The sequence below is a fragment of the Schistocerca piceifrons genome, chromosome 3 (genome assembly GCF_021461385.2).
Source record: "Schistocerca piceifrons isolate TAMUIC-IGC-003096 chromosome 3, iqSchPice1.1, whole genome shotgun sequence".
NCBI classification, from domain to species: Eukaryota; Metazoa; Arthropoda; class Insecta; order Orthoptera; family Acrididae; genus Schistocerca; species Schistocerca piceifrons.
In genome coordinates this window covers 895,389,949-895,534,127 of record NC_060140.1, presented here as the reverse complement: position 1 = coordinate 895,534,127, position 144,179 = coordinate 895,389,949, and the positions used below count along the sequence as shown (strand labels likewise).

At 42.2% G+C, this 144,179-nt stretch overlaps 1 protein-coding gene across 1 annotated transcript; it reads left to right on the top strand.

Annotated features, from left to right (window-relative positions):
• Positions 1–34,327: 34,327 nt before the first annotated feature.
• On the top strand, positions 34,328–126,631 carry LOC124789171 (trypsin-like). Its single transcript, XM_047256465.1, has 4 exons — positions 34,328–34,457; positions 81,231–81,436; positions 112,652–113,140; positions 126,263–126,631. The coding sequence occupies exons 1-4, from the start codon at positions 34,328–34,330 to the stop codon at positions 126,629–126,631; spliced, it is 1,194 nt and encodes a 397-aa protein (XP_047112421.1).
• The last annotated feature ends 17,548 nt before the right edge of the window (positions 126,632–144,179 follow it).

Genomic DNA, 144,179 nt, shown 5'->3' with positions numbered 1-144,179 from the left:
CTTGGACGGCGCTGTCTGCACGGACGCTGCCGTCATTGCTGACCACCTTGCTGCACACTTTGCTAAGAGCTCTGCGACTGCAACTTATCCCCCCGCCTTTCGCTCTCTAAAGGAGCGAGCCGAGCAGACGCCGTTATCATTCCACACGCGTCGTTCTGAAAAATACAATGCTCCTTTCAGCGAGAGGGAATTCCTCACTGCACTCGCCGATTGCCCTGATACAGCACCAGGACCAGACTGCATCCACGCGCAGATGCTGAAGCATCTCTCCAGGGACTGCCAGAGACACATCCTCACCATGTTTAACCGCATTTGGAGCGAGGGCGTGTTCCCGTCCCAATGGCGAGAGGGTCTTATTGTCCCCATCTTGAAGCCCGGTGTGGACCCACTGGCGGTGGACAGCTATCGTCCCATTACCCTCACCAACGTTTTGTGCAAATTGCTCGAACGTATGGTGGGGCGGCGTTTGTGTTGGGTCGTTGAGTCACATGGTCTCCTCGCTCCATCCCAGGGTGGCTTCCGTCGGGGCCGGTCTGCTGCGGACAATTTGGTGCGGCTGGAAGTTGCTATCCGTACGGCCTTTTCCCGACGTCAGCATCTTGTTGCTGTATTTTTTGATCTGCAGAAGGCATATGACACCACATGGAGGCATCACATCCTTGCTACGTTGCATGAGTGGGGTCTTCGTGGTCAGCTCCCGGCTTTTCTTCAAACCTTTCTATTGCGCCGCTCTTTCCGGGTGCAAGTCGGTGTCGCCTCTAGTTCATCTTATACACAGGAAAATGGGGTCCCGCAGGGCTCGGTGTTGAGCGTCTCCTTATTTCTAGTGGCCATTAATGGTCTGGCTGCAGCCGAGGGGTCGTCGGTGTCTCCTTCATTGTATGCTGATGACTTCTGCATCTCCTTTAGCTCCATGACTACGGGAATCGCTGAACGCAGGCTGCAAGTAGCCGTTCGCAAGGCAGCATCATGGGCCCTGACTCATGGTTTTCAGTTCTCTGCAGCCAGGACTCGAGTTATGCACTTCTGCAGGCGTTGGACGGTTCACCCTCATCCTGAAGTTTACCTCGATGGCCACCTGCTTGAAGTGGTGGACACTTGCCACTTCTTAGGACTCGTGTTTCATGCCCGGCTCACATGGGTTCCTCATATTACTCAGCTGAAGCGAAAGTGCTGGCGGCACCTCAACGCCCTCCGCTGCCTGAGTCACACGTCTTGGGGTGCAGATCGCTGCACGCTGTTGCGATTGTACAGAGCCCTTGTGCAGTCCAGGCTTGATTATGGGAGCCTGGCCTATGGGTCTGCATCACCCTCAGTGTTGACGTTGTTAGACACTATACACCACTGTGGGGTTCGGCTTGCAACTGGCGCTTTTCGTATGAGCCCCGTGGATAGTCTACTGGTGGAGGCCGGGGTTCCCCCGCTGCGGATTCGCCGCCATCGACTGCTCGCCGACTATGCTGTCCACGTGCATTGCTCGCTGGGCCATCCCAATCATCGCGTGCTTTTCCCTGCCATGGTCCTCCATCTGCCCGAAAGGCGACCTAGGTCTTTCGTTTTATTCGGGCAGGGGATTTTTATCATTTAATCTGAGTGTTTCTGTTTTATTTTATTGTTTTGTGTTGATTCTGGCCTTTGGCCTCCTGTTTTAAACTCAGTTTTTAATGTGTTTTCGGTGGTTGGCTTTTCCTTTTTTTTCGTTCCTATGGTCGGCCAATCACCGTCGCACTCCGTGTGATTTTATTTCGTTTTGTCTGATCCTTGTCTACGTTTCTTCTGTTCTGTGTCGTCTGTCTCCTATTCTGTTGAACATTTCTTATTCTCTGTGTGTATTTTTAGTATTTTGGAAAAAGGGGCCGATGACCTCTGCAGTTTGGTCCCTTTAATCCTTAAACCAACCAACCAACCATCCTCAAGGTTTTCTTTTCTCTCCTCTTCGAATCTGCCTGCCCTATATCTGCAGGAAGACACTGAACTGTTAGCTTTCTTGACCCTGCTCTCGTCGACAGAGTAAAATGCTTTTGTTGTAAACAGACCAGGATCTACACCAACTCTCTTCAGTACTTCAATTCGGCCATTATTTCCGTTATTGTAACATAAGTGGCATCACAGACACCTATTTTGAGTACTTCAAGTCAACTGAATGTTCCTTTTGAGCATCTAATCCAAAGTAAATTATTGAGGCTTTCATTTGCATTTTGTGTCTTTCCGTGAAGACACTTCCTCAATAAATCACGGTTTGCAAGAAACCTGAATGTGGGCTTAATTACATTCATAACAGGTTTTGGTAATGAGTGCTTATGTGAATACGTCTCATTTCTGTTGTTGAACTTATACCAATTGTCTTTAGGACACAGACACTGGTGTTTGGTCAGTGGATAGTTTGTGCAAAAAAATTGACCACATAGCACACCTCATTGCCTCAAAATTATGTGTGTTTTTCCTGATAGCTCTCCCATAAAATAATTGAAGAGAGTCCATTTCTCCTAATGATTTTCCATCCTCAAGTACTTCACTTTTTTTTTCTCTTTCAGCAAGTGACGAAGCCTACCACCAAGCCTGTTTTGGATGTGGCCAACACATTCCAACTTCTCTATTGTTGTATTGTACGGATTTTTATCTGTTACAGGTCTGAAGGAAGAGGAGTCCCAACCACCAAGGTATTTAGTACATCTAAACCACACTGGTCCACAGACCTGGAGAACATCCTCACAACTGCAGCAGCCTCCATGCCCCCACTTGGGCCACTATAATTTTTAGAGAATGTTACTGCATGCTTTTCTAGCCGCAGTTTCTCAGTGTCTTCATTGTTGGACATTTTCCTTGTTGCACACTGGTAGCAGTATTTAAACATAATTTCTACATCTAAAACTTTACCTGAGTCAATTCCAATAATAGATGCAACTCCATACAGAGATGTGTGAACCCTTTTCATCCAGGTCCCATCTACAGACACACACAGGTCCGTAACGTTTGTAGGAGATTCACTATCATGAATATCTACTCCAGGATCTATTTATTTTCGGTTTATTTCCACCAAATCCTCCACTGCTTTCTTCATAGAAACTTTTGCGGTATCGCATACAGCATCAGACATTTCTTTATTTATCTTTTCAAACCTTGCACAAAGTGTAGGCATGTTCAGAAAATCATACAATAAGTTATCTCCTTCCCAGTCCTGTCCAAGGCATCTCAGAGCATATGCTAACCTGAAATTGCTTTCATAGATAGCAGTGTCAGCTTTTTTGGAGGAGGTAAACGAAAATTCATAGCCACAAGAATTACAAAGTGATTTAAAATCAAAAGGTATTCTTCTTTCTTCAACAACAATCATGCATTCCGTATTTTTACAGATATGAAAATAAAAACTTTATAGCCTGGCAGAGAAGCTCTAAATCAGTAAGTCTTAATCCAGTGGAATTCATATCAACATCATTCACGCGGCTCTACAATCCTCCTGTCCCAAGTTTCGATGCTGAAGCTGAGAGCTTATGTTCTCCATTTCGAGCTGCTTCCTCTTTTTCGTTGGTAAACCGATTTCCATGAAACCTCTGTTTCCAAAATACAGTTTTTTAACCACCCATTATGCATAAATCTTGACTTCCACGCAAAGGTTAGCCAATTGAACCTTCAACCTACTAATACGTGTTACCTAATATTTGTTAGTATTGTCAAAACGAAAATAAATCACATGGAAGAAAGTTTTCAGGCAAAGATAGAGATGTCAGCCAGAGATGTACAGTGTGTATCACTAGCTATTGCCACCTAGAGTAACTCTGAAAGTACGATAGCTGAAAAATTTGTGGGACAAATATTGCATGGGACAACGGGGGCCATAATATGACGTTGGTTTTTTGTCCTAGATGGGGTCACGTCAGAGATATGAAGGTCAACTATGTTTTATTAAATGGCATGCTATAATTTGGTACTTATTTTCTGATAGCGGCTATCGATACGAATCCAGTGATGTGCAACAGTAAGGTCTTTGAAGGTCAACGAAGATCAAAAAGACGGCATGAACGTCCATTTACAGAAGGTGTTCGAAGTGATGAGCATTGGTATCAATGCAGTGCTGCTATCTTCTTATCATGGACTGAGTGGTATTCCTTATCACTTCAGCACTTATCAAAGCACATGCTCTGACAATTCTCTCTCATATATCGTGCAAATAGTAAACATTAGCTGAATACGGCGTATCCTTCTAAGGTGCCATTGACATGTAAACACCATTTGATGGTTTCGCAATATAACACTAATAGGAACGGTAAGACTAGTATCGTCGAATCAAGCGAATGTGAATTGTGTATTCCTTCGAAAAACAAGTCGACATGCTTCTCATTTATGGAGAATGCCAACGAAATTGAGTCAGAGCTAGAGACTTATACGCTGAAAGATATCTTCAACGTATAAACCCTACATGTCGCCCATTTAAATATGTGTATGATAAATTGAGACTGGATCTTTAACGCATCGGAAATATATCCAGCAAAGGAAAGTTACTGACGAGGAAAGGAAAATTGTTACTCTTGACTCTGTGGTTCGAGATCCTTGTGTTAGTTCGGGTCATATCGAAAGGGAATCTGGCATGAGCCAGAGTAGTGTTGTTCGTGTTCTGCATCACCATAGACATCATCCTTACCACATCAGTCTCCACTAAGAATTAACTGGTACGGATTGTATGCATTGCATTGAATTCTGCAGTGGGCTCAACTTCAGATTCAGAGGGATGACACATTTATTAATTTGATTTGATTGATTTACGAGACTACATTCACGAATCATGGAAATCTTAAATTGCGTGTCATGCATTATTGGGCAACTGAAAATCCACGTTGGCTGCGGCAAGTTGCACACAAAAAACCGTGATTAGGGAATGTTTGTTGTCGGATTCTGGAGGACAGAATTATAGGCCCCTAGTTCATCGAAGAAAATCTTAATGGTAGGAAGTACACCACATTCCTGCAAGAAAAATTAGGTCTGTTATTGGAAGAAATATCTTTAGGAACAAGGAACAGAATGTGGTATCAACACAGTGGGTGTCTGGCACATTTTTCGCTGATGGCTAGAAATGAGTTACGGAGACAATACCCAAATCGTTGTATTGGACGCGGAGGAGATGTGTCGTGGCCGGCTCGTTCGCCAGACTTGAGGCGTCTGGATTTTTTTCTTGTGGGAATTCGTAAAAGACATTGTTTATAAAGACGTTCCAACTACACCGGAAGATATGTGAGAGAGAATTGTCAGAACACGTGCTTAGATTAGTGTCGATGTGATAAGGAATACCACTCAATCCATGATAAGAGGGTTGCAGCACTGCATTGATATTATTATGTCCGTACCTGGTAGCTGAGTGGTCAGTGCAACGGAATGTCAATCCTAACAGCCCGGGTTCAGTTCCCGGCTGGGTTAGAGATTTTCTACGCTCAGGCACTGGGTGTTGTGTTGTCCTTATCCTTTTATCCCCATCGACATGCAAGTCGCCGAAGTGGCTCCAGCTCGAAAGACATGCACCAGGCGAACGGTCTACCCGACGGGAGGCCCTAGCCACACGCATTTCCATTCATTGATACCAATACTCATCACTTCGAACACCTTCTGTAAATGGGCGTTCATGTCTCCTTTTTGACCTTCGTTGACCTTCAAAGACCTTACTGTTATACATCATTGGATTCGTCTCGATAGCCGCTATCAGAAAATAAGTACCAAATTATAGCATCCCATTAAAAAAAAAGTTGACCTCCATGTCTCTGAAGCGACCCGCCCCCATTGTCCCATGCAACTTTTGTCCCACAACCTTTTCAGCTCCTATCATACTTTCAGAACTATTCTTGGTGGCAATAATTAGTGACTCACCCCATAGATATGAAACCTTCACGGGTTATCAGCCGAGTGGCGTCGCCTTCTAGTCGCAACATTTCAATGGACTGCGATCCATCATCTTGAGGCGAAGTATCGGGATGCTAACTTCTCGCGCGCCTTTGTGGCCGCTATCAGATGCCGCCAGCCGACCAATCACGTGCCAGCGGAATCGCACCGGGTGCTTGGCGCCAACGGTGGTATAGGTGGGGGGGGGGGGGGGGGGGGGGGAGACGCGCGTGCGGGCGTCGATCTCCGGTGTCTGTTCATATTAGCGCCGGCCGCGCACCCCTTCGGACCGGCGCATTCTTCCCGAATTTTCCAACTGCAGGATCCCAAACTGTACTGAGATGGTAACCACTGTCTCGATTAATTCAATTTTCGTGCAGACGAATGTCTACCACTTCTTTTATCACCGAATCCCAAAATCCGCTGGCGCTGCATAACTTCTTTGCTTCTTCAAATTCAAAGGTATGCTTTTCGTTGTGCTGTGTTCCGCCACCGCGGACTTGTCAACCTGTCCAAGACACATGTTTCTTACGTGTTCCTTACGGCGCTGTGTAAAGCAACATTGCGTCTGCTCTATGTATAGCATTCCACATTCGCATCCAATTCTATAAACAGCCGGTGTCCTTAGTCCTAGTGGGTCTGTGGTCGATCCGAGAATATCCTTGATTTTCTTTGCTGCGTGAAAGACGGTCTTCACTTGGTGCCTCTTAAGGATTCTTGCGATCTTCGCCGTTGGTGGTCCCGCATACGGCAGGAACTCACAACCTCTTGTGTCATCCTCTCTTCTTATTGTTCCTCAGAGCTCTTCCTATTAGTTTCTAGCTGTAGCCGTTTCTTCTGAAGTTCACTCGGTAAGCTCTTCTTGTTGCAAATGGACCTCGCCCTGTGTACGAAGTTGTTAAGTACAGAGCTGCGTTGAGCTGGATAGTGACAGCTGCTAGTGTTGAGATATAGGTCCGTACGTGTTTCCTTCCTGTATACCGAATGTCCCAGCGTTCCTCCTGCGTTTCTAGTAACCAGGATGTCCAGGAAGGGTAGGCTTCCATTTTTCTATATCTCCATGGTAAACTTGATGTTTTCATGTATACCGTTGAGGTGCTGCAGGAACTCAAGTAGTTTATCTTTACCATGTGCCCATACCAAAAAGGGTGTCATTCATATATCTGTAAAATGCTTTCGGTTTCAGTGGAGCTGTGTCCAGCGCTACCTCCTCGAAGTATTCGATGTATAAATTAGCCATGCTTGGTACTAAGGGAAACCCTTAGCAACTCCATCTGTTTGCTCGTAGAATTTCCCATAACATTTGAAGTAGGTGGTGGTTAGTACATACCGAAAGAGTTTGGCTATGTCCTCATCGAAGTGACACTTTTGCAGTACTAGAGAATTTTCCAGTGGCACCAGTGTGAATAATGACGTCACGTCGAAGCTGATTAACAGATCTTCATCCGAGCGCATTTCTTGCAGTACCTTGACGAATTCCGCCGAGTTTTTCACTTGGTGGGGACAGTTCCCTACAAGTGGTTTTGACAGCTGTGCCAAATGTTTGGCAATGTCGTATGTCGGCGCGTTTATGGTGTTGAAAATCGCACGTAATGGAACCTCCTTCTTGTGAATTTTTGGTAGGCCGTTCAGGCGTGGTGGTGCTGGTGCCCTCGGGTACAGTCTTCTGATAGTGTTCCTTTCTAGTCCTGAAGATGATGGATACGCAATCCATTGAAACGTTGCGACTGGAAGACGACGCCACTCGGCTGATAACCCGTGAAGATTTCATAGCTGAAATACGCCGAGAAAGCCTGCAATCGCGTATCACCCTGTAGATGTCAGCAAAAGATATCGAAAGCAAATAGCCTTCACACTGACAAAAATGCCGCCAGTGCAGAATTAATCAGTTTAACAATTTAAAGACATTTCTAGAGCTGTTATCGCGATAAAATTTACACGCAACATAGATTAAACTGTGTAGACCCAGAAAAAAATGGCCGGCCGCGGTGGTCTCGCGGTTCTAGGCGCGCAGTCCGGAACCGTGCGACTGCTACGGTCGCAGGTTCGAATCCTGCCTTGGGCATGGATGTGTGTGATGTCCTTAGGTTAGTTAGGTTTAAGTAGTTCTCAGTTCTAGGGGACTGATTACCACAGCTGTTAAGTCCCATAGTGCTCAGAGCCATTTGAACCCAGAAAAAAGTATTTTTGAAAAATCTATTTTTGGACCAAAATGCATTCCATTCCCCCTTAGCAAAGCACGGAATGCTAGAAAGCGCTTATTCCGGTCTGTATCCGGTAACTCATTTACGAGCGTCGTCGAATACGTCTGACCTGGAGGTAGTTTTTCATGTTGTGCTCGGTATACCGAGTTCCGAAGCATGTTTACCTGCCAACTTCTTAGGAGATTGTTCAATCGAAGCAGAGGCTCCAGCATGCGATTCGTCTCGTGTATTCTTCCTTCCACCTCGCGACCTGCCAAAAGCAAAATCACGTCTTTCCGAATCCAAAAGTGTTGCCTTTCGCGGTGGACCCTTATTAAGTCTTTCCTGCAATGCTCCCACAATCTGTCGCACTGGCTGTCCTGTGTGTTGTCGTTCGTTCACCTACACACTTGTCACTAAGTGCTCCTCAACAGCGTAACTACGACAGCTCCTATGTGCCATACTACAAATTAAAACTCGACTGCAACAGCGACAGCGACAGCGAAAACACGTAAACATGAATTCCAACAACTGATTCCCACAACTGCTAAGAACTAACTTAGATACCAACCTGCATAAGAACATTTGATACTAAACAGGCGTTACAGAGCTACGTGGACTTCTCCTCACACTGTATACGGCCCTACAACACTACCTTGAGGTACTGCCTAAGTTACTTCTAGACCAGTGGTTTTCGTCCCATAAACGAGAACTCGTGGTGGGAGAAGTTCCGCAACGCTGTCCGCTGTCGAGTGCTGCCACGTCACAACAAAAGCAGGCAGACAGGCAAACTCTGGGAGAGGGCGGCACTCCACCTCGGCCGGGCCTCCATAACGGCCCACTGAGCACCCAGGTAAGCGGCGCTGCGATGCCAGCGGCGATTGGCGCTGCGGCGCGATCACACGGACCGTTACTTACCTTACGTTACGATACGCCCGCGGTCGGCTGCGCCTTGTCTGTGCGGTCGGGCTGCGGTTTACCTCATCAGCATTCGCGCCGTGGCTGCGCAGAGCACGCGATGCACCGCAACTGCACACCGCACCGCGGTCTTCCGCGGCCACCGACTTCCGCCTCTGCGGAGCTCCGGTATATGACGTCGCATAGACCGTCCGCCGACTTGCTAATATTAGGTTAGCCTTGAGCTAGTCCCATATGGCTTCATTACATTAGGCCTACTGGTATCGTGGTGCGTATCAAACTCTATAAATTTGCTAGTAAATTGTACTCGTACGATGATTTATTACCAGTTTTTTTGTTTACGGAATCCAAACATTTGAAACGTGAGATAATGCGCCGCACAAGTCGTACACTGATCAGAAGCAGCCGGGCACTCCTATGTAACGCGCAGTTGATCACTAAATACCAAAAGAGGCGGACACACCACCATAAAATTCTCCTACTGAGGCTTCAGTAGAGAAGTACTAGCAGCACATTGGGTCAGACAGGACGGTTCAGTGACTTCGAATGTGGACTAGTCGCTGGAGGTCAACCTGAGTAATATATCAATTAGCGACCTGTCAACCCTTGTAAATCTGCCCAAGTCGACTGTTGATGTCATTGTGAAGTGGAAACGCGAAGGAACAACCAGAGTTAAACCAAGTCCACGCAGACCTCATGTACTGACCAACAGGGACAGTCGATCATTGCGGTTAGTGGTTGTCAAAAGTTGCATTAAGTTAGCGGAGGGACTCGCTTGTGAGGTCCACAGTGCTACCAGCACTCCAGCAGGTAGAGTCCGTACAGAATATCGTGGCCGGTGGACACGCAAGTGGCGGGGGTTGCGGGCAGAGGATGCACGTCAAATGGCGAACGCTGCATGGGAAGTGTCGTTCTAAGCTGAAGCCTACGCTCACATGTTTTGCAGTTATTAAGTGGAGCCCCTCCACACCCACACTTGCGTGGTGAATGTTCAAAAATATCTATATTTATTGTTAAGGCAAACACGCGGAAAAGGAGTTTCAACCCCAAGATGAATATCCATCACCTCTGTTTTGGTTAGTATCTACTAATAATTCCACTCAAAATGCAACAAAAGCAGCGATTTATTTTCGCCTTGCTTGTTAACCATTTGTAATTTTCATGGAAGCGCCATGAGTGGCGAATTTTGAGTGAAACGAACACATTTCTCTTGTACGATGTTGAAATTTGCACCTTTTGCCGAAACGCAGCAGAGTTTACACAGTGTTACCTCACTAACATGTCGTTCAGACGCAAGTGCGAGAGAATCCTGAAACAGTGCTTTATTAAGTTTAATAAGTAAGGCACTGAGGGAAAGTAAGCTCAGTAGCTTATGACAAAAGCACATCCTCGGTTCAAAAATAAACGTCTAATGTCTTCACTTGCGTTGTTCCAAAACCCATAACATTTCTCGTTTCAACAGTCATCGATGGCCCTTGAAAATTACATTATTTCATCGAAAAAGTCTCTAGTTAATGGAATAACACGGTAGATAACGAAGTTATGCATATTTATTATTTAGCGTATGGCATTACATATGAACAGCGACGAGAAATTGTCTGTTACATAGTTTTACAAAATTTTACAAAAATATATTAATTTCATAATTTGTAATTTAAAAAATAAATCTATAAATTAATATCTAATTTGTCGATCGATTCACGGGCTGCCTCTGTCAGTTCAAAGAAAACTTCCAAGTTTCCATGGTAGGCCCTTCTGCTACAGCTTGTCACAGTGTGAAGGATCGTCTAGTGTTCATTTCCACGGCCACACTGAGAGGATGAAGCCCTTCTCCGTCGGTAGAGGTTTTCAGCACAGATGCCGTGGCCTGTACGGATCCGATTAATTGTTTTCCAGGCACGCCGCGTCAGTTCCATACCGGCTGGTCTTGTGTCAAGGTCTTTGGAGGGTCTGATGTTCCTCATGAGCAATAGTGATTTCTGTCCACTTTTTGTTGATACTGAAAGTAGCTGCCTGTAGCGATTCTGCCAGTAGGACAGATGTTTGCCTGGATTTTAATCGATTCATTCGGAGTGCAGGAACGTCAGAGTGCATTGGAAGCTCCGGAATTTTAAGTAATTTTGGGTATTCCTTCAGGAGGGCGTTCTGTCTTCGGAGGTCTGGTGGCGCAATGTCGCTTAGAAGTGGTAACCAGTATAGAGTATAATTGATTGACATCAGAACCAAATGCATCTGGTCTGACAAAAAGAGGAAACATTTTTAAACACAAATTCAAGAATTTAAACACTTTCACCAAAGTGTGGCCGGCCGCGGTGGCCGAGCGGTTCTAGGCGCTTCAGTTCGGAACCACGCGGCTGCTACGGTCGCAGGTTCGAATCTTGGCTCGGGCATGGATGTGAGTGATGTCCTTAGGTTAGTTAGGTTTAAGTAGTTCTAATTTTAGGGGACTGATGACCTCAGCTGTTAAGTCCCATAGTGCTTAAAGCCATTTGAACCATTTGAACAAAACTGTGTATCAGGTATTCATCACGTTGGGCCTTAAACTGCAAAGAACAATAATCGCTTATTATGACCACTGTTTTATTCAGTTACTTTTAATACAAAATTAAGCTTTTGGCAAAAATGAAATCTAAGCAAAGTAATTAATTCTTTTCTATACATTCCCACTTTTACAAAACTTGAACTATACACCTATGCAAGTTTACGTGGAATATTTCGTAAACAGAACTGCACTTAAGAGATTTGATGCTGCACAAAAGTTAATGAGCACCATTAAAGCAGTAAATGCTCTGCAGTTCAGTAAAACTGGACACTCGGGTGTACTGCGTTGTTAGGATAAGGATCCTGGGCCGGCCGGAGTGGCCAAGCGGTTATAGGCGCTACAGTCTGGAACCGCGCGGCCGCTACGGTCGCAGGTTCGAATCCTGCCTCGGGCATGGATGTGTGTGATGTCCTTAGGTTAGTTAGGTTTAAGTAGTTCTAAGTTCTAGGGCACTGATGACCTCAGAAGCTACGTCCTACAGCGCTCAGAGCGATATGAACCATTTGAAGGATCCTGTCGAGCTGAATGACTGCAGAGTGATTCAAGATTCTCGACACCAAGTCGAATTAAACCATCTCCAAATAAAGCAAATAACTGGACCATACGAGTGAGTACGGCACTAATTTTTTCCTTGAGATGCTGGTGATGGAAGTGGCGATCTTCTGTTGCTAAAGTAAAGGCGACAATTTTACTCGTTGCTCTTGCTGTGTAAAGGCTCTAAAAATTATCTTCTTGGCTTTTGGCGTCGTTTTTTTTGTGATTCAGAGCTAACCAATAAGTTGCATGAATAATTATCCAATTATCTTCCACAACCGAGACATTTTTAATAGGTTTTACTGTTTTCCTAACCACATCCCCCATCACACAAGACGTCAACAAGTTGCATGTTAGCCACCGACAGTCTGTATTACAAAGACTCCTTGGAGTTTTACTGCCAAATTAATTTTTCCTATTCCAGCTACGTTGGTTTCGTAGCGGCTGGATTTACCTCCAGGATTTACATAAGTAAAAACCTACGTGCCCTATGCATGAACCACTACTACAATTACTGTTTGAATATAACATCATTTAAATACGGCATGGGTTTGAAAATTACATTCACAGATTAATTACAGTGAGATATGAATAAACATTTACATAGACGCTTAAAAAAGGAACATGGTGAAGCAGATGTCACATTACGCGTAACAAAGCAAAGAAGTTACATGACATAGCTATGGTCGATATGGGCCAAAAGTGTTAAACCATCTTCTATTAACTCAACGTCTCAGTCTTTTCCTGTCTCGTGGAATACTGAAAAGAGCTTCTATGGTCCATTTATCATACATTCGCGCGACTGCACAACTCGCCCACCAACGTTTCATTTTCTTGGCAATGATTACATCTTCCACTGCAGCCTGTTCACTGATTTATTTTCTTGTTTTCTTGTACCTCTACTACATTGCCGACGTGAATCTCTCCACCGTTCACCGAAAAGCTCTCCGGTTTTGATCGGAATCTCTCCTTCTCGGACACGTCGAAAGCTTATTTATTTTTATCGAAAGTTATCTACATAGTTTTATTCGTCCGTTAATTTCTCGCAGATTATGAATGAATTTGAAATTCTAGCTGTAAACAACAGTGATTCTACACTTTGGGCTGTATGGATGTGAAATTTCGAGTATTCAGAAAAAAGACTTAATTATTTTTTTCGTTTCTGAGTGGAAAGTTTTAAGAAAGATCTGTGATCCAGTACAAGATGAGATCATTAGGGAAGGAAGGATCCGGTGTAATTCTGAGCTGGACGAAAATTGCAACAGCCCGCACATCGTAGCCCCGATGAAAATCAAAAGGTTCGTGTGGAGAAGCCATGTCGCTCGGAGGTACTAAAGTTCATAGACTTTGAAATCTACAGATTTTACTCCCTGTCGGAGAAGACCACTAGCTAGGCCAAAGAAAAGGTAGCGAGACGGAATCCATGACAACTTGCTGCAGACCTGCACAGAAGGTGACTGGCGGCAGAAAGCAGGAAACAGAAGCCTGTGGGGCACGGAGTGGGCTAGTGCTCCGCGCTGCCCTCTGGGCCGCGTCGTGTAAGTAATCAAGTGAACTTCTTTCCCGAAGCATGCAGTGACTGACTTCAACTGCCCTACATGTAAGAACTTATACATATTTTAGTGTGATTGTAGTAGATTTCGAAGCTACCGCCACACTTGCTCTACAACGTTCTTCTGTTCTTCGTTGAACTTTACCTGCTCTTCAGGCAAAACTGCAGGCTACTACACCATCAGAGGAACGTAAGTGCCTCACAAATACCCATTAAGATATATTCATTCTTCTTTCAGTGATACTCGCAATTTAGAACGGAAAACTATTACGATTTTTCTTTGAATTTTTTATTCTCCGTCGTATAATAAGAAGGCAAAAGTCCCGGGCTCGAGTCCCAGCCCGACACAGAGTGTCAGTCTGCCAGGAAGTTTTACAAAAATTCTCTTAGACGTGATAATGAACACTCGTTTCTAAACTAGTACCATTTCGTCTGTTTATAGCACTATAATTGCTAGTTGTTGTCGACATTTTTATCTCGTCACTCGCAAGTCTGACGAAACGTATTCACTCCTTACAATGTACAACCCTCCTGTGCTGCTAACTGATCGGAATATGAGCTATAGGTAAGGCTAAATCCGGTAAACCGAAAAATATAAGTGTATTGAGTATGAAAGCAATTTTGCTAAGGTCGAAAAATAAACTTCGTTTTTTGTTGTTTTTCAACCTTAAATAAGAAATTTTCTACCAAGAAGTGGCGGAAAAGAAGTACATATGAAAAATTATTCTACCAAATATGGCAATTAGGACATTTCGGTGACATAATAAATCTCCAGTGCCTCACCTCCTGCCCATCAGGAGGTTTTTTTTTTTTTTTTACGCTAGGCGACCATCACAGACCGTAGCTATAAAGGGGGACAGGGGGACTGAACACTGAGCGCGCCTTACGCTTTGGCCATGCAGACGCCCATACTCGAGAAAGTTTTCAGATGTCGATTGTTTGCTCGATTTCTTACGGTACTCGATTCCTTGAAGCTTTCGGTTATACGCATCACTAGCCCTAGTGCAGTGTACGTGAAACTGTTAATTGTCGCCGGCCGGTGTGACCGGACGGGTCTAGGCGCTACAGTCTGGAACCGCGCGACCGCTACGGTCGCAGATTCGAATCCTGCCTCGGGCATGGATGTGTGTGATGTTCTTAGGTTAGTTAGGTTTAAGTAGTTCTAAGTTCTAGGGAACTGATGACCTCAGATGTTAAGTCCCATAGTGCTCAGAGCCATTTGAACCATTTTTTTTGTTAATTGTCCTCACCAAGGCTCAGTTCTATGTGATTACATAAGCGGCAAGCATTGTATGAATTCTGCACAACCGAAATCCAAATACACACTGTACGCATTTAACATCCATGAGCCTACATCAGCGCATAGACAGTGTCTAGTTTCACGAAAGTCTATCGCCACTGTGTCCCACTCTGGTATCCGTCGCGGTACTAGGCAGATGTGTTTCACTACCGAGGATTTAATTTATGGCACTAAGAAAATTGCATCAGGGTTACCTTTATCTCAATGGAACACGGAGTGATTGTTTCCATTTCCTAAAATTTTCTTTGCAAATTTTGTTCTAAAGAAACAGTGTTTAATGTATTGCTGAACAGTACCTGCCGCCGGCCGAAGTGGCCGTGCGGTTAACGGCGCTGCAGTCTGGAACCGCAAGACCACTACGGTCGCAGGTTCGAATCCTGCCTCGGGCATGGATGTTTGTGATGTCCTTAGGTTAGTTAGGTTTAACTAGTTCTAAGTTCTAGGGGACTAATGACCTCAGCAGTTGAGTCCCATAGTGCTCAGAGCCATTTTTTTGAACAGTACCTGCCCATACTCGAAAATTTCAACCACTTTCTATTGGCAAGCCAGCCGTCCCTATTGACAGATAGTTTTGGGATGCTGGGATGACTGGACCATCGTACCTGGAGCTTAAGAGTAGACCTATGACTTCTAGATGCGATCATGTTACAAAGAAAGTGCGACGATTTTGTAGAAATATATCAAAAAAGATGTCAATTTCAAATGAAAAAAATTATTGTGAAATGCTTACATAGGTCATAAAATCATAAACCTCCCAAAAAAATTCACTGAATCATAAGATAGTCAAGTGATATCATTAAACACACTGACCTACTTCACTCACCCAGTCAGAAAACTATGGAAACAAAACAAAAAAAGTTCAATATTTCAATGTGTGTTTGAGCATGACTGTGTCTGCTATCACTCAGCGAAAATTTATGAATCGAGAAGCAATTCTCTACATCATTTACATAATTTGTATGTAAGCAGCCAACAATATTCTGGTTATTCTCTGCATCCTCTGTGTAAGGCCTTTTGTCTGGATTTGTTTACGCTTTTGTTTCCCATTACATTCGAGTGCAGCCTTCACATCTGTCAAAATGGCCCACTGTGCTTCTAACTCAAAAGAACAAGAAAACTGAGTTAAAATAAAGAGGTGAATGAATGTATAGTATGGACCCCAGAACACCCACATTATGAGCACAATCTAAAATCTGTAGAAAAAGACATGCCTATCTGTCCTGTAGACCATAGTATTGACCCACTCTTCTACTGTGTATGCAAAATACTCAATTATTTACTCAAGTCCTACACATATGAAAAAAATACATAATAAAAAATACACTGAACCAATCAACCAAATCAAAACTTGATCTATTCCTGATAACAGTACATTGGTTTCTTTTGACATCACTTACGTTTACACCAATATTCCCATTAAAAAAACTCTAAGTATAAGAGAAAATGATTGTATTACATGCAAGATAGTAATTCCAGCTGAAATCCAAAAGTTCAGTCAACTCTTACAATAACTCTTTCACTTAACTTCTTTTCTTTCAAGGTGATATATACTGCCAATTAGATGATTTAGCTAGAGGTAACTGCATGGCAAAAACCTTAGCCAACATATTCATTACGTATACTGAAGTAATTTTTGTGTTTTGAGAAATTTAAACAGACAGCAGACAAAATCGTTTATTGGAAACGTTACATTAATGATACATTCATCCTACTAAATGGTGCTGAAGAAGACATAGCCACAATGTATTCACAAATAAATAGTACACATTATAAAATCAAATTCACCCATGAAATTGAAATAAATAACTGTTCTAGCTTAAAGAAATTTTTCGAGACCCAACCACAACAGGTACATTAATCAGTAATGAACCATGCCACTCAGAAACCCATAAGAAGGCATATTTTCACCCAGTGATATAGAGATCAACAAAGAATTAGCAATAATGCAAAAATTTAGCCAAAGTAAATAACTTTAATCTACAAATAAATGAAAAAATGTAACACAGAAATTAAAAGTTAAGCCAAAACGGACGCAAATGAAATTGATCTAGAAAGAGAGGAAGCCAAACAAAAGACTATATTCATAGTCCTGCCCTATTATGAAATCATTTTCACGTAATAAAGCAGGCGAAACTTTTAAAAATACAAAAGTCAGAATTGGGATTCGTACTCAAAACAATATCAGTAATATTATAAGACACACCACCAGGACAACAGACTCATGTAATAAGTTAGGGATCTACAAAATTTCATGTGACGATTGTTACATTGTATACATCAGGCAAATTGGGTAGAAACTTTCAGATATGTTTTAAATACCGCACAAAATCTAACGATAACAGTGTGAGTGCCTTTGCGCTACATCTCGTACACAACAAACATACATCCAAAAACATTGATGAAAAGCTCTAAATTTTGTATTATACTAAGAAAGAAAAGAAAATAAATATCTTAAAAGAAATCTAAATTTTCAGTCATTTAAAAAGGCCAGCCTGATATTCTAAATGCGCAAACAGATCTTCAGAACAAAAAAGTCCTCAATAGCTCCAATCACATTCTGCTAATATCCAGTCAGAAATCATCTACACTTAAAATAAAATTTAACCTCACCTCATCTGTATTTCAGTACTTATTTTATTTTATTTTCGACTCTTTTTTATTTCATACTGTTTTTTAACTTTCTGCAACTACACACATAAATATGCAGTCATTCAATTTGAAATTGTTATTCCATTTATTCCATGCTTAGCTTTATTCTTTGATCAATATAATTCCTTTATAAATGTCAAGCTGTCGAACCAACGAGATGGCATTCGTGAACCAAAATGAATGGACAACACATATTTGAAGATGCGGACACTTCAGCTTATAAGGCATAGTTTTCTACTGGAGGTAAATGTGTTTAAAACAATTTGACACTCACACCACACATTTCTATTCGTCGAGGTAATATAATACATGCATTTTGTACAGTACCATAAAATTACTTGACAATGATCTAGAATGCTGAACCTGTTGTGAACAGATAAAACTAATACAGCAAAAGTGGAAAATGCAACATTCTTTTATAAACTCATTGCTGTGGCATCCACCAAGAAGAAAAAAACTCTTCCCCCAGTTTTATCATGGCTTCTGTCAAGAAGGAGAACCCATGTACAACATAATGTTCATTTTGCAGCTCTTGTCTACTTGAGAGTTGTTTAGTTTTTGTTAGAGTTGAAGAATCGTCTGGCAAAGCGTCTACAAATCTGCATAGAGCCTGAGAATTATTACAAATATACTCTGTTGCTGTCATGTTAGTACCTGATCTATTGATCGTGGTGGTCTGGTATGATTTTTTTTCTAGTAATTTAATTGAAAGCTTTGTTGCTTTGGTAAAAATAAAATTGGTTCTTTTTGTCGTGACAGAATAAATTACTATAAATCACACCAGATTTGTCGGAGAACAGCAGCAACATTTGTAATTGATCCAGCTTTAAGAAATTCTATTACGTTTTAGCAGAAAATTCGTGTGGTCCTCTCCGACGTTAGAAAAAGCGTGGTGTTCCGTTCGGAGCAGGAGGCGGCTGTCTTTTCTCATTCGCGATATCGAAAATTACTAAAAAATGAACATAAATTGTTTTTCGGACGAAGATCGCGCGGAGAAAACAGACAGAAGTTACATGAAAGAAACCTAAGGGACCAACTAATTTGATTTGTACGAACATATAAACGGAACTGAAAGAACTTGGAATAAATACTATAACGATGTCGTCACGACAGCCTCCTGTTCGGACAGAACACACGCTGGATCATAAGCTGCATAAATCTTTTAAACAGAAAAGATTATCACAAGTATAATTAATGAAAATAAGGTTGAGAGATTTTCTTTGAAATTAAGTAAACTTCAAGGCTTCAAGTATTATATTATGAAACGGAAACTTACATTAACATGGCCACCCATTGTGGCGGTGGAGCAAATTTTCATGTTACACATTCTCGCTTGTTTGTGGCTACATATATTTTTTAATCACTTAAACTCTTAAATTTACAATAAAATGATTATATCAGTATGGAGCACAATACTTTTGCGTCCGACTCGCAACACATTCACAGAACAGCTAGAGAACGGCGTGGCTCCCTGCAGAAGTAAAAATTGGCAATTGTTATTTTGAAACATAGGTGCATCGTTTTTTTACTGATCGATAGCAGCGTATAACAGTTTATAGCTATCGTGATATTCTGCGCTTTTCGGGAGCGCGTCAAAGATATCTGGTTACAACATTCATTGGTATATGTTAAAAGTTCGCACACACTGACGCGAATACAGAAAAAAACTTTTACATATTAAAAATCGCAGTGATAAAGGCTGTAATGTCACAGTGGTAAGTGGTAAAGGATGCAATGTAATCTGCATGTGTTTTTATATTCTAGCATGAGCTTTCTTAAAAATATTGTTAGTGCAAAATTCGAATTAGTTTAACTCTGAATTTTCCTGTTTCAATACTTTACAAACTTGGTTAATAGTTTGCACAGTGCTTGCAACTGTTTTAGATTGCAGAACGTAGACTTGAGATGTGAAAAAGCTACTAACATGTGTGACGTTGATACATACGCAGTCGATACATTTTACGCCATCAATCCACATAACAAAACATGTATTTGGAAACTTTGCATCATAGTGGCATTATCGGGTTTTCCCAAGACAACAAGTAAATAAAAGCTTGTGTTTCACTTGTTCTCCAGTGAGTGATTCCATTAAAATCTTCAGCACCTCGGTATCCGAGTGGTCAGCGTGGCTGACTGCCATGCAGGAGATCCACGTTGAAATGTTAGTAGTGTCAGGGATTTTTCCTTAGTGGGAGGACTGTAACCCAGTCCTCTTATCGTTGTGGTGCCAGTTGAGGAGTTATTTGAGGATTTACTTGAACTAGAAGCAGGGGGAGCGGTGTGCTGACCACATGTGTTTGCACACTGCATCTGCATGTCGCAGAGGATGATTTGTCGGCCGATTGGCATCACACATGCCTCTGCTCTTAATCGTGGAACTACATTTTTACACGATGATATGTTTTGCCTGTCAATGATTTCATCTAGAATAACACTGGATTGCCATTCACCACTCGCCTAACCTGCAATACTTTCATTGAAGCTGAAGATATAACTTTCTTAAAGTACTCTAGAGGGGAACAGGCTTTCCGGTGTACTCCAGATACGATTCCATAATGGAACTGTTGAACGTGGCATATGATCTACTATATTCTAGAAGTACAGTAGCTGTGTCTTCTACTTTTTGAATCTGAAGATGCCAGTGGTTCACCAAGAACCTGCTATCTCACAACCCCGTTGATACGTTATAGTTGCTTCTTGGCGTGCTTTGCGCTTTCTATATGTTGCATAGTACGATTTAATTGTTGGTTCTCATCAACTGATTGAGACTTTATAAATGCTGCATTTTTCAGCTGTTCTTTCACACTGAATAGTGGCTGTTTAACAATGTGATACTTTCTCTCAGTGCTCATTTAGGATTTCACGTCTTCGGTGCAGACAAAAATAAACAATGAATCAAGTAGAATAGCACCACATGTTCCATAAGCTACACTCATCAATGTGTGTGACGTACTGAGACGCAAATTGCTGCAACTCGTGGAGTGGCTTCGTGACAGGCTCCCTGCAATTTATCAGCGCAGCAACTGTTGTTATAACCGCCATACTTAAGTTGCGTACTTCCCAAGAATTTTCGTAATTTAGTAGCGTAAATAAGTGATGGTAATATTTTGTTTTTATAGTTCATTTTTTGTTGCCTTACTGATATTTTATTTTCATATCTTCATTTTTCTCCCGCTTATTTGAAAATGTTACTTCGTTTGCGCTACGGAGCGTCCGTGACGTCGAACGAAATCACACTTAACCACCTCTGCCACTACCCATCCACTCCTGGAGATGCGCTGCGTGAGAGGCAGATCACGTGATCTACTGCTCCGCGGATTTAATTGGAGGCGTTTATTGCCAGGCCCGGGTATTTACCTGCACTGCCACACTATCCAGTTTGTCTAACCGAAGATCACCATCATCACTTTGACCAACGAGATATGGTAAAACTTCTCACAACTCTAATATCAATGACTCAAACCCTGTAGTCATCTAATTACGTTCAGAAAGATTTTGAGATGCGATCACTGAACTTGAATATGTACATCGTTAACTGTTCATACACTGGCTCCTAATAACTTCCTCCGATAATCTCAACCCGACAAAACAGCAATAAAGTCCAAAGTCGGCACATCATAAAACGCGGAAAAAAGCGTCACTAATATTTACACAGAAACGAATGAAATTTATTTCCTTCGGTTAAGCATCACCAAGTTAGCTTCGTTCAGTGAGCACTACTTCCACTTAGCTAAGGACTCCACGCTTCAATTTACAGATCTGATCAGAAGTATCCGGACACTCCTATGTAGTGCAAAACTGGCCACTTGACGTTATGAGGGGCGGACCCCATGGCAGGAGTGTTGCACTTTTAATAGAGAACCAATGACATAAAAACAGCTCCGTCAGGAGAGTCCAGTGACTTCGAGCGTAGACTAGTCATCAAATGTCACCTGCGAATAGCGCACCGATCACATCACAACCGTATCAGTGTTGCGATTCGAGCCAGCCTGATTAGGTGTGGAAACAGCTGACACAACAGTGGAAGAAGGCGGAAGCCTTTCCACACCATCAGCTGCTGAAGTGTTTTTAGCATACGTACCGCAAGGCTCAAAGCCCAACCACGCGCAGCCTGAAAGCGTATAAATACCCAGCCATTTTGTACTAAAGTCACTGGCGTTGGTATCGCAGCTCTACTACCATGGACCTGTGACGCTTGGGCGCCGTCCAGAATGCTGTTTGTGGACTGACGGTTTGCCAGTGATGTGACTGCGAAAGGGAAACGTGATGTAAAACCCAGAAACAAACAAGTCGAGACAGGCCTCATTTACTGACGAACAAGGAACATCGAGCCTTGTGGTAGGTGGTTGAAAAAAATCGCATGGAATCAGCGGAAGGAATCACTCATGAGTTCGAAAGTGCTATCACCAGTCCCACTAGCACAATGGCTGTGGGTGGGGTGTTAAAAAGAATGAAGTACCATAGTCGAGCAGCTCTTCATAAGCCACGTATTTCTTTAGTAAATTGTAAGCAACACTTAAGATTTTTGGGTTTACCGAAAACCTGGAGAATGTTACCTGCCATTATGTGCAGTGCCAACAGTGAAGTATGGAGGTGGTGTTGCAATATGGCACGGCGTCTTTCATGGTTAAGGAATGGACAGTTGTTGCGCTTATGAAAACGCAAAATGCGGAAGGGTTTGAACACAGTTTACAGCATTGTGTACTATGTACAGTACAGTAAGAGTTCGGAGATGACTGTCATACAGTAGCATCTGTGTGGCAGTAGTTAGTAGACATTCCTGAAATGGACTGATCTGCTCACAGTCCCGACGTGAACCCAATCGAAGGGCTTTAGAATCAGTTAGAATGTTGACTTTGTCCAGACACTAGCGTGTAATGTCACTGCCTCCTTTGATTTCGGCTGTTGAGGAAGAATGGGCTGACATTCCTCCACAGACGTTCAGACATATCATTGAAACTGTCCCCAGTAGAGTTCAAGCATACATAAAAGCGAAGTGTGTACTCATCCCATATTAATGTCCACTATTAGGTGTGCCTCTTCCATTGAGCACTTGCACGCTCACCGAAACGCAACACTCACCTAGAAAACTGAAGGAGGACTAAACAGAATTCCACGCCAGCACATCGGAACGTACTTCCAGTTCTTGTAATCTTTCCGTATAACTTCGTTGATCACGCTAACTCGTGACTTCATAAAACGCTTCAAAATTCTAGCTTCGACCCATAGGGCCCACGACTAACTATTACGACCCCCTAAGAACTACCAGGCGACTCTTCGGTTTCGCTAGCTCCAAGCGCCACCACAGAATCGCTTTTACATCCCTGCCTTTCATCCAGTCAGAGTTAGTGGACTCCTGCATATAGTTTCATTGGCCCCATCTCGGTTGCGGTAAAAAATGCTCCTTCCTGACAGGTTTTTGCACAAGTTTATTTCCGGAACGAGCCAGGGACATCTGTCATCCTTGGGAAAATCACTAGCCCTCGAGACAGCCCTTGAACATCTCTTCCACAGCCCATTTAGGAGGATTAGGGAAAGACCAGCACACCACCTTGAAGCTGGGCAAAATCTTGTCCCCCTTGTACCGGAAACAGTCTGCGGCATGCTCAGCAACCACAGGATCAACACAAACGCGCAGCCGGGAAATGATGTGTTACGATGTTATTTCGGTTTTGCGTATTTGTTTCGTTAATCATCATTATGTGACAGAACTGGCCTATATTAGCTGTTAACGTCTGCACTACTTTAAGCCCTGAAACAATTCTTTAGAAAGGGTTGTGATGCCTCTTTTTTTTTACTTCAGTTGGATCAACTACAAAGAAAATAAATTGCTAGAAATGCATGGCACTTATAAATTACATGTAAAAGGTATCATTTAGTTGTGAAAAAAGTAAATAACTTAAAGAAATGTTTGATACAGCACTGAATGCAGCGTATCTTCTCGTTTTATTTACAAATGTTCAGTGTGACTACTTTTTGTAACACGACAAACATCCCAACTGTAATCAGTTTCCTGCCAAATCCCGAAGCAAATCTTGATGTATGGTGGCAACTGCTTGTGTTATCCGTTGTCACAGCTCGTCGACGTTTCGAGGAAGCGGAGAAATAAACACCTTGTCTTTAATGTAACCCCGTACGCAGAAGTTGTATGGGGTTAAATCAGGTGATCGTAGTGGTCAGGATAATATCCAACATGTCGACTCCAAGTCGGTAAATTCCTACGGAGATATGCAACAACTTCACGATCATAACGTGAAGGCGCGCCATCTTGCTGGAAAATAAATTCTGTGCCCCTATTCAGTTATAATTGAGGCATTAGATAATGTTCAAGCACATCCCGGTACGTTATGCCAGTTACAGTTGACTTGGCAAAAAAGAAAGGACCGTAAATCGTGTTACAGCTTACTGTGCAAAAAAACATTTACCTTAGGCGAGTCCCTTGCATATTCAATTACGTGACGTGATTTCCGTTCATCTCACATCCGAACATTATGCCAATTCGCTTTACCGCAGCTATGGAACGTGTCTTCCTCATTGCACACAGTTGTATTAAGAAAATCATCTTCAGTTTCTATCTTGTTAAACATTTCTACCCTAAACTCACTCGTTTTTCTTTGTCAGTTTCTCTTAAAGCCTGCAACAATTCTAATTTGCAGAGTTTGACAGGTGTTTCCGTAATACCTTCTATACTGTAAGACTAGGTATATTCAATTCTAAACTGCAAAAACTCGTTGATTTACGCGGACTACGAATGTGAGACTGCCGAACTTGTTCGATAGCTGCGTCAGAGACTGATGGCCGACTCTGACCTGGTGTCCTACGTGCTACACAGCTAGTTTCGGTGGAACGATTGTACCAATTCATAAAAGTTTGTCTTTGAGGTAGTAGCTTGCGATATTTACTCTTGAATTGTATCTGAACTGTAGTAGCAGATCTGGATTCGTGAAACCATAAACACTGCGCTCGCCGTTCACAGTTATACTACTTCATGATGACTGTTGAAATAACTCAATCGCGCGTGCCACCTAGCAGAAACGATGGGAACTAACATTGTTAGGTGCGAGTAAAACTTGAAGATATACTGCATTCAGTGCTGTATCAAACATTTCTGTAAGTTATTTAACCTTTACACAACTAAAGATTACTTTTATAAGACAAATTTACAAACGCTCTGTATAAGAACGTGAGGTAGAAGAGGAGGAGGGTGACAAGAAACAGCAGATTGGCTTTTAGGCTTGCAAGTGCCAAATAGTGAGGTAGAAGATTCCCATTGGGGTGGAATGAGCATTTCAGACGGAGAGACTAAAATGCAGGCCTAACCTCGCTATGAGTAGTTGTTAAAAGTTCCTGGAGGAATAGTGACAACACAATTTGTGAATATAATCAAGAAAGAAGGCGCCGAAATGGAAAGAAATTCGTGGTATAAGTGGGCCCTTTATAGTATTCTACAAACAAACAAAAATGGCATACGATCCAGACAAGTCTGTTAACGAAATATCGCTAATATTTGCAGCTCGTCATTGATGACTGAAACCATTAACATTCCATGAGGTAACGCAAATTTTCAGAATACGTGCTCCACATAACAGCCCACCTGATATCCAATTGAACATGTATGTCCTCCTTACTATTTCTCAAAAATGAAAATGGTGGGCAAGATTTTGAAAACTTATCTTCTATCATAAATTGTTTCAGGCCAAAAGCCAAACATTCATCAGTGTGTGTCAAAAATAGGGTACGCGGTATCTGCCATGAAAGAGTTACTGGCGCGGAAGAAGTATAAATGCTACAAAAGGTACTGACATTGAAAGAATGTGCAAAGGAGTTGACGCTGAAAAAGGTATAAAAACTTTCAACAGATTTATAGTTAACAGTACCTGTTTCCTGCTTTCTTTGCTTAGTAAGTCATTTACAACAAATTATATGCCAAAAAAGTACTACCATTGAGTGGGGGCTGTTATGTTTACTCCACGTTTCTAATGAAGTGTAGGCCTCATACATTCGAGCAATATTTCGATAGTTGACGATAGTAATACAAGTGAGTCGCAGAATACAAATCATAACTACACATTACATGCACATGTTGCTCTTATATAACATGTGATGTGTAGGGTCATGATCCGGATCCTGCCCACAAGTGTTCATGGATTTCGGCGTGTTATGTGTAAGATGAACTATTCGCACGAATTAAAAAAGAATATTAAGAAACAGCCTTCATTGTGCCACGTTTTCATTTGTAAAAAAATAATGTATGAACACCCCGATTTAAAATTTTTTTGTTAAAATCTGAAATAATTTAACAGCCTAATATTTGGTCTTTGTGACTGCGGCCTAATGGTTAAAGGAGACTGGATTTGTCACGAAAGGTGCTGCAGCGAATTTTGTCTTTTCAATAACACTATACTCCGGAAGTATAGGCTTTGGGGTAGTCGAGGTCTTAATAACTTTGCACTGTGTAAAGTAATATATCCTTGTTGAAGGCAATGAGAGACAGTCACCAAATTTGGCTTTCACAGGTCCGATACGTAGAAATATCGTCAAATGGTATTATAATAACGTCCACGTCTGGTCCATAATGCAATTCATTAGAAGGCACGGTCGTCACGAACTCAGTATTTTTCATATGTTCACTTTTTGATCAAAGCAGATACGGGTTTTTTTATACCAATCAGTGACAATTTACTGAGGGTCAACCGACTTCAACGGGGTGACACTCATCCGATACAACTTCCGAGTTCCCATCCATCACCTTCCGCTACACCATCACATCAACAGCTTGTTAAACTCAGCGACAACAATGTCACCCACACGGAGCTGTCGGCTCTCGACAATCGGTCCTTTACGTACTCGTTGCCTGTGTGAGTGAATTACGATTATCTCTGTGGAACAGACCTTGGATCCCTTACAATGTGTAGCATAAAGTAAGTGACAGTCCCAGATCAGAAAACTATGTCTCATTTTTCTGTGGTTTCTAAAGTTTCTTAGATACCTAGGATACACGAGGCAACATCGAAGACGAAATATAGAAATAGTTTATTCGAGCTAACAGCCTCCAAGTAAAAAGATACACGAATATAAAAGACAATGTAAATGTCGCATTTGTAGGATGGAGACTGGTAAGTTATCATTAATGCTACATAAATAGAAACCAAGAAGACGAAGAAACATAGGAAGACCCACAACATGATGGAAGGATTTAGATTAATTTGTATAATTAGGAGTAACAGCAAAACCTGATGTGTACAAAAGTAAAAGAATAACTTAGTTGATACTCCTGATGGCAGTCTCCACCGTAGTGCAGGTAACTCAGCTGTTTATGAGGAAACGTAATCTGATAGAAACTGCAGTCGTTAGCCAATCAGATATGGGTAAATATGAACATAATCTAACGACTGCCGACGAGCTCTTGATGTAGAGAAATACATATTTGTGCTTTTCACAAAACGCAAAAATGTAGCAATTCGTATCTAAAATGCTATTGAATAGTAGCTAGGGTCAGTCAAATCATGCAATCACCTGTGATCAACAATATGAAATGGAAACATCATAGCAGTACAAATTTAAGTAAATGCGAATGGCAGGCTTCGACTTATCAGTAGGGTGTTAGGGAACTATTATTTGTCTGGGGTACGTAAAACGCTTGAACGCATTAACCTGGAATACTAACTGTGTGTCTGGAACCCATATCGGACGATCAGGGGATACAGGGCGTATTCAAAGAAGGGCAGCCCGAGCGCTCCCAGGCTTGTTTGCCTGCTGGTGAAAAGCTATAGAAATAGAGGATTCCAGGTGGTACACACTAGAGAGAAGTCCCCACTTACAAGAACTACTTATCCGTGCAGAACATACAAATGTTCTTCAGTTCTCTTCACCCCCCCCCCCCTTCCCCACACACACACACACACACACACACACACACACACACAAATCCACTGGAAGCAACCTAAAATTCTCCTATTGACAATTATGAAGTTTGAACATAGACATATAAGCGGTTCATCCATGAATGTAGAGCAAAGAAACACTAATGGGTGTACAATATCAGTAATTATTTATCAGTCTTCCCTATTTTGCTTCACTCCAAGAAAATAGCAAAAGCATGACGTCTTCAAACAAATGCCAGATATTTATCTGCAGACCTCTTTTAAAAACAATAAAGCGCTGAAGAAAAGCGTATGCCATGCCTGTACACAAGAAGAGCAAAAGAATGGAACCGCAAAACTACAGACCCATATCGTTAACATCGATATGCAGAATTCTTGATCATATTGTAAGTTCGATTATAACACATTTCCTAGAGACAGAAAAGTTTCTGTCCACAGATCAGCAAGGATGTAAACGCGTAGCTCGTGCTGAACTCAGCTCGCTCTTTTCTCAGACAATATCTTGCGAACCATTGACGAAGGGCAACAGCCAGAGTCCGTATTCCTAGATTTCCGAAAAATGTTTGATACGGTGTCCCACTGCAGACTGTCAACAAAGGTCCGAGCATGCAGACTGGGATCCCAGATATCTGAGTGCCTCGAAGAGGTCTTAAGTAAGTTGCTCTCGTCGGCCAGTGTTCATCGGGGATAAACGGTATCGTCAGCAGTGCCTCAGGGACGTGTGATAGAACCGCTCTGGTTCTGTATAAACATAAATTATCTGACGGATATGGTGAGCAGCAGTCTGACACTGTTTGCTGCGGAGAAGTATCGTCGTTGAGTGACTGCAGAAGGATTCAAGATGATTTAGACTGAATTTACCTTTGGTGTGACGAACAGCAGTTTGCTCTAAATGTAGAGAAATGTATGTTAATCCAAAAGGGGTAGGAGAAACCACCCTATAACACTCGAATGCAGTATCAGTGGTCGACTTTCGTTTATTAGAAGAGTTTAGGAAAGCGTAGCTCATCTACAAAGGAATCCGCTTTAGAAAACTTGTGCTACGTATTTTTTTTAATACTGCCGGAGTGTTTGACATCGCCACAAGGTCAGATTCGAAGAAAACATAGGAGCAATTCAGAAGCGCGCTGTTAGATTTGTTACGTATAGTCTGATCAACACTCAAGTGCTACGGAGATGCTGCGTAAACTCAGATGGGAGTCACTGGAGGGAAGACTGCATTCTTTTCCCGAAGTTTAGAGAACGGGACATTTTGAACTGACTGCACAACGACTCTACTGCTGTCAGCGTGCATCTCATGTAAGGACCGCGAAGACAGAATAATAGAAATCAGGACTCGCGCGGAAGTATATAATCATTATTCCCTCGCTCCATTTCCCAGTGGAATGGGAAAGGAAACAATCAGTAGTGGTACAAGATACCCTCAGCCATACATCGTACTGTGGCTAGCGGAATGTGTGCGTAAATGTAGAGGTAGAAAGTATGCGGATTTTAATTAATACAAATAAAGAAAGCTGAAGGCTGTATTTAGAATGAGAGATAGTCTATGTACTCAGAGGTACAGATACAATCGAGAATAAGGCGTACTAGCGCTCCGACATATACAGGGTGTTACAAAAAGGCACGGCCAAACTTTCAGGAAACATTCCTCACACACAAAGAAAGAAAATATGTTATGTGGACATGTGTCCGGGAACGCTTACTTTCCATGTTAGAGTTCATTTTATTACTTCTCTTCAAATCACATTAATCATGGAATGGAAACACATAGCAACAGAACGTACCAGCGTGACTTCAAACACTTTGTTACAGGAAATGTTCAAAATGTCCTCCGTTAGCGAGGATACATGCATCCACCCTCCGTCGCATGGAATCCCTGATGCGTTGATGCAGCCCTGGAGAATGGCGAATTGTATCACAGCCGTCCACAATACGAGCACGAAGATGGTTCAAATGGCTCTGAGCACTATGGGACTCAACTGCTGAGGTCATTAGTCCCCTAGAACTTAGAACTAGTTAAACGTAACTAACCTAAGGACATCACAAACATCCATGCCCGAGGCAGGATTCGAACCTGCGACCGTTGTGGTCTTGCGGTTCCAGACTGCAGCGCCTTTAACCGCACGGCCACTTCGGCCGGCGAGCACGAAGAGTCTCTACATTTGGTACCGGGGTTGCGTAGACAAGAGCTTTCAAATGCTCCCATAAATGAAAGTCAAGAGGATTGAGGTCAGGAGAGCGTGGAGGCCATGGAATTGGTCCGCCTCTTCCAATCCATCGGTCACCGAATCTGTTGTTGAGAAGCGTACGAACACTCCGACTGAAATGTGCGGGAGTTCCATCGTGCATGAACCACATGTTGTGTCGTACTTGTAAAGGCATATGTTCTAGCAGCACAGGTAGAGTATCCTGTATGAAATCGTGATAACGTGCTCCATTGAGCGTAGGTGGAAGAGCGTGGGGCCCAATCAAGACATCACCAACAATGCCTGCCCAAACGTTCACAGAAAATCTGTGTTGATGACGTGATTGCACAATTGCGTGCGGATTCTCGTCAGCCCACACATGTTGATTGTGAAAATTTACAATTTGATCACGTTGGAATGAAGCCTCATCCATAAAGAGAACATTTGCACTGAAATGAGGATTGACACATTGTTGGATGAACCATTCGCAGAAGTGTACCCCTGGAGGCCAATCAGCTGCTGATAGTGCCCGCACACTCTGTACATGGTACGGAAACAACTGGTGCTCCCGTAGCACTCTTCATACAGTGACGTGTTCAACGTTACCTTGTACAGCAGCAACTTCTCTGACGCTGACATTAGAGTTATCGTCAACTGCACGAAGAATTGCCTCGTCCATTGCAGGTGTCCTCGTCGTTCTAGGTCTTCCCCAGTCGCGAGTCATAGGCTGGAATGTTCCGTGCTCCCTAAGACGCCGATCATTTGCTTCGAACGTCTTCCTGTCGGGACACCTTCGTTCTGGAAATCCGTCTCGATACAAACGTACCGCGCCACGGCTATTGCCCCGTGCTAATCCATACATCAAATGGGCATCTGCCAACTCCGCATTTGTAAACATTGCATTGACTGCAAAACCACGTTCGTGATGAACACTAACCTGTTGATGCTACGTACTGATGTGCTTGATGCTAGTACTGTAGAGCAATGAGTCGCATGTCAACACAAGCACCGAAGTCAACATTACCTTCCTTCAATTTGGCCAACTGGCGGTGAATCGAGGAAGTACAGTACATACTGACGAAACTAAAATGAGCTCTAACATGGAAATTAAGCGTTTCCGGACAAATGTCCACAAAACATCTTTTCTTTATTTGTGTGTGAGGAATGTTTCCTGAAAGTTTGGCCGTACCTTTTTGTAACACCCTGTATACAGGGTGATAGTTACTAATGTTTAAAAACGTCCAAAGTTACGTACATGACACTGAGACAAGTAATGTTCGGGGGTAACGACAAGCTCCCACGCGAAGACCAAGAACGATGCAGCAGAGAACGCTGTGAGGCGATGTCAGCCAATAACATGCTGACTAGGACGTCACCATGACAGGAGCGGCATGTACACGAAGAGAATAAAAGCGACGCACCGCCTAGCCTCGGGCGCACTAGAAGAGATGGCTAGAAGTGTAGCACTGGAAGAGCCGCAGTGACTTACGAACTTGTGTGATTAGCTTGCATGGAAATTGTGTCTATGAAAGGACATTGATTATTTGCATGTCGCCAACTGCTTGCGACCCATCATGTAGAAACGAAAGTTAAGTATTGTCAAATCAATTACTATAACAAAGTCCGTTAAAATGCTTTGCTTTTACGTTGTCTAGCTGCCGGCCGGTGTGACCGAGCGGTTCTAGGCGCTTCAGTCTGGAACCGCGCGACCGCTGCGGTCGCAGGTTCGAATCCTGTCTCGGCATGGATGTCTGTGATGTCCTTAGGTTAGCTAGGTTTAAGTAGTTCTAAGTTCTAGGGGACTGATGACCTTGATGTTAAGTCCCATAGAGCTCAGAGCCATTTGAACCATTTTGTTGTCTACTACCCAATAAAACAGCTTCTTAGGCACCCTATAAGAGAAGAGTGGGCAGTATCCCGCAAGTACTTTAATATATGAGTCGGGGTCCCAAATGTCGGGAAATACCCCGAAAGTAGATGACACATGTTGAGCATGTGACGTCACCAAATGACGTACCTCGCCCCACGCGCAATGGTTGAGCCTATCGTTCTATCGCAAGTCAATTATTAGCATCGGTGTGGCTCCCGCTCCAGGTACACGACTTTAGTGCGTGGAGATCTGAGTTCGAGTCTAAAAGGCTGTATTTTTCCTTTACTGCTTTTGACAGCCATTTTTTTACATTACTCTATTTACCGGTCTCGCGCTCTCCGCTGGTTTATTGCAAAGTACAGTACAACAAAAATCTGCCGTATTGCGTCACGTCACAAGTAAATGAGTATAAGCTTCCGAATCGCATCGTTACCAGTAAATATCCTACTTTTTCTGTGCTAAATACTGCCTGTAATCAAAAAAAGAAGGGACAAAAGGAAAGAAACACAAAATAAGAACGGCATTCACTTGGTCACAGCGAGGACAATAATTTTGTAACTTAAACGTATACGACGGATCACAATTACAAAAGGTGTTCGAAATTTGTACCTTTTGTTCGAATGCAAGTATTGTATCGCTCAATCATCCATTCGCGTCAAAACCGAACCGCTGCACGTGCGATGAAGTACGTCATCTGGTGACTTCACATGTTCAAGATTTATCATCCATTTTTGGGATATTTTCCGATATTTGCGACCCTGTGTGTCTTATATTAAATTGCTTGTCTCAGCCTCATCTACATTGCTTTGGGGATTTCTAAACGTAAATAAGAATCAACTTGTATCATGTATCCTCCTTGTCGGGGGACCAAAAACAGAAAGACGAATACCTCATGTCCATCAGACAAAAGAAGAAAACAGCAGCAGCGATACAACTGCTCTAAGGTAGCATTCTACCCTCAAAATACCTTCATGAAACATCACCTACCGCGAAAGTTATTGAAAGACTACCGTCGCTGATGGGGAAGGCTCCACACGATACGGGACACAGCCTACATAGAAGATCGCCGAGTTGCCTATGGCTCAGGCGCAACATAGCTAATGTTAGGCTCCAGAGAGGACGCACACGAACGGGAATACGTTACGTATCCGCCCGACGGCACACAAATAGCTCTACAGGGAACAACCATTCGCAAACGCGAATATAAGCAGACACTTGACTCCTCTCCAGGGCAGTCTCTAACACACTCGTCGGAACATAGTGACGACAGTGTCTCAGGACTTACCTACAGCCTCCGTTAAGAAGAGCTAAAACGGACATTACACAAATGATGATGGTCATCGTTTAGTGTTCAAAGACAGATCAGTACAAATGAACAGTGAACTCCGTACATTGAAATGCATAATCTTCATACTGCAGTTAATTATTGTAAAACTTTTAGCAATAAATTGTTGTAAATTGTTGCTAACCTGTGTTTGTCATAGGTGTTGCCTAACACACTTTGAACCGTTGTCGAATCTGACAGCTGATACATGCAAACTTCCCAACCCGTAACAACAACCATTTATATGTTTGGCACCAAGTGCCTTTGATGAACACATAGTGCGTATATTCCAGCTGGAACAGAGACTATTGTCTATCGTGCACTTCACAGTGTCCGCATCTCGTGGTCGTGCGGTAGCGTTCTCGCTTCCCACGCCCGGTTTCCCGGGTTCGATTCCCGCCGGGGTCAGGGATTTTCTCTGCCTCGTGATGACTGGGTGTTGTGTGCTGTCCTTAGGTTAGTTAGGTTTAAGTAGTTCTAAGTTCTAGGGGACTGATGACCATAGATGTTAAGTCCCATAGTGCTCAAAGCCACTTGAACCATTTTGCACTTCACAGTGGTTCGCTGTGTATAAAGTCTGTTCCCGTGACTACTACTACTACTACTACGACGACGACGAAAACGACGGAAATGTTGCTGGTGACGAAACGACTGAGCCAGAAGTTATCTCCGAAAACGAGGAAATTTGAAATTTACTTTTGGTCTTGTAGTGTTGTTATCAGCCCACTCGGACACTCGTGCGTGTTAAAGCGCCGCTTCCAGGACTAGAAGGTGCGCCGGCCTCGGATCGAATCCGCCCGGATTTCGGACGAGGGGCAGTGTACCGGCCAGCCCGGATGTGGTTTCTCAGGCGTTTTCCGAAATACCACTAGGCGAATACCGGGCTAGTACCGAAGTCCAGCCTCAGTTACGCGGTTGGCAAACAGAAAACTTCCGCTCACTTCCACACAGACAGTCCCGCGGAGGGGAGAGGTAACGGGAAGGTAGGTAAGTGGGTGGCGACAGGAAGCCTTTAATAATCGTGCCGACGCTGCGCCGACATGTGACAAAGACACAAGAAAAAAATTATGATGGTGCATTGTCTTGTAATGTTCCTAAGCCCCACACTGTTCGCCTTCATTTTATAAAATGTATGAATTTTCTAACGGTAAGGCACCACGCTGGCACCATTGTGTTGTAAAGCATTTTTGATTCAATCAAAAGTACATTTCTTAAATATAATTGCTACTGACAATGACAAAATCTAATTAGACACATTTTTGCTATAGAGACTACGTTTGCAGCATTAGGGAAACACAGTGGTCATATTGTAATTTGCTATAATGTTTTTATTTTATTTTGTTGCATATTTCAGCCTGAGATCACACAAATGCTATCAGTATCAACTCATAATGATGGCGAAACCTGTAATGATACCATTTGTGTTGTCTGAGTCTCAAATATTCACTGGAAATACTGGTTATTTATAATAATGCGTTCACAATGCGAGTAACTTGGAGTTTCCCAGCTTCTATGCAAACATGATAACGTCACAGCCGGTCTTGTTTGAAAAACGTCACAGGATATTCTTGGCAGGATATGTGTCTTGTACAACTCGTGTGACATCACATGGAGGAAAAGAGTCGGGGTCAGATCATGTGAACGAGCTGGGTAAGAAACAATGGGTTTTCTATTTAACAATCTTTCAAGGAGAGACTACAGAAGTGTTCACAAACAAGATGTGCACAGTGAGCCGAGTCTCGAACCTTGTTGTCACTTCATACTTACAGGAAGATAAAGTGTGGTATCTTCCTACAGTGCGGTAACCATGTCTGTCAGAAACACAGTGCGTACTGGGGCAGTTAAGCGGAGAAGATACTGTCCTGTTAACCAGAACTCAAGATGCCTGCCCACGAATTCACGGGAAACCTCTCTTGATGGCTCTCTACAAAAATAGAGTTGCAGCATCGCGTTTTAGTATCTGAGCAGTGTAAATTCGCGTAGTCGTTTGTCTTCTGTTTTTGTTTTGAACGGCCAGTGTCGGTTGGTCACAGTCAGTGTGCTCCCTGCCGCCGTTGGATAAGCAGCTGCAGCAGCAAGTCGTATGCTCCTAGCTCACTCATTTGTTACATAGTTTAATTCTTAATTTCTTTGCGTGTTTTTGGTACTTGAATTGTTTAATTCATAAATTTCGGGCGCATTATAATATTTGAGAGTTGTAGCATCGCGTTTTAGTACCTGAATAGTGTAAAATCGCGTAGTCTCCTTCCGCCGCCGAGCAGTGTGTTAGCAGTGCGCAAGTAGCAACATTACTGCATTTACTAGGCAATCTTGTATTTTAATAACCGTTTAAATTTTGTGTCGATTTGTTTGCGCTCTCTGTAGATTAGTTCAGACGTTCTTTGCACAACAGTCTTTAGCATGGATAGGGACTGCAACTGCTGTGTTCGGAATCAGGCTGAGTTGGCATCCCTTCGCTCCCAGCTTCAGGCAGTGTTGGCTTCGGCCACACAGCTTGAGGCTGTTGCCAATGGGCATCACTGTGGGGTTCCGGATGGGGGTTTGTCGGGGACGGCCAGCTCGTCCCACGCATCCCCCGATAGGACTACGACTGTGGTTGCCCGGGATACTGCCCGCATTGAGGCTGATCCCTCACCTGTGGTAGAGTGGGAGGTCGTCTCAAGGTGTGGCAGGGGCGAAAGACATTCCGGCGGGCTGAACGAAAGGCCTATCCAGTTTGTCTGACGAACCGGTTTCAGGCTCTGTCTCAGGCTGATACTGATCTTCGGCCTGACATGGCTGCTTGTCCTGTTCCAGAGGTTGCCCCTCAGTCTGCAAGATCCGGGCGGTCGCAGAGAGTGAGCTTACTGGTAGTTGGGAGCTCCAACGTCAGGCGCGTAATGGGGCCCCTTAGGGATATGGCAGCAAGAGAGGGGAAGAAAACCGATGTGCACTCTGTGTGCATACCGGGGAGAGTCATTCCAGATGTGGAAAGGGTCCTTCCAGATGCCATGAAGGGTACAGGGTGCACCCATCTGCAGGTGGTCGCTCATGTCGGCACCAATGATGTGTGTCGCTATGGATCCGAGGAAATCCTCTCTGGCTTCCGGCGGCTATCTGATTTGGTGAAGACTGCCAGTCTAGCCAGCGGGATGAAAGCAGAGCTCACCATCTGCAGCATCGTCGACAGGACTGACTGCGGACCTTTGGTACAGAGCCGAGTGAAGGGTCTGAATCAGAGGCTGAGACGGTTCTGCGACCGTGTGGGCTGCAGATTCCTCGACTTGCGCCATAGGGTTGTGGGGTTCCGCTGGATAGGTCAGGAGTCCACTACACGCAACAAGTGGCTACACGGGTAGCAGGGGTTGTGTGGCGTGGGCTGGGCGGTTTTTTAGGTTAGATGGCCTTGGCCAAGTACAGAAAGGGCAACAGCCTCAAAGGGTGCGGGGCAAAGTCAGGACATGCGGGGACCAAGCAGCAATCGGTATTGTAATTGTAGACTGTCGAAGCTGCGTTGGTAAAGTACCGGAACTTCAAGCGCTGATAGAAAGCACCGAAGCTGAAATCGTTATAGTTACAGAAAGCTGGTTGAAGCCAGAGATAAATTCTGCCGAAATTTTTACAAAGGCACAGATGGTGTTTAGAAGGATAGATTGCATGCAACCGGTGCTGGAGTGTTCGTCGCTGTTAGTAGTAGTTTATCCTGTAGTGAAATAGAAGTGGATAGTTCCTGTGAAATATTATGGGTGGAGGTTACACTCAACAACCGAGCTAGGTTAATAATTGGCTCCTTTTACCGACCTCCCGACTCAGCAGCATTAGTGGCAGAACAACTGAGAGAAAATTTGGAATACATTTCACATAAATTTTCGCACCATGTTATAGTCTTAGGTGGAGATTTCAATTTACCAGATATAGACTGGGACACTCAGATGTTTAGGACGGGTGGTAGGGACAGAGCATCGAGTGACGTTATACTGAGTGCACTATCCGAAAATTACCTCGAGCAATTAAACAGAGAACCGACTCGTGGAGATAACATCTTGGACCTACTGATAACAAACAGACCCGAACTTTTCGACTCTGTATGTACAGAACGGGGAATCAGTGATCATAAGGCCGTTGCAGCATCTCTGAATATGGAAGTTAGTAGGAATATAAAAAAAGGGAGGAAGGTTTATCTGTTTAGCAAGAGTAGTAGAAGGCAGATTTCAGACTACCTAACAGATCAAAACGAAAATTTCTCTTCCGACACTGACAATGTTGAGTGTTTATGGAAAAAGTTCAAGGCAATCGTAAAATGCGTTTTAGACAGGTACGTGCCGAGTAAAACTGTGAGGGACGGGAAAAACCCACCGTGCTACAACAACAAAGTTAGGAAACTACTGCGAAAGCAAAGAGAGCTTCACTCTAAGTTTAAACGCAGCCAAAACCTCTCAGACAAACAGAAGCTAAACGATGTCAAAGTTAGCGTGAGGAGGGCTATGCGTGAAGCGTTCAGTGAATTCGAAAGTAAAATTCTATGTACCGACTTAACAGAAAACCCTAGGAAGTTCTGGTCTTACGTTAAATCAGTAAGTGGCTCGAAACAGCATATCCAGACACTCCGGTATGATGATGGCATTGAAACAGAGGATGACACGCGTAAAGCTGAAATACTAAACACCTTTTTCCAAAGCTGTTTCACAGAGGAAGACCGCACTGCAGTTCCTTCTCTAATTCCTCGCACAAACGAAAAAATGGCTGACATCGAAATAAGTGTCCAAGGAATAGAAAAGCAACTGGAATCACTCAACAGAGGAAAGGCCACTGGACCTGACGGGATACCAATTCGATTCTACACAGAGTACGCGAAAGAACTTGCCCCCCTTCTAACAGCCGTGTACTGCAAGTCTCTAGAGGAACTGAAGGTTCCAAATGATTGGAAAAGAGCGCCGGTAGTCCCAGTCTTCAAGAAGGGTCGTCGAGCAGATGCGCAAAACTATAGACCTATGCCTCTGACGTCGATCTGTTGTAGAATTTTAGAACATATTTTTTTGCTCGCGTATCATGTCGTTTTTGGAAACCCAGAATCTACTACGTAGAAATCAACATGGATTCCGGAAACAGCGATCGTGTGAGACCCAACTCGCTTTATTTGTTCATGAGACCCAGAAAATATTAGATACAGGCTCCCAGGTAGATCCTATTTTTCTTGACTTCCGGAAGGCGTTCGATACAGTTCCGCACTGTCGCCTGATAAACAAAGTAAGAGCCTACGGAATATCAGACCAGCTGTGTGGCTGGATTGAAGAGTTTTTAGCAAACAGAACACAGCCTGTTGTTATCAATGGAGAGACGTCTACAGACGTTAAAGTAACCTCTGGCGTGCCACAGGGGAGTGTTATGGGACTATTGCTTTTCACAATATATATAAATGACCTAGTAGATAGTGTCGGAAGTCCCATGCGGCTTTTCGCGGATGATGCTGTAGTGTACAGAGAAGTTGCAGCATTAGAAAATTGTAGCGAAATGCAGGAAGATCTGCAGCGGATAGGCACTTGGTGCAGGGAGTGGCAACTGACCCTTAACATAGACAAATGTAATGTATTGCGAATACATAGAAAGAAGGATCCTTTATTGTATAATTATATGATAGCGGAACAAACACTGGTAGCAGTTACTTCTGTAAAATATCTGGGAGTATGCTTGCGGAACGATTTGAAGTGGAATGATCATATAAAATTAATTGTTGGTAAGGCGAGTACCAGGTTGAGATTCATTGGGAGAGTCCTTAGAAAATGTAGTCCATCAACAAAGGAGGTGGCTTACAAAACGTGCGGAACGATTTGAAGTGGAATGATCATATAAAATTAATTGTTGGTAAGGCGAGTACCAGGTTGAGATTCATTGGGAGAGTCCTTAGAAAATGTAGTCCATCAACAAAGGAGGTGGCTTACAAAACACTCGTTCGACCTATACTTGAGTATTGCTCATCAGTGTGGGATCCGTACCAGATCGGGTTGACGGAGGAGATAGAGAAGATCCAAAGAAGAGCGGCGCGTTTCGTCACAGGGTTATTTGGTAACCGTGATAGCGTTACGGAGATGTTTAACAAACTCAAGTGGCAGACTCTGCAAGAGAGGCGCTCTGCATCGCGGTGTAGCTTGCTCGCCAGGTTTCGAGAGGATGCGTTTCTGGATGAGGTATCGAATATATTGCTTCACCCTACTTACACCCCCCGAGGAGATCACGAATGTAAAATTAGAGAGATTAGAGCGCGCACAGAAGCTTTCAGACAGTCGTTCTTCCCGCGAACCATACGCGACTGGAACAGGAAAGGGAGGTAATGACAGTGGCACGTAAAGTGCCCTCCGCCACACACCGTTGGGTGACTTGAAATGTAGATGTAGATGTAGAACGTAGATATCTTAAACGGATCACACGTGAATACTGTGATTACAGAGCACTCCATCTCTAATCAAGTTGGCTTCATCCGAGTAAAGAACGTACACAGGAAAAGGAAGATCCACCATATGGCACTAAAGCAGCGATTAGCTCAACACGCCAGGAGGTCATAAATTGGAAAGAGTCAAAACTTACACTTTCTGTGAATCGTAGGAGTCTACCTGATAAATAGTTTCACTAATAGTTTCTTCACAACCTTATAGTGCTGTGAGAAGACCCTATTTCACGCTTCTGAAACCTCTAAAGCCCCTCAGACAAGAACGCGTATCCTCCAAGTCGGACACTTACATTTATGCAGACTGAACCGACGAATGAAACTTTGCACGAAGACTGGGATTCGAGCCTGCGCCTCCTGCTCACTAGGCAGACCGTGGCGGGTGGTGTGGTGAGTAGCGGTACGTCATAGATGTGTGAAACTTGAAAAGTCTCATACTTACATTTCCTCCTCCTCCGACGCCGTGTTGTGGCACCACCAGCTCTGTTTTCTTAACTGCCAGAACAGTTCCGGAAACGTGCTTTGGATGTCTACTATGAGGGCGCTTCGCAAAAACAGTCTTCCAAGTTCTCTTACACTTACCGTTCACTTCTCGGTGTAGAAAAATCATACCGTTTCGCTACAGCCGATCTTTTGCATACTTCATCTTGTGTTTTATATGCTACGTATCTTATAATTATCTTATATCTTATATATTTGAAACATCTACAGCAATCTTGTTGTTGTTGTCGTCATAGTCGTTTCGGAGGTGTTGGTGGCGTACCGGTGGTGGTCATGGTCGGGGTGATGGGAGGTGGTGGTGTCTGCAATCCAAAGACTGCTTTGATGCAGTTCACCATGTTAGTCTGTTTGTGCAAGTTTCTTCATCTTCACGTAACTACTGCAACATGCGTCTTTTTGCACTTGCTTACTGTATTCTGGCCCTGATCTTCGCTTATAGTTTTCACTCAGGCACGTCTGTCTATCATCAGTTCAACTATTCCTTGATGTCTATCAACATCCCTTGTTTTAGTTAAGTTGTACCATAAAGCTCTTCACTTTCCAGTCTGTATCAGTACCACTTCGATGGTCATACGATCTAGCCAACTATCTTCAGCACTGTTCTGTGGCACTACGTTTCATAGCTTGTACATGTCTTCTTGTATTGTCTGATCTTCAGGATTCATCTGTTGCACCCCACTTCGGAAGTTTCTATTCTTTTTTTGTCTGTACTGTTCTTCGTCCACCTTCCTCTTCCATCTAAGTCTATACTCCAGACAGAAACCTTAAAAAAAGACTTCGTAACTCCAAACTTATGATGAAATATTTCTGTTTGTTAGGAACATTTCCTCTGCAATTGCCAGTCTGTATTTTATACCCTCTTCACTTCAGCTACCATCAGTTATTTTGCTACTATTAGCAAAACTAATCTGCTACTTTTAGTGTTACATTATCTAATCTAATTCCCTCAGCATCGACAACATTCCGCTGTCCGTGTTTTACGTGTGCTGACGCTGGGTTTACAGCCTGTTTTGAAGACGACACCCATTCCGTTCAACTTATCGTGCAAGTCACTTGTTGTCTCTGGCAGATCTACAATATTACGGGAAAACTTCAAAGTTTGTTTCTCTTCTTTCTGAACCTGAAGTTCTTTTTCCAATTTTTCTTTCGTTTCTTTTACTTAGTGTACAGAGAGGTTAATCAGCTTAAAGATATTAAACGGTATTTCCGTTCATCTACAAATCTATAAATGGTATAAACTTAGATTTTTGCTTCTCAGTCTTAATCGCCAGTTAACCGTAACGCTGACGATCTAGTGTGTATAAGCAGACATAGACGGTTAACCTGTTCCGAAAATGAAACAATTCCTGGCGATTAGCCTATGGAGTATTGTAGTTAGAGGCGAGGTGGCTTTACGACTGCATTCGCGGAGAGACACGTGAATCATAGTGGAGAGAGCAGCAGCGGCAGCGGCAGCGCGGTAGGACAGGTGCAGGGGGCGCCAGAGGGCGTGGCCCGGGCAGGGGTGGCTCCAGCCCTCAGGCGGCGTTGCCACGGCGCACACAGCCGCGGCCCGGCACAGCGCGGATCGAGAAATCACACAAGTTTCCAGGAAGCCACAGTGGTTTCGCTTGAGACACAGACAAAGTAGAAGGATGGAGAAAAAGGTTCGTATGAGCAGTTGCCAGCGGGCTCGTGCGCATGCGCAGAGCTGAATTCGCGTATGAGCAGTGCCTTCCTCCCGCTTCTGTCTACTTGGAGCGTGGCTGTTTGGTGTACGAGCAGTAGCAGCAAGTAGCCAGAAGCTACCCGGAAAAATTTTCCTGGCGCGCCCAAGCTGCCAGATTCGCGCATGCGCAGAGCAAGCTGAGTTATAGTGGGGGGTCCTTCCTCACGTGGCTCGTGGCCGTGTCTTCGTTTACAGCTCCCACGTCAAATGAAAACAAAACAGATTTCTGTGGCCGGGAGCCATCAAGTGAATTAATATACATTCTTATAACCATGAAAGACCAATACAAGTTAGTAGTTTCAATTTTCTGATTTTATATTATTTCCAGGTTATTAGTAATCAACCATTAATGTCTTAATGAAGCTATTTCTGTCTGTCCGCTGAGGCAGTTAGTTTATTTGAAACGAAACGAAGTGTTTCATTTCGCGCTATTGGCTACTTTCAACCTCGTTCAATTTAAAGTGCAAATTTTCATTTTCTGGGACGAATGACGTTATACCATAATAAAGAACCAAATATGAGAATACAGTACTGGACCTCCAAGAAAATTCGTATCACGAGAACCACATGAAAAGCTGAATATCAGGAACTTCAGAGTCCATCTGGACATAGAAATGTGCAATTAGAGCGGAATGAAGCATTTAGTATGGTTTATGGAATTCCGATGCTGCTGGAGTAGTCTCTGATGTCCTGTTCCTTGTATGACACTGTAAGATCTCTTAATGCTATATACGTACGAACATACGTAAACATTGACTGGAAGCTAAGTAGGCAAATTTGGTCAGTGGTTTTGAACTAAATATTTTGTTTCAAATGTAACGACAGCTGTAGCAGAATTTTATAGATCTGCCTTCTGTGAAATTGTTTTTCGATCACAAGGCACTTGTCTCGTACTTCCTCTGGGCCTGAAGTTATTTCTTAATTTGTGTTTACGTCTTAAATTTATAGAATGCCATTCTATGCTAAATTTTAGACTGACAGCATACCATGTTTTATCGTTTTAACTCCTCACATGTCTTCATATTTATTCCTAGAGTAGAATATAAACTGTCAGTTGTACAGTTTCTTTGCCTCATAGACAACCATGTTAATTTTTTCACATTTTGAAATGTGAAATTTATTGTCCTTTATTCCGGTGTAAGCTACACAAGAAAATCTCTCTCTTTTTGTTGCAAGTAATTTGTATTTCACCCTAGTAGCTTTTTGCAATGATGTGTAGATGTTAACGTGTTGGAAATGCTACATAACAACATTGCAGAGCACGAATTTAAAAAAAAATCTGTCAAAAATTTTATGGTACTTCGAGCCGTGGAGTCTAATTTTGAAATGACTCAAAAGCCAAGAACTTATTGCATCCTTTATCTGTGTGGGATATGATAAAACAATTGCTCTAAGTACAACTCAGTACGTCCTCTCAACAACATGCCGCACGGGCGGCACGGCTACACATGGTCACGTGATGCCCCACCAGAAATACGACGAAAAGCGTATGAGCAGAGCAAGCACCAAGCACGGGCTGCCTACGTCATCTTAGCTGCGCATGCGCAGTACAGCCTGTTGTCTGGCGCATTCTGGTAACTGCTCAAAAGAACCTAGACAAAGTAGAAGGATGGAGAAAAGCCCGGCGACTACATCTATTTCGTTTTTCATTTGTATCCTTATTTCTTTTTCTAGTTACCCATAGATAAGAACAAAACCGGTTGTTTACAAATTTCTAAATATTCGTTAAACAAGGTAAACAAGGTGTATTGCATAAGCACGAAAAGAAACTTAGTAAACTTTTTTGTCTGTATCCTGCTGAAAAATGTCCTCAGAGTAGCTTTAAGAAAAGCAGCTATCTATTTTATAAAAGAATTTTAAATAAGACTAACATTACTTTGGCACAGGGTGAAACTGTCTTACTCGAAAAAGGCTAAAGCACAATGTCGTGCCCATCTTGGCAGACAAAAATGTAGTAGAAAATATGCTTGTCGACCTAAAAACTGACCTTAATTGTATAAAAATGGATAATTCATGTCAAACTAGAATTGCCTGTGACGTAGCTAACATTCTTGTAAAAACACGGCCGATTTTCAAAATGTTACGCGTAACGATAGGAAATTGGTTAAATCTATCAATAATAAACCTAAAGAAGATGGCGCTTTAATAACTAAGTCTGACAAAAGTTGCTCTTTGGTTATTCCCTACAATTCTGAATATATTTCTATAACATTAGACTTTTTTAACGAAAATAATATTTCGGAACTGCATGAGGATCCGACTCCGTAATTACAAAAAGAAGTCAGGTCAGCTATCAATGACACAAAAATTTTAATCAAACCTTTCCAGAAGAAAATACTTATCAACATGAACCCTCAGCCCCCAAAACCTCGTTCTCAATTGAAAATCACAAACCTAACCATCCAATACGCCCGATTTCTAATAGTATGAATAGCGCGTACCATGATTTGGGGAAATTTCTTCATGAAACTCTGAAAAAATCGTTCGTTTTCAAGAACAATTATTCAATGCCCAATAGTCACGCCGTAGTCCATAAAACAGAAGGTTTAGAATGCAGCCCAAATACCAAGTTGTTTTCACTAAACATCAATAATCGTTATATGCAAACGTTCCCGTACAAGAAACGCTTACAGTCGTGGAAAAAAATTACGTAATTTCAAAAACGAACTTTCAGACGAACAAATCATTGACTTTATGAATGTAATTACAGTCGTAGTCAAATACAACCATTTTGAATTTAATGAACAATTGTATCAGCAACCCGACGGTCTCGCTATGGTAAATCCGTTACCTGGTATCATTGCTGACATTTTCATTAACTCTCTAGAAGAAAAGTTCTTCAAATGCTTCTCAGTTACAGCGCTAGGCATTCTGTCCTATTTCAGATGTGTCGATAATATTCTAGTCATCTACAAAGATCTGTTGATGCCATTGACCGTATTTTCAATCTCTTCAATGAACTTCACGAGAAAATATCCTTCACCAGCGAACTCGAAAACGAGGCCCGTCAATTGTATTTTTTTTTGATCTGACGCTTACAGTAGAAGAAAATAAAATCTCATTTAATGTTTTTCGTAAAGAAACATAAACCGATCAGATCGTACCTGTATCTTTTATGCACCCACAGTCTCATAAGAACGCTTTCTTTCACTCTGCTATTCACAGAGCTACTACTATTCCACTCTCGAAAGAGAAATTCGAGGAAGAAATTAATATAATAAAAACGATACCAGTTAATAACCAATACTAAACTGCCATCGTGGATAACATCCTTAAAACGAAAACTGTAAAAAGAGTTACCACACTCGTCACCTCTATCATTGAGTCCAGCCTAAAGAAGAAGTTTTCTTTTTATTCCTTTCTTGGAGCCCATCTCCTATCAGCTCCAACGCCTTCTTCGTAATAAATACAACTGTAATGTCGCCTTTCCAACCAATAATAGCTTGAAAACAATTTTATTCATAGTTTAAAATCGACCCATTCCCCTTTGAAAAACTCTGGTATCTATAAGATTCTTTGCAACACCTGCTCTTCTTACTGCATAGGACAAACAGGATGTGCCTCTACAATCACATATAAAGAACATCTTTTAAGAGAAAATGGTACTAACACCCAAAATTCGTCTTTTGCTGACCACCTTCTAATTACAGGTAACGCGCCTAAAGCTGTTCACGATATCAACATTTTGCGCACTGAGAAGAAAGGGCGTGGATTAGATGTTCTCGAATAATTAGAAATTTTTAAACATCTTTCTCGTAATGATGGCCTCATTCTTAATGAGCAGCTACAATTACGTAATAAAAGCTTCTTCTCGGTATAAAACCGTTACTTGATATTTGATTTCGTGTTCCCTCGTGCAGTTACCGAAATATTTCTTTTATTTAAGTCGATTCATAACTGTTTGTTCACTAAATGGTTTATATTAACTACATGTCATGTTATACCGTTTTTATATTCGCTCAGCTATTCAGCTCCTTTTGTAATTCTGTAACGGCGTTTTCCAGCCTTTAACCTGTACTATCTCTTATGTAGACAAATTGTTATCATGTCTGCTGCTGTCAGATAAAAATATTGCCTCTAACTTCAAGTATTACACTTTTCACCTGTCTATATTTGGAATGTTAAGTAGCCAGTTTGTGTTTGCGGCTCCTAGATGGCAGTTTTGATATAACGTTCATCTGCCCGCAACTGCTAACGCGGTCGCCTCAGTCTGATGCTACCGCAGCTCGTCATGTGGTGCAGCCCTTAGTGGCCTGCTTCTATGTGTTCTATTTTAGTATTTTGTGACTAAAGCGTTATCGCTTCATAGTTATTTTACACGTGAAATGCCAGTTTTAAATGTTTTATTTCTGATGAAGTCACTCTTAGAAGTGTCCGAAACCTAGGTCAAAAAGACTTTATTTTCGCGATCTTGGGCTGCAGTTCTTTTACTTTTAACTGTTTGAATTGTTTCTGTCAGTTAAAATTCTTGCACAGAAAGTCAAGTATAAAGTTCCTGCTGCTGGATTCTCTGTTATGTTATTTTTATTTATTTTAACTTGTAGGTCTTCGTTTTTGAATGTTTATTTGCACAAAGTATATTGGTATATGCTTATAAGATGTAATCTGACTGCTACGCGATGCTTGTGAAAGCATCTGATACAAGCATCGTCGAAATTCCAAAGTCTCCATCTTGAAACAGTGTTCTGCTACATAAGCGTGTAGTCTGCTCTGTGTGATCCTTAAGAAGATGAAGAATTCAGTTTGAGAGGTGTCGATCTTTTCTTGCTGTTGATTCGTAGGTAAGTGATTGAATGAAATAATAGACCAACCATTATTCATTTTGAGTTTTTACTTATTACTTCCCGTTTCTTTCCAGCACCAACTGTTATCATATAACCTTACCGTTTATTCCACCACATTATTTCAAATAAAACTTGTTTGGTAATTTTCTTATTGAACAGTCACACCTAACCTGTAACCTCAGTACTCTACGTAAACCGTTAATTATCTCAGTATTTCAACAGCAGTCCCATGTCTTTCACCACCGTCACTCTTATGTCCACCAATATCCGTATCTATTCTGTTCTGAAGCAACTGACGCTGCTTTGCCATCCGCTAATAATGGCTTCAGACGCTATGCTTCTCACTGACTTGTACCACATAGCTTTATATGATTTTCCGATGAATATAACGTTCTTCTAAACAATTTCCTTTTCTTACAAGTTCTTTTTCTTACCGAAATTACACATAAAATTTTCTTGGGCTCTACCTATACAAGAGTTTCATTTATTTGTCAGTTAATAAAAGTATTCCCGAAGATATTGTTACGTTAAGTCTTATTGTTATTGGACAGGAATTAGTACTTATAGTCCGCCTGGAAACTGTATAGTAACTAATTACAAATGACAGAGTTCTAATTCAACAGAGGAAAAGCAACTGAGACTCTCTCTGCCCTCCTTAGAGTCTGCTGATAGTAAGTTACACGAGGGCTATTCGGAAAGTAAGGTCAGATCAGTCGCGAAATGAAAACCAAAGTGCAAATCAAAACTTTTTTATTTGTAACAGTTTACTACGCTTTCCAGCTAGTTCTCTACACAGTCGTCATTCTATCGTGGCGTTGTATGAAGGAACAGCCTGCTCTTTCCGCCACTTCTCTGCGTGTTGTCGGTGCCAAAATGTTGTCTGCCAAACCAGCAGTTCATGTGAACAGACATGAACATTAGCGGGAGCAAAGTCCAGGCCGAATGGTGGGTTATCAAACACTTCCCACTGAAAACGCTGCAGGGGCGTTCTCATTGCCCCTGCATTGTGCGGCCGGCAATTGTCATGAAGAAGGAAATGCATGACAGATATGTTATGTGGGGTTGCATGAGATCAGGTGAAACTCGCAGCGGGTATCCATCTTAGCTGGATACACTATTGTTCTAGGCATCTTTACGTGCTCATTGTGCGCTCAGAACTGAAAAGAGCGAGCTGACGCGATCGACAGACATACCAGAGGCACTGCCCAACACATCTGTGCTAATGCTTCATCGGATTTTCACTGTCGTTTCCATTTCGCAACGTATTGCAACTTACTTTCTGAATGGTCCTCGTATATATCAAATGGTTCAAATGCCTCTGAGCACTGTGGGACTTAACATCTGAGGTCATCAGTCCCCTAGAACTTAAAACTAATTAAACCTAACTAACCTATGGACATCACACACATCCATGCCCTTGGCAGGATTCGAACCTGCGACCGTAGAGGTCGCGTAGTTCCAGACTGAAGCGCCTAGAACTGCTCGGCCACAACGGCCGGTTTCGTATATATCGTCCCACGCTAAAACTACTGCACAACATGAGTCGCGCATTGTCAGAAGAGAGCAAATCTTCTTGGTTTGCTGCAGACACAGTTCTGTTGCGGCACCGACAGAAGATGCTTCACAGTGTGAGAGTAAAATGTTGCAGAAACTGGGAACATACTTCCAAGTTTATTTACGTGGCACAGCACGATTCTTGTGAGCTAAAAACGTAAATTGCTTAAAGATTCACCCTCAAACTCTGGTGGTATAGGTAACAAATGCAAGTCGCGTCCAGCCATAGTCAGATGGTGATAATTTGGTCAGGACCACACAGACACGGATGAGGGAAATCGGCAAGGAAAGCTATCCGACACTGACCACAGATTACGAGTCGTAAGAAAATGAAACACCTGCAGAAGTCATTATGTTGTCATTTATTGTGTAGTACTAGTTTAGGGCTTCAGTGCACCATCTTCAGGTCTGTATGCAGCGACAGTTATGGTAGCATTATCAACTTATCAACAATGCAATACGAAGACAGATTAAAAACAGAGTAAGAATCAAGGACAAAACTCTACAAGGGAATCTACAGTAATCGTTTGGTAGAACGAACAGATATGTCCATTGTCACATACCTAAACTATACCACAACGAATTCCCACTCATTACGTTGTACAAGTACACTATGCCGGCCGAAGTGGCCGTGCGGTTAAAGGCGCTGCAGTCTGGAACCGCAAGACCGCTACGGTCGCAGGTTCGAATCCTGCCTCGGGCATGGATGTTTGTGATGTCCTTAGGTTAGTTAGGTTTAACTAGTTCTAAGTTCTAGGGGACTAATGACCTCAGAAGTTGAGTCCCATAGTGCCCAGAGCCATTTACAAGTACACTATTCATAAATAACTATATATATATTGGCCAGTCGGATGATACGTTATCTGCACAACCCTGGATAACCTACTGAACAACAAAATACCTGTGGGAAATGATAAGTGTATGAAGGAGACTACAACCTCAGAAACAAGTAAAGCGAAGAAACATGATCTGTGGGTTGTGTCAAAGTATAAAATGTTGAAGTGTAAACCATTTAGGGGCACACTTACGTCATATTCATAAAATTAATGTCCAAGACGTGTCAGACGACCAAATATAGGACACCACCTATGACCATAACATATGTAAAACATATGAAAAACCCCCACAAAAATTGTCCATGGTGAACAACACTCATGTGCGCATGCGCCCATATATCATGTACTACATTGAAACAATATCACACATGGACGCTAACTAGCCTTCGAGGGTGCAGTGTATCATAAATGATGACTCAACAGTCAGAAAAATGTACTCAAGAAGTACTCGTATGCATTAAAGACAGGGGAAACCGAAAAAAAAAGATCAAATCTAAAGTTACCTATCATTATGAATAAATCTGTACCAATACAAACATTGGCCTTTGCACCGCAGTAAAACCAAAAGCCGTTAGATCCAGTGAACAAAAATTTCAAAAGCATCATATCGGCCATACATATCGTCTGAAAGACAAATAACATTATTAATTGGCCAGAGAGGAGGCCTCACAATATGCTGATAATGAAATCGTTAGTAAATCCAATGCTTGTATTTAATGTAAGATTGTGAACACGTTACAATAAGCTATGAGTTGACCATATATCCACTACTGCAACACAAACACTGCCAGTGCCATAAGTCATGTCCAGCGGAACATGAGTGAGGGTAAATGCAAACCCATGTACATTTAAAGATGGGTGCATAACCACTAAATGTGACACATAAGACTAACATTATTGCATGTTACAGAGAAGGAGACGTTTACAGATGTCTAGTTGTAATTATAGGGCTAACACACACAGTTCTACAACCGAATACCTAACTGGAGCAACCCCAGCATAGATCATTACTCGAAAAACCCTCTAAAATACACTGCGAACTATTGATCATGTACGAAACTAAGCGCGATCAGATAACCCACACTAATTCTAGTAACAATTGTGTCATGAAACGACCAAGTACCAATGAGAGTGGGTAAAAGGCACGTACCTAGTCAATGCTGTAACAGTTATAAATTGGCGGAAACATGACCTGTAAAAGTTACATACCTCTTATCCACTATCATTGGTAGTTGGTCGTTCCATGATACAATTGTTACTAGACTTAGTTTGGGTTATCTGACGACGCTTTGTTTCGAGTAAGGTAAGTAGTTCGTAGCATACTTTAGGGGGCTTGTCGAGTAATCATCTATGCTGGCGTTGTACGTTGTTGTCATTGGCCTCCAGTTCCGTGCTCTGTGGTAGAACTGCGTGTGTTAGCCCTAGAATTACGACTAGATATCTACAAATGTGCATCCATCTTTAAGTTTACATGGGTTTGCATTTACTCTCACTCAGATTCCATTGAACATGGGTTACAGCATTGTCAATGTTTTTGTTGTAATGGTGGATGTATTGTCAACTAATAGATTGCTGTTACAAGCTCATAGTCTTTCACTAACAGAAGAATTGGATTTACTAACAATTTAATTATTTACATGTTGTGTGGCCGCCTCAGTGGTCAATTAATAATGTGGTTCGTATGTATGGCAAGTATGGTTCTTTTGAAATGTGGTGCTTGGATGTAATGGCTTTTGGTTTTGATGTTGTTGTAAGACCAATGTGTGTGCTGGTTACAGTACATTTGCTCATGAGTATAAGTAATTTTAAATTTCATTTTCTTTCTTCGTGTGTTCACTTTTGTGTAATACATATGAGTACCTTTTGAGTGGTTGTTAGTCAGAAAGTTAGCTGAAGTGAAGGTGGCTGTCATTGGCCTCTAGTTAGGTGCTTGGTAGTAGAACTGTTTATGTTAGCCCTCGAATTATAACTAGATATCTTTTAACATATCCTTCTCTTTAACACCCAATTATTTAGAATTATAACAAGATATCCTCTAATGTCTTCTTCTCTTTAACACGCAATTATTTTAGTCATGTGTGACACATTTAGTGGTTATGTACCAGTCTTCTATTTTACATAGATTTGCACTACCCTCACCTAAGTTTCGCTGGACATTACTTGCATCATTGCCAGTGTTTTTGTTGTAATAGTGTATGTATTGTCAACCTCTACATTGCTCTCACGTGTTCGTAGTCTTACCTTTAACAGACGTATTAGATTTACCTGTGATCTGATTACTGTCGTGTTGTGTGGCCCCCTCACTGGCCAGTTAATAATGTGGTTTGTCTTTTAGACGATACGTGTGACCAGGATATGGAAAGACAAATGTGTGTTCTTGTACAGTAAATTTATTCATAAGTTTATGTAACTTTAGAATTCATTTTATTTTTTGTGTTTACTTGTCTTCAATACAGATGAGTCTTTTTTGAGTGCTTCGCTAGTCAGAAAGTTTTCTGATACTTCATGAATAGATACCGTTGAGTCATCCTTTATGGTGCACTGAATCCTCAAATGCTACTTAGAGTCCTCGTGTGTGTAGTACATGATATATGTACGCAGTCGAACATGAATGTCGTTCACAGTGGACAATTTTTGTGGGAGTTTTACATATGTTCTACATACGTTATGGTCATAGGTGGTGTCCTATATTTGGTCCTCTGACACGTCTTGGACATTAATTTTATGAATGTGATGTTAGTGTGCCTCTCAACGGTTTAAACCCTCAACATTCTATACTTTGATACAACACATAGATCATGTTTCTTCGCTTTACTTGTTTCTGAGGTTGTAGTCTCCTTCATATATTTATAATTGTCCACAGTTATTTTGTCGTTCAGTAGGTTATTTCAGTGCTGTGCCGATAATGTATCATCCGACTGACCAATAAAAATGATGGAATATTTCTTTAATATAGTTATTTATAAATAGTATACATGTACAATGTAATGAGTGAAAATTCATTGTGCTACACTTAAGGTATGTGACAATGGATATCTGTTCGTTCTACGAAATGATTACTGTAAATTCACTTGTAAAGCCTTGACCTCGATTCTCATTCTGTTTTTAATCTGCCTTTGTACTGCGTGATTGATAAATTGGTAATGCTACCATTACCGTTTCTGCATAAAGGCCTGAAGAAGGTGCAATGAAGCGCCGAAACTGGTAGCTACACAATAAATTACAACATAAGGACGGTTGTAGGTGTTTCATTTTCTTACGATAGTGAGCGGCCGTACTCCCCCCAGACCTCCAGGCACAATGATGGACATACAAAAATGGATGACGAAGACCAGGTAGTCGAGGAACTGATTAGCAGAAATCGTAGAGGTGAGAGTTTTTCAGTGATGAGGACTTTCACACAGCGGTTCTCGAATGGCTCCGTGACTAAAGAGCGAATTTCTGTCGTTGATGAACTGAATAACTGGCAGAACGTTTCGACCATTCGTTCCAGAGACTTGGACACTGTATTCAAAATTAGTATCATGTTTTGGTATCTCTTTTAAGTGTGGTTCAGCATTCAATAATAGTTACTTGGCTTACCGTAATAACGCGTAACTTAGTTTTGGAAGCCCCTCGTACGTGTAGTTATAAACTTTATTAGCAACTATCCGGCATCCGTTGCAATGCCATACAAAGAAGTTTAAATTCTCTTACCTGAGGTTTTTCGGATGCATCATATTTTTGTTTTCTTTTTCCGTCTGCTGAGTACACAAATAAATCAGATGCTTTCGCGATGCTTGCCCAAAGATGTAAACAACCACGCATGAGCAGCGCCTATTAGACGGAGGGGGTCCGACAGCAGATCAGTTCCAGTCATTCCGCCAGGAAGGAGGTACACGGCTCGTGTTGTCTGTAGTTCATACATGCCTAGACGGTCAATACAGCGGTTCGATCGCGTTCGCATTGTTGCTTTGTGCCAGGAAGGGCTCTCAACAGCGGACGCATCTCGGAGTGAACCAAAGCGATGCTGTTCGGACATGGAGGAGATACAGAGAGACAGGAACTATCAATGACTGCCTCGCACAGGCCGCCCAAGGGCTACTACTGCAGTGGATGACCGCTACCTACGGATTATTGTTCGGAGGAATGCTGACAGCAACGCCACCATGTTGAATAAGGCTTTTCGTGCAGCCACAGGACGTCGTGTTACGACTCATACTGTGCTCAATAGGGTGCATGATGCGCAACATCACTCCCGACCTCCGGGCCGAGGTCCATTTTTGCAACCACGAAACCATGCAGCGCGGTACAGATGAGTCCAACAACGACCCGAATGGACCGCTCAGGATTGGCATCACGTTCTCTTCACTGATGAGTGTCGCGTACGCTTTCAACCAGTGTTTGGAGGCATCCCGGTCAGGCTGAACGCCTTAGACACACTGTCCAGCCAATGCAGCAAGGTGGAGGTTACCTGCTGTATTAGGGCTGCAACGTGGGGCCGACGTACGCCGTTGGTGGTCATGGAAGGCGCCGTAACGGCTGTACTATACGTAAATTCCATCCTCTGACCGATAGTACAGTCATATCGGCAGCATATTGACGAGGCATTCGTCTTCATTGACGACAATTCGCGCCCGCACCTTGCATATCTTGCGAATGACTTCCTTCAGGATAACGATATCGCTCGACTAGAGTGGCCAGCATGTTCTACAGACATGAACCCTATCGAACATGAGGGGATGGATTGAAAAGGGCTGTTTATGGACGTCGTGACTCACCAACCACTCTGAGGGATCTACGTCGAGCCGGCCTGTGTGGCCGAGCGGTTCTAGGCGCTTCAGTCTGGAACTGCGCGACTGCTACGGTCGCAGGTTCGAATCCTGCCTCGGGCATGGATGTGTGTGATGTCCTTAGGTTAGTTAGGTTTAAGTAGTTCTAAGTTCTAAGGGACTGATGACCTCAGATTTTAAGTCCCATAGTGCTCAGAGCCATTTGATCTACGCCGAATCGCCGTTGAGAATTGGGATAATATGGACCAAAAGTGCCTTGATGAACTTGTGGATGGTATGCAACGACGAATACAGCATGTATTCGGTGTGTACGGCAGTCTGGGCCACCACCTCTGAAGGTCTCGCTGTATGGTGGTATAACATGCTATCTGTGGTTTTCGTGAGCAATAAAAAGGGCGGAAATGATGTTTATATTGATCCCTGTTCCAGTTTTATGTACAGGTTCCGGAACTCTCGGGACCGAGGTGATGAAAACCTTTTTTTGAAATGTGTAGCATCGATAATGCTATCATCATCCTTCTTACTGAAAGCTTTGTATCGTTGCAAAGTCTCGGTGGCTTTATGTTTCAGAGAAGACTCATAGGCATGTTAATACATGCGGTGGCTCGCCTGGTGACAAATCAAGTGAATTCAAGAGTTAAGCTGGATAATTGACAGTTTCGTCTTGATTCATTACAACATTGATCAATTGATAGGTTGTCGCTTCGCTTGATTTTCGTTGTGAATGCTAAAATTGATGCGCAGTCTGACGTCGTCGGTTTTAGCTGTAGATGGACTCAGGCACTGGCGATTTTTGTAAGTCTCTGCAAATGGAATGTAGCGTCCCAGCTGACATTCGTTGATTTCACTGATAGTTGCTGTTGCATTTCCTACTCTAAAAACTGCCCTACCGTTTTCTCTGTTGACGTGTTTGCAACCTGACTTGATCGATTTCATTGAATTACAGTTTTAAACATTTATGTGTGCTTTGTAAGTTTTCGAAAGTAGCTATGAATACGGTACAATGCAACAATTATCAACTTCAACAACATTGTTTCGTACTTTTAAAGTGATGGATTTACCACCATCTTCGCTTCATCGTCGACGAAACAGCGGATATCCGTCTCTGACAGTGATAATGTCGGCACATAGGTTTCGTGCATTTTCCGTCACACACCAGGCGTGTTGAATAAATCACATGGACCTTGAATCATGTTTGATGGCTTTAAATACAGTAAGTCTGCATCAGTGTCCAAATCTGGTATTTCTGTTGGGGTGACTTGATCATTTTGATGTGGTGTGGGTTTTTCTATCAGCCAATCAAAATGTGTGCTTGTGGCAACAGTCTCTTGTGGCATTCAATTGAATAGGTTAAGCGCTATCTATCTACAAAAACGTGGTGCTTCGCAATGTAATCCATTACAGATTTTAATTTTTGTTTGAATACACGAGCGGAAATATCGCGACGATCCGATGGTGACAGTACAGTTAACTGTTGTTTTATTTCGTGCCATCTGGGATTGCATTTGAATATAAATGTAATAATTCAGAAACCTTCAGGCAGTGCGTACGAGAACTCACCAAAGTTTCATCTCAGTCAAATGAATGGTACAGGAATGCATACTGGACGAACAAAGAGGTATCCATTGTTATATTTGCAGATTACACACTCTACAAGCTGTTCATTATGAAGACAGCGTATTAAAAGTGGGTGTTGTTACACTGTATATTAAAGAATTTTATGAGACTGATTAGCAATTATGCATAATATCAGAATGCCATTTACAGGGGAATCTTTGTGGTTTCTTGTCTTGGTAGTGGAAGACAGTACCTGTGTGCCAAAAATTTATCACTTGCTCTAGTCGCTAAATTTACCTGCAGCGGGGTACAATTCCCAACATTTAGTGACACTCACCCTACTGTGCGATGGTACCAATTTGAAACTATATTCCTATCGTCAGGGACTTTCAAAGTTATCACTGAATAAAGTGGTCTCCTCGTCTACATCGTAGGGGTCACGATCGCGCTGATACTGCCTGTCCCTCTCAATAACAATTAATTTAAATTTCACTGATACGCATAACGAAATAAATATGTCTGTTCTGGTTGGATATATGGCCTACAAATAATGACATACGACAACATTGTAGGTAATCGAATATTGCCTCTATCTATTAATCAGTTTTACACATTCAACGGTGGACTGGTGAAGACTGCTCTAATTGCCGACACAACTTCGACCTAAATATGTCTCCAACCCCCATATTGTGTGCCAGAGTTGATACGTCAGCCGATGGTGGCACCAAAAATATCCAGGTAGTAATGATTGAAAGAGTTTATTTATCAAAGATATGTTTCGATGTGGATTGAAACAAAACATAAATAAGTCGCTTCATGAAATACAACAATCATACTTCTGGCAGTTGGAGACCAGTTAGATTGTCACTTAGTCTAAGTTCATTTAACACACAGTTTATAAAAAGTCCCGTAGGGTGCTCAAAGTACAAACTGAATGAACGACGTTTAAGTCCTGTAAGGCATAAACCTGTCTAAGTCCGGCACGTAGCCATTAAAAGGTACAATTCTACAAGTCCACAAGTTTGCCACGATGACAGGAGAGGATGCCATGAACACTGTAACAAGTAAATCCACAGCTGGCAACTGCTGTTCAAAGTCAGGCGTGAACGGCAGCGACATTGTGCAGGCAGCTCTTGTGCGAGAATCCTGATTGATGGAAGTCTTAAGGAATCGATGCCTGGCCGAGTAAAACTCACTCGGAGCGAAAAGGCCTGGCCCGAGAGCTGCCCTAAATATCACTTGGTGCTAGAATTCACCCGGGGCTATTTCCGATCACGTTCAAACCTATCTGTTATTATCAGGGGAGTAACTAAGTAAGCTACATCTACATCTATATCTACATTTATTTTATACTCCGCAAGCCACCCAAAGGTGTGTGGCGGAGGGCACTTTACTTACTGTCATTACCTACCTTTTCTCTTCCACTCGCGTATGGTTCGCGGAAAGAACGACTGTCGGAAAGCCTCCGTGCGCGCTCGAATCTCTCTAATTTACATTCGTGATCTCCTCGGGAGGTATAAGTAGGGGGAAGCAATATATTCGATACCTCATCCAGAAACGCACCCTCTCGAAACCTGGCGAGCAAGCTACACCGCGATACAGAGCGCCTCTCTTGCAGAGTCTGCCACTTGAATTTGCTAAACATCTCCGTAACGCTATCACGGTTACCAAATAACCCTGTGACGAAACGCGCCACTCTTCTTTGGATCTTCTCTATCTCCTCTGTCAACCCGATCTGGTACGGATCCCACACTGATGAGCAATACTCAAGTATGGGTCGAACGAGTGTTTTGTAAGCCACCTGCTTTGTTGATAGACTACATTTTCTAAGGACTCTCCCAATGAATCTCAACCTGGTACCCGCCTTACCAACAATTAATTTTATACGATCATTCCACTTCAAATCGTTCCGTACGCATACTCCCAGATATTTTACAGAAGTAACTGCTACCAGTGTTTGTTCCGCTATCGTATAATCATACAATAAAGGATCCTTCTTTCTATGTATTCGCAATACATTGCATTTGTCTACGTTAAGGGTCAGTTGCCACTCCCTGCACCAAATGCCTATCTGCTGCAGATCTTCCTGCAATTTTCTAATGCTGAAACTTCTCTGTATACTACAGCATCATCAGCGAAAAGCCACATGGAACTTCCGACACTATCTGCTAGGTCATTTATATATATTTTGAAAAGCAATGGTCCCATAACACTCCCCTGTGGCACGCCAGAGGTTACTTCAACGTCTGTGGACGTCTCTCCATTGATAACAACATGCTGTGTTCTGTTTGCTAAAAACTCTTCAATCCAGCCACACAGCTGGTCTGATATTCCGTAGGCTCTTTGTTTATCAGGCGACAGTGCGGAACCGTATCGAACGCCTTCCGGAAGTCAAGGAAAATAGCATCTACCTGGGAGCCTGTATCTAATATTTTCTGGGTCTCATGAACAAATAAAGCTAGTTGGATCTCACACGATCGCTGTTTCCGGAATCCATGTTGACTCATACACAGTAGATTCTGGGTTTCCAAAAACGACTTGATACTCGAGCAAAAAGCATGTTCTAAAATTCTACAACAGATCGACGTCAGAGATATACGTCTATAGTTTTGCGCATCTGCTCGACGACCCTTCTTGAAGACTGGGACTACCTGTGCTCTTTTCCAATCATTTGGAACCTTCCGTTCTTCTAGAGACTTGCGGTACACGGCTGTTAGAAGGGGGGCAAGTTCTTTCGCGTACTCTGTGTAGAATCGAATTGGTATCCCGTCAGGTCCAGTGGACTTTCCTCTGTTGAGTGATTCCAGTTGCTTTTCTATTCCTTGGACACTTATTTCGATGTCAGCCATTTTTTTCGTTTGTGCGTGGATTTAGAGAAGGAACTGCAGTGCGGACTTCCTCTGTGAATCAGGTTTGGAAAAAGGTGTTTAGTATTTCAGCTTTAGGCGTGTCATCCTCTGTTTCAATGCCATCATCATCCCGGAGTGTCTGGATATGCTGTTTCGAGCCACTTACTGATTTAACGTAAGACCAGAACTTCCTAGGAGTTCCTGTCAAGTCGGTACATAGAATTTTACTTTCTAATTCACTGAACGCTTCACGCATAGCCCTCCTTACGCTGACTTTGACATCGTTTAGCTTCTGTTTGTGTGAGAGGTTTTGGCTGCGTTTAAACTTAGAGTGAAGCTCTCTTTGCTTTCGCAGTAGTTTCCTAACTTTGTTGTTGTACCACGGTGGGTTTTTCCCGTCCCTCACAGTTTTACTCGGCACGTACCTGTCTAAAACGCATTTTACGATTGCCTTGAACTTTTTCCATAAACACTCAACATTGTCAGTGTCGGAAGAGAAATTTTCGTTTTGATCTGTTAGGTAGTCTGAAATCTGCCTTCTATTACTCTTGCTAAACAGATAAACCTTCCTCCCTTTTTTTATATTCCTATTAACTTCCATATTCAGGGATGCTGCAACGGCCTTATGATCACTGATTCCCTGTTCTGCGCATACAGTGTCGAAAAGTTCGGGTCTGTTTGTTATCAGTAGGTCCAAGATGTTATCTCCACGAGTCGGTTCTCTGTTTAATTGCTCGAGGTAATTTTCGGATAGTGCACTCAGTATAACGTCACTCGATGCTCTGTCCCTACCACCCGTCCTAAACATCTGAGTGTCCCAGTCTACATCTGGTAAATTGAAATCTCCACCTAAGACTATAACATGTGGAGAAAATTTATGTGAAATGTATTCCAAATTTTCTCTCAGTTGTTCTGCCACTAATGCTGCTGAGTCGGGAGGTCGGTAAAAGGAGCCAATTATTAACCTAGCTCGGTTGTTGAGTGTAACCTCCACCCATAATAATTCATAGGAAATAACCACTTCTACTTCACTACAGGATAAACTACTACTAACAGCGACAAACACTCCACCACCGGTTGCATGCAATCTATCCTTTCTAAACACCGTCTGTGCCTTTGTAAAAATTTCGGCAGAATTTATCTCTGGCTTCAGCCAGCTTTCTGTACCTATAACGATTTCAGCTTCGGTGCTTTCTAAGAGCGCTTGAAGTTCCGGTACTTTACCAACGCAGCTTCGACAGTTTACTATTACAATACCGATTGCTGCTTGGTCCCCGCATGTCCTGACTTTGCCCCACACCCTTTGAGGCTGTTGCCCTTTCTGTACTTGCCCGAGACCATCTAACCTAAAAAAAAAAAACGCCCAGTCCTCGCCACACAACCCCTGCTACCCGTGTAGCCGCTTGCTGCGTGTAGTGGACTCCTGACCTATCCAGTGGAACCCGAAACCCCACCACTTTATGGCGCAAGTCGAGGAATCTGCAGCCCACACGGTCGCAGAACAGTCTCAGCCTCTGATTCAGACCCTCCACTCGGATCTGTACCAAAGGTCCGCAGTCAGTCCTGTCGATAATGCTGCATATGCTGAGCTCTGCTTTCATCCCGCTAGCGAGACTGGCAGTCTTCACCAAATCAGATAGCCGCCGGAAGCCAGAGAGGATTTCCTCGGATCCATAGCGACACACATCATTGGTGCCGACATGAGCGACCACCTGCAGATGGGTGCACCCTGTACCCTTCATGGCATCTGGAAGAACCCTTTCCACATCTGGAATGACTCCCCCCGGTATGCACACGGAGTGCACATTGGTTTTCTTCCCCTCTCTTGCTGCCATATCCCTAAGGGGCCCCATTACGCGCCTGACGTTGGAGCTCCCAACTACCAGTAAGCCCACCCTCTGCGACCGCCCAGATCTTGCAGACTGAGGGGCAACCTCTGGAACAGGACAAGCAGCCATGTCCGGCCGAAGATCAGTATCAGCCTGAGACAGAGCCTGAACCCAGTTCGTCAGACAAACTGGAGAGGCCTTCCATTCAGCCCTCCAGAATGTCTTTCGCCCCCTGCCACACCTCGAGACGACCTCCCACTCTACAACGGGTGAGGGGTCAGCCTCAATGTGGGCAGTATCCCGGGCAGCCACAGTCGTAGTCCTATCGGGGGATGCGTGGGACGAGCTGGCCGTCCCCGACAAACCCCCATCCGGACCCCCACAGTGATGCCCATTGGCAACAGCCTCAAGCTGTGTGACCGAAGCCAACACTGCCTGAAGCTGGGAGCGAGGGGATGCCAACTCAGCCTGCATCCGAACACAGCAGTTGCAGTCCCTATCCATGCTAAAAACTGTTGTGCAAAGAACGTCTGAACTAATCTACAGAGAGCACAAACAATGCGACACAAAAGTTAAACGGTTATTAAAATACAAGATTGCCTAGTAAATGCAGTAATGCTGCTACTTGCGCACTGCTGACACACTGCTCGGCGGCGGAAGGTGACTACGCGATTTTACACTATTCAGGTACTAAAATGCGATGCTACAACTCTCAAATACTATAATACGCCCGAAATTTATGAATTAAACAATGCAATACCAAAAACACGCAAAGAAATTAAGAGTTAAATTATGTAACGAATAAGTGAGCTAAGAGTATACGACTTGCTGCGGCAGCTGCTTATCCAACGGCGGCAGGGAGCACACTGGCTGTGACCAACCGACACTGGCCGTTCAAAACAAAAACAGAAGACAGACGTCTACGCGAATTTACACTATTCAGGTACTAAAACGCGATGCTACAACTCTCAAATACTATAATACGTCCGAAATTTATGAATTAAACAATTCAAGTACCAAAAACACGCAAAGAAATTAAGAATTAAACTATGTAACGAATAAGTGAGCTAAGAGTATACATACGACTTGCTCTGGCAGCTGCTTATCCAACGGCGGCAGGGAGCTAATGATTCAGTACAGGGTCGTCAGGTGCCAGAGCATCAGTAAGTAATATAAAATAAAGACATATATCCTATGGCCTGTACGCTGTTTGGTAGCTATCTGTTATTCAAAAGAAAATTTGCAGTTGTCTTAACAACTCTGATGTAAGTATGGCTGATGGCCTTGGTTAAAAACGATATTCAAGTGAGAGGGGGTTACTACATATTTATTTTTCGAAGATCGACACACATTGGTAAAATTCAACATGGCGAACATGTTATTTCAAAACAACTAGAAATACATGATGTATTAAACTGTCTCAGATACAAGTAATAGACTTATGGTGGGTACGCAAGGTACTGGAAAAGACAGTACAAAAGAGGCGTTACTCCACAGTTCGTGACTGAAACGACTTTAAAAATGATAGAGATAACCACAATACCTTTGGTATTAAGGAGAAGTTAGACTTGCGCCAGAATAAAAACGTGACGGAGTAAGTTAAGGAGGAAGTCATAGTAACTCAAGATACACCGTAACAAACGTTGAGTCCCGAATGGTGAATGAATTGAAATAAAAATACAGGCTCGTGACTATGGTTCTGAAACGAATCTGATTTGGTCGCAAGGTCCCTAAAGTTCAAACCTCATCGCATCGAGAATGCTCACTACTTTGGCTACCGACTAGGATCTCGAATGAACACCAATTAGTCTCTATCGATCTCAGAAACAGGAAGCTGCTGTTTTCCAGTAATCTCCAATACTTAATCTGCTCTCCTCCGCTCTCCGGAACAGAACGTTCTCTCCACTGTTAGCCAGAACATAATGTTCTCTCTCCTTTTCGTGTGTCTAACTATGGCGTCCCACCAAAAATAATTTTGCCAAAAAAGCTGCGTCTGCCAACCAGAGCTTATGCTTATTTGTTGACCTATAAAAAAAGAGAAAATTTTCCACGCGAGTCATCTTCTCTTACCTTATAAGGCTCATAAAGAAGCAGGCCACTTATTAGCGGCCAATGAGAGGTCTAGTCTTGCTGTCAGCAAATGCTCGTTTCTCCCCCTACCATTCAGACTATTATTCGGAAGCTTCTTAACTCGTCTCACAGTCTTGTGAGGTCATAGCTTCCTACCTCATCAGCGGACTGTCAATCCTCGGCTGGCGCCGGCATATTACTTGGGAGTGTAAACGATCGCCAGTTTCTGAACTGTCTCTTGGTTGCAGGAGCCATCGTGTCTGCAAGAGGTGTGTCTCCACCGTTAATCAGTGAAGTGTCCTCCAGGGTACGTACCACTGAGAACTAACCATTACGAACCTCTAGAGGGCTTGTAAAGTGATCACACAGGCCTCAGGCTCTGATGTATACATTAAGTGAGCACAATAGGCCACCTTGCCGAAAGAGGCGTGCTACTCGCTTGCAAAATTCAGCCAACCAAACATTACCTCACACGAATGAAAAACTACTATATCAATAATATCTGACTTCCTTGTTCCTTGATCTGTTAAGAGGCATGTGAAATTTCTATCTACATTCTATTAAAAAGAACTAATTACGAAAGCGACTGAAATTACTTCTGCTCAAATTGAAATTACAGATGGAAGCCAATCTGAACCGATTTTTAATCATAGCAGACGGAGGTCTCCGTCAAAGTGAGACACATGCCAGCATCTTCCCATGCTCATTACATTAATCTATATCTTTGTCGTTCGTTGTCGAACTGAATTTGCATATTAGCTGGATTAGGAAAGGAATCAGAAGTGAGGACCCAGATTATTATTTAACAAACATGCAAACCTAAAAAATACAGTGGCACATTTCTTTCACAGAGGTTGGTTATATTTGAAAACATTTAACAAATGACAATGCACAGTTCAGAAAAATAAAAGACATGAGAGGGATCTCACAGATCATTCTCAATGTGTCTCGCAGAACGTAATGGGTACACGCGTCCTGCAGCTTCTAGCAGTGCTATAGTTGCCTCCTGGTGGATGGTCGGAACATGGTCGTCTGTCTTCTCGGAAATTGTGTACCGTTGTGGCAGGCATCTTCGAAGCACTGATGTGATGTTGGTTGTTGACACTGCAGACGTTAAGCCTCAATACTACATGCCCCCACTCCCACCACCACCACCACCACCACCACAACCACCACCAACACCACCATCTGCAGAGAGGAGGAGATGGTGAAGCTCAGTTCAACGCCCCTGGAAGAAGCAGGTTCCGTGCTGGCAGCTGGGGTGGTTGGGGGAATGACATCCACATCCATTGGCGTTGGTCCCGACGTGGTTTCTAGAACTGTTGAAGTTTCCTCTGGTGAGCTGGCCCCCCACAGCAGTTGAGATGTCCCAGTGAGGACCAGATTGGAGATGGCGGGAGAGCAAAAGAAAGTGGTAGTTTTTCGGTGTTAGGAGGAGGACCACTGTGAGATTGTAATTGTTTGACATGTTTGTGGCACAGTGTGCCATCCTGAAGGGTCACCTTGACCAAGGGCCTTCCTACTTTGCCCACTAAAGTGGAAATTACTGCCAGAAATTAATAATGGCGTGTATTAATAAAAACACTGACTCTTTAAGTGGAAAACAGTGGTGGTTAGATCACATAGTAAAGGGATTGTGAAATCTGGAGTCAATCATAGAAAGTTGGGACGGATGAGACTGGTTGTGAAGTCTTCCAGCAGGAGATGAGCCATCCTGTAGGGTCATCCTGCGAGTTGTCAGAACACCCGGAGGATGGTGATGGTGAAGTTTAAAAATTTTTTTTTTAAAAGTACAGACCTTGATGCAGTAGCAAGCCCTTCAGTGTTGTGAGCTCATTCCAATGGTGCCAGTAGGCCTGAACCTACAGCTGCTGGATCTGTTTGCAGTCTGGCAGTGAACCGCGACACACCAGGTCGAGGATCTTGCTGAGGGTTGTGTCCACTGTGGTGTGGCATGCGATGAAGCTGTCCAGCGAGAGGTTGGCCATGGCTTCTTCTACAGCGATGTCCAGCTGGAAACACACTTTTAGATCCTTTTCGAACACTGGGACTGGTAGACGTCATCTGTTTCTTCATCTTCCACACCCAATGCTACATACCTTTCCTTGGTTCTGGCTTCTTTTTGACATATATAATATAACAGATTTATTGCAGCCTAACTGACCATTTAGTGCGTGAAGTACAGGAATTATTCTCTATTCACTATTATTATGCTTAGTCAGTACAGAATTTCAGCAACGATTCTGTTCTCGTGCTACAAATTAACAACTGAAATCTCTGACACTGGTCACCGCACCTCTCACATACACAGCTCGTGCTGGGCTCGTGACAACTCTGGATGTTGCTCCGCTTGTGGTGAAATACATTCACGAAGAATCTTGTCAGTACGTGGCGGAATTCGTATCCTCCGTGCGTCCATTGACGGTTTTTCACGGCGCCTGTAACAAAGAAATCCTTTTTGACTTATTGTTTGCTGCAATCTCTGCCTTCATGACGCATAGTTGGTCGACGTCCAACACACTTTTAGTGGTGTTTTAACCTTTATGAATTCCATGACGCTCAAAAACCTTTAGTTTCCCGGAAAAGCCATCATTAAAAGTAAGAGGAGCGTTAGAAACACCAAGTTCGAAGATTGACCTTCCAAATGGTTCAAATGGCTCTAAGCACTATGGGACTTAACTGCTGTGGTCATCAGTCCCCTAGAACTTAGAGCTATTTAAACCTAACTAACCTAGACACATCACACACAACCATGCCAGAGGCAGGATCCGAACCTGCGACCGTAGCGGTCGCGCGGTTCCAGACTGTAGCGCCCAGAACCGCTCTGCCACTTCGGCCGGCTTGACCTTCCAAAAAAACATTTTTTTGGTATCCTTGACCATACACCACTGTTAAAAGATTCGGTTGGCTTGTTGTGTTTTGCCTTTCAGACATTTCTTTAACAGCTCTGGATGAGCAAGATGCTGAAAAACAGTTTTCATGGCAAGCACAAATAGCATGTGTATAGTCACTTTTAGAGGGAATGTCTACTTATCTTCCTCTTTTGCTTTCACGTGTTTACAGGACTCATTGGAACACAGGCTGTGAACTGGCTCAGCATCTGTAGACAGCTTGTGGAAATAAACTGCCCAAATAGCTCTCTTCATACTCTACATTGTCCTTGTTACTTCTAATAGCCATACCATAATATTGTGTAACGTGATCAATTTGTTTCTCAGTCGGTCGACGGCTTATATTTTGACCATGTGATAACTTAGTATTTCCCAATTGCTATTTTAGTCTACGCAGTCTCGTGCCTACCCTCTTCTGCATGTGATTAATGCACACTAGTTTTGTAATTGACAAGTCACCCACGAATGGTGAAAAAAAAAATCCCAGAAATTTCACACAATGATTATTTTCAAATATCTATTTCAAATAGTAAATATTCGAATATTTCAAAAAAGAAACACCAAATTAAGCATAAATATCCTTATTTTAATGATCTGCTCAAAAGTAAAAATGTCAAATTTTGTAATTTTACGCGGTATGCTGATGATGAAGTCCCATATTCCTTGACAGAGCGTAGGGTACGATGCGGGAGACCCGCACCGCTGTACTAGGCAACGTCCTACCGGAGGTGGTTTGTTAGGCGGTACGACTCCCCGTAAGACATCGTCGGACTTTTTTATGTTTATCTCTCTTCTCTTAGGTACTGCACCATCTACTGACTCAACAGGCGATGTGTGTTTACTCAGAATATGTTTGTTTTCTGTTCTCTTCATACTTATATACTCACATCATAACATGGTTATTTACATGTAATGAATAACTACTGCCCTATTTCATAGTGAGGATGACGGTATTGTATACCAGAAGATTTCATTGTGAGAAAATAGATGCGAAATAGAGAGAAATCTGATGTTACACAAAACTTTACTATTAATACAAGCCAATGGAATACCATTTCCATATGCAGACGAAGAGATCTGATATAGTTTGAGTCAATATAACCACGCAGTCTCTGCAACCAGTCAGCTTGATTTAATACTCTCGGGCATGCATTCAGCGTAATATAGAATAACGAGACAAATATAGGAGTGAGAAATGCAGACATCAATGGGAGATTCATTGGAAGTATCCCCACAAAATTTTATTTAGAAAACTCTCGATCGAACGATTCTTAAGTACTGTTCGTCAGTGTGGATCCTTGGGAAGTTGGATTAGCAGTAGAAAGTGAGGAACGAAGGCCGTTTAGGGTTTAACTTCATTAGAAGCAGGCTAAAGTATCGGCCTGGGGAAGGAAATCAGCCGTAGCGATTTGAAAGGAGCGATCCGACAATTGCTGTAGGCTATTTAAGGAAAATTGTACTATAGCACTGGTTGCCACCAGATCACCGAAGTTGAGCGTTGTCTGGATCGGCTAGACCTTGGATAGGTGACCGTTCGGGTTAGCCGAGTGCTGTTGGCAAGCGGGTTGCACTCAACCCTTGTGAAGCCAATTGAGGAGCTGCTTGACTGAGAAGTAGCAGCGGCTCCGGTCACGAAGATTGACACCGGCCAGGATAGCTGTGTGCTAATCGCATATACCTCTCTATGTCTGCATCCAGTGACGCCTATCGGCTGAGGACTACGTTGCGGTCAGTCGACACCGATGGGCCTTCCGAAGCCTGTTCGGGTGGAGAGTTTATCGAGGAAACATGAATGTGAATAGCTACACGGGTTTTTGAACTACCATCCAACTGAAAGCGAATCTAGTGTGAATTAACAGAAAAAAATTGGGAATTTGATATCTGCTCGATTTTTCGAGATTTATGTAGTCAGAGCGATAGTGCCACAGAAGTAGTCAGGAACTGTAGTGAAAGATTATACAAGAGAGCCGCCGATGGCCACGATGGTGTCTGGTGTCACTGCAACGCGTGTCAAGAGACATCTGTAGTAAATATGACAGTAAATGCATAGAAATTAGATGACGTACGGAGTCGACCCATTGTTTTGCTTAGTTTTTCCATGAAACCCACAGAAAGCGGATAACTGACAATTCGACACTACATTCTCTCCTCCGTGAAATGTACGAATGGTTTTACACGTACAGCTACATACATACTACGTACGCCACCGTACGTACGTGGCGGGTCATACCTGTACCACTACTCGTCATTTCCTTTCCCGTTCCACACGCGAACAGAGCGAGAGATAAATGATTATCTAAATGCCTCCGATGAGCCCAAATTTTTTGTATCTTATCTTCGTGGTCCTCACGCGAAATGTGTGTTGGTGGCAGCAGAATCGGTCTGCAGTCGTCTTCAAATGCCGGTTCTTTAAATTTTCTCAATAGTGTCCCATTTGAGTTCCCGAAGCATATCCGTCATACTCGTGCGAACCCAACGGTAACAAATCTATTAGCAAGCCTCTGAATTGCTTCGATGTCTTCCTTTAATCCTACCTTGTGCGGATTCCAAACACTCCAGCAGTCCTAAGGAATAGGTCGCACTAGCGTCCATGTGTGGTCTCTTTTACAGATCAATCACACTTTCCTAAACTTCTCCCAATAATCCGAAGTCGGCTTTTCTTCTTCCATTCTAAAATCCTCACGTGCTGGTTCCATGTCATATCGTTTTACAACATTACACCCAGAGATTTAAACCACATGACTGTATCAAGCAGGACACTATTAATGCTGTGTCGGAAAACTACGGATTTGTTTCTCCTACTCTGTAACACCCCACCCGTCACTTATCTGGTTTTGGCGTGTGTTCACCCCAACTAATTGACTAACAGATCAACAGAGAGTGCAAACTGCCGCAATATCGGATAACGCGAAAAAGTAATATGGCCCTGTGACTCCTGATTGAACTGCGATGGCAGTGTTGACATTAATTGGTTCAGAATTGATCCCTTTTTAATTAAAAAGGGGTGCACATTGATGTTATATTCAGCTATTGAACACCAGATTAAAATGTGAACATAAAATTAATTAAGAAAGTGACTTGGGATTTCAACTACTTGATTGAAAACAGATGCAGTCGATTAGCACAGATTTATTTTAACTCACGACCTTCAATCATCACATTACATGACTCTCCTAACAGGCAGTGGTAATAAACTGCGTTTGTGTGGAGTAAAGCGCGATAAAAGAAAAGTAATTCCTATCAACTGACCCAGGCGTAATGCGAAGTGCGAGAAGAATTCTACAATACACGGCCCATGAAACCCTCATGGAAACTTTGCCGACGTGATCCAACAAATTAATCAGTGGCCGCAGCGGGCGCAATATCACCAAATACAGCGTGGTGGAGCGGCGTCGTCGTGTGGACATCGGCTGACCTCATGGTGCTGCAAGGCTGCGCTCGTCTATTCACTCCTAACTATCTTGCTCAGTACATAGCTGAACCAAAACTTTCTATCTCCAAGCTCAATCGTTCCATTTGCTAAGTCCTAAACTGCAGAAATGCTCACTCTTTCTCAGGCAAGCTGAGTAAAGAACGCCACGTCTGCACTCTAGGCAAGCTGGGAACAGAAGACCTCTACCGAGACTTCTGCCAGTCTGCTTTTCGCCTCAGTTTCCCCTCCAGCAAAATCACTTACGCCAATTGCAGTGCAAGTGGCGTTAATTATGCGTCGCTTCCCAGCGCCGACCAATGCCTGCTCTGGGAAGTGAACAAATTCCCATAAAATTTCCCTTCCTCTTAACTTCTCCTATTTAGCTCCCCACAGGCCACCCATCAAGGTTAGCGTCTGCACAAACACCAAGTTTTCCGGAATTCTGACTCCCAGGAGAGTACTTCAAATTCCTTGGTCCTATGTTCCCATCAGAGGCCGGCGTATTTCATTCTGTCACTCTTCACCTGATTTACTTCAGACTCTGCGGACCGTGAATTCAGTGTGAAGTTGCTATAGTCATGAACACGCATAGTTTGACCTCTGTTCACCGCTCCACCGTAGCTTTGCACAGCTTTCTCGCATGTTTCACAGGAAACGGGATGACGGACATTTATCAACAGGTGTACAAGTTCTCCATCTGTTTCCCGGTACACCAGAATGGAGTCGGGGTCAACCACCCCCTCACTGTCACTCATCTTAATGCGGCTAGAGGCCACGCACCGTTACCGCTTTCTCAAAACTTTGAGCCACCCTAAGCTGCCTATTGTTGCTTCCCTTCGCCGCTCCCCCACCGGCTACGGTGGTCGACTCGAATACTTCCCTGGGATAAACTAGCCTCCAGTAAATCGACGTGTTTCCACAAAGTTTTCATGTCGTGTGAATTACTTTAAAACCATCACCCAACATTAATTATTACAATACGTCCATACTATACCCTCTACAAGATGCATTGTGCCATGTCAGTCATTTTTGTTCAGCCCTACTGTTCGCTCAACGTGAGTTAGGTGATCATTAATGACTTCATGTAAGGGGCACAGTTCTTGCCATCTTACAACTCATGTGCGTTAACTTACATTTCTCTACATTTAGAGCGAGCTGCCATTCGTTACACCAACTGTAAATTCTTGTCTGCGTCATCTTGTACTCTACTACAGTCAGTCAACTTCGACACCTTCCTGTACACCGCAGCATTGTCAGCAGACAACTGCAGATCCCTGCCCACCCTGTCTGACAGATCATTTGTGTATAAAGAAATTAGTATCTGTCCAATCCCACGTCCATGAGGCATGCCTGGTTCGGCAGAGAGGAAGAGTGCACAGCAATGTGTGTGTGTGTGTGTGTGTGTGTGTGTGTGTGTGTGTGTGTGGATAAGGCTTCTTTATTAATTTGGCTGTGTGCAGTTTGTTAAGGATTTCACTTAACATAAAACGTAGTGCTATGCCCTCACAGCTGTAAACTGCTATAAACGTTAGCCCCCTGGACCAGATGGGATGCTTTGCTTTTATTTATTCATTGGCCCTGACTCCAATCACGTCAAGCCTTGTTGCACTTTGCAATGACACTAACTTTGTTCTTCGCGTAAAATTCCGCCATTTCTTGTCATTGTGTTTGTTTACCCTTCTCCTCTGTTCAGAGTTACGGTTGTAGGACTCGATTTAGCAAGTTTGTGACTATTTTTTTGCCGCTGACATCTCTAAGCCGTCTTCAGGTTTTTGATTTATGATGTCTGGAGATCATCGTTGGTGCTTATGAACCTGATCCATAGGGTTTTCGGTCGAAAAAGTCAAACATCCTTTAATTCGGTCTGTTTCTGCGCTTTCGTTTATCATGACCATGATCTCTTCCTCTAGTAAATTGTTCTAGCATCACAAGTAAACTGAATGTTTTGTGCATCTGCTCTGAATTAAATGGAACTTCGAGAAAATTTCTGTACTCTTCTATACACAGAAAGTTAACTAAAATTGATATTCATAAGATGACCACCTCTGTTTATGTACCACTTCTTCTTTTATCACATAGACATCATACACACACACACGCACACACACACGTGTCCCTTCACTCAAACGTATGACGGATGCCTGATGTCGGAATCGAAATTAACATGACCATGTGAAACAATGAATGCAAGAATAAAATTAAAATCTGTTCTGAAGTTAATTGTGAGTGAAGAATAATGTTATCTGTTGGGGCTGCGGAGTGCACAGGGCACATTACCACACAATAAATGGGCATTGATTCATTGTGATATATTTCGTAACTCAATCCTAATCGACAATGCCAAACTGTAAAAATGAGTGCAAATCGTCCTATTTTATTTACCTCCTCGGCTAGAAGCGTGAGTTTAGCGATAATTATATACTGTTTTGATAAGGTTTTACATGCGAGAAATGTTTCTGCTTTGACCGTATCAGATCAAAAATTTTCTGTTGACTAGAGTCACAATGATTTCCACTGCAATATCACACTTTAAGAAATTAATTTATTTCATTTAAAAAATTCCTGTTGCCAGTACTTAAATCATAACTTTTAATAATTCAATAAGAACTGCAATATTTGTGACATCCTCATCAGAATCCACATCTCATACAGAGTGGTTTGTTATTGTTATTATTTTAGGACCCATGATGACGTGTGTTCCTAAGTTTCTTACCTGCTGCTGCTACTGAATATTACGTGATCTCTTACTTACTCCTCTGCTCTACAGCCCTTGAAGGGCCTTGGCCTGTATCACAATATCCTGCCATTCTATCCAGTCCATGACTTTCCGTCTCCATCCTCTGACACACAACTTTTTCCTGTCTTCTTTAGTTCCGTCCATCGATTTGCTGCGGTCACTATCAAAATATCTGTCCGGCTTATTCCTTCGCACCAAGTGATTTTTATAGTGGAAGGTTGTTAATCTTCCGCCCTATGTGATCTCTGGTCTTCTCTTATTGTAGCCAACCATGCTCTTCAGCTATAGGTGACAGCCTTTGACATCCATTTTGAACAAAAAACGTCCAAAGTTAAGAATAACAAAAGCTTGACCCTGAACATAGTAGATACACATATTAGATGCAAATAAAAAATTCAAATGACTTAAGGGAAAATGCAGTTCAGGATTTGAGTGTTAATTCGGTGAAAACACAACATTGTGGTAGTGGACCCTATTTTTTTTCTTTATTGTGATTTCATTCCCCTGCCCCTTATGGGCAGGGGAGGGCCATCAGCAGCACAATCCGCCGCTCTTCAGCCGAGTGACATGACAGCTAATATGAGAAGAAAATTATACATATAAAGGCGATAAAAAGGGGTACATAAAAACAGAGTAAGGGGAGATAATGGAGGTAAAAATACACTGACATGGAGACGTTCATGGGGGGACAATTAAAAAAGTCGACATAAAGTTAAATAACACAATTGGCGATTTGTAGAGCATGAAAAGGGCACTGAAGTGACACACACTGGTTAAGAGTATTAAAAACACTCCAGAACAAGACACTTTAAAACCACTTGAAGAGATGAAGCACACACAATGAAGAATAAAACTGCCAGGAAGGACTGGCTGAGGGAGAGGATGGAGAAGGAGGGGAGAGCAAGGTGCAGCAGGGGAGGGGGGGGCATGAAAAGAGTAGGGGCGTCAGCAGGATCACCAAGAGCCAGGAGACAGATGGGGCAGGAGATGAAGAGGGAAGACAAGGCAGGAGGGAGTGCAGAGACACAGCGGAGCACAGGAGAGGAAGGAGGTGTAGGAGGGGAAAAGCCACCCAGGGGAAGGGTGGGGGAGGAGAGGGAGCCCTGAAGAGGAGACAGGAGGAAGATGGGGTTAGAGTTGGTAGGAAGGGTAGATCTCAGAGCAAAGCTCATCATCTGGAAGGGTTAGATAGCGGAAGTTGCATTGGGAAAGGAGGTGGAAGGTGTGGAGATGGAGAGAGGGTGGGACACAATAGTAAAGACGCGGCAATGGGCTGGGGGTGGAGAGGAAGGGAGACACCAGGAGGTGAGAGAGATCGAGGCAGCGGAAAGTATACAGGGTGTGGATGTGTTCAAAGAAAAGGAGAAGATGGAGGAAGGGGCTGAGGTCGTAGAGGATGTTCATGGGGGACGGGAGGTGGATGCGGAAGGTGAGGTGGAGTGCAAGGCATTTGAGGATTTGGAGGGCCTTACAGAACCTGGGAGCGGCGGAAATCCAAGCAACGCTGGCATAACAAATGATGGGGCAGATCAAGGATTTGTAGGTGTGAAGAATGGTGGGAGGATGCAGACCCATGTCCAGCTGGACAGGAGTTTCAGGAGGCGGAGTCTGTTGTGAGCTTTGTGTTGGATGGTAAGGAAATGGTGAGGGCAAGGTATTTGAGGGTAGGAGTGAGGTGGATAGGACGGCGATAAATGGTGAGGTAGAAATCATGGAGATGGAGGGAGTGGTGGTGCGGCTTATGATGATTGCATGGGTCTTGGAGGGGTTGATACGGAGGAACCATGGTTGCACCAAGTGGTGAACTGGTCAAGGTGGGTTTGGTGGGTACGTTGGGACCGTTGTAGTGGACCCCACACGCCAGGCTAGATTTATTAGTTTGGTTGCGTGCAGTTTATTGAAGAGTTCACTTCACACAAAACTTCGTGCTATGTCCTCACAGCTGTAAACTGCTCTAATTTGGTTTCAAAACTAAGATGTCTGGGTTGTACAGGGTGTATCAAAAAGAATCATCCGATTTTAAAAAAAAATTGTAACTATAGTCTGTCTGTAAACTCAAGAGCGAGCAGCGCTTTTGGTGGGGGAAGTGGCCTTTCCCGGAAGAACCCTGCAACCGGCCTACAGGGGCACCCAAAATCAGTTGCCCCTTGCCTGTCTAGCGGCGTAGATCGAGGTGCTGCCAGTGTCAGTCAGTTAACTTTGTATACTCATTGATATACTTCGGTATCCAGAAGTGATCGATAATCGCCCAGTATTGCAAGAAAATATGCAGAATACGAAGAAGAGGAGGTGTTTGCAGAGTAACGAGCGTTCAATCGTCTCTAATGTTATTACAACGCGTGTTAAAGAGGCGACACAAAAAGAAATGTTGGCTAATATTACCACCAGTCCAAATCAAGCGTCTGCAATTTTATGCAAGGGTCAGCCTCGCCACAATAGGACGCATAAGGAAGGAACGCGATAATAAGCTGCGTCGTTTACTGGAATCGTCACGAAAGAAAACTAATAATTTTGGAAGAAACCCATCGTTACAAACAGTTTCACAATCACGTAAAACCTTTGATGCTTGTGGAAATGTATTCTGTCGCTAAATCTCTATCTCGGTTACTACTCACCTGATTCTAAGATATATTGCTTAAAACACATGCGCATTAGCTGCTCTAACACAGCTGAAATTTCGTTCGAAACATGTACACCGATTCTGGACATCTAAGTAAGAGGTTTGACATACGAGGTGCCTTCACACATTAATTTTTATTTTTTGGTAAAAACTTTGTCAATCTACATCAATGTTGTGCTCTTCAAAATATTCCCATTTATATACTATACACTTATGCCAGTGCTTTTTCCAATTCCTTAAACACTTTAGGAACTGTTTCCTCAGTATAGTTTATAGATCTCTTAACTGTACATTTTTAATCTCATCCACACTTGTGAAATCGCTGTCCTTTAAGGCCTACTTTGAAATGTTTATACCACTTGGTTTACTCATAACAGACTCACGAAAAGTAATATTTAACATTTCTAAAATTTTCGTACACTTTATTCCATTCTTATAAAAAAATTTAATACAGATTCTCTAATCTGTTTTTTTTTACAGAACAAATAATCTTTGATGCTACCAAAACACATGTAACCTTTTTGACAGCTGACAAAAGAGTAAGTACCCAATATGCATAACATTGTACACATACTTTCAAGACACGTTTACGAAGACAATGACAAAAAGTAGTGCAAAGCGAACTAATACAACAAACAAAATTATAAATTCCTGGTACTTTTTAAACAATCTTCGCGTTGTAAGAAGTGTTAAGCTTCAATGTAGCCCTTCAAACAAAACTTCTACCTTTTAGTAGAAACACAAAGTAAGATCAATCCTTAAATTCTACAGATTGCTTGCATTATATGGGGTTCGTCTTACTAATAGCAAATAGACAAACATACATTCACATGAACAGGCATTGGGTTCTATGTTTCTAGTAGAGTCCTGACTTCCCTTCTTATGTTAATATTATTTACTCTATCATGTTGTGTTTCGGAAGAAGCTATCGTCTTTTATATTTCTTATTGCCTTCACGCACTTGTCCAAAAATAAACGCAACCGGGACGTATCTGTTCGCGGCGTCGCCACAGATTTAAAGCGCGCGCCGCGGCAGGGTCAGTACTACGTTGTGAAACAGCCTGTAGAAGCGCCTCGTGACGTAGCTGGGTAGGCAGAGTGGGGACTCGCTCGCTCTTCAGTTTACCGACAGACTATATTATGTTATTATTTTAGATATGTGCGGAACAATGTACTGTTGGAAAGAGCAAACTCTCGAGTTTTACATGGTTCCCGCTAGGTAGGAGCCGTGTGCGCCCACTTCAATTCAAGTAAAAATGTTGCCGGTACAACAGAAAGAGTCTCGTGGTCGACATTTTGCACAGTGTGAGTCAGTAATAACTGTTCAGCGTGACTTTCGCACTACGTATGGTGTGCATCTTCCTATAGCACAGAGCATTAGACGATGGCATGAACAATTCCGAGAAACAGGTTGTTTCTATAAGGGAAATCGCCGGAGCGTCCGCGAGTGTCTGACACAGACGTCGAACGCAGAGTTTCACAAGGAGTTTCCAGAAATCCATTTGCCGCGCACCTCGAAAGCTCAACATGCCCCCGATGTCCGTCTGGCGTGTGTTGCGTCGACGTTTACACATGAAACCACACAAAAGTCAGCTACTGCAAGCTCTTCGTGAAGGTGACAAACAACAACGCGTGGAATGCTGTAATATCGTTCTTGGCAAGATGGCGGATGACAGTTTTCTTCTACGCTAAGTGTTTAGTGACGAGACAACGTTTCATTTATACGGAAAGGTGGACCGTCATAATGTGAGAATATGGGGTAAGGAACAACCACATGAAGTTGTACAACATGAGAGGGACTATCCAAAATTTAATGTGTTTTGTGCAGTTCCGCGAAAAATGTGTATGACCCATTTTTCTTTGCCGTGAACACTGTTAAAGAAACACATATGTCGATATGCTTTTGAGAACTTTCTTTTCCCATAGTTGTTTACTGATTCGACCGACTTCATTTACAAACAGGATGTGGCATCGACACACTGGCATCTGAAAGTGCGGTAATTTTTAAATCAAAGGATCACTAAACCATGGATCGGTCGCACTGGACCAAATATAAAATGTCGTGCGACTAGGGCCTCCCGTCGGGTAGACTGTTCGCCGGGTGCAAGTCTTTCGATTTGACGCCACTTCGGCGACTTGTGCGTCGAACTGGACCAAATGATTCACCTTTACATTACTGGCCTCCAACGTCACCGAAGCTTATTGTATGAGATTATTTCTTTTGGTAATTTATAAAAGAATCTGTTTATGTGACTCCGTTGCCAACAACAATGAATAAACTGGGACATGGCATAATAGCAACTGTGGAAGCTGTAAATCAATTCAATACATGCTCACTGCAGTGGGGGAACAATTTGAACACCACATTGGTATATGCAGTGCATAACAAGGGGATATTGAACACCTAAGAAAAGGTATGAAAAAAAAGACTTTTTGAGTTTCCCGTTCATCAAAAAACAAAATTCATTGTATACGTTTTTTAGTTCCAGAAATATAGGCATGCCAAATCGATGATTCGTTTTGAAACACCCTATATTTTACACTCAACAAGCGCAGCACATCGACTTGCCACTGTCCCTGTATATGTCCGCACCACGCTAAAAGATTATTTACACTTGATTTTAACCGTTGTTTCATTGTTCTTCGACCCATACGCCTTGCTGAGTGTCCAGCAGCTACTGAACATCTCGAACTTGAAGCAGTTGCTACCCGCTATTAACGTTTCCAAAATGTCTTTGCGTCTTCTCTCTCGTGAATCTTCCCCGTTAAATGCTTCTCTCCACAGTTCAATCTTCTACTCCATTTCGTGCTTTTCTTCTGTATCTTCACAGTCTTTGTTTATTTGACACAAACCGTAGCTCAAACACAGCCATTGCTCAACAACACCTCGACAACTTTGAATGTTCAACTGTGCCTATCTAGTCCGACTTCAAGTTTTATTGTACATTAGTTTCTCCGCTGACTGTTGTTCAGTTAATGAGAACCTGCTCCAGATGCTTAATTAGAATTTATTAAGTCCACTCAACTGGTTTCGGCATTGATATTAGGCCGTTATCAAATGTTTCTGAAACTGCCAAATGTTAATACACTTGCAAATGAAATTCTGAAACACCTCAGAATATAGCTTTTCTAAGCTAAAGCATGTTAACAGTTCTACTGTATAGGATTGTACAGGTTTTATAATTACGACACGCCCATTTTTCTCATGATGCCATTGGAAGCGAAACATTTTCACAGCAACTTCTACTATTTTTATCATTTGACATTGCTTCTCTACAGCTTAACGTAAGTTGCATATTCTTCCTGCACTTGCAGAGATGGTATTTGATTCCTGCTTGTATAGCGGTCTTCTTTTGGTGCTTGTAAACCATAGCATTATGGTTTTGGGTCGTAAAAGTAAGATATCTTTTAATTCATCTATTTTCGTCCGTTCGTTTGACACCATCCGAAACAGAGGTCTTTTTGAACAATGTGCAATAACAGACGGCGGCTTGTGGCACGATTTCCTTTACTTCCCGTTGCTGCGAAAATTTTTCACAGACAATTTTACAAAATTCGTTTTACTACGCGAGAAAGTTGTCGCTTACGTGACTTAACAAATATATGATACGCAATATATTACAATGTTGTCGTGATAGATCACTACGTCCATAGTCAGTGGATTGTAAATTACAACGACCGACATCAGTAGAGGGAAATTTGGTCCAGAGATAATCCTACAGCAAAAGCCAAAGCATTCAAAACGGATTAAAATGGTTTAAAAATTTTTAATACCCATAGATTCGGATAAAAGACCTGCGATGTGGTTAAAATTTCTCTTATGCGCACAGACCTCCAGCCATCGTACTGTGTTCGCCTTTGTGGATCGTTTGACTTTTCTCTGCTTCATATCCGGATACTTTTATATAGTAGGCAGCATTACGTCTTTGAACAAGATCCTGAACGTGGGCTTTCCACCACAGTTTACTATCTATCTGAACACCTAGAAATTTGAACTACTCAGTTTCACTAATCATATGCCCATTCTGTGAAATTAAAACGTCGGTTTTTGTTGATTTTGTGTTAGAAACTGTAAAAACTTATTACTAGCCGGATATTTTTGCGGTGTCTCATCTCTGCAAGCAATCGTTTATCGACAAAAAGCAACAGTGCTTCCGCTGCATGTCGAACTACTACAGTGCTTGACAACAGCTACGGAGCAGAGACTTTGTCGGACAAGAATAATTACAGGCAGTGATGGACGACATGAAACGCAGTACATTCGTAATAGAGATGGAGTTATGTATTTATAACGAAAAATGGTACAGGTTTCACGACCTGAGAAAACAGATAAGAGATGTAAATAACGTTCATGTTCGGAATCCCAACATAAAGGTCGGTATCGGACTCTCAGTAAGGAATATGCACTCCTCTGGCACGAATACACACTTTGCACCTGATATTCGTGCTGGCTACCAAACTGTTGAGGAATCCTTTGGAGAGATTGTTCTTCTCCTCTCTCAAGGCGGTTCTCAGTACTTGCACTGTTCGGGGAGGGGGTCTTCGTTGAGAAATACATCTGCCAGGAAAAGGGTGTAGGTCTGGGGAGTAGAAAGACCATTCCACACGTACTGTACCCTAACTTTCCAGTGTGTCCGACACCTCAGTTGTCCTGCTAGGGCGAGCATTATCGTCCATAAGCAAAGATTCAGGACCTACCGCACCACTGAACAGACGGACATGATCCAGAATAATCTCCCCGCAATGTCGCAGTGCCGTAAACGCAGTTCCTGCAAAGATATGCAGTGGTGTTCGGCCATTATGCTTAATGCCTGCCCACACCATAACGCCTAGGTCATACTGGTGAAGTCCATGAACATTCTACGGCGTGTAGCGTGTCCAGTCACTTGCCACAGTGAAGTGACATTCTTCGAAGAACTTAATTCTGGACCACAGTTGCTGATTCCCACCCAACACGCTCCCTGCACAAATGAAGTCTTACTCGACGATGGCATGTTGGGGATGCTTTTAACAGGCTTCTGAGCATACAAACCAGCCTCATTTAATCGCCGCCAAATGGTTTTGTCAGAGACACGTAGTGGTCGCAAGGTCAGCACTGATCTGTCTAGCAGTGAGATGTCTGTTCCTTTTCCCCGTTAAGTCTACGCTAGGCATATTTTTTGGTAGTAAGATTGTGTTGATCACAAAATATTGCTCCAGAAGTTGGACCATTATAGAATACGGGGAGTAAAATGGCTCTGAGCACTATGCGACTTAACTTCTGAGGTCATCAGTCGCCTAGAACTTACAACTAATTAAACCTAACTAACCTAAGGACATCACACACATCCATGCCCGAGGCAGGATTCGAACCTGCGAGCGTAGCGGTCACGCGGTTCCAGACTGAAGCGCCTTTAACCGCACGGCCACACCGGCCGGTTACGGGGAGTAGGTCACAATTGGTTCACCTCTTACTTTAGCAACAGACAGCACAAGATCATTATTCACAATGTTGGCAATGGCTGTGATGTGGGGTCTGAGTGGGGTACAGTCACGTGGGGGGTGCCCTAGGGATCAGTGTTGGGGCTACTCCTGTTATATAAATGATATGCCCTCTGGTATTACAGGTAATTCTAAAATATTTCTGTTTGTCGATAACACTAGCTTGGTAGTAAAAGAGGTTGTGTGCAACATTGGCTTCGTTTTCAAATAGTGCAGTTCATGACCTAAGTTCACGGCTTGTAGAAAGTAAACTAAGGCTAAATTACAGTAACACTCAGTTTTTTCAGTTTCTAACACATAATTCAACAAAGCCTGACGTTTCAATTTCACACAATGCGCATATGATTTGTGAAACTGAACAGTCCAAATTTCTAGGTGCTCGTGGAAAGCCTACGTTCAGGAACTTGTTCAAAGACTTAATGCTGTCATTTTTACTATTTGAAAGATGTTCGAAGTGAGTGATCGTTCGACACGAAAATTAGTCGACTTTGCTTATTTTCATTCGCTTATGTCGTATAGTACTATATTTTGGGGTAACTCTTCCCATTCTCAAAGGATATTTTTGGCCCAGATACGGGCAGTTCGGGCAATAAGTGATATAAGTTCTCGAGCCTCTTGTCGACTACTATTCACTAGTCTGGGTACTCTGACACTGGCCTCTCAACATAAATATTTTCTTTATTGTAGTTTCCTATGAACAATATCACCTTATTACCAACAATAAGCAGCTTTCACTCAGTTAACACTCGACAGAAATCAAACTTGCATTTCGACCGGACTTCCTTAATTCTTGTGCAGAAAGGTGTGCAGTATACTGCTGCATCCATTTTCGATAAACTACCACAAGAATTCAAAATTCTTAGTAGTTATCCTCGCGCTTTCAAATCGAAACTGAAGAATTTCTTCATGGGTCACTCCTTCTGTTCTGTCGAGAAGTTCCTTGAAAAATTAAGCTGATTCCTACGTTTTATTGTTCATTGCATTTACTTAAACTTATGGCTTGCCTTCCTTTGGGTTCATAAACATTTTATTTTATCTATTATAACTTTTATGTTGCAGTTTCATGTGCTGACATGTTCCATGACCTTTGAGATTTCTCCTCAATTTGGTCCTACGGAGAAAATAAAATAAAAACCGATTACCACAGTAGTGACACTTTGACCAGCTTCGATCCGTCGAACTGTTTGTTCACGATCGTAAGCACTCAGAGAGACGTCTAGAGACATGTTTGCGTACCACACTAATCAATTCCACAGTACCTTCCTGGAATAATGTACTGCATGAAATGATGAATGCATACACAGCGTTGGTGCACAGGTTTCACTGCAGTTAACATGTCCCGCCCTCTGCGTTTCCTTTTACTATCTTTGGCCGGGAGTTCCGTAGCAATTATCAGTTGTTCCGTAGCAGTTGGTAGTTGTTCCTTAGCGAATGTCTGTTCCTCCTTACCAATTGTCAAGCAGTGTAGGTTCGTATTTTTTGTGTATGTATCCTGATGTTCATAGTTGTTCTTTCCAGACGTACTTGTTTGTCCAGATTTTCTTGGTTATCTCCCTCAGGTAATTAATTCTTCTTCTCCTCCGTTTTTCTAATGTCTTGGCATTTAGTCTGCAGTTTTGATTGGGCCCCTTTGATGTTTCCCATTCGCTGTGTTTTCTGGTAGAATACCTGTAAGTTGGTTGGTTCATCTATTTTATTTAGCTGCTAGATTTGGACTCTAGCGGTTTCTACGCCATATGACACGAAGGCATTTTTGTTGGGAAAAGGCTGACAATCTGCCGCGATCACTTTAATTTTTGTTGCATTCCCGATGGGCTGTTAGCGTTCTTTATTAGTTTTGACCATCAAGTTACGATGACGTTTTAGAAAACAGTTGTAAAACAACAGAGACTGGCCATCACGTCGTAGCGCACTGATTCAAACGAAAGTTGGAGATAGCCAGGGAACTTCGCTTTGCATCTCGTGTCTGTTAGTGGGGCAGCTGTAATTAAGGCTAAAAGTTTCCGGTCATGATTTAAATAATGAAAAACTGCACTATTACTTGTTTCCTTCATGCTTAGCACAACTCGTTTCAGAATTTATTCTCAATTTCTAGCGTATTTGTTTACGTAAAGATATGCACTTGTGAATCAGTTGTACTATGCATGAAATGAATAAGTAACTGGTGCAGTTTTTCATTATTTAAATCATAAATGACACAGTTCCAGGCTTTCTGAAAACATCGATTATGATGAGCAAAACTGAGTTTCCACTCAGCTCCGAATTCATTAATGACGTTTAACAAGATCTCACGGTCCATTGAGTCGCCCGTTTTCTGAAAGTCTACAAAGAAAGCGACGTAGTATTACACCTGAGCGTAAATATCTGATTTTCTTTTACATTTTCGTCGTATGTCTCACAGGCGGGGCTCAAGACGCAGCGGCAACGCCGCCAGTGCGCCTGCGCCGAGGCGAGCCGAGCAGCGGCGAGTGTGCGCGATCCTTGCCGAGCGCAGCGCAGGCCGCGGCCATTAATTACCTGCGCGAGATGCCCGCCGCGATAGCAGCCGGTGCAGAGGTGGCTTCCTGGCGCGAGCCCCCTCGCTCCCACGGCTGCTGCTCCTCGCACGTAGCGCCAAATATTTACCACTTCACTTCAAAGACAGCACGTTTAATACTTCTGAGCTGCAATCGTGTTTTATTGTCCGTACAGTGGATACATTTCGCAACAATTCCATTATCAACAGTCATCGTGTGGAAAGGAAAAACACACATGAAGAATGGTTTGCAGATAGCCTCAATATACAGGGTGACAGTTACTGAACTATATGAAAAAAACGTAAATTAGTTACAAACTACGGCATGCACACTCTTTATTGAACATGTAAACGTCACTACAGATATTCGGGTTTAGGTTATGACGTTCGTTATGCCTGCCATCATTGGCGATGATATGGCGCAGACGAATAGCGAGATCCTGCACGGCCCGCTGAAGTTTCGGAACATAGACGCTGTCTATGGCCTCCTGAACGACTGTTTTTAGTTCAGCAATGGTTTTGGGGTTATTGCTCTACACTTTGTCTTTCGTCCAGTCCAACAAAAAGGAGTCGTATATGTTGAGAACAGGAGAATGTGGCGGTCAATCGAGGCCCATGCCAGTGGAAGTACTCCTCCAGGACATTAAACATTCTCCTGTTTTAAAGGAGTCGAGCTCCGTCTTGCATGAACCACATCTTGCCGGAATCAGGGTCACTTTGGATAATGGGAACGAAATCATCTTCTAGAACCTTCACATACTGTTCGGTAGTCACCATGCCAGCAATGAATATCGATCGCACCGATTATTCCGTGACTGGGCATTGGGCACTACACAGTCACCCGTTGAGGGTGAAGAGGCTTCTCGATAATGATATGCGGACTGTAAGTCCCCGAAAAGCGCCAGTTTTGCTTATTTACAAACCCATCGAAATGAAAGTGGGTTTTGAAGCTAAACCAAACAATATTCACATCAAAGTCCTGTTCTTCAGTTGTGTGGATAGAAATGTTGGTGAAACACAATCACTGTTCCATGACCCTGGGACTTAATGGCTGATGGGCCGCCCGGGGTGGCCGAGCGGTTCTAGGCGCTACAGTCTGCAACCGCGCGACCGCTACGGTCGCAGGTTCGAATCCTGCCTCGGGCATGGATGTGTGTGATGTCCTTAGGTTAATTAGGTTTAAGTAGTTCTAAGTTCTAGGGGACTGATGACCTCAGCAGTTAAGTCCCATAGTGCTCAGAGCCTTAATGGCTGATGGGTTTCAATTTTATACGGGAAGAGACGCAGGTCTTCAACAGCAATTAGTCACATTGTCTCCCGGTTGATTACCATCTGCTTTGCAGCTCGTCTAATCGATTTCCTGGAGCTTTTTTTTCAAAAAAGGAAAAAAACGCCTGAAAACATCGAGAAGACACACGCATGATATTGCCAACACTGTCATCACGAACACTACCTGCTCTCTCAAACTTGCGAATGAATTTCTTGATTGTTAGCACACTTGGATTGGTTGTCTTCAGCTTGAAACGGTCGCAAACTTCCTTTGAGCCGCAGTTGGTACCTTCAGAGGTGGTGGTTCACACCACACCGTGGTACCTCTAATACCCAGTAGCACGTCCTCTTGCATTGATGCATCCATATATTCGTCGTGCCATACTATCCACAAGTTCATCAAGGCACTGTTGATCCATATTATCCCACTCCTCAACGGCGATACGGCGTTGATCCGTCAGAGTGGTTGGTGAGTCACGTCATCCATAAACAGCCCTTTTCAATCTATCCCAGGCACGTTCGATAGGGTTCATGTCTGGAGAACATGCTGGCCACTCTTGTCGAGTGGTGTCGTTATCCTGAAGGAAGTCATTCACAAGATGTGCAAGATGGGGGAGCGAACTGTCGTCCATGAAGACGAATGCCTCGCCAATATGCTGCCGATATCGTTGCACTGTCGGACGGAGGATGGCATTCACATCTTGTACAACCGTTACGGTGCCTTCCACGACCACCAGCGGCGTACGTCGGCCCCACGTAATGCCACCCCGAATTAGAAGGTAACCTCCACCTTGCTGCACTTGCTGGACAGTGTGTCTAAGACGTTCATCCTGACCGGGTTGCCTCCAAACGCGTCTCCGACGATTGTCTGGTTGAAGGCATATGCGACACTCATCGGTGAAGAGAACTTGATGCCAATCCTGAGCGATCCATTCGGCATGTTGTTGGGCTCATCTGTACCGTGCAGCATGATGTCGTGCTTGTAAAGATGAAGCTCGCCATAGACGTCGGGAGTGAAGTTGCGCATCATACAGCCTATCGAGCACAGTTTCAGTCGTGACACGACGTCCTGTGGCTACACGAAAAGCATCATTCAACATGGTGGCGTTGATGTCAGGGTTCCTCCGGGCCGTAATCCTTAGGTACCGGTCATCCACTGCAATAGTAGCCCTTGGGAGGCCTGAGCGAGGCATGGCATCGACAGTTCCTGTCTCTCTGTATCTCGTCCATCTCCTAACAACAGCGTTTTGGTTCACTCCGAGACGTCTGGACACTTCTCTTATTGAGAGCCCTTCCTGGCACAAAGTAACAATGCAGACGCTATCGAACCGCAGCATTGACCGTCTAGGCAAGGTTGAACTATAGACAAAACGAGCCGTGTACCTCGTTCCTGGTGGAATGACTGGAACTGATCGGCTGTCGGACCCCCTCCGAACATGGGTTCCTATCCCACCCCTGCAAGTCCCACAAGTTTCTAACGAGTATTTCCGAACACCCTCTATATTAAAGAAGTATGTACTCTATGTCCATCCGAAAATTACTAGAGTATCGTATAAAAATTCGAAAGAAATCTGTGAAGAACTTTTCGAGATATTTATAAAAAACTTTTCCATTCCTTAAGTAGATATACCGGGTGATCAAAAAGTCAGTACAAATGTGAAATGTGAATAAATCACGGAATAATGTAGATAGAGAGGTACAAATTGACACACATGATTGGAAAGACATGGGGTTTTATTAGAACCAAAAAAAAACAAAGGTTCAAAAAATGTCCAACACATGGCGCTTCATCTGATCAGAACAGCAATAATGATGATGTTTTTTACAGGAAATGCTCAATATGTCCACCATCATTCCTCAACAATAGCTGTAGTGATGATGCGATTCTGTAATATATCGGCGAACTTCTCACCCGTCACGGTAGCAGTTACAAAACCAGAATCACGCATTTCCTCGAAGAAAAAAGGCCTAATAACGGTAGATGTGGTAAATCCAACCCATACCGTGACTTTCTCGTCGTGCATTGGAGTTTCCACGACAGTTCTAGGATTTTCGGTAGCCCAATTTCTGCAGTTGTGGGAGTTGACAGACCCTCGGAGCGTGAAATGAGCTTCGTCGGTCCACAACACGTTACTCAGCCAATCGTCACAGAACCTGTGTTATTTCTCATACCAATTAGCAGATATCTGACGCTGAAATCAAGGACAACAAGGATAACACCAGTGATCTCAAGGGTCAGGATCATGCCGCCAACGTCTGTCTCAATTTTATCTATCTGGGTAGTTATTGCATTTCCTATATTTCTATTATACTGGCTGGAAGAGAGGAAGCCGCAGAAGAGAGGAAGCGAAGGCCGATGGTCCTCGCACGTTCCAGACACCCTAGGGAGTGACAGTCCAGTTTTAAAAGCTAAGACAAGAGGAGTATTGTAGCCACAGGTAGCCAGTGTATAACCTACGTATTTTCATGGCGTGGTACCAGCCGGATAGGTACGGTACGTTTTCCACAAACTAAGGCCAACACGACGTGAGATGCTAGACTCTAGTTAAAAAGCGCCAATAATGAGCTATGACCGGAGTCCGGGAAACGCAAATAAACTGCCGTTTCATAGGCCAAGCAATTTGCTCAAAGCACAGATTCACAGAGTTCATATTCTCCGCGGCACCTTCCGGGAAGACAAGGGAGAGAGGGACCAGTAACGAAATAATGATCTCTGTTTTTCTCGGGGAATGTTAGGTTGCTCTGCTTTGTTAGAAGTTTTCCTATCTCTGTGGGGGCTGAACTGCGTCAGTCAGAGGCTACTTCACGTGAAGTCAAGGTAGTCATTTTCTAGAGGAGCACGAAGGTAATTCATTGGCTGATCTTAAAAAAAATATGAGAAACTGACAGGCTAGCAGTTTCTCAGAGTTATACACACAGGAAGGCAGTCCACCGTCTGGAATATTAACTTTTCTGTGGAGAGGGATTTAACAGTTTTGCAAAATAATCTCATTGGACAACATTTGGCAGATCCTTCTGACTGCCAAAATTGATTTTACCCTGACTTTGTGGGGATCAGAGAAAATATTGCAAAATAGAGATGACTTTAATTTGGTCTTCGCTTCAGAACTTGTCTTCTATTCACTGTGGTCTTCTGACTGGGCAAAAAACACGCTTCACTGAACTTCCACTTTTGGCTTGGAGCTGCAATGGAAGAGAGACTGATTTTCCGAAGAGAGGCTGCAACATTCAATGGCTGACGTGTGACAGTGGCCGGTTGACCACCTCGCATGCAACGTTCAACTCTCCAACTCACGAATGATGACGGGAACATGCAGCACAGGTGAACCAGGAATGCTGGTTGTTAGGCGTTTGCAGGCATATTGTTTTGACTTGATTAGGTTACACGATTTTTTACCTTTGGATCGGTAGCCGAGGGTTCATCAATGACTGGCCAGTTTGCCTTCCTTGCATGTGGTTTCCATATCTGTTCTTGGTGCAATCAGAGCAATCTCCTTATGCCCGTCTACAGTTACCTCTTCTCACGAATGACATGTGATGTGGCGATCATTTTCTTTGCACCCAATCCTCGTGGACTTTGCCAAGACTTAACCTGTCATTAGTATACAGTTGTTCTGTATTTGCAAATCACAGTTTTCCATTCTCAGTGGTTGATAGATCACGATAATGTGTAATTTTTTGGGTCATGTTCATGTATGTACTCAAAGAGAATATTGTAATAAATTGGGGTCTGTTTGGACAGATATTTCATTCCAGTAGTTAGATGAACCCCTTTACAATTACTGAAATTTTAATGCTATTTGAAACAATTAAACTCAGGACTCATTTAATAGGACCACAGTTTTCACATACTTATCCATTTGGACAACAGATTCATCACAGTATCTAAGTTCATTGGGAGTGGTCTGCCCACAGGTCAGTCCAACTGATGCAGATCACAGCGACAGCCGAAAGATTCGTCAGACTCGGTCGACGTCTTTCGTGTTGATTGAAATGACTGGAAAAAGTCTGACGAATGTATTATGACTGTTTTTTTCGTTTTAAGTTTATTGCAGTAAATGAATTAAGATTCAGACTGAAAAAGCTATAATAATTGATTATAGCATTGCTGTGGAAGATGGCCATGCATACTTATACAATGAAAACAAACATATTCCAACAGTTCTGTTTGAATCAACATAAACTGTGCCCTAGTCGCTTTGAAGATGTTGTTACAGCATTTCAGTGAGTACAATCAAAAACATCGTACTGCAGTCCCCTAATGCATAAGTCAGTTAGCAACGAATATATATCACTGAGTCCGAGGTTACTCCAATCTCACGACTGAAGTCAGAAAGAGAGCTGCTACTGGATATTCCAGTCTTCCCTTCAGTTTGGCCATAAAATCCTGATTCATAAAAGGAAAACTGATCGTAAATGTGATTCACTCAAGTTAAAACACTACTTTCGTGGCAGCGTAAAGGTAATACTACACATATAAACGTACGAGTCTTTTATTCGGCAGATATAAATTATCCTCCTCATTAGCATTCGATAAGAAAAACAGCCACTTGCATACCACTGTAATCTAAACTACTGGCAATTAAATTTTAACGCACTTTTTACGACTTAAAATCTTGCCAAAACGAAACCCTTTAAAGTTCACATTGAGAAGAAGAATGTTTCCACTAACAATCTAATGATCCGATACATGGAGCTCTTTAGGAACAGAACACTAGTAGAGGACGGTAAAGATAGGATTAAACCGGCTGTACTATTTTTGCAAGAATTGTTTGTCCTGCCACATAGGGTTCCTCTTTTCCAGCCCTTCCGCTCCGTGCTCACTTCCGACGTAGCGGCGCCAACATGTCGCCATCCTCCAGATACGCTCTTGCGAATGCTGCTTCTTCTTCTTCTGCCACTATCCGTCCACTGGCGAATGAAGGCCTCTTCGCTCTGTTCAGTCCCGTAAGGTGCAAGCATGTTGCTGCAGGTAACATGAATCTCGATCTTCCAGTGTCTCTTTCCTGTTTCCGAGGCTGCCAGTGAATTATCATAAATGTCACCTGTTCTCGCTTTGTACACAGCCCGTCGCCAGTTCAGTCTTCCATCTCTCTCGGGAGGTCGTTTCTGCTTTTGTCACTGCCCAGTACTTGCGTTTCGTATCTTTGTGCTAACTTCTAACTCCAAGAGCATGAAGCCATTGACAGTTCTAACAGAACTATTCGGTGTAGCTCCAAGTAAGTAAAACGTCTCGATTCCTCTCACAACAACGAGTATATTTATTTACGCCAAAGAGCAAAGAGAGTCATACTAAGATACTATAATACATTATTCTAATGTGCCACGACATCATCCTCACCCTTGGACAACTTCCAACGGTACAGACAGTTGGAGTGGCCTGGTAATCTCTCTTCGCTCAAAAATAGTGAGAATAACTGTCCAATATACTACGTACCGGCCAATTTGTAAGTCCTCTACCACCACCCTTTTTTACAGGGTAATACATTTTACTTATTTATTTTCACGTCAAGTTTCGTAGGACCAAATTGAGGAAGTAATCTCCAATGACATGCAACGAGTCTGTACATGAAATTACAACATAAAAATAATAACGGATAAAAATAAAATGTTTATAAACGCGAAAAAGTCAGTCAATAAGTTTAAGTAAACGCTATCAACAATAAAACATGGACCAGTTTAATTTTTCAAGCAATTCCTCGACAGAATAGAAGGAGTGACCCATGAGGAAACCCTTCAGTTTCGATTTGAATGCGCGTGTTACTGCTAAGATTTTTGAATTCTGAGTGGTAGCATATTGAAAATGGATGCTCATTTTCACTAATCATGTGCCCAGTGTGTGAAATTAAAACGTCAGGTTTTGTTGAAGTGTGTGCTAGAAACTGTGAAAACTGATTGTTACTGTGGTTTAGCGTTAGTTTATTTTCTACAAGCCATGAACTTAGGTCATGAACTGCACTATTTTAAACCAAGACAATGTTGCACACAACATCTTTTATTACCAAGCTAGTGTCATCAGCAAACAGAAATATTTTAAGTTACCCATGATACTATAGGGCATATCATTTATATAAATAAGGAACAGGAGTTGCCCCAACACTGATCCCTAGGGCACTCCCCCACTTGACTGTACCCCACTCAGACCCCAAATCAAAGCCATTCCCAGTATGGTGAATAATGACCTTTTGCTGTGTGTTGCTAAAGTTGAACCAATTGTGAGCTACTCCTCGTATTCCATAATGGTCCAATTGCTGGAGCAATATTTTGTCATCAACACAATCAAAGGCCTTAGTTAAATCGAAAAATATGCCTAGCGCTCGAAATCTTTTGTTTAACCCATCCAGTACCTCACAGAGAAACGAAAATTTGCATTTTCAGTTGTTGAACGACTTCTAAAGCCGAACTGTAGATTTGAAAGTAAATCGTGCGATATAAAATGATTAATTATCCTTACATACAAAGCCTTTGCAGTAACCTTAGCAAACACTGATGGCATAGAAATAGGTCTAAAATTGTCTGCATTATCCCTGTCTCCCTTTATATAGAGCGGCTTTACTACTGAGTACTTTAATCGTTCAGGAAACTGACCATTCCTAAAGGAAAAACTACAAATATGGCCAAATAAAGGGCTAACATGTGCAGCACAATATTTTAATATTCTGCTAGATACCCTACCATATCCATGAGAGTCCTTAGTCTTCAGTGATTTAATTATTGACTCCATCTCCCCCTTGTCTGTATCACAGGGGAGTATTTCAGACATCAATTTCCGAAAGACATTTGCCAAGGAAGTTATATGATTCCCTGCAGAAACTAAATTTTTATTTAATTCACCAGTAATGCTCAGAAAATGATTTTTAAATACTGTACATACATCTGATTTATCAGTAACAGAAATAATTTTACTACGAATTTACTTTATATCGTCGACCTTGAGCTGCTGACCAGACACTTCCTTCACAACTGACCATATGGTTTTAATTTTCTCCTGTGAATTAGCTATTTTATTTGCATACCACACACTCTTTGCCTTCCTAATAACATTTTTAAGCACCTTACAATATTGACTACGAAGTCTTATGCGACGGAGTCCTTGCATAAAAAGTTCTCGGTTTACTTGCCGCGGAGGTAGTAATCGAAAGCTTGGGATTTTGTCCAAATTTGACGCGGCTAAACCGAGAATTTTTTATGCACCTTACAATATTGTTTGTAATGGCCTACTATAGCTTGATTGTGACCGCTTCTAACATTTTGATATAATTCCCGTTTGTTGATAACCTTATGCCACTAGTCAGCCATCCAGGGTGCCTATTACTCCTAGTACCCCGTTTAGAACGTTCTAGTGGAAAGCAACTCTCAAAGAGCATGAGAAATGTGTTAGGGAAAGCATTATGTTTATTATCTATGTTATTGGCAGCACTACAAACATCCTGCTGCTCTTGTTCCTTGACAAGGTTTAAGAAACTCTCTGTTGCTGTTGGATTAACTTTCCTACATAGTTTCTAATTATATGTGACATTTGTTTGGGTACAAAAGCCTTTTAATGTTAAAATTTGCGCATCATGGCCTGAAAGGCATTCACCCTTTTACTAACAGAATGCCCATCTAGTAATGAAAAATGAATAAAAATATTGTCTATGGCTGTGCTACTTCTTGGAAAAGGGAAATATCGCCAATTCTAATCTTCAGGCGTCTGCCGATGTTCTAAACTTGATGAAAGCTCCTAAGTAACAGTACGTAGTCTTTGTTCCAATGATTCTAGAAGTCTTCAGTTAGTTTCTGCTGTATCTTGAATTCTTTTACAAAGTCAGCTCATTCTGAGGGCTTGAAACCTCTCGGTAAAGTATCCGAGACTTCCTCCTGCCAGAAAGCACCCTGGTATATGCAAATCGTCATCAGTCTGGGTGATTAAGTGTCCAGTTGAGGCGGCTTCGACGCTTACAAGAATAGTTTTGAAGTCTCTCCTCGTCCAGACCGCTTCGCCTGAGTACTTTACGAAGGCGTCGTTTAAATGAACCGACCGTTCTTTCCCGCCAAACTCCCCAGTAAGCCGCACATAGCCCACTGAACTTACAGGTCCTGGGGCCTGCTTGAATCCATGTTAGGGTTATGGAGGGGTCAGTCCAAAGCGTTGCATTGCCAACCTCACAGTCGGTGGCATTGCAGTAATAACGCAACAGACTTCCTCCCAACCATGTAGCTAGAAATTTGAGACGTCATATTGTTACTCTCTTGAGGGCACTAAATTGTTTCGCTGCAAATCAGATGTGCGTAAGTGTTTCCCTTTTCCTCACACGTGACGTAAACGGTCAGAAGCATCGCAGAAAATGTGAACGCACGAGCTTCTGTTCCCAGAGGCTGAGATCCACCTGGGTGTAGAGATTATAAGGATCCGGAAGGAATGATACCCACTACGCCATTTCGGTGCAAGTTGATTAGGAAGGATTTCGTCCGAGTACAATTCTAACAGCCAAGTGTCTTGGAATAAAATCTTTCCGGTGATGGCCACTGGCGAGACCAAACCCAGAGCAGTAACTCGTGAGAAATTTCTTTTGGTCGCTGTCACGTCTAATGCTTCGTTGGTGATAGCCCTTTGAGGTAAAGAAGACCTATTTTGTGCCCCATACTACGCCTAGTAATGTGTTATTCGGTTTTACGTTTTGTCCTTGGGCCTTACATATTTGGATCAAGCGTGGTGAACTTGCCCACTTTGACAATGACAACCGTATTTGTTGCGTCAACAACACCAATAGAGCGACATCAGACCATCTCATCCTTTGGTTCCAGCTGCAACATCATCCATGTACTTTTTCTTATGTACTAAGGCACCAGCCGTGGGGAATTGTGACTTGTAGGTGGTTGACAGTTCCCTGAATGTGGTCGATAACAGAAACGACTGCAGTAAGATCTAAAGGAAGGCGTTTGAAGCGGTAAACAGTCGCCTTCCGTGTCTGCATTGATTGTGAAGTTTCGCTGACGAAACCCAGACGAAGACTTTATACCACAGGAACGTCATGGAGTCTTCGTCATCCTAGTTCAGAGCAAACTGAGGGGAAGCTTTAGCGATATCAGCTATAATGGCGAAACGTCGTAGGCGGAATCGTAGGAGCACAGCCATGACTTCTGGTAGAAGGTTGCGACCAATCCGTAAAACGTCGTTCGGCGCCTTCTTCATGAGCATATCGGTAAAAACCAATTCGCCATTTTACAGTTTCTTGTCTTTCTTTTTCGACCACGTTATGTGGCAAATAAAAGGTGTCTGTACGTGATTCCGGAGCAGCTAACTCAACATTATTCTGTCTGATGTATTCTGACATCTGAGTTTTGTAGGCGTGTCTCAGCTGGTTGGATTTTAGTAGACGCTTTTTCAGGGCAGCAAATCGTCTTTCAGCTTTACGGAAATTGTTAGGAACAACGCATGTGGACTTACGTGGCAGACGAACTACTCATCGGGGTAAGGTAAGATGCATTGAACTCTTCCAGACTCACGATGTCCCACGCGCTCATTGATGGTTGCTGTTCAAGGCTAACACTTATCGATTCTAAATCCCCAAAACTCCTGATATTATGATCCGTTGGCTGTTGTGACGCAAGTTTACTAAGGTTAACAGCAGTGTAGATTGCTGAAACACCTGGTCGACTTCCGCGAAGTACCCAGCCAAACTTCGAGGACATCAAGACTGGAGACGGAAATAGTCGTATGGGCGATGCATTATGAACTATTTTCCGTTATTGATCGGCTCCTATAAGTAAACGAGTGGGAACGTGGTATGTGAGCAGGATCAGTCAGTGACAGGTTACATACGTGTTGTGCAATTGTGGTATGTTGTGGTACAGACGGGTGACTGCTGAAGGAATGTGAACTCACAAAGACGTTGATACTAATGTGCTCGTTTTCCACGTATAAAGGTGTTATAGCAGTACACTACCGTAATAACTCTGGAACTTGTTAGAGTTAAAAAGAAGGTGCGTGATGGTTCAAATGGTTCAAATGGCTCTGAGCACTATGGGACTTAACATCTATGGTCATCAGTCCCCTAGAACTTAGAACTACTTAAACCTAACTAACCTAAGGACGTCACACAACACCCAGTCATCTCGAGGCAGAGAAAATCCCTGACCCCGCCGGGAATCGAACCCGGGAACCCGGGCGGTGCGTGATGATTTGAGTTTGGGTGGTGTTCTTTTCCTGTGTAACGGAAGAGGGACAGTACCTTAGAAGCTCAAAAACGATGACTACAGTTCAAGAGAGACAGAAAAACACGCATGCAAACAGCGCACATAATAATCATGCAGATATTTGCTATTGACAATGAGATTAAATTCTCGAAATGTGTTGTACTAAGCATGAAAAAATACGAAAGCTGTGCAGTGTTTCATTACGTAAGTCACGCATAATACGGTTGTGGCATCCGCTTATTATTATTAGACGGAATTTGGTTCGACTGAATATTACGCGCTGAAGCCTAGGGTAGCGCGTTTAAATTTGGTCGTACTTCTCCGTGGATACTCTGACTAATCGGCGCTCCGTCTGCTTCTTCCGCTAGAAACTCCCATCGGATAAGTTACGTCTTTTTACGCGGATTATCCAGAGATGACAGATTTCTTCTGGGAGGGCACGCGATATCTGGCGAAGTGTCACTCCACCATAGGCACTGACGTCTTTGCCCAATGAATTTAATGCCTGTATTCTTCGGTAATACTCCGTGAACGTTAAATTGAGGTTTTCCGGAGATACGAAGTGAACAGGCACAATCGCTTCGAAATAATCTAGGTGCGCCTGAATGATTTTATTACTATCTCCGTGTCGTTCCCGAAGAACTTTCTTTGTATCCTTGAAAGCGAACACGGTTACGGCGATACCATCGACTAGCATCTTAGGCTCACTTTCGAGGTAGCCTCGAAGAAATTGATGCTTATTAACCGTAGAAGGGGAGGAGTTGCTATCCACCGAGCTCTCAAGTTATTCCCAAAATTTAGGCCAGCTCTCCACGTCTCTTGAGAAGGGCTCTGATTTAATGGACTATAATTCAACTGTCCTGGTAACTGCATTGGCTGAAGGATCGCCATTCTTTGTGCTTGATGATGACGTGGATTCAGAGAGTTTTCTTTCGGTACCCTCAGATACGCTGACATGGGAGCGCTTCGTTTTATCAGCATAATCCTTACATAGCATTATTGTAATCATTCTCTGACATAAGATCGCGTATTTGGTCGTCCATCAGTACAACAGTTGACAGCGTGTCCTCCAAAAGAGCATTGTAGTATCCAAATTCGGACAACGGCGTCGTAGATGAGAATTCTCCGATCGCGGTGAGAAATAGAGTAAAATTTGATCTCTGGTGACTTCGCTTTCTTTGTAGATTATGCAGTTTTTCTATCGCTGTGTCTACAGTAGTGTCACAGCTTAATGATCTTTTCACAAGACTGTAGTTGTGTACAAAGAAAAGTCCACTGCGTTGACATGCGACACTGCGACACATCTTCCGAAACATGAAAACCTAAGTTAGGAAACCGTTTTCCGCTGTCGTGTTTACATGACAAGGTAGAAGCGAATTTGCTAGCCCAGTTAAATATCGCGCTTGGAAAAACAACTGTTATAGTTTCTATTAAAAATGAAGAAATTCCTAGAGCTGTATTTAAGGTTCAAAAAATGATTCAAATGGCTCTGAGCACTATGCGACTTAACATCTGTGGTCATCAGTCCCCTAGAACTTAGAACTACTTAAACCTAACTAACCTAAGGGCATCACACAACACCCAGTCATCACAAGGCAGAGAAAATCCCTGACCCCGCCGGGAACCGAACCCGGGAACCCGGGCGCGGGAAGCCAGAACGCTACCGCACGATCTGTATTTAAGGTGACGATTTTATTTTGGCAACTAGTTTCAACGTTGTAAAAGCGTCATCTTCAGGCCCATACACTTGCTGACGTCAACTGTATGTGGCTGATACTAGAAGTCAGTGGCGAGATACGGAGTGCTCCGTGTGGAAGGTGGTTACTCCCCACGTTGTTACAACGTTGTAACTAGTTGCTAAAATAAAATCGACACCTTAAGTACAGCTGGAGGAATTTCTTCATTTTTAATATAAATTTATACCAGCTGACTTCCCACGTCCTCCATTTCAGCTATGGATGCTCGAAGGTTATAGTTTCTGATTTAGTTCTAATGGTTCAAATGGCTCTGAGCACTAAGGGACTCAACTTCTGAGGTCATTACTCCCCTAGAACTTAGAACTAGTTAAACCTAAGGACATCACACACATCCATGCCCGAGGCAGGATTCGAACCTGCGACCGTAGCAGTCTCGCGGTTCCAGACTGCAGCGCCTAGAACCGCACGACCACTTCGGCCGGCTCTGATTTAGTCAGCATAATCGTAATTTCTCTTCAATTTGACGAGATGCAAACAGCTTCAGTCTAGTATTTCTACTTATCCCTCACTGTACAAAAAGCCACTCCGAACCTATTAGCCGAAAATTGGGGTAAACAAGACGAAGACTGACGGCCCAAGCTCGTTTCAAAACCGGCTGCGTTTACATGGGAGCGAAAATCGATTGCGGAACTGGAAAAACGGCGACTAGAAACGGATTTCCTGACCCGATTTTGAAGTGTTTACACGACCACCCAGAAGCGGTATTGAGAAATCCGTTTACGAAATCCGGCTTTGGCAGCCCCATGTAAACGGGGTGATGATGACAGTAGCAAATGTACAAAAGTTAGTAGCTGCTGTTGACAAAAGGAGTGCGGAAGTCAATCATAGATAATAACAACCGCTAATTTGCGGTACATGTGCCACAGCAGTATTACCAGCAGCGTTATATGCAGAATTATTTGCAAACGACTTAAATCGAGCGCACGCCTATCATGGCGGCATATATCAATTAGTTTTCGCTTTTGTTTATAACGTTGACGACAGGACATCAGTCAGCAATGGTGTAGAGATGAGCGAAGACGATGCAGTGTTGGCTTCCGCTATTGGCGGGCGTTAATTCTGAGATTGTTTACTGTGGAAAGTGTATTAGATTTGATTTGGTGCCGAATCAAGATTTTAGGAATTGCGTGGCATGTCATGGGGAGAAGTGTGTCAGACTTGGTGACAAATGTAACTAGAGTGTACACCGGTTACGGCAAACCAAGACTGCTCCCGGCTGCGTACACAAGAAGCGGAATTGTCGATAATTAACTGGTGGATCACTTGCAAGTAAGTTAAAATTACTGTCAGTTTTTGTGGTACGTCTTTTGTCGGTGTTTTTAACTCTGTAATGGATAACTGGCGTCGTGACAGTCGCGTGCTTGATTGCTGTTGCTGCCAACACAGTAAACAAAATCGACATCTGGCATCACGACAGTCGCTCGCTCGATATGTGTTGTTTGCGAGTAATCTTGAAAATTACTTATAATAGCAATGGCCTTGAAATGCTTTCGAAAAGCGGATTAAGGCTGCTATATAGCAGAGCGGAAACAGTCCCTTCCCGCAACCGTGAATACGACGTCGCTCACCATATCTTAATATGATTGCGCAGCTGCTCCTCATTATTGGAAGTGTTACTCGCAGAAATTCTTCCACGTGTCGGCTGTGGTGATCCTTTCCCGGGTTTCGGCCTCAAAATATACGATGTAGCTGCAAAGTTAAATCAGTAAGAGGTGCCACTTGCTTTCACAATTAAGAGGTTGTCGATCTGGCTGCCTGTCTCACCTAAACGTGCGTTGTTGTTACTTCTCAGGCCGATCCTTGGAACCTTCTGAGCTCCGCTCCTTGTATTTTACATAGTGATTTCCTTTTTAGTCTTAAGTACTCTGTGTGGCCTTCAGCTGAGTTTTCCAGCAATAAGAACATTTATTTACACCAAAGAGAAAGAGTTATACAAAGATATTGTAATAGACTATTTTACTGCTCCTCGAAAAGAACTAAGCTAACATTACTGTCACCGGAACACCGACAGTTATACCTGATACGGAGACCTAGGGAAATGTAGAACAGGCTTTTGTGACTACTTGGGACGGTGAATTCCAATCATCCACACCATGCTGTATCAGGAAGCTACAAGTTCTTTTAGGGAAACTGCTAATTTAACTAGTGATAGACGCATTTCACACTATACACGTTTAATTGCAATGTATGTACTACGTATTCCAAGAGCGTTTAAAGGTGATATTGGCCGGTTATGGGACGATCTCTAGATTGTAGTAACGGTCTTCGATTCGCTCGTCTATTCCGTCACTGTATTCCACAGATCCTATGGTGGAGTTCCTACTATGATAGGAAAAAGTTAGGGTAAAAATCTGCAGGGAAAAGCGATAGTCGGAAACTATTTTGTAGGCTGTCCTAACAATTTACGGCTATTACATTTCTGCGTTCTATTTGCGCTTGCCTAGGCTATAAATGAAATAACTAAAATTTGTAGTGAACCTGAAACAATGGCAACGGACTCGTGTTTTCAGTATTCTTTTAAACTCGTCTTGAGTGGTCTTTGATACCTTGATCTCGGTGAGGCCCAGTTTGAAGTTATTGGTATCTTGGTTTACTCTTCATAGGCCGATATTTTCCATTATCTGTGCAGTCGGATCTGAGCGTTGGAAATCGGTCAGATTGCCGGTCGGTCGTGAACCGTCCCTACGTTGTGTAGCCTTCCAATTAAGAGGTTGTCGATCTGGCTGCCTGTCTCACCTAAACGTGCGTTGTTGTTACTTCTCAGGCCGATCCTTGGAACCTTCTGAGCTCCGCTCCTTGTATTTTACATAGTGATTTCCTTTTTAGTCTTAAGTACTCTGTGTGGCCTTCAGCTGAGTTTTCCAGCTTAAATTAAAAATTAGAAATTTCTTTGTCTGGGCTTTAAACCTTGAGATGCTTTGGGTTTCGTATGTGGCCTTCAGCCGAGAGTTATGTGAAGCATTTTAGGACAAAACCTTTAGCCTATCGTAGTTCAAATTTAGAAGCTGCTCCCTTTAGGCCGTATGCCGTAAAATTGTTTTCTGCGTGGTGTGTGGCCTTCATCCGAGTTTTAATTTCTCTTAAATTAAAAATTAAAAATCCTTATCTTGCCCTTAAGTCATAAGATTTTTATTGTTTAGTAAGAGGCCTTCAGCCGAGTATTACACCAATATTTTAAGATAAGGCCTTCAGCCTTTCCAAATTGAAAGCTCTTCTTCCTAGGCCTCAAGCCGTTAAATTGTTTTGTTGATATGCGCCCTTCAGCCGTGTTTTCAGCCTATCTAGATTAAACTTTGAAAATCTTTGTCTTGGCCTTAAGCCGTAATACTGTTCTTGATTAATGTGAGACCTTCAGCCGAGTTCTATGGGAAAAATTTAAGCTAAAGCTTTCAGCCTATTTATATTGAAGAAAACAATATTTTTCTAAAGAAGTGAAACTTCCAGAAGAACTCCTGTACCTCAGTTCCTTGCTTAGGCCTTGTGCCTTGGATTTTCGATATGGCCTTCAGCCCATCTAAATTAAATCAAAGGAGGTCTTTCGTTAAAACCTTGAGAGTTTTTGATTCTTGCTTGTGTGATTGTTTTAAAAAATGAAGTTTATATGTTGAGTTATTTTGGCCCCTTTCCACAAAAATAACCGCATCTGCTCTGTCCTGCTAGCCCAGGGATTTCAATATTATCTGTTGTAATCAGCATAAAGGAGGGCAAGTGTGGATTATCTAGAAGTTGAGACATAATTCTGTCTTGTTCTTCTCTAAACAATCAGAGTTGTTTTTAGCGGTATATTCTTCTGATTGTGATGTCAGCTTACATAGCCAGCGAGAGGTTGGAACGATAGTTTTGCATCGAATTAAGAATCGCGTTCTTAGACAACAAGCCGAGGCAATTCATGGAATAGTATTCGGTCACGATTTCTTACAATACTTTTAGCGGACCGTTGCAGATGGGCACGAAACGCTTACAATTTACATTCTGTTAGATGAATACAGACAATCATCTTTTCCTTGACCACCAAGTGTGTGTAATAAGTGCGAAAACCGATAATACTGTTACGATGCACCCTCCACCATGCAGAGTATTATGGTTTGCAGGGTATGTGTTTAGATGATGATCTAAGTCGTTTGCAGTTTATTGTTTCCATTACTTTCCTGCAAACTATAAGGAAACTCCAGCAATAATTACGCTTTGTTAAGAATCCCCATTTTATTTCCTGCACAGCACTATTGTTAAGACATTCAGTCCAGTAGTAGACATGTTCTGTGCTTTTGTTACCAAGTAATATTGTTGCAGCGTATCCAAGGATGAAGCGGCTTGATCACTGCTCATGAGACTCAGACGCTTAGCGTGTTATATTAGTACAAAAGGCGTCAAAGATGCAATAAAGTGCGGAGCGTTTGGGCATTGGATAGTTATGGGGGTGCTGAACGAACTCTGAGATGTTTGGCGAAACAATTGCTGCGAAGGATAACACTGTATAAACTGCTACTGCGATTTCCTACAAATAATGTTATTATACAGGCTAGAGGCTGCACATGGTAAATATCCAACTGCATTACGTACCAACTAAAGCATGTGTCTGGCTCAGAGGAATCTTAAAGAAATGTAATGCACTCACAAATAAAGTGGCTTACAAAATATTTATAGGACCTCGTCAGTCTCGATCTCTTAGCAGGCAACATTTATTGAAAAGGCGTGCAAGATCCAATCCATAGTGATATGCATATGAGTATCACAAAGAAACTAAACAACAAACTCCAGTGCGCAGTCGTCACAGGATTGGCTTTACCTGGAAACCTACCAATGGCTTATGTCATTCATGGAAACTGCAGGGTTAGCTGTTGGTATCTGGAGATTGTCGTTTTCCCACATCCATTGAAAGTAGTTCGTTGTATGCAGGGATAATAACGATAGTTAAAATTGTGTATGAAGAATGGCGAATTTTAGTATATACAGCGTTGTGACCGGTGCGACGTGAGTAGTTGGGTTGAGGTGTCAGTGGGAACACTGTTTACAGTTAAGAATGACTTCTCTATCTTCAATACGTGATGCAGTGGAGGGACCACACCTCTCTGTTTTCTCTGGCTAGTACTGATGAGCGGGAGGTGGCTTCCACTCCGGCTGCTGAGCTGGCGCTCTGCGTTGGTGACAGAAGGCCTATTGTCGGCTAGCAGTCTTTAGAGGCCACAGCCATTGACGTCAGTAGTGCGCTACGTTTCTGAACATTGTGGAAGCCTAGTGGACCCTCACAAGCTCGTGTCACCACAGCGATGTGCGAAGATTGCTGTGCGTGGGGTGCCACTGGATGCCTGCTGGCAGGAGTTGGACGGCAGCTGATACTGTGGCTCCAAGTCCCACTGGAAACTCACCATTGGGAGCAGCAGGTGCGGATGGCAGGTTGGTGGGTCTGTGGCACTGAATCCCACAGTGGCAAGTGTAGTCTGGTCTTGAATCCATGAATGGTGCTGGCATCACCCAGTTGTCTTGCTGTCCTACATTGCTCTGGAATTGTGGTTGTGTTGGTTTGCTCAAAGGCTGGGTAGCGGCACTGCTATTTTAGAATACATCCACGGAGCAGTGTGAGGTATTTTTCGTTTTAGTAGTCGCAATACTGACTCTGGTTTTTGGCCGGTGGTGGCACACAGGGATGGAATGTGTGTGAGATGGTCAAAGCAAAAAGTACAGCCACAGCTGATCATAGGGGTGCCACCACAGACTGGGGTAGCTCGGGCAGTGGGCTGACGATCGAAGCAACTCAAGCACCGGCTGCCAGCTATGGCAAGCACACGTGACTTTGGCCATACAGCATCCATGAGGCGTGGAGTGGCTGTCTTCAAAGTTATGGCGTTATGGCCCTAACTGTTTTCAGTCAAAGTGCTTCATTGTTTACAAATAACATCACAACGTAATATCTGCAGTGCTCCTGTGTGCGAGGCTAGTACAGTATTTCCTACAGTTTGTTATTATAAGAGCCGCTGCAGTGTGGTTTTTTAACATAATACTGGTACGTATCTAGTGCGACTGTTCAGTGACAAGAATTTGCTTAATGTGCTTTGTAGGATTATACAATCTGCTGCAGCGTATTTTTTACGCTAATACTGGTGTGTGCATGGTGTGATTGTGCAGAGGCTGAAGTGTACTTGATATATGCAGTGTGGTAATAAAATTTCAGCCGTTTTTAGACTGTATCATTGTGTGCTATGAGCATAATGCAACAGTAACTGAGCTTATAAATTGTAAACCTTGAACTTAGTTGCAGTTTAACCATCTTGGTGGGTCAATTGACCTAGTCTGGCAACTATGTGGAAGGAATGGGTTAATGATTACATGGCAGTTTTCCCCTCTTATTCTGCCTGAGTGTGTTGGCTGTTCTCTGCTGGTGCTGGCGCTCCATGATCCTTTCACTTTAATGATGAGAACATGATTAACGAGTCCATCTGACATTAGCATGCCTGGATAAGGCGGAAGGGGACAGGAAATCAGGCAATGATGTGTCTGCACGAGCTTTCCCCCCACTTCCAAGTCACACAATTGGTGTAAAGAGGTGGGGAAGAACTGTTGGAGGGTGAGGTAAGTGATTAGGCACCAATGAAATCTGCCCGGGGAAACGCTCTGTCACGTTATTGACGAGAAACCATTTATTGCTGTTTATTAACATTTTTCAGTCTTTGTTGCTGCTAAAGTTGATCCCTGGTGGGTGCGGAAAATGTACTGACACGGCATCTCACAGTGTGTTGGCCTAGTCAATAGTAATGAGAACCTACTGAACAGACCACTACTGTGTCAGGATGTCTCGAGTGCCTGCGACAGTTCATACAGGAGGTCTTCACTCTGGAGTTACAAGTAAGCTCCATACTGGTCGCACTTTGGCTAAAGGGGCAATGTGGGAAACTGGCTACACTCATCAACAAGAGAATCTCTCCCTGAATAACGGTTTGGTGTAAAAGTCTGGAAACATTTTGTATTGTACAATGGCCAGGGAAGCCACGAGCTCAGCTTGCTGCACACTTGGGGCAAGGCCCATAAGAACACTGAACACAGTCAAATTTAACCTGTTCACACAAGTGTTTGTCACAACTCAAGATGCCTGTGTGATTCCTTGAGTTGTTATGGAACTGTACTATTTTGCAAACAAAGAATTGAGGTGTGTCAGCAGCTTCCTAGTGTTATTTTTCTGTTGATTGTAATCGCTGTGGTTGCCAGACTATTGTTATACAGCTAAATTCGTATGGGAGGAGCAAGCCAGGCAGTGAGATAGCAATTACTAACGAGAGCTCGTCTGTATGATTTTTTATGAGATGACCAATGAGAAGTTGGAAAAGGTGAGGATATGTGTAATAGGCTACAGGAGCTAGAGAGGTAGTGAAGACAGTCGGTGGTGGTCCAGAGTCAGGGCCACAGGTATAAACGGAAAGTGCATACTTTGTTGTGATCACTTAGAATCAACTTGTAGGAAGTGGGTGGCTGCTCGACCTGGATCAGTGGAGAGAAGAGAGACGCAGCGCTCACTGTTGGAGGTAAAGCACCGCAGGAAACGTTCTGAGGTTTTATTTACGGGTGTGAGCAACTAGATCTAATTAGTCTAAGACTGGCGGATATTTACTATTTCCGTTTTACTAGCTGTCAGGGAGGAGAGAGAGCTACAGGTCTTACAGAATCTGGGTTAAATATTATGTGTTCTAGTGTGAAGAAGATAGAAACATTAATTAAAAATGTGAATAAATCCATTCCACTTAATCGATCTATGCATCATTTCCAAATCTAACGCCCAAAGTTGTAATGTCCATATAGTTAAACGACTTGTCAGATCATTGACTCCCATTAGCCATTTCACTGACACATGATCAATTATTACCTTAAAGCATCATCTTTACAATTATCAGTGGAAAAAAGTTACTTCATATATTAACACTAGCATTTCCTATTCTATAGTTAAATAATTTTCTTCTGCCTTACTGAGTTGTCTTTACATGTGTGCTGTTCAGTGTTCTAGTCCGAACAAGGCAAAACTGCTGGCATAACATGATAGTCTGAATTGCTATTGATAGTCCATAAAAGTAAGAACTGGACCAGTGATCAATAAATCTTTCAATCTTACAAATGTAGTTTTACAGTTCAGAGACCATTCAACTTTCAACCCATGCTTTAATAACAGTGTGAGGTTTTTGCAATTTCATCGAATTTTGCTATAATTTTTCTATATAAATTAGCTAAATATGACTGCAATTCCTGTTCTGTAGTGGGTGTCAGGATGTTTCTCAGGATATCAATAATTTGCAGATTGGCATGTACACCATCTTGGACAATAATATGGCTCAAGTAATGGACTTTTTGTAATAATAACTGGTATTTTTCCAGATTAAATGTTAGTCGTGCTGAACACGAACGATCAAGGATGTCATGTAAACATATTACATACCCCTGAATAAACAGGGAGGACACAATGATGGCATCTAAGTAGATCACACATTACTTTGGTTTTAATCCCTGTAATATCCCTTCTAATTGGCTCTGTAAAGTAGCTGATCCATTTTTCAGTCCATATGGCATACAGCAATACTGATAGCGATTTGAATGCAGCCTTAGGACAGTCTTCCATTGTTACCTCTAATTGATTCTATCAACTGTGTATGTAGTTGTAAAATAACGACATTGTCCTAGATTATTTAATTTATTAAGTATGGGGTAGGTATTTGTGACAATCCACCAGTTCACATAACGATAGTTACAGCAAAATGTGCATTCTTTACTGCCATCTGATGATGTCTTAGGCATTATTACAATTGGTGTGCCCTGCGTTCTCATAAAATGTTGTTGATTTATAAACTGTGCTTTTAAATCTACAGACCAAGAACCAACTTGTTTTGCCAACTTTTTTCTGTCAAGAAAACTACTATGAACCACGTCCTCCTTATCCTGTCCCTGTAAATGTGATGCTTTTCTCTTCAGTAGGCCAAACACATACCGTCTTCGCATCACATGTACTGACATGAAATCTCTGTTCAGTTCATCCTTGTCCTTTACTTCTAAGCTGGTTGTCAAAGTAGGAGAAGGTCAAGGTAGTTGACAGGGACGAAGAATTTTGAATTTCTCTAATAACTCTACAGTTCTACATGTTCTGCAGGTATGCCTACTGAAGTAGGATCACTTGGTCATTTTGTGGAGATAAGAGGCTTGGAAGTGGACAATGTTTTTGTAACACTTATTCCACAGTTTAAGTAAGTTTCAAGTAACTAATACTTTTATATTAATGAATTCTAATTGATTCCTCTTAAGCCTTATAGATTTACTAATGCTTAAACAACAATTTAATAAAATTATTCTGTAAGACTTTATGCACGCTTAAATCTGTATCTACAATCTCGACCACAGTTAAGATGGTGAATTATGCAGCATCTACGATAGCGAATTAGCCTTCTCTCTGCTACCATGCTTCTGATCCCTTTGGTATTGTATGTAGATGCCATTTTGATTACAGGCTGTGTAATAAATATGGGGAAAGTGTATGTAAGGAAGAGAGATCGACAGAAATGGAGCAAAGAGGCAATGTGGCATCTAAGAAATGGAATCCATGTTAATGTCCCCAACTAGGAAGTTCAGCCTCTCTGAAGCTACTTTACATCACTTTGTAAAAAAACGTACCAATGAAGTAAACCCTGTTTTATTCATATTTAAATATACTTGAAAATCTCATTTCAAATTAACAATTTATCTATTTATTTATTATTAAAAGTAACGTTAAAATAAAATATTTGCCACTTGATTTTTCGAAAATTTCATTGTGGGCCTAATAATTCACACTGCATATTTTATTTCAGGATCTGTCACAAAACGAGGACAGATATAAAAATACATTTGATGATCACCAGTTACACAGTTACAAGGATCAGATCAATATCTCATTAATTTGGACAGAAGAGCTTTTCGATTGACATGGTCTGATTTCACTCTAATTATCCACGATTATGCTGAATTTAAGAATATGGAGCACAGATTAAACAAAGCTAAAAAGATGACTGGGAAATATTTTATTCACACTTTAATAACACAGTTCAAGTTTTCTTTTTGTAAACCAGAACCTATGGTGGCAGCTAGAATGGCCCCATTTAATAAAGTGAATGTTGAGTTGTTCTTTAATGTACACGGAGAAATAAGAATAAAATACAACTTTGAGTCCCGCCAGGTTTTTAGTGTTAATGAGACAGGATGTTCAACTACTCCCACAAAGGTACCACCAATACTGAGTCCTGTTGGCAAAAGAAGGGTAGTGAAGGTTTCCTCTGCTGCGAAGGGAGCAAATGTCAGTGTTGCTTGCTGTGTTAGGGCCACAGGTCAGTTCATAGCTCCATTTTTTTATTTACCTCTGGGTTAGAATGCAGCCAGGATATCTTCATGGTTCACAACTTGTACCTCTAGGAGTTGACCATGAATCTGGCAGGATGAATGCTGATAGCTTTGCAAAATAACTGGAGCATTTCATTAAACAAGTAACATCATCAGAAATCCAATCGTTTTGTTTATGGAAAATCATATTTAACACCTCACTTCCGAAGCCTTTACTCCCTGCAGAGAAATTTCATAACTCTTCTAGGTTTCTCACCTCACAGAAGCCACTGATTGCACATATTGGATGTGTAACTTTAAGCACCTCTGAAGACTACCTGTAGGAAAGCCTGTAGTGACTGTCTTGCTAATCATCCAGGCCAGGTAATAACAATACAAGTCATTGCTTTGTTCAACATTGCCTTTAACAAAGTTCCATCTTTAAATAATACGATCAAGGACTTTATAGACACAGGAATTGAGCCATTAAATTCACGGATATTCAGTGCTGAACACTTTGTACTGTCACTAATAACAGATGACGCCATCAATGTAATTCCATCAGAAACTGATGCTCTGCCTGGGATATCAGCAAACCCAATTGCAGAATTTGATTCACTACCAAAGCCTTCATCTATATCTATAATTACCTCTACTTTACCTCGTTACTACAAGTAATCTCTACCAGGGCCTTTACCTAACACTGTACTAATTACATTTTACCTCCACTGCCCCAAGTAGAACTTGGTGCTTTATCAGTGTCCTTACCCATCACTAACTATACATATACCTCTGCTTCACCTCTGTTATCTGAATCTGTATCTAATAGAGGTCCAAGAAAACGAAGAAATAAGTTGTCATCTATACACATAACCTGTCCACCCATGAAAATAGCTCGAAGGAAAGAGACAGAGAAAAGAGGACAATCAGAGGAAAGAACAAGAAAGAAAAATGAAGAGAGAGAAAAAATTAAAAGAGAATGCAAAGGTAGAAAAATGAAAGAAGTTCCTAAACATAAACTTGCGTTCGACGAAACTTTTGGAATGAAACAAAGAAACGATCCTTGAAGAGACCACTGAGATTCACCTCCAAACTCATCCATCGAAATTGAGTACGCCGACAGTGGTTCCGATTACGTCGATGAAAAAAAACTGCATCCATCGTGGTGAATCTGGAAAGGGAGGAATGTGGTATCAGCGTTCGCGCTGTCAAGAATGGGCTCATGCGCAGTGTACAGGGATTCAATTAATGAGAAACAAAGGAGAAATATTATATTGTGATTTTCGTGATGAATAGATAAGCAGCAATGAAATGTCTTTGTTCTTTAAATAAAATGTTCACTCTGTGATCTTACCCATACCCCAGAGTCATATTACCCTCCTTGAAGGGTAAGTTGATGAATGGTACTATCATTAACCAAAAGAGGTCTATCTAAAACAATTTTAGTCTTAGGAAGCGTTTAAGAGATTGAATCTCAAGGGGATACACGAAGTAATAATTTTTTCCACAAATAAACTATTTGACTTCAAAGTAAAAGTCAAAAGTATCATAATATCACTTAATTTCGTCAACTTCCTCGACTTTTTCCTACCTTATAAATTTGGTTCTGTAAAAGTAAAGCTATCTATCCTGGCAGGAACAATTTACCTTCCATCAGATTACTGTTAACTGGAAAAACAACATCGTGTAAAATACTGTGCTTTATCCCTCTCTTCATTATCAAACAAAGGCTCAACCATACTTAAAAACTTAATGAGTAGATCACTTCCTACATCTACCCAGAGTAATTTTCGTGTACCTTTAGGTATGATATCCAGTGAACTGACTTTAAGGAACCTTGTACACAGTGTACTTGACCACCGATGGCCTAGAAGTGATCGTTGTTACGGTGTTGGTTCTCTGGCCATAAAAGCAAGATGGAATTATGTTCCATCCGGTTGTAGTATATGCCTTTCCAAGTCAGCTTTGGTGTGATGTGCAACCAGAAAATCTAAATCAAGTATACTTCTAGTACCAACAACAAGAAGAACTCCTGCAATGATTTGTAAGTTACTTCCCCACCACTTGGATTTCCAGTATTGCAAAACCAAGTGAGTGGAACATTATCCTCACCTGTATCACTTAACCTTCAGTGTGGTGGACTCAGTTTTACTTCACCAAGTACACTTTCTTGCCAAAGTTACTTACGACCCTCTATCTACTAAAAATCTGCTTAATTTTCCTCTCAAGTAGGTGGGCGGAAAGAAGTCTACCAATAATCCCACGAAACAGTGCCCCGTGGTAACACTTACTAGGGGTGTTGTACAGTGGCCACACTACCCCCTACCAGTGATGGATATGGATACAGCAGAAGGCAGCTTATGGATACAAGAAAATCTTTATTGTTTTTTATTGACATCCATTCAGTCTTCGACAGACTTCGATGCTGCTAGGGTTAATATGTGGCGAGTGTAGCAAATACGCTGGCACAGCATCTCAACGTTTCTCGACAGCCCAGCACCACCCCTGCCAGTGGTACCAAGCACCTACTGACACCATCTGCATTGTGTCAGTAGATGTCTCGAGTAACCAGATGTAGCAGGCTGGTCGTAGCATTAGCAGCTGTCACAGTGAATATGGCACGCTACCTCTTGTGCCGGCGACAAAAGATTATGTTTTACACATAACAACATCAGCTGGATAAATATTAGTTAAAGATAAATCATAACATTAAATTCTCCATGATTTCAGAAATATTACACAGTTTTGGAATCAGTATGAAAATTATTTTATTATGAGACCATTCCACATTATATCTCAGTCTATAAATTTCATTTATTTATTTGGTAAAATGGTTGACCATTTTGTGGGAATAAAACTGCACTGAATTATAGTTGATAGTACTGTAATATACATTCAAACAAATTTAATATGGAACGCAAAAACAGTTAAGCTAATAGAGATACAAATTAAATTTAGCCTTCAGGCGGCTTAATTTTGTTATTAAATACATGTTTATAATTTGTTTCGAGTCGTCACATTCCTTAAGCTTGAGAAAGAGATTGGGATGTCTTTAAAAACTTTTCAGAGAGACGTCAAACGTTGATGTATTGGTAGCTTACTTAGATCTGGAAATACTTTCAATTTTTGTGAATTCCAGTCAAATGTAGGTTGGCAACCTAGCAACATAAGTGAAGTTATGGAATAGAGACCTGGAATCTACTGAACCTACTAAATTCATCACGTTTCACTGATAAAACGCGCAAGTTGTAATTGTGGCAGTTTATATTGAGTAGGAGATCAGGCTTTATTTCCATCAACCCTAAGCATGGGTAAAGCAACTCCTAGGAGGCGTTCGCTGGCCAGGGGCAACCATCGCGCCAGTTGGGCGAGGGCTGTGTGTCTGGGGGCTGGACTGAGGTGACAGAAGTCAGGGGGTACCTCCTAATAGTGTGTCCCACCTCCTTTTGCCTGGCGCAGTGCAAGTGCAGCAACTCGAAGTGGCATGGACTCAACAAATCGCTGGAAGTCTCCTCCAGAAATATTGGACCATGCTGCGTGTATAGCCGTTCATAACTTCGAAAGCGTTGCCAGTGAAGGCTTCTGTGCATGAACTGACCTCTCGATTATGTCCCATAAATGTTCCGTGGGATTCATGTCGGGCGATCTGGGTGGCCAAACCATTTGCTCAAACTGTCCAGAATGTTCTTCAAGCCAGTTGCGAACAACCGTGGCCCAGTGACGTGACGCATTGTTACCCATAAAAATTTCATCTTGTGTGGGAACATCAAGTCCACGAGGGGTCGCAAATGGTCTTCAAGTAGCCGAACACTACCTGTCCCCAGGCAGTGTTCGGCTCAGTTGGACCAGAGGCACAGTGCGTTCCATGTAAACACAGCCCACAGCTGCCACCAGCCTGTACAGTGCCTTGTTGACAACTTGGGTCTACGGCTTCGTAGGGTCCGCCCCTGGAGAGGCGCTGCAGGCGATCGTGCTGTTAGCAAAGGCACTCGCGTCCATCTTCTGCTGCCATAGACCATCAAAGCCAAATTTCACCGCACTGCCCTAACGGATACGTTAAGCGGACATCCCACATTGATTTCTACTATTATTTGACGCAGTGTTGCAGCTCTACCAAAACGTCGTTGCTCTCGGTCGTTAAGTGAAGGCTGTCGCCCACTGCGTTGTCCTTGGTGAGAGGTGATGCCTGAAATTTGGTTTTCTCGGGACCCTCTTGAACTGTGGATCTCGGAATTCCCAAATGGAATGTCCCATGCATCTAGCTCCAACTACTTTTCCGCGCTCAAAGTGCGATAATTCCCGTCGTGCGGTCATAATCACGTCGGAAACATTTTCACATGAATCGTCTGAGCACAAATGTCAGCTCCACTAATTCGCTACTCTTTTGTACCTTGCGTACGCGGTGCTGTCACCATCTGTATACGTGCATATTCCTATCCCATCACATTTGTCGTCTCAGTGTATAGTTCCAACGGTGTTGCAGCTACCATAAATCGCACCGCTGAACGTTATAACAACGACTGAAGACAGCTGTAATTTGGGCGATGTCCTCAAGCTCTAACGGATACGTTCCATTTACGGTAGTAAATCAGTTGAGAAGTCCAGGAATACGAGAGAGGATTAGACTTACCAAGTTGCATTATCAACTAAAGGGCTAAAGTTGTATTTTAGTGCTCAAACAGAGGGGTACAACTAATTCGATTCCGTGTGGGGGAGTTCATAAGAAAGCACTGACTGCAGTTGATGGCTTTTGGTGATATGTGTACATCGGTGGATTTCTCGCCTATTTCAGATTCGTCAGCATAAAAATTCAACACTCCCTGTAAACACTATGTCCTTTTCAGTAATAATTAATGTTGTCAATTTAAAGTACGTATTTTCCACCCTTGTGGTACGCTTTTATTGACCCACGTCACTGACTCAGGGATGCTCGAACACATCATCATCTTTTCACGTATTCATTTTAATTCTTCAATATTTCGATTATAGGAGCAGAAATTCAGTGTAAAGTAACTACAGAACAATTTGGTCTCATTCGTTAACCAACGGGACCATGTGCACCCATCGGCCTATCCTTACTGACTTTCTTTTGATCGACACGTCTTTCAACACTTACATTAGTGATGCTGTCGCGCTGACAAATCTGAAACAAACGGGTCGTTATGGATAGATTCAAGCATACACTCAACAGTTGAATTTAGAAATCACATGAAGAAAAAGAAAGACCCTGCTTCGTTATACCCACGCTCACTGATGATGCTCTTTAAATGAAAATACGCATAGTAAGAAATGTTCTGCTGTAGTGGAGCAAAACTCTGCAGTCATTTTATTACAAAGGGAGCTATACAGCAGCTGCAGAATAGAACCTCTACATAAGACTTGGCCTTCTTTAGGACTTCTTTTTGTAATACAGTCCAGACTGCACAATTATCAAATAAAGGAAACTGGTTTCAGTCTTTCAGAATGTCTAAATAAGATGCAGGTAGGCCAACGTTTATTTGAAAATATTGACGTTTGCAATATATTTTGAAATAGTCTGTGAATTACGATCGTTCAACTGTTCTAGATCCAGGTGGCTTGACTTTGTCTCTTTCCTAGTCATCTTGGTTCAGCAGAAGGTTAGGCAAATTCTTAACCATATCAAGAGGTCTGGTTCATGAAGACAAGGGGGAAATCTTGAAAAATTTGTCACTTCTCTAAATAGTGTAGCCCGAGGAATAAGAGTGGTAAGCTCGTGTAATGCTTATCATCCTTTAACAGATCTTTTGGTAGCAATTTTATGTATGAGTCATAGCTTTTGGTCTCACACTTTTTTCTGAAATGTATTTTGTGTTCCAAGTCAAATAAAGCATGTAAATTAATTTGTATAGCATAGGTACATATATCTGGAAGTAAGAATAAAGTAGAAGCTTATTTTTCCTGGAAGTTAGGTACACTATTATGTTTAAAGCTGACTTCTAACAAAGATGCTGCTGTTTTAATAATGATTATCAAAAATTTCAGTAATTAATTCATGGTTTTTCTTTATAACACTCTTTAATTTTCAAATTTAAGTCGTAGGTATTGTCTACTTTTTAGTTAAATATGTTTTAAGACAGACAAAATTTCAACCATCGATCTTTAATAATTTTTAACCAACGTGCACTAGAAAATCAAAAAAGAATGAACTTCCTGGAAATTCAAGGTAAATTTTGTGTCTCCGCCTGCCATGCATAACACTAACGCATCCCAGGTCGATATTCATCTTGTTTCAGGTGTTGTTCTCCCTCCATTTTCTTTTTCAGGTTTTATATACTTGCTTCTTTGGTGGCTTCCAACACTGTTTTCTCTGCTTGGAATAGTCTCCTAAACTATTGATGAGGAACTGGTATTATAAAAATAATTAAATTTTGAATTGGTTTGTTTAAACGGGGCGCTACTCGCTTTTTATTAGCAGAATACGAGAAACTGGACGATTATAGTCCATTTTATATACCCCAATTAATTTCCATGCTTCACACTTTCACAGAAAATGAACAGAATAACGAACTGCATGTTTGCGTAATTACTATGAAACTAGTTCTCAATTACACATCCAAAAACCAAAGATTCCTGATTAAGTTCTTAACCACTATCGACCGCGGCCGACATCATATCTGTCCTCAGAGTCTACCTATCAAGCTATCACATTTTCAAACCAGACATTAATTATTAAGACATTAATTATTGATTGATACTGACCGCTGCAGACAATTTGTCTGTCCTCCGAGACTGCTGAACCAGCTCTTTTAATTACAAACCAGGGATTGTTAATTAAGCCATAATTGATAACAACGATGGCACACATGTCATTCCGCCGAGACTCTGATTTTAGAGCCGAACCACTTCGCCCGCCATCCTATTTGGGCGCGATCCGAAGATCGAAATGCTTCGTCTGGCTTCTCGTCTACAATTTGTTTATTATTCTCCTGGTAATTGACGCTTTTGGTATAATGGAATGATAGCATGCTACTGAGAGATGCTTTTATATGAAATGTAAGTAAATTCATTGTTTAGTTTTTCTAATGTTAATAACATAAGTTTATCATTTTGGCGCACTACCTCCGAACACAGCAGCCACTAATTGCGGAGGAGAACCATAATTTAGGTTATCTTCCTCACGATACACGCACAAAATACACCATCTGTCACCGTTTCCTCAGAACACATTAAGTCATCTTCCCACTGCTGTCTTCTCAACTGTTCTAAGAGGACCTTCTTGTTGCTGAATTTGATGGCTGTAAGGCCAAAAATATTACACCAGCACATCTATTTTCAAGGTAGTTAGTCCTGCCAGAAAAGATTTTGGTATCTGTTCCCGTATACAGTTATTAAAACTCTCATTTGAGTTTTCAGTCCTACCATGTTACTAGGGGTCTAATAATCTTGTGTCACTAAGCCATTAGAGACTAAAAAGTCACAAAAAACAGGAAAGTGAGAGCAGAATTCTGTTTTTATCACAGCTGTATGAGTAACATTTGGGCTTCATCACGTGTGTAGAAATATTTAAATTCTTCTCTCTTCGGTACAGAATTTTTTGGACAAAAAATAAAAAATCGATTTTTTGACACATATTCACGTACTAGTCTCCTTAAGAAAGCAGACTATGCAACTGGCTTTCACCAGTGAGTATAATGTCAATGGTGGAACGATTATGTTCTCAAAAAGTCGTTTTGAATGTGGACCCCAGGCACCAGAAGTTATGTGCAGTTCCCCTTCTTTACTGCAGTAATAATATCAGCTATGAAGCCACGTGTTCCTTAGCCTGAAAGCATTAATCCATACAGTAGTGGCTGCAGGACGGGAAGAGATAGCGGAGGGTCTGCTTGGGCTCAGTTGACATTCTACGGTGGCAGCCAAGAGGGCCGCGCAGGAGTCGACGCGATGCTGGCGCCTGTAGTGGCGGTTCTGGCGCTCATCGGCGCGGCGTCGACATCAGCTCAGGTCCCGCGCATCGTCGGCGGCACCAACGTGTCAATCGAAGAGGTCCCGTGGCAGGTGTCCGTCCAGAAAGGAGGCAGTCACTACTGTGGTGGTTCCATCATCAGCAAGTCATGGGTACTCACCGCAGCCCACTGCATCTTTGTGACATACAGTTACCAGATTCGCGCCGGCACCGCCAACTTGGAACAAGGCCAACTATACTCTGTCGTAAGGAAAACGATACACGAGAGGTACAACGTGCTGGCGTACGACTGTGACGTGGCGGTCTTGAAAATACGAGGAGAGTTTCAGCTGGGAGAGAAAGTCAAGGTATGGGGTTACAGAATTATCTGTGTATAGCTTATGGATTAGAATGGTAAACAGTTGGATAGATAACCTTCACTCACAGGAGGAAAAACATCCATTTCTCACATTTGCTCCATCAATAACTTCCCCATCATCCAACCCCATTGGGCCAAGCAGATGTAAGTCGGAAGGTGGGAGATCCGAGCTGTAGAGTGGACGAGGAAGAACCTTTCAATAAAATTTTGTGAGAGAAGACTTGCCTGACGCCTTACGCTGTCATGCAGAAGGAGAAATTCGTTTCCATTTTTGTGCTTATGAACGCGGTGAAGTCATTTCTTTAATTTCCTGAGGGTAAGAGAATACGCTTCAGACTTGATCGTCGCACTATGAGGCAAGACATCAGAAAGAATAACCACTTCCGAATCCTAGAAGAGCGTCGCCATGACTTTACCAGCTGAGGGTGGCGCTTTGAACTTTTTCTTCGGAGGAGAGATAGTGTGACGCCACGCCGTGGATTGCTGTTTTGTTTACGGTTCGAAGCGGTGAACTCATGTTTCATCGCCTGTGACGACATTTGGCAAAATATGCCACGATCAGTCTCGTAACGCGCAAGCAATTCAGCACAGGCGGTCCATCGTTGCCCTTTATGTCCTTTTGTTAGATAGCCAGGAACCCAGCGGGCGCACATGCTAGAGTTCAAATGGCTCTGAGCACTATGGGACTTAACTTCTGAGGTCATCAGCCGCTAGAACGTAGAACTACTTAACCCTAACTAACCTAAGGACATCACACACATCCATGCCCGAGGCAGGATTCGAACCTGCGACCATAGCGGTCGCGCGGTGCCAGACTGTAGCGCCTAGAACCGCCCGGCCACCCTGGCCGGCACATGCTAGAATACCCCAGCTGATGGACGCCTGTGTCACTACTGCCCACAGAGCCGTCCGCTTGTGCAGCGAAACGTTTGACGGTGATCCGCCGATCACCTCGAATTAGACTGTCCGCACGTTCCAGCACTGCAGGAGTCACAGTTGTATGCGGGCGGCCGGCACGCGAAACATCGGACAGTTTTGCGCGACCTTTTCGTGATCATGACAGATACTTCTCCCTAGGCCTCAGCGTGCCAGGCCTCTGTACACATTCTGGGACCATCTACGAATATCTGTCATGCTGTGGTTTCCCAGAAAAAGAAACTCAGTGGCAACTCTCTGCTTGAAACGCACTGCTAAAACGAAACTAGTCTCCTCCTAATCTATTTTTGATTTCCCTTCTTTTTTTTTTACACCATGTACTGTAACATTCTGATAAATATGATACTGTGCTGGCTGTACCGCATTTTACCCAGGTTTTGAAACGTTTCACCATGAGTTTCGACAGTTCTTGTCCGCCCTTTGGCTCATGTTCGCAAAAACTAAACTGTCATTTCATCAGTATCTGTGCATTTATTCCTTCATTGATCATACAAAACGTCTCGAAATTCAGAAATAAGTGTTGAATCTCGCCTATAATCTTCTTAAACTGTGTCCTCATTTTCAATTCGTCAAACTTTTTCTGTGCAGTTATGAAGCCTCTTCAAGTACTGTTTCCATCTTCTTACCTATTTTCTGCTTCTGTTACCAGTTTACTTTTGTCATCTCTATTCGATGTGCTTCTTGTTCTGTTCCTCATACAATGGTTGATTATTATCTGTGTACGATGTCTATGGTACATTATTTTAATTTTTTCGTTAGCGCGTCACTTTCATGTTACATGGATTATTTCGCACGTAAATCGTCATGATGTGGAACGAGTCAGTGTTCATTCATACTGCAAATTAATTTGTACATCTATTTGTACTCTAAACATCACCATATTCTTCTTCTTATTATTATTATTATTATTATTATTATCCCGAAATGAAAACGAGAAATGTAGATTGAGTTAGCAATTGCTACCCACTACCTTTTGCACATTACAAACATAGAAATTATTCTACAGAGTTGTCAAGGAGAAACTTTTTCAATTTGTCTTCAAATTTTACCTTGCTGTCTCTTTTTATATCATTGTGTAAATGGTCAAAAATTTTTGTTGCGGCGTTGTGCACCCCTTTCTGTGCTAAAGACTACCTTAATGTTGAGTAATGATTGTCATCTTTGCTTCTACTATTGTAATTATGTACCTCATTGTTCCTTTTGAACTGAAGTGGATTATTTACAACAAACTTCATGAGGGAATAAATATACTATAAACCGGTAGTCAGAATGCCCAACTCCTTAAACAGACGTCTACAAGATGATCGCGGGTGAGCTCCACATATTATTCTTACAGCACGTTTTTGGGCAATGAAGACTTTCTGTCTTAAAAGATGAGTTACCTCAGAACATTATTCCATATGACATTACTGAATGAAAATAAGCAAAATACGTCAGCTTACTGATTTCTTCTCCCCAAAGTTTGCTATGATTCTAAGTGCAAATATGGCTGAACTAAGTTGTTTTAGGAGTTCGAAATTTTTTTTTCCAACTTAAATTCTCATCAGTATGGACACCTAAGAATATTGAAGTTCGCACACTATGTATTATTTCTTCACCATGTGTTACACTTATCATTGGTGCAGTAATCCTAGAGCTACAGAACTGAGTATGATATGTCTTTGTGAAATTCGGGGTGAGACCATTCGCAGAAAACCAGTCAATGATACTTTTGAGAACTTTGTTCTTCATCCCCATTTGTGAAGAACATCCTATCTCACTGATTATGTTTTTCTTTAAACGGGATGTTCTCGGCCGTCTTCTCGTTTTCTTCCCAACTATCTTCCTCTCGAGAATAGTGTGTAAAAGAATATGATGTCTAATTAAGGGTGCAGTCAGTTTTGCTTTCTGTTGACCTATTGCGAGTGCATTCAGTAATTCTTTCTTTTCTTCAATTTCTTGTAGAATTATCTCATTCGTATTTTGTGTAATTGTCCTTCACAACCATATTTCCGTAACTTCGGGGCGAGCATTCTCCTGCTTTGCTAACATTTAGGTGTCACGGCATTATGTGAGAACACTACATGTGGTGGTCTTTACAGACATTATCTTAGCGTGGAACCAGATGTGCTTATTAAATAGAATTCATATTCTAGAAGGCGCTCTTGGGCGGTGCCATTCTTCTCTTGTTTTCCTTGAGACGTGTATTGTTTTCCTGCATATTATACAGAGGTAGCGAAGTGCCAACTAAAAGTAAAGAAGTTTAAGAAGAAGCAGCTGAACTATTGGAACCTAAAAAAGCTGAACGAATCAAACACGCAGCCTGACCACGTGACGAATACAGAAGGAAACTTCAAGGAGGCACTAGCGTCAAAGAACAAACGGAATGGCCTTGAAAGACCAGTGTTAAATACAACATAAAATGTACTAGGACTGGAAAAAAACATAAAAAGAAGCAGCTATAGGTAATAGATGATACAATGGAATTCGTAAAGAAACAAATAAAACGAAAAATGTCGAAAGTCTACATAAATGTAGGAAAATTAGGGGACAATAGATAGTCAACAGAAGAGGGCTGCTGAAGAGAGGAAGCTACGCCTTCTTTTGGAAAAGGAAACAGAAGAAGAGAAAGAAAAAGAAGGTAGTTCAGTGGTATTAGGTAAAGCTTGCTATAAATGTCAGCTCCTGCGTAACTGATGAAGTCCTTAACTCGATTCCGAAAACTTTGTGTCAGGTAAGTATATTCAAAGTTAAATATTTATTGATCACTTGCTATCTTCGACGTGTTGCTCGATCTCGAGATGTTCTTGTTGGCTAACTTGTGCCAACTAAAGGGCTCTATTGATCTGATTCCCATGACGTTTCGTTTGTCAAGGCTGAACCGTTCAGTTATTTTCTATTCCCTACCTCCAGCGACGATTGCACTCCAGTTTCCCGCAGTGATAGAATTCTGTTTCCCTTTTACGTCGCATTACTGCAGCTATTAATGTTGTTGTGATCATGTCAACTGGTAGCATCACAAGTCCCTCGATTTTCGCTTTTAAGTATGACTACTGGAGGCGTCTGTAAGTTCCTCCTTGACGAAGCCTGTCTGTGTGTCAACCCCAACAGAAAGGAAAGCTGATTCTGCATTGTGAGCGAGACAGGGAGGTCAGATTGGCGTACCCTTATTTTGGTGTACCCTCCTTCCTCTGAAACGTGCGTGCGTATTTCATAAACCTTCAACTCCTACGTGCGTCTCCTACCGCCTCATGAAACACGTAACATTCATCCAGAAGTGGCAAACACGTGAGAAAGCTAGCACTCCGCATGCAGTGTTTTGTTCGTCTCTGTGAAAGACCGTGAGCTCGACTTGTTCTCGTCATTTGAAAGGAGATGCACACCAGATAATGTTGCGAACAGTGCCGTAGGTGCTTCCCTGGTAGCTGAGCATTCGGGAGGACGACGGTTCAATCCCGCGTCCGGCCATCCTGATTTAGGTTTTCCGTGATTTCCCTAAATCACTCCAGGCAAATGCCGGGATGGTTCCTCCGAAAGGGCACGGCCGACTCCCTTCCCTCATCCGATGAGACCGATGACCACGCTGTCTGGTCTCCTTCCCCAAACAACCAACCAACCAACCAACCTGGTAGATGATACGTCCATCCTGCTGCCAAGGCGCCTTCCACCGGAACACTAAGTGCCAAGTTATTCCGTTGTGTCCTGATACACTGGAGACGAAGTCAGTTTACTTTCTCAAGTCAGGTTTACAGTTACCACTGTCTGATAGCATATTTTATATTTCAGTTTTGTTTTTAGGGTTCCGTTCCTCAAGCGGTAAAAACTGAATCTTTATAAGATCACTTTGTTTTCTGTCTGTCCGACTGTTAAGACGTATCAAGCTGAAATTTGTGCCACATGCTAAGCTCAACAGTCTCTTGCCGGTGTAGAAAACGTAAGCTTTTAACTCGATGCAATCAAAAGATACAGCCATTATTACCACATATTTTGATACTCGCAAACTCACTCATCAAAAACTATAGGGTACTTCACGTTTATCTAGAATGAAAATTTGCCAAGAATGAAAGTTGAACTGTACAACAAAACGAAAAAATTCGAAAACTGTGGATTTGTAATCATATCACATGAAAAAAATATTCCTTTTGTCATTTATTGTCTAACTTCAAGCTTGAAATAGAAAAGTTCTCAAACTTTTGGAATCCCTGGGATTGATACCTTGCCAGTATAAATGTCGATGACAAGCAAAGATCGTCGAGATTCTTGATTACCGAAATGGATGAATTGTCTGTATACATCTTAAGTTTGTACGGTACCCTCAGAGCGCCCGTCCAATTATTCTTATTTTTCCTGACACTCTACCTTCTCTCTAAAGATGAAATTTGGGGTTCAGCTCGAATATTTAAGCACTGTAATCCAATCGATCCGCCTCTTTTTTTTTTTTTTAAATACAAAATGCTTTGTCCTTTCATTGTGGAAAGGGCCTACCGTCTTCATATACGAAACACCCGATTTTAAAGTGTTACCAGAGTGTGAGAAGATGCTATTCCATCAAATGTTTCACTGAGACCTGCATTCTGTTTTTTATTGGTCAAAACTAATAATTACCAGCCACTGAAGTTTCTGTCGACAACGAAGATTCTGGTGCCTCCCAGGCGTGAATGGCGTTACTGTGTGTACACTGATCAGCCAGAACGTTATGGCCGCCGCCATACACTATCGATGTAAATCCGTCCAGGCGATAGCAGCATCACCTGGCGAGGAATGATTGCTAGTTAGACACACGCATAATGCCTCCAGTATCCGTGAGCGTGCTGGCTATGTGTGGCAGACTGTGATGAGCCGGAGGCTCGGCACTAGCATTTCGGATACTGCACGACTTCTCGGATATTCGAGGAGTGCTGTTTGTGAGTGTCTTCAACATGAGGCGAAACCAAGGTAAAACCACGTCCATACGTCATGGGGTTGCGCTGCCACCCCTTATTACAGATGTTAGATGTCATAGAGTGGGCAGACTGGTAAAACAGGACAGGACGCGAACTGTGGCAGAACTAATATCAGACTTTAATGCCGGGAAGAGTGAAAGTGTGTGTGAACACACAGTGCTCCGAAAACGCCTAAAATGGGCCTCTGGCCGACGATCCATGTATGTGTCAATGTTAACACCACACCACGACATCTATAACAGAAGTGGCCATGTAACCATCGGTACTAGACATTGGCGTAGTGGCAGGGCTTTGCATGGCCTACTGATTCCCAATACCTTCTTCATCGTGCCGATGTGAGCGCGCGAGTTGGTCGTCTTCCAAGGGAACAGCTCGTTGACACCTGCACTGCAGAACAGAATCAAACCGGCGACGGCTCCACTGTTCTTTGCAGAATATTCACATGGACATCCATAGGTCCATTGGGGCTCGTGCAAGGCACCATGATGGCCAAGGAGTATCGTACATTGCTTGCAGATCACATACACTCCTTCATGACGATCATGTTTCCCAGCGGCAGTGGCATTTTTCAACAAGATAATGCGCCATGTGACAAGGGCTGGATGTGATGGTTTTGAGGAACACAGTGGCGAGTTCCAGTTGCTGTGCTGGCTACCAAACCCGCCATATCTGAACCCTATCGAACACATCTGCAATGTGACTCAACGTGGTTCATAGCTCATCGCCCTCTCCCTGGAATTTACGGCAACTAGGAGACTAGTGTGTGCAGATATGGCGCTAGCTCTCTCCTGCGACCTACCAAGGCCTCATTCTTCCATGCTACGATGCGTCCGTCATAGATGTGGTCATACCGGCTTTGATCAATGTATATTTTACACTAGCAAGATTACAAATTATTTGTGAAGATTGCAAACAAAAGAGTTGTGCTGATACATTAGAAAATTAAAATGAATGTGTATTTATAAAAGGGTACTAGTAAACTGTCTGTTTGATGGAGTGGCTGAATGCAATTACAAAAGAAAAACGCAATGCTGATTGTGGACACAACTGCGCGAGTGACCACGTGGTTTGAGGCGTCTAAAAACCCTACCACAACAAAGGTCAAAATTTAATAATGATTGTGGTGTTGCTCACGCTGCTAAATACTGCATTTTCGGGCAACAACAAAGTTATTATGTGGCAGGCGTCATTAGAGCTCAGTTAATACAGACATTTCACGTAATAATGAATAAACTAAATGTTTCCCACGCTGGTCTCGTTGTAAAATCATGGCTCAATCGTCGAAAATCTAGGTGGTGATGATTCCAAGCTCGGATGCAAAGAGGCCTAGGTTTTATTCTGCTATATTCAAAAGTTTTATAGATGTGTTTCACAAACCATTCTTGAAGATTACACTTTTGCAGGACAATGGTGATGTAAAAAAGTAATCAGCACTCCGAATATAAGTTACACTTCCTTTTTATTACTTTTGCTGCAATATCACGTAACACACAAAACATCACTTCACAATACAAAACATACTTGAAAACATCTTCCTCACTGTTAAAGTTCACATTTTATAAGCTGACTACAATATGCGTCTTCCCCACATGACGTCCAAGACATGACTTTTTCAAGGTCCGACTCTCTAACTAACTAATAATCGCTTACGCGCCCAAAAATCAGAGTTACAAGTACGTCAAAGATCATAGTGACAAAAGAAAGAATACACATAAGAATAATATCATTGCAATACAAACATATCGATGTATCAAAGTACCTCTACATTAATGAAATCAAATCTGAATGTTGTCTTTGAAATATGTAAACTACTTTACAGAAACATAGTAGGATATTACTGGTATCGAGAGGTTCAGATGAGGTGCCGTAATGGTTACGTAATTCAAGTACCATTACAGGCGCCATGTCAGGGATTGCACAGCCCCTTCCGCCGGAGGTTCGAGTGCTCCTTCGGATATGGGTGTATGTGTCGTTAGCATACGTTAGTTTAAGTAGTGTGTAAGTATAGACACTGATGACCTCAGCAGTTTCGTCGCTTAGGAATTCACGCACACATTTGAACATTTGTGGAGACCAACCACTAGGTTAGACAGTTGGAGGTATCACGTGCTGTGACTCATCACTGCATGAAGAATCGAACTACTTTATAGACCAATGGTAGCTTCGTCGACGCCTGTCATGATGAAAACTGGAACAGTGAAAATAGATTAATATCGGCTCTCGACGGTGCTGTGCTTAAAGTACTAGATACCTTTGAGAAGAACTTGACTCAGATCTCTGGACAAACACACAGTTCTATGTTTTCCGAAATAATGTAAGAGGAATTCTGAAATGATTGATTTCCAGCTCCATCCATGTCAAATTAGAGCTGTTACTTTGTCTCTGAGGACCTTGTTCTTTGTTAGCTGGAACAGAAGCTCTCGATAGTATCTGTGAAATACCCTACAATAGGTGCTTATGGTAGGCTCATTCGACAGTACCATTGCTAACAGTGTACAAGGGCTTGTAACTCTCAAGAAACTGTGGTGACAGAATGCCTCATAACACCAGCCCCTCCAACGGAACCTGCTGACAAGTCATGGTAATATATGTATGCCATTTCTGGAACAAAGAGAACATTTTTTATCAAATGTCCTAATATAAATCAAGATTTTAGCTTTGTCCTTTCCCCATTTAAAAATTTATCTATATCCATGACCGAAATTTTCATTTTACTAAAAAATATTTTTTTTAAAATAAACTTCAGTATTCAAAAACCGAAATTTAAAAAATACAAAAATTCTAAGATTTATTCAAATTCACTAACATGAGCTGATTAATCTAGATACTTAATTTTCGAAATTGAAAAGGATTTAAAAAGGATTCCTGCCTCGTTGTTGCACCACTCAAAACACATCGTGCGTGCAATAACGCCGACACAGCTCCGCGTCATGTTTACTCTGTCTAGCCTACTAGCTGCCGACTATCACTACACACTGCCAGCGGCCCTAGACTTCATCGCCCAACCGCGCCTTTACTGAATTTTAACAAAATTCCTCTTTTCTACGACGAAGACTAATACTAGCGAAGCACTGTTTTCTGGCATTGCTGCTTTCTTACAGACAACCACATTATCTGTGAACAGTCTTAAAAAGCTTCTGATGCTTTCTACTTAATCATTCGTATACACTGTAAACAGTAACGGGCCTATCACATTTTCTTGGGGTACCATGGATATTACCTTTACAAGTGTCGACTTTGTTCCGTTAAGAGTGACTTGTGTTCTATCTCCAGGGAAGCCTTGAATCCAGTCGCAGAGCTGGTCCGATATTCGATGAGGTCGTAGTGGAACGGAGAATAGTACTGTTTGGCAACCCTATAGAATGATTTCAATCAATTTCACCCCCGTCAGGCCCCAGAAAGTGGTACCCACGCCCTACTATGGAATGCCGACATGAAATGTAGTGCACTTGCCAAGCTTTATTTCTGAAGAGAAACGGAGGAAAAGAAAACTTCATACCATGGTATAAAGATCCTACAACAGATTATTGGAAGACTTCAAAGGTACTGCTCCTTTCAGTAGACTTGGAATGACTTCTACTTGAAAACTAAGTACAACTACCCTCCTCTAAAATATAATCGTTCAGCCCATGCCATTCCATTCCAACGAACCAGTAAACAAAAGAAGCACAATAGCTTTCCCTACAAAACTTATTCAAACTGTATTCACTTTCCCATAGAAAGAATACGAACGCTCCCCAGATGTGGTCAGGAACGGAAAAAAAATCCCCTGTAATACTCAATAGTATGAAGTTCAAAGCCCCAAAAACTTACAGAAATTTATTTTATTACTCTATAATCCGACGAAAATCTTATTACATTTTCATCCCGTCCGACTCAGATAGGGAAAGTTATGTAACAAATTTGATGGTACAGTGGTTGAGTGACAGACAACGAATCCAAACGTTCGAGTTTCGATTCCTGGTAGTCGTAAGATTTTTATCTGTCTAATCGATTCTTTCAAATGATAAATGTCATTTCCACCATTTTTGGTGTCCACATTAAACAGCAAGTCCTGTTCTAAGTGGTTAGATAAATCACTTCAAAGGTCGGAGAAAAGAAATTGGCAACCATTTCCAACAGCACTGTGCCTAGTAAAGAACTATAGATTTGACGCCAACCTTCAGTTTGATGACGGCATTACCTTTCATCTGCACGCTACCTACAGGACTGACACGTAGGGTGTTGCAGAACATTTTTAGTTTCCGCCTTGCAAGTCAGCCTTCGACTTTAAGCAGTTCTCTCGTGCTTGGCTGCGGCTTTCATTATGTGTTTACCAGTAATAGTGGCTTGCAAGAAAGGAGGCGCGTGCTTGACGCTTCGTGGTCAGCGTTTTTTCTATTACCCACAGCACTTGCTCTAGCCGTTTCCTACATTGATAACTAGCGACGTCCGGATACGTGCCACATTGGGAACCTCCGATCAAACTCTCACAGGAAAAATTATATGCTGAGGAGACTATTGCTGTCCCTTGTTAACGCAATGCTTGTTGCGTTTCCTTTACGGCACGAACAATGAACGTTACAGTATGGCTGTGCTCCACATTTAGACCGGCATATGTATATCTTTTAATTATAATTCATTTTATTGTTTCTGTAATACTCCGTTACATGTGTGTGTTACATGCAATATATGAATGCGAATATGTACAACCGTCGGCTGTATAACGGAATGACGACAGTGAAATTTTGTGCCGGACCAGGACTATAACCCGGATTTCCTGTTTTACGCGAACGTTCACCTTAGCCGCTTTGTTTTCTCTGTACGACTCACAGTCAGTCACAAACTTTCACACATCGTCGTTGATGCGTTCTACTTTAGTATTCCTCACTTCTAAGTCTTACACATCGCCATAACTGTTTTTTTTTCCCTACATGTTACGATCATGCGTCGCGCTATTCCAGACAGTGAATGGTTGCTTTATACTGGTAACACAACTTTTGTTGATCGCCCCTTGCAACAAACGACGTATCCCGCTAATTGATAAAGTCTATCAACTAAAATTCGTTTAAATTACGCTTACGGAAAAATTTAGTTTACTTAGTGTATCATTTGACATCTTGTTTTATTTCCTTTCCTCTAAATTTAAGCTCAGTAGCTTTACGGTTGTTTCTCTACCATGTTCCAGCGCATTCTTCAACGTTACCACGCAGACTTCAACATTTAATCCATTTAAATATGCACTTTTAGGTTTCCAGCTTCCACCCTAAGCAAAACGCTGATCTGCTATTCCCTACATGCGTATCACGCACTATGTAATTTCCGTGCAATGGGAGGACATTTCATTTTATCTGAAAGTCACTACCTGGTAACGGTAAATAAATGCGATATTGAAGTGACTGTCTTGTTAAGAAGTGCGATGCAGTGCATGCTTGTCCGGACCAACACTTCTAAACAATACAGGCACTGTAATATCGTATATGTTACATCTAGTTACCTCCTTTTTGGTGAACTACAGGTGGAATACGTTGTCAACGAATAACATAGTCTCTATCCCCCACTGTTTAATACACTATCTGATCAGAAGTATCCGGACACCCCCAAAAACATACGTTTTTCATAGTAGGTGCATTGTGCTGCCACCTCCTGCCAGGTACTCCATATCAACGAACTCAGTAGTTATTAGACATCGTGAGAGAGCAGAATGGGGCGCTCCGTGGAACTCATGGACTTCGAACGTGGTCAAGTGATTGGGTGTCACTTGTGTCATACTTCTGTACACGAGATATCCATAGTCCTAAGCATCCATAGGTCCACTGTTTCCGATGTGATAGTGAAGTGGAAACGTGAAAGGACACCTACAGCACAACAGCGTACAGGTTGACCTCGACTGTTGACTGACAGAGACCGCCGACAGTTTAAGAGGGTTGTAATGTGTAAAAGGTAGACATCTATCCAGATCATCACACAGGAATTCTAAGCTGCATCAGGATCCACTGCAAGTACCACGACAATTAGGTGGGAGGTGATAAAACTTGGCTTTATGGTCAAGCAGCTGCTAATAAGCCACACATCACCCTGTTAAATACCAAACGATGCCTACCTTGGTGTAAGGAGCGTAAACAATTGACGATTGAACAGTGGAAAAACGTTGTGTGGAGTGACTAATCACGGTACACAATGTGGCGATCCGATGGCAGGGTGTGGGTATGGCGAATGCCCTCTGAACGTCATCTGCCAGCGTGTTCCAACAGTAAAATTCGGAGGCGATGGTGTTATGGTGTGGTCGTGTTTTTTATGGAGGGAGCTTGCACTCCTTGTTGTTTTGCGTGGCACTATCACAGCTTGAGGCCTACATTGATGTTTTATGCACCTTCTCGCTTTCCACTGTTGAAGAGCAATTCAGGGATGGCGATTGCATCTTTCAACACGATCGAGCACCTGTTCATATGCACTTCCTGTGGCGGAGTGGTTATACGACAATGACATCCCTGTAATGGACTGGCCTGCACAGAGTCCTGACATGAATCCTATAGAAACCTTTGGGATGTTTTGGAATGCCTTCCCGGGTTCGATTCCCGGCGGGGTCAGGGATTTTCTCTGCCTCGTGATGACTGGGTGTTGTGTGCTCTCCTTAGGTTAGTTAGGTTTAAGTAGTTCTAAGTTCTAGGGGACTGATGACCATAGATGTTAAGTCCCATAGTGCTCAGAGCCATTTGAACCATTTTGGAACGCCGACTTCGTCACAGGCCTCACCTCTCCTCAATCCAGCACTCTGTGAAGACTAGGCTGCCATTCTCCAAGAAACCCTCCAGCACCTGATTGTACATATGCCTGTGAGAGTGGAGGCTGTGATCAAGGCTAAGGGGGGCCAACACCGTATTGAATTTCAGCACAACCGATGGAGGACGCCACGAAATTATAAGTCATTTTCTGCCAGGTTCCCGGATACTTTTGATCACATAGTGTATTTATGCTTATAATTTCCATACTGTCTGTTAGCTCGTCCAGGTAGGGTTAGATTAGGACCAATCAGTAAACACATGGAAAAACGCGCTAAACCTCATTTCCACGCAGTAGCATTTTAAGCAAAGGTAGCAGTTTCTTAGATGGAAATAAACGGTCAACTATTGACAAGAGCTTTTCAGAATGAGGTTTTAACTGAGAAATGTGTTATAATAAAAAAGTAATGCTGTGAACATTTAGTTGGTGAAACACACTAAATGCCTCAAACTTCATTTTCTGCTATTGCTGACTTCTTGTTTTTCTTACAGATAGTGCGTCTGGCGACCTCCCGTCCGCAGGAGGGTGCTTCAGTGCTGGTGTCTGGGTGGGGGGCGATGTCGGAGGGAGGCAGCATATCGAACTTCCTGCTCGCCACCACTGTGAAGGTGGTATCCGTGTACAAGTGCCGGATGTGTTACCCCAGCGTGGGGCTGACGAACGTCATGATGTGCGCCGGGGTGCCCGCTGGCGGCAAGGACTCGTGCCAGGGCGACAGCGGCGGCCCCCTCGTCCACGGCAAGAAACTCGTCGGAGTCGTCTCCTTCGGCAAGGGCTGCGCGCGACCTGGCTATCCGGGCGTCTATGCGGACGTGGTTTCGCTACGCAAGTGGATCACCCAAAAAGCCCGCATCAAGTAACTGTGCAATGCGGTCCACATGGCAGTCGCTTTCGAGCACCAGGCGTACTTCCATATTACGAATATGGTCTTCAGTGTGTCCACAATAAACATGTAGGGAGTTACGTGACTTGGAGTGGCATCGATGCTGAGATTGCTGTAGGCAAGCCACAAAAAGGTGGTTTATACACATAAAGCACGTGTGGCGTACGCTACGGGTTCCGTGCTGTCGACGCCTCGCATTTGCAATGCTCACTTTGTAGAGGATGATTGGCTGTAACCTGTATCGAACCGAAAATTGCTGTTGACGATTACGTCCGCAAGATTCTGTAGCACTGGAAAGAAATGAATATGGACCCAAAATTGTTTTGGAACGTTTGAAGAATATATTCGTCGTAGTTCTACTTCAGTATCCCCCATTTTTATGTCTTACACATCGCCATAACTGTTTTTTTTTTTCTACATGTTACGATCATGCGTTACACTATTCTGGACAGTGAATGGTTGCTTTGCGCTGGTAACACATCTTTTGTTGATCACCCTTTGCAACAAACGACGTATCCCGCTAATTGATGAAGTATATCAACTAAAATTCGTTTAAATTACGCTTACTGAAAATTTACTTAGTGTATCATTTGATATCTTGTTTTACTTTCTTTCCTCTAAATTTAAGCTCAATACTTTTACAGTAGGTTTCTCTGCCATGTTCCACCACATTCTTCAAAGTCACCACGCAGACTTCAACATTTAATCCACTTAAATATGCACTTTCGGGTTTCCAGCTTCCACCCTAAGCAAAACTCTGATTAGTTATTCGCTACATGTTGTATCACGACGTTTTACTGTATACCATACTCCTAGTGATTTGCGAAACATGTTTCTGTTCAGAAGACTAATTTCAAAAGTTCATAATGTGATCCATTTTGCTTTTAATGCATTCCTTAGTAACCGACTGTTAGTTTTACATGTATAAGTCGTGCTTCCGAAAGGGAGTAAATGTCTGTACTGTCTGCCAAGAACCCGAACGTTAATAAAACTCTGGAACTGCTGTTGTGTTACTCTTCCGTGCAGGGAAAATAATACTGAGAGAAACCTGTTCATGCAGTCAGTTTCAGCATATACGCAGCCTGAGTAGTTAGTGGTCCAGTCACTTTATTTGAGTTTTCAGACACTAATTATTCATAAAAGGAAAGCTAGTGCTTGTATTACTAAAATAAAATTTTATTGCACGTTATCTTCAAACTGTATATATAAAAAAAGTACATATTGCTGAATTGTTGCCTCAAAGCTCATCAGCGCTACGGTTCCTACGCGTCCTTACAATGTTCCTTCCACGTTTCATTCTGGATCCTATACATAAGCCAGATAAAAGAAACACATCGTAAACTATGTTTTTCAAATTTATAATTCGTGCCTCGGCGCTACAGCTTTGTTACTGGTGGACAGAAGTAAATTCGCTGCAATCGGTGGTGAGGCAAATAAATCTTGCACATTCGCTGAGTACTTGCACCATTTGCAGCCTTGTACATACTAGTACGTTTTATCGATTAGTTTTCGGAAGTGCTGTCGGATAATTATCGTTTCTTGTACCATCTGTAACCACAAAACTGTAATCGAAAATTCGATTAGCAATGAAAACTGAATGAATTGCAACGATCTCCATCCTGATTGGTATGCAACCCGAGCAAAATCCAACTCCAGTGACGTTAATTCTAAGTTTCCTTCATTCAGTTACTTTGCGATTCCTAGCCATGAGGTCAGAGAAAATTTGTGAATAATTGTGTTCTGAGGATTATTTCTTTTACTCTACGTACAGCATTTGCTGCAATGATATTGTACATTACAAGATACAAATATATGCTTGAGTGTTCTCGAAAATCAGAGTGCTGTCTTTGAAAGGCAGTTCTTATATGTGTAGTGCTTACCTTAAACAGGAGCTTGCCAAAGTTCGGTCAATGTGTATATTTCGAATAAAATACAGATCTGCTTTGTAGGAATCGTCAAACTCCCAATTACATGGAACCCTCTTAATTCTTAATTCAATGCCAGTGTCTACTAAATCAGTATTCCAATAACTTGGCGTTACAACCGGAATTTATTAAATGTTGACTATACATCAGACAAGTGATTAGCCATTATGTGAGGCTGATATCCAGTCCAGACTATGACATTCAACCAACTGAACAACAAACTATTTCGAAAAGAGTTAGCCAGTTTTTACATTAGTGCAGTATATTATGTTCGAGTCGTTGATATTCCTTGGAGGTGCATGAAAAATTGAAGAGAGTGTTAAACTGTGTTGTAACTTTCCCGTACCTACCAGGATACTGTAAATCAAAATACGTTAGTCTTAAAGTTGACTATGTTGAAAAATAGATGTATGATTTTGATGCTTAACAACTCTTTGTTAATGTACTTTTTGTCCGATCTTCCTACTTTTTTTTATCCTGTTCTACAAGCGTGTGTGCATTAATTTTCAACCTATCCTCGCGTACATTGTGGTAATTGCTGCAGTGGTTCACTTGGCGATTCGTATTGGGTGCTGTAGGCGAGTCTTGATTCGGAATGTTGCTTGTTTTCAAGGAAATCCTGAAGACTAAAATCCGTCAGAAGATCTTGGTTGTAGTTCCTGTCATAAGTGCTCATTCTGACAACATTTTTAACTATTTGGCAACATTATTGCCAAATGGATCAGAAGTTTCTACATTATCCTCATTGTCACAAACTGCTGCCTGTAAATGTTTCATATCCTTCATGGCATTTACAAGCCTTTGTTAGTTTCGTTTTTTAGTGTTTGGAAAGAACGAACAAGTTTCTCTGTTGACTTGTGCTGATGCTGCTGGTGGACCTTCATTACTATCACTTGGCCATCATTAATCTGCAACATAAAAAGAATGAGAATTTATTAATACTGAAAAACTAAAATTTCAAAAAATAAGGAAAATTATTTTATATTAGACATGCCATCAAATTGTGAAGAGTGGAAAGTGGTGAAAACTGGCTCAAACACAAGATGAAATTTCCCTGTATGCATTAGTAGAGTTGAGATAAAAAAATGTTACACATCAAGCACCTCCAAATTGTGGAAGGAACTTTTGGAAACACAAGGCCCACAGTAGCGTTTTGCTGCAGTAGCGTTGTGCTGCTTGATATGGTGGATCATGTACACTGCTTCCATTATATCAGTGTTGTTAAAGATGGAAGGACTCTTTGATGAATGAGAAAGTGGAAAACGCTTTGAAACTTCGTGTGTCCAACCGGGACTCAGACTTGGAGCCGTTGACTTTCGTGTTCAAGTACTTTACCGACTGAGTTATTTAAGCACAACTCATGACCCGTAATCAAAGTTTCTCTTGTGCCATGAGCTCTCTCCTACCTTCTGAAGTTGTCAGAAATTTTCCTGTAAATTCTGTGACCCTACCACTCGTGGTAGAAAGGATACTGTGGAAAAATATCTTAGCCGCAGCCTAAGGGATTCTTTTCAGAATGATTCGTTGCCAAATCGTGGGTTCTAGTTGGTGATGAAAGGTGATGCTTTTCCATCGATTACATATTTGTTAAAGCCCTATTCACATTAACCTTTAACTTCTCAGTAAGGGATTTTTACTAATCAATAGTCAAGTGCCCAAAAATTAGTAGGAAACCAGTTCAAACTTTATCAATTACATGTAGTACATCTCAAAAGGCTATAATGACTAGGGCAGAAGTAACTGTTAAAATTATTTGTACTTCCTGTGCACTGCATAAATAGTTGAGAATGACGAGTACGAAAAAATATCTTCCATAGGGCAGCTGAGACAGTGCATTGTATAATTAGTTGAGAATGATGAGTACGAAAAAATATCTTCCACAGGGCAGCTGAGACTGTGGGGATGTGGGTGCAAGTGTAATATCTCCTTCTTGGAGACAAGTTTGTAACAACCAACTACCAAATATCAATAATAATAATGAGGCAAATTATATACCAAACAAGCAATACGGCTTAGAGACAGATTTGACGACTGTTCCAGAAACTCTGGAGCACTGCCTTGGCAGAACAGTATGGCTGAAGTCTATAAGCGTAAATAAATACAAAAGTAAATATTGCCATAACCAAAATTATGCACCTACTTCAAGTAGTAGTATATGTAATAAATAATGTGACTTACATTATTATATATTTCTCTCTTCGCCAATGGTCATGGCAGCTTCCAGTTCCTTCAACCATTTCATACTAGATGCTTCAACTGATCCTTTCAGAATCTTGCGACTTTTCTCTTTTCGTGCTTACATGTGGATCATAGATTTTTAATTTTATTTTTTACATTCAGCGCACCAAATTCGGGTAAATTTATTGCTTCAACATATTTAGATGAGCAGCGTCCATCATGTTGCTATCTTTCTACATATCCGATCTGAAGTCTCACAAATATTCACGTGTTTTGTACTCTTAGACAAATTTTAACGTTATTTTATAATGAATTATTCCAGGCAAGCTGCAAATAGTTGAATTACTAGTGCTTCTTCCTTACCGTAAGCCAATTCGCCTATGGAGTCATTTTCAAGTAAACATCTATTTGGAATACAGGTCCATATTGCATCAGAGAGACAACTGACGATTGTCTATTTATTGCTAGACTGTTACAAATCACGCAGTTTTTGTTTGTGTAGAGTTTTTTCTTGAAATACTTTTGAAAAGTGCACTGATAGTTTATTCTCGTTGATAAACTGTCAGTCTGGCTATCAAAAGTATTTCACGAAAAAATTCTAATTAAGTAAAAATTAAGTGACTTATAATAATCTAGCAATAAATAGACAGTCGACAGTTTACTCGCTGATGAATAGAGGCGTCTTACGTGAGAGTGGCGCTACAGCCCAAGCAAGGAAGAAGAACTACACTCCTGGAAATTGAAATAAGAACACCGTGAATTCATTGTCCCAGGAAGGGGAAACTTTATTGACACATTCCTGGGGTCAGATACATCACATGATCACACTGACAGAACCACAGGCACATAGACACAGGCAACAGAGCATGCACAATGTCGGCACTAGTACAGTGTATATCCACCTTTCGCAGCAATGCAGGCTGCTATTCTCCCATGGAGACGATCGTAGAGATGCTGGATGTAGTCCTGTGGAACGGCTTGCCATGCCATTTCCACCTGGCGCCTCAGTTGGACCAGCGTTCGTGCTGGACGTGCAGACCGCGTGAGACGACGCTTCATCCAGTCCCAAACATGCTCAATGGGGGACAGATCCGGAGATCTTGCTGGCCAGGGTAGTTGACTTACACCTTCTAGAGCACGTTGGGTGGCACGGGATACATGCGGACGTGCATTGTCCTCTTGGAACAGCAAGTTCCCTTGCCGGTCTAGGAATGGTAGAACGATGGGTTCGATGACGGTTTGGATGTACCGTGCACTATTCAGTGTCCCCTCGACGATCACCGGTGGTGTACGGCCAGTGTAGGAGATCGCTCCCCACACCATGATGCCGGGTGTTGGCCCTGTGTGCCTCGGTCGTATGCAGTCCTGATTGTGGCGCTCACCTGCACGGCGCCAAACACGCATACGACCATCATTGGCACCAAGGCAGAAGCGACTCTCATCGCTGAAGACGACACGTCTCCATTCGTCCCTCCATTCACGCCTGTCGTGACACCACTGGAGGCGGGCTGCACGATGTTGGGGCGTGAGCGGAAGACGGCCTAACGGTGTGCGGGACCGTAGCCCAGCTTCATGGAGACGGTTGCGAATGGTCCTCGCCGATACCCCAGGAGCAACAGTGTCCCTAATTTGCTGGGAAGTGGCGGTGCGGTCCTCTACGGCACTGCGTAGGATCCTACGGTCTTGGCGTGCATCCGTGCGTCGCTGCGGTCCGGTCCCAGGTCGACGGGCACGTGCACCTTCCGCCGACCACTGGCGACAACATCGATGTACTGTGGAGACCTCACGCCCCACGTGTTGAGCAATTCGGCGGTACGTCCATCCGGCCTCCCGCATGCCCACTATACGCCCTCGCTCAAAGTCCGTCAACTGCACATACGGTTCACGTCCACGCTGTCGCGGCATGCTACCAGTGTTAAAGACTGCGATGGAGCTCCGTATGCCACGGCAAACTGGCTGACACTGACGGCGGCGGTGCACAAAAGCTGCGCAGCTAGCGCCATTCGACGGCCAACACCGCGGTTCCTGGTGTGTCCGCTGTGCCGTGCGTGTGATCATTGCTTGTACAGCCCTCTCGCAGTGTCCGGAGCAAGTATGGTGGGTCTGACACACCGGTGTCAATGTGTTCTTTTTTCCATTTCCAGGAGTGTATATTTAAACGATTTGCAGTTTGCCTAGAATAATTCATTATAAAATGTTATATTATGACGTAGTCTACGCTCTCGGCCCGGCCGAAAAGAAAATTTTAACGTCGTTTCACTGGATCACTCAGACATTTTTCTAACAATTTAGAAATGTATCATAAAAGAACGCTCACATCAGACTTCATTTCACTGACACGACAGGTCACACCGACCGGGTAAACAGCGAGCAGACCGCCGAGGCTACATCGGCCGAGGATGAGGTACTTACTCGGGTGAGAAAGTGGAACACCTGTCTGTGCATTGTCTTGGCAAGATCGCTTGCCCGTTGTTGGGCCGAGCACAGGCTGTAGTTACCACATTAGCCGAGCATTCCGCCGAATGCACTGGCTCGGCCCAGCAGTCGGCAAGTGTAATGCCTCCCTCCGCAGCCTTTTATGGGACCCGCACTCCGGTCAGTTCGCTCGGGCGCCTACTGCAGGCAGCCGCGCCTCCGCGCATTGCGCGTGGCAACTACCAGACATCGAGCAAACGAAATTTGTCACAGGGACACCAAAATGTCACAAGCGCAGGTCCCATGTTACGGTACGGAAACAGAAACCGACAGTAGCGCTCCGAATAGCCTGGCAGAGAAGTTCGGATTCGGGAAAATATGGCGGGATAATCTGTATTCTTGCTTTGCGAAATCCGGGTACTAAATGATAATATTTTTCATTTATACTTTATGGGTAGGTCTTGTAGTGTGGCGGTAAAGCGTAGCTACTTGTAAAACCTACTACTGGAATTTCCTCCGCGTGGCTGTTACCAAGTGGATATTATGTTCCTGATTACGACCTTTTTGTGTATATTGCACTCTTCGAATTGTATTTCAATGTATTTTTCGTATTTTGCTTAATTTTTCCTCTCGTCCATATTGGATGGGGTAAATGTTCCACATTTGTTTTTGTTTCATATGGAGCAGAAACTGGTTTCGTCGTATGGTATTCAGTGGACTCATCGTTATGAATCAGTGTGTGAACTGCTCGATTTAAATTTTAAGTATATTGCTCGTAGCCTACGTTATTTTTTCCCATCTGTTATTCGTACTATCGTATTTAATGGAGGCCACCGAAATTTTTATTAGCTAGTAGCAGCTGTTAATAACATGTGAAAGCATTTGCGTAACTACTGTAACATTTTTAGCATTTGCAAGGAAGAATGTTCTAGTCGCCAAGTCTATAAAAAATACTCATCTACGTCCATACTCTGCGAGCCACTATGAAATGGAGGGCACTCGTGGCAAGAAACTACGCCATTCAAAGCAAAATTACAACGCATTCCGTGACAATATGTAATAAAGTTGCATACCAGTACCGTCAAAACCATCAAATGAGAGAAAATACGGAAAGCAATACACTTAGCAAGCATTTAAATCGAGCAATTCACAAACAGCTTCCTAAGCAGCAACAAATGTACAGAATCCGCAGAACACCATGAGACGAAACCAGTTTCTGTTTTGTGTCAAACAAAACCAAATATGGAATCATTTATCCCATCTAATATTACGTATGCGACCAACGTATTTACAATGTAATTCAAAGAGTACAACAAACACGAGAAGTCGTAACCAGAAGCAGAAAGCCCCAATGTGATGAAACCAGCTTCTGTTAACTACGAAACGGAAACAAAAATGGAAGACTAAAAATCAGCCAATAAGAAAGCGAGATGATAGATTGTTAAACCTGCGGCGCCCCAAGTGGTCTGACAGCGAAACAGCGTCGTGTTATAGGTGGTTCCTATGTGCGTGGGTTATCCAATGATGGCAGCAGAGACTAGCTGTGATCAAATGGTTCAAATGGCTCTGAGCACTATGGGACTTAACTGCTGTGGTCATCAGTCCCCTAGAACTTAGAACTACTTAAACCTAACTAACCTAAGGACATCACACACATCCATGCCCGAGGCAGGATTCGAACCTGCGACCGTAGCGGTTGCGCGGTTCCAGACTGTAGCGCCTAGAACCGCTCGGCCACTTCGGCCGGCCTGCTGTGATCCTCAGAGACGTTATGAATTTTTCGGAACCACTACTCGTTGCACTACCCGCTGTCCCACGTACCCCAGTTGCCAGGGCAAGACCGTCCTGGAAACCGTGAAGTGTTAACTGAAGCGCCATTGGCGTTCTCAGCGACTTTCTACCAAAAAGTACCCTTCAAATTATCTCTCCCTAATTCACCTTCGGGCCCAGCAGCTACCTGAATGTCTCGCGCCATATGGAAGGGAGCATCATTACTACCACAAAATCATGACTTAGAAACATAATCGTACGACGAAAATGTATCGTACAGAGCCCTCACACTCGCTAGTAAGCCAGTTGCCGCAGTGTAGCATACTTGTAGCCACCAAAGCCCGCACGAGGTGCAACAGCATGTGGCGCAGCGAGCCTGTCAGTTCCCGCTGTGCACAAAAGGCTCACTGACACTCGAGCGCCTTTTGCCACAGTGCTATGACGACGGAGGAAGACCTTCGACAAATGTTAGCAGACAGAATGTACATTCTATTGGACAGACCCGGATTAAGCCGGGGTAGTTCCAGCCAGGATAATTTCAAGCCACTAATCGTATAACATTATTAGGAATTTGTGTCATTTAATGTCAAATGAATGAAGTCTTTCTTGTTCATTCTTACTGCCGTTGCAAATGAGAGTGTATGAGTTTACGAACAGTGATGTGTTAAAATTAAAAAAAAAACAAAAACTGATACACTTCATTCGCTCATCGTCTTATATAAATAATTCCGTTCCACAAAAAGGTAAACAGTTCAATTACGGACATAGGTTCGTGAACATTGGCAGATGTTGCGTTCAAAAAGTTAAAACGGAAGCGGCAACGTAAACTGAATTTTGAGAATTGATTTAGAAAAAATATTCGTTTGATTTCAACGAAAACTTTGAATAATGTTTCTTATTTACCGAAGCAAATGTCCACTAGGTCTCAGTTTGGAAAAATTGTGTAAATAACCATAATAATTTCTTCCATTTTTTTTATTTTTTCCCTCTTATGTGAAAAAAATAGTTTCGTTATTTTAAACAAGTAAGAGAAAAAGTTAGAACCATTCTTCCACAGAAACATTGTTTAACAATGCTATTTTCAATTTCCGTTAGTGGTTGAGAGGAATGTATGTTTGTTATGTGGGTTATGTCCAGTGGCAAAGAGTGGGGTGCAAATCGGTACTCGTATCTCATATCTTACAGAAAACTCACTGAAATCGTAAAATAACTTCACAAATTGTGCCTGATCATAGCAGACAAAAATTTTCCATTTTGGCGTGGCATGTATGTAATATTGAGGTGGGTTCTCCTGTCGCAGTACAGCCCCATTTATTGTCACGGGATGTAAAATTTGTAATTGGGAACGTCTGTCACTAAATTGCACGTAACGCCACAAATAAATATGTAATGAAGAGGTAACCAAATTAATGATATATTAACTCAACCTGCTGCCCTCACTCCTATTGCTTAACCTCCGTCCAGAGAAAAGCTAGTTTGTATATGAAGATGGCATCTGTTCTTTCGGACATGCCGCGAGTAATGAGTATGATGGGCAGGGGCACTATAAATATCCGGGACAATAGGCTGCGAATGTGGGTCTCACGGCAGGCGTGCCAGAGATAAGTTCCTGCAGTCGCACTATCCATACACTTGGAGATTATAGTGATCATGCGGCCAGGGATAGAACACAAAATTTCAGATAAACATGTTACTATATCGTACTAAAAAGCGGTTTGAATATTTGAAGATCTTAATGGACAATAAACAGGAGCACTTGTCGGAAGGGGCAACTACAACTCCGTAGATAACTCGTATGAAGTCTTTGTTTTCCCAGTTATAATATCGAAAGTCCTCGTTATGTTTCTCTTACAGCACTTTCTCATGCAGCTATCAAATTTTATGGCAGTCGTTTTCCTCCTGGGTCACCTTAATTAGCAACAGCACGCGATCATAAGCAATTTACATTAAGTACAGTAGTTCATGTGACTGAAAAATAAAGCCGCCAAATTTGCCGCAGTCTGAATTAATTGAGGAACTTATCTTCATTTATTAGTGTGTAAAATCAATGACATAGATGCTTTGGCCTTCAATATTGTTCTTTATAACCATCATTCTTCCTTTTGCTTTAGCTCCACGCCTCGTTACTTTAATTATAGACCTTTGTCATACTACTTTAACTTGTACATAAAAAAAGTTAGTATATCAGTTTGTGAGGACTTAGCATCTTAAAGAGGCGTTATGTAGAGAAGAAGACACAGAATTTCTTCTTTCGACATTTAATTTACTTTCAACTGTGACATTCGCATCAACAATACTGCGAAGTAATTGATAAAATTTTCGTTAATGCTCTTCAGTATATAAGTTTACTGTGGGTGCCGTTACTAATTGAGTATCAGCCCAGCCAGCCAAATACTAATGTTGACAGTACTTGCAAACAAATAAGGAAGAGGCAGAACACTTTAACTGATCTTTGGTCGCTATTTGGCAGAACAATATAATTGTAAATGAAATGCATAATATTGTGCAAGTTGTACAGTAATAATTTATTTTAATAAAAATAAATGAAAAGCGCTAATTTGCTTTTGTTCTAAGGTATTACTTTTGTTGTGTTAACCGATTTTCGGTTTACAATGCCATCTCCAGATATTTACTGACTCTTGTCGTCAAACAGATTACAATGTTTGTAAACGATATTGGAAAAGAAGTGACACATCCAGATTGAATCAGAAACGTACAGTAAATAACATCTTTGCCAGTATGGTCGTAATGCAATGTACAAAGTAAAAAGTTGAGCAATACATAAATGTAAAAGGAATAAACAGTAAAAAACTTTAACACGAAACTGGATAATTCTTGCTTTTAATTGGTTTGTGTAGCATTCTCCATACTTTATACCTCCTGAAGCATCCTTCTGAAGTCATCTTATTTTATTTTATCGTTTTTGGTTATTAATATAAACTGTTGTATAGGCTTGGTTATCCAGTTTTGTGTTAAATTTTTTTCCTATTTGTTACCTTTATATTTATTTACTGTTCAACTTTTTACTTTTTACATTGCATTACGACCACCCCATCAAAGATATTAACTGTACGTTTCTGCTTCAATCTGGATGTGTCATTTCTTTTCCAATATCGTTTTCAAACATTGTAAATTCTTTTGCAACAGTAGTCAGTAAATATCTGAAGATGGCCTTGTAAGCCGAAAACCGGTTAGCATATATAAATTTCCTTTACTTTACGTCTATGGTGACAAACTTTTTGCCAACAGATTACCGGTTTCGGTCAATAATGATCATCTTCAGATCTGCAGCAAAATATGGGAAAATATAAATATACTAGCAGATTGTCTACAGCTTAAAATAGTAAAATAGATCATAATGAAAAGTACTACTGACATACATATACATTTGTACGCTTTAAGTATGAAGAGGCACACCTCTTTTATAAAAATAATGTCCTTATGTACTGCAGCCATAGAGGCATCGTCAAATGTTAAACACAAAATCAGCGCCAGCATCTTCATATATATGAAGCTGGTGCTGATTTTGTGTTTAACATATATAACAGCGGATATGAAAGAGTCATCTTGTCAGCAGCACTACTGTTCAAAACAAACTGCCGTATAGTGGCCACAAGAAGTGTTGTAAGTTCACCAGATGTCTCTACTGTAGGCATACACAACTCTTCAATGATTAATTGAACAACGTAAAATAAAGGGGGATACAATCGGTAAAGTCTGCTGGTGTATTTATTTTCCCATATTTTGCTGCAGATCTGAAGATGGTCATTATAGACCGAAACCGGTACTCTGTTGGCAAAAAGTTTGTGACTATAGACGTAAAGTAAAGGAAATTAATTCTACATTCGGGTCATTGTTTTATTTGTGACAATGTCGCAGCTTGTGCAAAATAATTTATTTCCTTAACAGTAATCCGGAAGTCGGTTAACGAAAAGAATTAATACTGTGGAACATTGACAGTATTGTGCTTTTCATTTGTAAGACACAGATCCGTAATATATCCAGTCACTAACCAACTTCAAGTTGATTTCTACAATCAGTGACACTCAAGTGGACCACGACTGACAATCTAACGGAATGTATTATTTTTTCTGCATCGGTCACATGATTACTTATCCACTTCCACGGTTACATCATCACTGTTCTATGGAAGACATTTTTTTAAATGACAATTGTTCCAGAAAAACACTGACGATTTTTCCCAGCGCAATTTGAGATGGACGCTAATTACATTTTCTCTTGTGCTGGCAATTACAAACTAAGTTCACCGCTGCGAATATAGGAAGGAGGCTTCGAACTGCTGTACACATATAACAGGTACTCACTGTACAAGAGGTACACCTACCGTGTGGTATTTTGATGACAGATGTCTCATAAGCTTGTTTCTGTGGGAGAGCTGCTACAATGTTGTGTTCTTGCTGCAAAAAAGTTACATTTTTCGCCAAAGATTTACATTAAACACTATGGATGTGGACAGACCGTGTCAGTAAAATCTGAAGGCCGTAATGCCTAGGAATTACAATCGCGAACAACTTAAATTGGAAAGAACACATAGAAAATGTTGTGGAGAAGGCAAAGCAATGTCTACGTTTTATTGGCAGAACATTAGAAAATGTAACAGACGTACTAAAGAGACTGTACACACTACGCTTGTCCGTTCACTTTTGGAGTAGAGCTGCGCGGCCTGGCGTCCTTGGCGGACAGTATTAATGGAGTACACCGAGAAAGTTCAAAGAAGAGCAGCACGTTTTGTATTACGGCGAAATAGCGGAGAGTGTGTCACTGACATTGCTACTGCGTAAAGTCAAGCACCGGCACGCCAGTCGGGAACGACAAAGAAGAGAGGGCTGTGAGAAGAGGTCAGCCAATAGCATGCTAACCGACTTCCCTCCAAGACGACAACGCGACAGCAGAGACCCTAGATGAAGAGGACATAAGGGCCGTGTCCGACTGGTTGCGGCCTTGTTCGATAGCGGCGTCAATCACAGGCCACTTCGTTAGCTATCTCTAAGTAGCCCAGACTTGTGTTTGACTACTGTGAAGGAGACCTATTATTTTGTATGTCGCCCTCTGCTTGCAACACATTTATCAAAGTTAAGTATTTGTAATTTTCTTATTGTAAAAAAACTCATTAATACGAGTTGTTTGACTGTTTGTCTAGCGAACCGAGTAGGCAGATTTCCTAGACACAACAGAGATGGTATAGGATTTGGGATGGACATCGTTAAAACAAAGACGTTTTTCGTTGCGGCGGAATGTTCTCACGAAATTTCAATCACCAACTTTCTCCTCCGAATGCGAAAATATTTCGTTGACGCCTACCTACGTAGAGAAAAACGACCATCATACTAAAACAAGGGAAATCAGAGCTCGCTCGGAAAGATATAGGTATTCGCTTTTTCCATGCGCTGTTCGAGGTTGGAATAATAGAGAATTATTGTGATGGTGGTTCGATGGACTCGCTACCAGGCACTTAAGTGCGGTTTGCAGAGTATCCACGTAGATGTAAGTATGTAAACATTTATGTACATAAGAGACAGATGTAAAAATAAATTGGGAAGGACTGCAAGGGGATGTTATAGGGACTTTGCTACTCACAGCGCATGTAAATGAGGAATCGAACGATCAACGTTCTAAGGGCCAAATCTCACATTTGTCCTGAGAATAAATAACAAGGTAGCTCGATTTGTACATAATTTTTGCTATCCAAAAAATTAAGAAAGTATTCCTATCCCACAGAATTAAGCTGCCCGCCTCATCACAGCAACAATTGAGACATATTACGAACTAAATGATTCATTAACACCTTGCTGAGTACCATACCAGGAAACCCACTGGTGATAAGATCCAAAAAGAGAGTTTTTTTCCAAGTGCCTTTAATGCAGAGGCACCACGTTTCATTTGTGATAATATGAATACAGAATCAGAGCAGTAATGTTTTAACTAGTAGAACTGTTGTGACCAAAAACCATTCCTCATTTTATTAACATTTTCATAAGAGAATAACAAAATTAAATTCATAAAAAATCCAATACTGACTTCTATTTCTTACAACATTTCATTCTTGGGATCAGATGCTGCAAAGTTTACTCCAGAATTCCCTGTGCTTTGAGGAAGAAATGGCAACTCCGTCAACAGGTCTTTTTGTTTTGCAACTGGTCTTTAAGATGAGGTACGACATCGCAAATATTCGCAATGGTCTTTTCTATTTGAATACACTGATGTTTTTTTTCAATTCTTCTATTTCAGAGTAAGAATTTTTATCGGCTATTGGAGATGGATTTGTCTGACACACTTTGATTATACTACATTTGGAGATGTTACACGCCTGCATTGATAACAATGTTTCAGCAGGATCTATAAAATCAAAAAGTCAGTTGAAAACATAATACAGTGTGAATCCATACAATGCATAAAAAAGTTCTGCTTAGTGCAAATCTGTTTTCTGCCGTTATTCTTTATTAAGAACATTCCAACTGTCAGAAAAAATATAGTATTAATTCTCGTGTATACAATGTGCTATATTATTTCTATTTTATAATATTCCATATAATGAAATTAGACAGTCACTAATGCACTTATTTGATAAACATATAGAGCACCCAGCACGTTACTCCTAAACAATTTCAGTTCTTTTTAGTCGTACAAAAACCTTTAATCACAATACAATTTTGACAATACCAAAACCTGTAAGTAAAATATAACCTTTGAACACAGATGTATTTTTCGGATGGAAACAAATATGTCAGTCGGCAGCATGGCGGGCACTGTCCCGTTTCTGTGCAAAACAAAAGTAAAAAAAAATTGTTTTTGCCACATCCATAAAGGCACAAATTGGAGAAACAACAGGTGGAGTAGAAAGTAAATACACCTAAAAAGCGATAATAGGTAATATGCAACAAGCGAAACGTAGTAGGTAACAAAATTGTTATTCTGACAGGTCAGCTTGAAAGGTCTCTGTTGGATTCCTTTCATGTTAATTTCTTAAATATGTTGTCATTTACGGCATAAATTCCTCTTCTAAATTTACTGTGGTGTTTCTGACTATCTGGGAGGAGACTGAGCAGTGGAACGTGTTACTTTTACACATAGACAAGAACGATCTGTCACACTACTACACTTTAAAACACAGTTTATATGTAATTCATGTCACACAGTCTCATACGGAACCTAAATCCGCTTTCTTTTATATACTGTATATGATAAGAAGCTGTCATCCCCCTTCCCTTCTGTGTGAGAGGATGAATGAGCAAACGTATTTCTAGTTGCATGCTGGATGGTAGTAGATAAGCCTGTCTGCTAGAGAACAGTAGGACCAACGTCGGGACAGGTAGCTACGCTTTCTAAAAGCAGAGAGGTTTCTATTCTTAGTATGGTCCTGTCCATCCCTTGTTATGTTGGTATAGGAAGCTGCCTCGCTGGCCACTTCCGTTTGTATTTGTGAGCCACCCTCAGGATGGGACCACGGCAGTCTGTCCGCGGCGAGCGTCTGAAGTGGTAAGATCTCCGGCTAAGCGCGTGTCTGCTAAGTCCGTAGGACAATGGATTTCTTAAGTTCAGCCTAACTGAAAATTTAATCACCTTTACTTCAGGTTTAGCTCTAAAATGTCTAACGTTATCTTAAATTGCAACGCAGTGCAATTCGAGCCACAGTTCAGAATATCTTCCGGTAGTTGCTTTGTCACTACTTTGTGAGTAAAGTGGAACCACGTGTTGATCAGTAACTCTAACGAAGTTCATCAATCTTAAATGCCAATGTGCGTGAGATTATAACGTCTCGTCCTGACAATATTTTTCAATATAGCAACTTTTTTTATGTTCAACCCATTTGGGGTGTATTTTGTGAGACCAGTACCACGTGCTTATACAATTGTTTGACCCATCAGGTTAATAGTAAGACGATAGTAGCCAGTTCGAGGTTTTTCTTTCGTAAATTGCTTTTCGATCTAATTTTATTTTAATTATCAGAATTATTGTGGAGTTACATTCTTTGTGTAAACCAAGTTAACCACGTGAAGCATGTGGTGTAAGCATCAAAGTAGCCCTCAGATTTCACAGAGAGTTAGTATGAATTTCGTATACCAGTGTGTGGCAATTTCATGACGGACAGGATTGCGCTACGAACGTAACTTCTTTGGGTGAAAATTGAATTGGTTGGCAGTGGTTAATTTCCTCTTGCATACGTTTCAACGTTCTTCGTGTGTTATTTTATGAATGCAGTGTTGTATGCAGTCTCCCAATCTTGGCTCCATATTTGATGTGTTCTGTAAGATTACAAACTCACATTTTCACAATCCTAAATAAGACACCAGTTTAGTTATGAATCAAGTTTAATATGCTGAAATTTCATGATCAATTTCCAAATATAAACTGATTTATATCTTTTTATTTAAATTCTCTTTTTTATATATGTATCACCGGTTGTCGTATGACTATTAAAAGATTATAATTAATGTTAGTCTGGTTGGTAATTTGGTAAACTAGACTGGATACCTGGTGAAACAGTTGCTCAGTAATGCAAGGTTTACTTCCCCAGACAGCTCACAGCTTTTAACCAGCTTTTATTGTCTATCAGTACTGCTTTCATAGCAAATTAAAGCAACAACGTTACAAGCTGCAGCATCCAGTCTGCTATCGAAGTGTAACTATGTACTGACTGAAGACTCAAATATGTATTACACTAAGTAAGATGGGTGAAAAATCGAAACGCGTATTAGCTTAAACAAAAAATACACAACAGAGTTGCTCGTCGCTGTATGTATGACATTACGAAAGTAACTGCAAGAAACGCAAAATATCTAAGAGTAAGCGATAGGAGTGACCTGAAACGGAATGACCACATCAAACTACTCGTAAAAAAGGCAAATGCCACTCTGAGGTTCATTGCAAGAATCCTATTGGGTTGTGGTGTTCAGTCCAGTGACTCGTTTGATGCAGTTCTCCAAGCTACTCTACCCTATTCTTCTCCGAATAGCTACTGCAACCTACATCCTTCCGAATCTGCTTAGTGTATTCATCTCTTTAATTCTATCTACGATTTTTACCCTCCACGCTTCCTAACAGTACAGAATTGGTGATCCCTTGATGCCTCAGAACGTATCCTACCAACCGATCCCTTCTTCTAGTCAAGTTGTGCCACAAATTCCTCTTCTCCACAATTCTATTCAGTACCTCCTTATTAGTTACGTGATCTACCTATCTAATCTTCAGCATTCTTCTGTAGCACCAAAATTTCGA

Excerpts from the sequence above, each read along its gene's own strand:
- LOC124789171 (XM_047256465.1), top strand. The coding sequence starts at position 34,328 with ATGATAACGTCACAGCCGGTCTTGTTTGAAAAACGTCACAGGATATTC. Across the intron at positions 34,458-81,230 it reads AGATCATGTGAACGAGCTGG|GCGGGGCTCAAGACGCAGCG; the intron begins GTAAGAAACAAT and ends TATGTCTCACAG. Across the intron at positions 81,437-112,651 it reads ACGGCTGCTGCTCCTCGCAC|CCTGAAAGCATTAATCCATA; the intron begins GTAGCGCCAAAT and ends CGTGTTCCTTAG.